The sequence below is a fragment of the Panthera uncia genome (genome assembly GCF_023721935.1).
Source record: "Panthera uncia isolate 11264 chromosome B2 unlocalized genomic scaffold, Puncia_PCG_1.0 HiC_scaffold_24, whole genome shotgun sequence".
Lineage (NCBI taxonomy): Eukaryota > Metazoa > Chordata > Mammalia > Carnivora > Felidae > Panthera > Panthera uncia.
Genome location: NW_026057580.1, coordinates 11,044,101 through 11,188,279, shown reverse-complemented (window position 1 = coordinate 11,188,279; position 144,179 = coordinate 11,044,101). Strand labels below are relative to the sequence as shown.

General features: G+C 44.6%; 2 protein-coding genes, 1 long non-coding RNA gene and 1 pseudogene across 8 annotated transcripts in view; 1 reads left to right on the top strand and 3 right to left on the bottom strand.

The window, feature by feature from the left end:
* POU5F1 (POU class 5 homeobox 1) overlaps positions 1-4,504 on the bottom strand; it is a 5,582-nt gene extending 1,078 nt beyond the window's left edge. The window contains exons 1-3 of the mRNA XM_049653656.1: positions 4,100-4,504; positions 656-776; positions 206-336 (exon numbers count right to left, since the gene is read on the bottom strand). Coding sequence (XP_049509613.1) covers positions 206-336; positions 656-776; positions 4,100-4,504 — 657 coding nt within the window. The remainder of the gene's footprint in view (positions 1-205; positions 337-655; positions 777-4,099) is intronic.
* A 21,833-nt stretch (positions 4,505-26,337) lies between these two features.
* LOC125938456 (class I histocompatibility antigen, Gogo-B*0101 alpha chain-like) lies at positions 26,338-101,607 on the bottom strand. 6 transcript variants are annotated; one of them, XM_049653629.1, is made up of 8 exons: positions 101,494-101,607; positions 100,943-101,212; positions 100,462-100,737; positions 99,574-99,849; positions 99,349-99,456; positions 98,881-98,913; positions 98,688-98,735; positions 98,153-98,558 (listed from the first exon to the last, which is right to left on the bottom strand). In XM_049653629.1, exons 1-8 carry the CDS (start codon positions 101,564-101,566, stop codon positions 98,554-98,556), a joined length of 1,089 nt encoding a protein of 362 aa, XP_049509586.1. In that variant the 5' UTR covers positions 101,567-101,607; the 3' UTR covers positions 98,153-98,553. The 6 variants fall into 6 exon arrangements, with proteins under 6 accessions (XP_049509585.1, XP_049509588.1, XP_049509590.1 ...); XM_049653630.1 differs by having other exon boundaries at positions 98,881-98,910; XM_049653628.1 differs by lacking the exons at positions 98,153-98,558; positions 98,688-98,735; positions 98,881-98,913 and adding exons at positions 26,338-26,470; positions 31,096-31,128.
* LOC125938471 (DLA class I histocompatibility antigen, A9/A9 alpha chain-like) lies at positions 30,365-33,912 on the bottom strand (annotated as a pseudogene).
* Positions 101,593-106,109, top strand: LOC125938475 (uncharacterized). The gene is made up of 3 exons (XR_007462709.1): positions 101,593-103,994; positions 104,138-104,283; positions 104,618-106,109. It is a non-coding gene; the product is annotated as an uncharacterized LOC125938475 (long non-coding RNA).
* The last annotated feature ends 38,070 nt before the right edge of the window (positions 106,110-144,179 follow it).

Here is a 144,179-nt window from a genome sequence, read left to right as displayed (position 1 = left end):
AGGTCACCTGTAGCAGATGGTATGGAGAGAATCCTGGAAGGGTGGGTTTAGACGGATGACTCTGGACCTCCTTCCAGAACTGAGGAATTCCACTCCATCCCACTGAGGACCATTGCCCCAGGAAGGAGAGCTGGAAGCCATGGGTGGAAGCATTGAAAACCAGGATAAGGCTCAGCAGACCCCTGAGCATCCCTGCCCCCCTCACCTCCTGCAGATTTTCGTTGTTGTCAGCTTCCTCCACCCACTTCTGCAGCAGGGGTCGCAGCTTACACATGTTCTTGAAACTGAGCTGCAAAGCCTCAAAACGGCAGATGGTTGTTTGGCTGAACACCTTCCCTGGGGAAGCCAGTGGAAAGAGAAGCAAGGTGAGGCAGAAGGCAGTACCTGTGTGACCCCAAGACCCAGGGCCTCCCCACCTTTTCCTGCCTTCCCGAGATCCCACACCAGGGTCACACTTCTTCCCAGAGGAAAATCAAGGCCCAGGTACTTTTTCCCCCTTCCTCTCTACCCTCTTCATGTGTGGGGATAGAGTCCGCTCCTGAAATACCCTTCCTTTGCTTCCCTGGTAGGAAGAAAAGCCCCAAGTTCAGGCATGTTCTTCCAGGGGAGATGTGGTCCCTGTGTTCTGTGTCAGGACAGGCTGAGGGAGACCCACCAAAGAGAACCCCCAGGGTGAGCCCCACATCGGCCTGAGTATATCCCAGGGTGATCCTCTTCTGCTTCAGGAGTTTGGCAAATTGTTCCAGGTCTTTCTGCAGAGCTTTGATGTCCTGGGACTGCATTCATAAAGGAAGAGGACATGTAAGAACATAAACACACCAGTTGTCGATCCCCCTTCCCACCTGGGCCCCAAGAACCTGGCTATAGCCCCAAGGAATGGTCTGTGGGAGTATCTGCATCCAGACTGCCCACCAAATATCTAGAAATAGCCTATCTACGAACATCATTCACCCCAGAAGGTAACACATCGGGTAGATGCAGAGCACCATTCCTGCATAGATGGAAAGGCAGGCCCTGGCCTCCATGAGAATGAATACCTGTCAGGTTATATGAAGGGAGCTGCTGCCTCTTAGCTCATTTCATTCCCACAAAAGCTTTTTGACCCAATTATTATGCCAGTTTGAGGCAGTTGAGACTGGAAAAGTAAAGGGCACATGTCTCTAATTCTCAATATGCTCTCCCCCAGCCTCCTCCCAGGGTATGACATGGCATGCACCTACACACACACACTACAGAAAAGGTGTCAAAAAAGGTATGAATTAAGTGACGGGTAGACTTGGTGCTCATTTTTAAAAATCTGATTATCCCTTATTTTTACTGTATCTTTTTGTGACATACAGGGATTCTCATTGATTAATTCAATAGATTTACTGCACACTTTCTATTAACCAAAGGCTACCCAAACTAGACAAAAAGCCTCAGGGGGCTTCCATTGTAACATGGAGACACAAATAAGTATTCAGCATATTACTATGGTAGAAGCACCATGGAAAAAATGCAGCAGGGTGAAGGATTAGAGTACAGCAGGGTGGGAGACTATGAGGATGGTGACAGTTTTAAATAAGAGAAAATGATGCTTGAGCAAAGGGAAAGATCCCAGTGGAAAGGCCCTGCAGTGGCAAGGCCTGTGTGGCTGGAGCAGGGTGAAAGATGCAAGAAAGAGAAGAGGGGAGGAGCTCACAAAGTCAAAGGGATGAGCAGGGCAGATCTTGTGGATGCTGCAGTCAGCGAGTGAAACGGAGAGCTGCTGAATGGATTTGTAGAGTAAAATATCTGATTTTAAAATGTTCACTTCAGGGGCGCCTGGGTGGCTCAGTTGGTTGAGCGTCCGACTTCGGCTCAGGTCATGATCTCATGGTCCGTGAGTTCGAGCCCCGCGTCGGGCTCTGTACTCAGCTCAGAGCCTGGAGCCTGCTTCAGATTCTGTGTCTCCCTCTCTCTCTGACCCTCCCCCATTCATGCTCTGTCTCTCTCTGTCTCAAAAATAAATAAACATTAAAAAAAATTAAAAAAAAAAATAAAATGTTCACTTCAGGAGTGCCTGGGTGGCTCAATCTGTTTAGCGTCAGATTCTTTAGTTTGGCTCAGGTCATGATCTCACGGTTGGTGGACTGAGCACCTCATCGGGCTCTGCATGGACAGTGTGGAGCCTGCTTGGGATTCTCTCTTCCTTTCTCCCTGCTCCTCCCCTGGTCATGCACGCACACTCTCTCTTTCTCTCAAAGAAATATTTAAAAAAATAAACAAAAAAAAAATTTTTTTACTCCAGAGGCACCCGGGTGGCTCAGTCAGTTAAGCATCTGACTCTTGGTTTTGACTCAGTTTGTGATCCCAGGATTCGTGAGATCTTTGCTGACAGCACGGAGCCTGCTTGGGATTCTCTCTGAACCACCACCCCTGCCCCACCCCTGTGCTCATAGTCTCTCTCTCAAAATATATAAATAAAACTTAAAGGAAATAAAAAAGATAAAATGCTCACTTCAGTTGACATGTTGACAACATACTAAGGAGGAAATGAGGGTATGACTTGTAACAACTGCAGTAACCCCCACATAGATGGTGGTGGCTGGGACCAGGGGGTAGTGATTGCTTCAGGGTGTATTTCCAAGGTGAAGATAGCTGTGCTTTGAAAAGATGGGATGTAGAATGTGAAAGGAATGAGGATGACCGGTTGGGGCCTTGAGCTACTGAGTGATGGATGGGGTGAAGCATTTCATGGAGCCATCCCAGCAGGAGACACAAAATGTGGTAGTCCTCTCCACAGGCATTTGAGCTTGAGAGTGGATGAGAGGAAGGAAAGGTAGATAGAGCAGAGGGTGATGGACTGAGCCCTGGGGCACTCCAATGAAGGCAAGTGGCCAAGAGGGCTAAACCTTTGTGCAGTCCTAGAAACTTTGAGGGAAGCATTCCAAGGCTGATCAATCACATATTCAAATAGGCTAACTTCCATTCCCAACTTCTGCTCAGTCCCTGCTTCAGACCTATAAATGTTCTCAGCTTCCCATAATAGCTTTTCCAAATCCTACTTTGAGGATTGAAATAAAGTAACCCCAGTTCAGACCTTAGCTTCATCATTTAGTAGTTAAGACCCATGAAATAGGCTAATAATACCTCCCTGGGAGATTTTGTGGTGGTTTAATGAGATAATGATGTAGAAACTGAGCACACAGCCAGGCACTTAGGAAATGGACCACAATTGGCAGCCATTATTATTCAAGGCTCAGCAGTCACCTCCTACAAAGTCGAGGGCCACTCGGTCGGCTGACCCGCTCACACCTCCTTTGGTGAGGTCTAAAGGCTTAGTACTTGATCTCTAATTGCTTACACTTGTCTCTTGGGAGGACTGGAAGATACATCCTTACTAGTCCTTAGCAGGGCTGGACCCAGAAGTCTTTCAATCCCTCAGCAGACCCTAAATTTGGGCGATGGCCTGGAGGACTTCTTCCACCAAGGGGGTGCCAGGGTGTGCACTTTGCATAATGGTGACTCACTGGACCCGAGGCAGAGGTCAAGGGAAGACAAGCCCTAAACTTGACGGGAGGTAAACCCAACCCCACACGTCCACACACACAGCACAAACAGGAGCTTCTATCAGAAATCAGTCACACCCTAGACTTTCAGGAACAATAACCCTGGGATAAGCACTGTTTTTGCCCCCAGGCCACACTTAACCCTAAGGCCAAGATCCTGAGTCTCGTAAGGATCAAATTTTCAAGAAGGGCTAAGGGTGGGAGAAGGGACTCAAACCCCAAGCTGGGCCTAGTGCTGGGCTGGTAATAAATGAGTGATCGGACCCTGGTCAGGCCAGGCCTAGGATGTGGAAAGGTGCTACTTGACAAGGGCCAGGCGGGAAGCAAGGCCAGCCTGGGGCAGCTTCCGACTCCCTGGGGCTGCCCTGCCCTCACCTGCCCCTTCTCTCTGAATTCTGGCTTCTGGTTCCCACCGTGCCCTTGCTCTCAGGCCACACAGCCCTCTTTGCCTGGGGCATCGCCTCTGCCTGCTGCCCTCTTGGGTTCCAGGCCTAGGCAGCCACCACCCCCTCCCTGGCCGCCCCCTGCCAGCCCAGCCACCCCCTCTGGCCCTGTTTCAGCTCACTCGCCTCCTCGGTGTTTTGCTCCAGCTTCTCCTTGTCCGGCTTCACAGCCCCAGGTGGGGCAGCGCAGGGCTCAGGGGAGGCCCCCTCGGAGTTGCTCTCCACCCCGGCTCCCCTTTCGCCCTCTGGCTGAGAGGTCTCCAGGCCGCCTTGGGGCACCAGCCCCACTCCAACCTGAGGCCCACAGTACGTCATCCCCCCGCAGAACTCATACGGCGGGGGGCACGGGGGAATCCCCCACACCTCAGCGCCCGGCCCAACCCCCGGCCCGATTCCTGACCCGCCGGGAGGGCCTTGGAAGCTCAGCCAGGTCCGAGGGTCAACCCAGCCGGGCTCCGGCCCTCCCGGCGCATCGCCTCCACCGCCTGGCGGGGGCGAGAAGGCCAAGTCGGAAGCCAGGTGTCCCGCCATGGGGAACGGAGGCGCCCCAAGCCGGGGGCCTGGAAAAATGAGGGCTCTCCTAGGCACTGCTCAACACCTCTCTCCCTCCCCAATCCCACCCACTAGCCTTGACCTCTGGCCCCGCCCCCTGGATGGGTGGAGGTGAGGGCGGTGGGGGTGGGAGAAACTGAGGCGAAGGGTGTTTGCCTGATGGTGGCGGTGGTCTGTGGCGGGGGTAGGAAAGCCAGGGAGCTCCAGCTAGGCGCCTCTCAAGGCCCCAGACCCTTGATGCAGGCCCCTCATTCGGACCTTCACTTCCAACCCGCAACAGGCTGCCTGCCCCCTCTGGGGCTCTGCACACCTCAGAACTGTCTGGGTGACTTGGACACTTCCTCTCGGTTCTTCAGGAGCCCAGGTGCTTGACCCCTCTTCAGAGACACTGACGCCCTCTCCTCCCTGGTGCACAGCCATCCTCTCAGCTCCTCAAACATTTTTGAGTGTGTATGTGCCTAGGACTGCCATAACTACCCCTCCATTCCTTAATATCCACCCCCTGCGGTCCTCCCTCTTGCCCAATTCCCCCAGGGGGAATTGACATCCCCATCCGGATTACTGGCCAGGTTCAGTCACTCCAAAGCCACAAATGCCCTGTACCTATCTGCCAAGCCTGCTGAATTTCACCCCGTCTCCAACGGCAGACTGACAGACAAGGCCTCCCTTCCAGAGCCCCCTTACCTACTAGACCCAGGGATTGACCCCCTACTTCCCTTTCTAAGGGCCAGACTCTGGACTGACTGGGCCCACGTTCTCTAACCTTTGTCCAGACGGAGGGATCAGACACATACACCCCAGAGGCCCCCCACTGTGGGGCCCCTCATCAGCCTCCTTGGCACCCCCCCCCATCAGAGACCCGAATATCTGGCCCCATTGTTGGCTGTTCTTCCTCCTCCCCCTCCCCAGCCCAGGCCTCCAGCCCCAGGCCTTGGGTGGGGAAAGCCAAAGGAGAGAGCTGGGGAGAAAAAAATATCCGACTTCAGGTTCAAAGAAGCTTGGAAGGGACTGGGGGAAGGGGGCAGGACAATGGCCTTGGCTGGACAATCCCAGTCCCCAGAGGGGGCAGCTCTAGCCCTAAACAAGTGCTCAACCCTTGAATGGGCCTGGATGGCTCCCCTGGGGACAGCTTCCTGCTCCCCAACCCCCAGCCCCAATCCCCCACACAGAATCCCCCTCAGAGCAGCTAAAAAGAACTCCAGCAGCACCATCCCCCTGCAATCCCCTCAAAGCCTGAGCCTCAGACAGGACCCCCCGCTGGGACCTAGGTATCCTGCTCCCCTTCCTCTGGAGGACTCAGGCGTCCAGCCTTGTCATCCACCCCTCCCCCAGACCCCCAGGCCAAGTGATCCGCTTTGTTTAGTGGGGCTGGTGGAAAGATGCCGAAGAGGTGGAAAGCGATTTGGGGAGGGGGTACAGGAAGCCAGCCCTAAGCTCTCCCCCCAGGGTCTATTTTTCTGGACTTCCCTGACTGTCCTCAGGGCTCACACTGCTGACCTGGTGCTTGATTCTGTTTGCAAAAGAATAACCCTCAAGGATCCTCAAACTTGCCCTAAGTGGAGGCACTCGGGTAAATTGGGGGACTGGATCAGTTATCCGCAGCTTGTAAGGTCGGAATCCTGAGCCTAGGGACACTGACACTGACCCCTGCCAACTTTAAGGCATCTCTTCAGCTCGCCCCTGTCTGTGGTTGTTTGCTGGGGTCAGTGGCTCAATGTCTGCCTTCTGAGGGGCTGGGTGTCCTAGTGGGGGCCCTTCTACCTGTAGCCAGCTGTCTTTACCTTGGTATCAGTGAGTTTTTTGTGCCTGTTTTCTTTTTTTCCCCACTGAGTCTATATAACACAACCCTGTTCATGTGCCCATCTATATGTACATTTTGTACAACTAACTGTGTGCATGCATTTCAACACTTCCCATAGGTCTGTTGTTAGCAGGTCTACAGGGCAGCAGGGCAGTGGAGCCGGAACTGTATTCACCTCTAAGCCACTAACTGCCCAAAAGGCAGATAGATTAAGAGGCCTGATGGGGGTGGAGAGACGTGCTTTAGAACAGAAGGGGGCCCCTCCCCAGCCATCTCCCCCACCCCCAGGACAGAGCCATCACAGCACCTTTGTCATGCATCTATCTGCTGTCTGCCAAGAAGACAGCCTCCTGGAGGAGGGGGAGGGGCAGTCCTGAGACTTGGCTGAAATCCCCAACACCAGTGTTTCTCAGCTCACCACTCTCTAGAAACCTCCCTCCCCTTGTGAGTTCAGAGAGTCCCTGCTGCCCGTCTTCCCAGTGACTCCTCAAACACCTTCCCAATTTTCCCACTCAACACCACCCTCTTGTTTTTTAGATTACAAATTGTAGCTGCTCTAGGTGGTGTCTCTGGCCTGGGCAAGAGACTCATTCCAGAGAGAGAACCAGAAGAGGAGCGGGTGCTGGAATCCCTGTTGGCCTGTGGTGGTACCTCTGCTGCAGGTCAGCCCTGTGCTTGCCTGGAGTCTGAGTCAGAACCTTAATGGCAAGTTAAGTTTGTCTGGAGTCCTAGCCAGCCCCTCCTGGGGTTCTCAGGGCTGACCCAGGCTGGGACATGTTGCCCTCCCCTTCTCCACCCTCCTGTTCATCCTGAAGGGTAGGGGGCTGCCCTTCTGCCAGCCAGCGTCTGCAGGGCAGCCCAGGGTTGTTGACCTGGAGGAGACAGGAAGCGAGGTTGAGTCATCAGACCAGGCTTGACTTTCCTGGATCTTAGAGAGTCACTAAAAAACTTCAAGTTCCAAAAATCAGTTCAGGACTAGGCTCACAAACTCTCCACATACACCTTTATTATAGTGCAATATCAAGGCCCTGCACAGAGAAAAATACAAGTATCTGGTTTCAGGGCACCACTGGAGACTCAGGAAGGGCAGTTGAGGTCCAGCACTCCTCAGGCGTGGCTGGCTGTGTAGCTGCAAAGAGGTGTCAGCCTAACCATCCCCTTGCTGGGGCATGGGGGTGCTGTTTGGGGAAAAAACAGCGGAAAGGCTCAGATGGAGACCAATGGAAACTTGCTCTACACCAGCATGGCAAACCACTTATTTTGATATCAGGGTTCTGTCAATCTGTAGGCAGAAGAAAGCAAGGAGGCCTGGGGAGAGAAGGGTTCAGGCTTTGCCCACTCTGAGAGATTATCTCCCTAATCTCAATGTATACATATTCCACTCCTGGCTGTAAACCACCACCTGCCCTTCTCACAGTGATCCTCCAACCTCTCCCCAGGTGTGCAAACTGATGTCTTCTTTTCCCCAGTCCGACACTTACCTCAAATAGAGGAGCCCGTTTGCTGGTTGTAGTCTGTGGGAAAAGTGGGAGGGGTGGGAGCCTGGGAGAAGTAGTCAGGAGTAAACTACATGTCTGTAGAGCAGGGTTCTTGGCCCTGGCTCTGACTCCCCAGCCAATGGCACCTCCTCCATCCATGCCTCAGTTTCCTCACCTAATAAAGAGGAATTGGACTAAATGAACTCTACGTTTCCTTCCAGCCAGAACATAAAATTGCTGCCCCACTCCCATACACCCTCCTATCCATCTTTATCACTTCTTTGCCATGGGAATATAGATTTGTCTCTGTGCACTTGTGAAGAGAAATTGGGGTTGGAGGAGTAGGAGAGGAGGAACTCAGTGAGTTGCCAGCTGGCAACTGGCCTTTCTGCACCCCATCTCCCACCTCCAAGCAGCCTTCCTGGGAGATCTGGCAGGTATTCCCATCAAGTCTGATCGAGTTATGTAGGAAGATTTTGACAGGCCAATTTGGACTTGGTTTTCAGTGCTTGGGAGGTTACAAGAAACATGCTTCAGGAGGCAAAACTTCTCATGGAAAACAGAGCTGCGTGTGTGTGTGTGTGTGTGTGTGTGTGTGTGTGCGCGCGCGCGCACGCTTGTGTGTATACTAGGAAGGAGACACCCAAGCCCAAAGTTAGAGAGGAAACAAAAATCCTAACCTACTCCCTTCTCTTTCTCTTTTCATATACCTTCAGTTGCTCTCTTTAAATCCCTGCCTCAGCCTCCCAGTGAGAGGGATGTCAAAACATCCTTATGGTCACTCCCAGCTCTAATACTCTGAGCATACCTGCTACCCTTCTTCCACTTCTTCCAGAGAAAGGTGCACTGCAGCCCCCACAATGATCATCGTAGAAGGCAGGAGCCCACAGAAGATCCAGACTGTGTGTGTGTTGGGGACGGGAGCTTAGAACAAGGAGGCTCTGAAAGGTGAGGGCATGTGGGCCACTGACAGACCAGCTGAACCCTCCTCCACCTTTCCCTGGGCCTGCTCTCTGGGTCTCCTGCAGAGACCTAGCATTGGCTTGGTGATCCCCAAGACAGGAGAGCCTCTGCTCATGTCAAAGGGCATCTCAGTGGACTTCTGGCTCCAAGCAGTCCCATCCCCTGGGAACAGGTGGCTTGAGGTCCCAGAGATTCAGGGTTCAGAGGCAGCCTGTCCCTTGACTAGGTTAGTTGGAGTACTGCTAGAGGACAGGAGCCAAGGGCCCCACATGTGCAATGAGCTCCTTTCCAGGGGCTTTACAGATAGTCACACACACTAGTGGGACAGGGAGCAGCAGTGGCAAAGGAGACCAAAAGACCTGGACCAGGGAACTTGCCACCTCTGGTCTTGCCAAAGTACTACACATCCTCGATGCCAGGTCATGCCCTGTCCTTCAGAACTTGAAGGCCAAGTGGAGAAAGGGTTCACAAAGTACATATGAGAGAAGGCAAGCAAAATGATCAGCAATAGAACTATGCTCAAAAGACACACAGGTAATGTGATGGAAGTAATGGTTATCTGAAAGGCCTGCTTTCCCACCCTTCCCCACAGTGCCCTCAGCACCCCCCATCCCCTAACACACTGATCAGTGCACACCTATCACTCCTATCCTAGGCCAGGGCCTCACCCCAGCTGCCAGGTATTTCTGGAGTGAGTAGATGCAGCTCTGGGTCAGGAAGGATTTCTCTTCGGGTGCCTGGTTGAGCGTTCGACTCTTGATTTTGGCTCAGGTCACAATCACACAATTCATGAGTTCAAGCCCCACATCAGACCAATAGCACAAAGCCTGCTTGGAATTCCCTCTGTCTTTCTGTGTCTCTCTGTCTCTCAAAATAAATAAGCATTGGAAAAAAAAAAAAAAGGAAGGATTGCTCTTTTCCTTTCTCCCCATCTGCACTTCTGCTTTTTCTAGACTTGCTTTTGCTGGAGTGGAAAGACTCCAGTGTGCTGAGAAGGAAGTCCTGGCCAGTGTTCCCAGATGCTCTGGTTCCCTAACTCACAGACTACCATTGTCTGCAGGATGTGTGACTCAAATACCAAAGCTCCGAACTCCAAAGTTACAGGAGAGCCAAACAGTGGCTTTCTCCACCTCCAATCCCACCACTTCCCAAAATGCCTGAAATTCCCTTCTCCAGCTGATTAACCTTCACTCACTCTCAGAGACATATCTTCTCTCTCATGAATCCCAGCAAAGTCATGCTGCATCCCACCCTCTGTCTTTTGCAGCAAGTGGCTTCCTCCTGTGTTCCCAGCATGCATTGCTCATGCCACAGTAATGGTACTGACTACACGGAGTCCTCATTCATTATACACCTCACCACACTGAGGCTCCCTGAAGGCAGAAAACTTTGCACTGGGCCCAACACAGCATCTTGCTTAAATCTCAGATCTAAATGCTACTGCTCCTTATGATGCCCACGGCAAGTATAAATGAGCCACTCTAAGCAGCACTTTCCTCATCTGGGAATTAGAGATAATAATAGTCTTTACCTTAACAAGTAAGGATCCAATGAGAGAACTCATGCCAGTGTTCATGTAAAACCCATCAGTAAGAATTCAAGTACTAGTAGGTGCTACTGTAATGTTTATTATTGGTAATGCAAAATGAACAGCACTTGTAGACCCTCAGATATTCACTAGATAAAAAAAGAAAGAAAAGGAAAAGAAAAGAAAAAAAATACATAAGTTAGAAGTATACCTCACTTCAGACTCTGACCAGTCTCCAGGGTTCCTATGAACTGCTGGTGAGGGTAGGGAGGTGACTATGTCAGAAAAAGGCCAGTTATTTCCCAGATTCTGGATTTGGAGCAAGGGCAGGGATGTTATACTCATGTCCTACTTTTGCCAATACTCAGTGCCTAATATCCAGTCTTTCTGGCACCACTGGGTACATTTATCGGGTTTGGAGTCAGGGATAAAATCCCTCAGAAGAAGGAGGAGATAATATTGGAATCTCAGAAAAGGTGCTGTATCTAGGATGTTCAGCATATTTATTCAGTGCCCAGACTTAACAAATAGTTGAACAGGGGTGCTTGGGTGGCTCAGTGGGTTGGGTGTCAGACTCTTGATCTCGGCTCAGGTCATGATCTCATGGCTGATGGTTCAAGCCCCATGTCAGGCTCTGTGCTGGCAGTGCAGAGTCAACTTGGAATTCTGTCTCTCCCTCATTCTCTCTGCCTTTCTCCTGCTCATGTTCTGTCTCTCAAAATAAATAAAAATTTAAAAAATTAAAAATTAAAAAAAATAGGGGGCACCCGGATAGCTCAGTCAGTTAAGCATCCAACTCTTGGTCTTGGCTCAGGTCATGGTCTCATGGTTTGTGAGTTTGAGCCCTGCATTGGGCTATGCCCTGACAGTACAGAGCCTGCTTTGGATTCTCTCTCTCTCCTGCTCTCTCTCTCCCTCTCTCTGCCCCTCCCCTGTTCATGCTCACTCTTTCTCTCAAAATAAATACATAAACTTTAAATAAATAAATAAATAAATAAATAAAGTTGAACAATAATGAATGCATAGCTCCATATCTTTAGAACTGTATTGAGTCTTCCATCATAGCCACACCACCACCACCCCACCCTCCTCACACCTCTCCACCACCTCACCCCTGCCCCAATCAATCACCTTGGCTCTAGTTGTTCTGCTTCATCATGCTCCTTAGAGTGATGACAAGGTGCTGACAAGGTGCTTAGAATGATGAGCTCTGGTGAGAATCAGCTTCTCCCAAGCCCCTGGACCCTGGCCTGGGACCCAGATGCCTGGGGTTCTGCCCACCTGCCCTCCTTGCAGCACCGTAAGAAAGACTGGTCATCCAAGTAACTTGAGAATTCCTATGTGAACTACCCAGTGCTGAGCTGGGAAAGAGCAATGAAGTTCTATTGCACAGAATACATCACTGAGGGAAAAGAAATGGTGGAAAGGGTTTATCTCTCAACAGACATCAGCATGAGATGGCCCCACAAGGTTCCTGTGAGGCTATATGACTATTTTTAGGGCACCGAAAGAGGGGGTAAAGGGAATGGGGAGTGAAGAGTGGGAAGGAAAACTGTTTCTCCACAGGATCTCATCCAAGCTCATTGCTTTAAATAGTAATGACTACCAATATCTAAATCCTTGTACTCCACATCATTATATCCAACCACCTGTTGGCCATCTTGGCTTAATGTCCTACATTGCCTCAAACTCAACACATTCAAACTGAGCATATTCTTAGCCTCCAGCATAAAACAGCCTGACTCTCGTCCTATATTCCTGGCAGGTGGCATCACCATCTAATCTACCCACTTACTCAAGTCAGAGCTGGGTTGTAGTGTGGGAAATTACTTTGATGCCATGGTAGCTGGCTGGTGCAGTACTAAGAGGCTATCCCACAGGTCACAGAATAAAAAGGCTCACAGACCAAACTGAAATGCTTGACTCACATGGTTTATTGGATAAATGTAAAACACACAGCAAGGAGTAAGGGGAAAGTGATGGGGTAGGTTAATACATTTAGGATTGGGTACAAGTTGGGTGGAAGGATCGTACAGCCTGAATTCTAGGTTATTCGATGTGCATCTGTCCTGTCAAACTGAGTCCTCCTGAATATCAAGTGCTTCAGATTCATCATATATTTAGAGTATCATGAATACCATGATTGCCTGTTTGGGTCTTCCCTCCCTTTCTATCTCAATTCAGAGAAATATATTCTACTTACTTGTCAACATCTAACATGTCTCACAGATTACTAACTTACTTACCCACATGCAACACTTCTTATAAGTTCTATTCATCCTATTTGTTTTCTTGTCTTCTATAGCAGAACTGGGTATTCCCAAACAATCAGCAAGTGTATTTTACTGTCTCACAGATTACTAACTTACTTACCCACATGCAACACTTCTTATAAGTTCTATTCATCCTATTTGTTTTCTTGTCTTCTATAGCAGAACTGAGTATTCCCAAACAATCAGCAAGTGTATTTTACGTGGGTACTTATCCTAGATTGCTGCCTCCCTCAACACCTCCTACTTTCAAACAATTACCAAACCTTGCCCATTTTTCACTTCCTATTTCTTTTTTTTTTAATTTTTTTTTAACATTTATTTATTTTTGAGACAGAGAGAGACAGAGCATGAATGGGGGAGGGGCAGAGAGAGAGGGAGACACAGAATCGGAAGCAGGCTCCAGGCTCTGAGCCATCAGTCCAGAGCCTGACGAGGGCTCGAACTCACGGACCGTGAGATCGTGACCTGAGCCGAAGTCGGACGCTCAACCGACTGAGCCACCCAGGCACCCCTCACTTCCTATTTCTTGAATCTGGACATTCTTCTCTATTCCCATCAAACTGACCAACCCATAGTATGGCTTGTTTGGGTTATAGCCAGAGTCTTTCCAGTTGGTCTCCCTTCTCTAGGCTTCTCTCTCTCTCTCTCTCTCTCTCTCTCTCTCTCCAGTCTTAACCATTTAAAATCTGCCCTCCTGATACAATCAGTGATCTATCTGGAAACACATATCTTACTGCATACCACTCTTCTGCTCCTTCAAGGATTCCTTTTTGTCCTCAGGATGACTTCCAAGTTCCTTAGCAGGCTAAAACAGGGCCCCTCAAAGACTGACTTCTCTACCTTCATCTCCCACTACTCCCTGCCTTCATTTGACCAACTTGGAAGAGGAATATTTGAGCATCTCTGTACTCCTGCTGCTGTTCCATGTCCCAGAGTCTTCCTGGGACTATTGTCAAGGGAAGATTCATTTCTCCCTTCTGCTCCACCCACCAGCCACATTAAACCCTTACCCTGGCCTCAAACCATCTCCTATGCTGCTACAGCCCTTGGTTGCTAGAACCTAAGAATCACCTGGGCTCTCTGTTTTCCAGGCTTTTCCTCTCCAGAGTCTGTCTCAGGAGGTTTGGAGGAAGTCCAAGAATCTATTTTTAACAAGCACCTCATTGATAATTCTTATGAGATGTACTGTCTTGGACAAGGTTTTAACTCACCAAGCCTTACTTTCTTCATGTATAAAAATGAGGAAAGAATGCCTTAGAGGATTCCAGATAATTCTTCTACCCCCAAAAAAGCACCTAGCAGGGTATTTTAATACATTTAAAAAAAAATACATACAGCTTAGAGCACAGTGTGGGGCCCAATACGAGCCCAAACTCTCTAGCAACCCTGAGATCAAGAGTCGGATGCCCAACCCACTGAGCCACCCAGGTGTCCCTTAAAACATTTTTTTTTCTAATTTTTTTTTTTTTTTGGGGGGGGGGAGAGCACAAGTAGGAGAGGGACAGAAAGAGGGGAACAGAGGATCTGAAGCAGGCTCTGCGCTGACAGGCTGACTGATAGCAGTGAGCCTGATGTGGGGCTGAACTCACAAATCATGAGATCATGACCTGAGCCTAAATTAAGAGTCAGAGGCTCAACCAGCTGAGCCACCCAGGTGCCCCTCCTTAAAACATTCTTAATCAAATGTAGTTGCTGTTATCATTGCCTCCTTTTTCAGAAACATCTGCCTTTTGACTCACTTTCTTTTTCCAACAAGCTTCCAGAATGAATTGTCCTTCTCTACTTCTTTAGGCCCCACTCACTTTTAATACACAAAATGTCTTAATTGGTTATTTCTTCCCGATCAAAAAGTAACATCAACTATATCATGAAGAAAGTAATAGGCCCTCCAACACCCTTCCTCCCAAGATAACCACTGTTGTCACCTTGGTGAATGTTCTTCCAGGTTACTGTTCATGAATATAGTAACCTACTATATTTTTAAACAAACAAGCAAACAAAAATATGATTCTGCTCTAAACTTTTCTCCACTTAGTAAATACATATCTCATTTTATCTTGCTTTTGCCTCCACCTCAGCATGGTACAGCTGATGTCACCAGCCACTTCCTAATTGCTAAATCCACCAACTCTTTGCAGCCCTTATCTCAGATGCTCTCTCATCAGCCTGTGACCCTGGCTGGATTTCTCTTTCTCTGGTCACTTTCCTGCTTGGGAGTTGACTCCTCTCCTCAAGTCTCCATGACTGGCTACAGTGCCTGAGCAGTGACATCAGGTTTTCTGAATCACTTCCTCAAGCCCTACCCTCTGGGCATTTTTTGAGTATTGCCTGGAGAAACTCATTCACCTCTGGACTTCTCTTGCAGTTGCTACCATTTCTCCTCTAGCAGCTGCTTTTTCAATATAAATCTAATCATTTTACTGCCTTCCCTGAGATCCTTCAGCTTCCACCCTCTGGGGAGAGGCCTCCAACCTCCCCTCTTCAAAAACACAGTCAATTTCTTGCCCTGGCTCCTGTGGGGAAGTGGGAATTGCCTAGGATCTGTAATCAGAAAGACCTGGACTGACATTCCTCACAAACATACCAACAGTGTGAATTTACGAAATAACATAACTTCTAAGCTTGCGTCTCTCATCTGTAACCCAGGAAAGTAAGACCTAAAGGGATATGGCTGAGATTCAAGTTTATTAAGTACCCAGACAGCAATAGCAAGGGTGAGTGCTTTAACAATCCATGTGCTCTGATTGAGCCTGTACTCTCCCCCCACACCCTCTATTCCCATCCCCACCCCACCCCCCCATCTGGTTTTCAGATCTACCTGCGGTTCCTAGAACCCCACTCTGGCTGTGGAGTTGCCTGGAGTGCTCTTTCCCCTCTCTAGTTTGTCTTATATCCACAGTCAATGTCAGCCACCTCCTCTCAAGCCTTTCTGCACCTCCACAGGTAGAATTCACTCCTCTTTTGGGAAGCCTCAAGACCTTACACATTCTGCTGTAATAGCATTTACGTCTAATATTTCCTTGCACTAATCTGCTCAGTAGTTTTCAGCAGACTGACACATTTTAAGACCAGACCTTATTTCCCTTTGCAACTCTCTTCCCAAGCAGGAAGTAATCAGTAAGTGGGGGGTGCAAAAATCAGTTTGATATAAAATCCATTTTTTCTCTTCATGCTGTAGGACTAAGTGTAGGGGTTAAATTTAAGGTTCAGATGTGAGAGAGAGGATTCGGGGTAATCTATTTATGAGAAGCAACTGATTTCAGAGGAAATCCTACCCCCTATCCTCTCTCAGACTTGGCAACCTCCATCTCCCCAGCCTTCTCTGGCTGGGCTCCAGAAGGTGGTCACAAAGGGCCCCATAAAGGTCACAGTTTGGGGAAGGGTGTGGATGGGGTGAACTGAGCCCCCCACAACTCCTCCTCACAACTCAGCGCCCCAGTGAGGCACTGTCAGGCCCCCGGCTGTGGGAGTGAAACACTCGGCCTGTTTCTCAGTTTCGCAGTCTCTGGCTGCTGGGCTGGGCGTTAGAGCGACGGGCGGTCATTAGGCTTGGAAAGCCGAGCAAGGGCCGCACACCCTCAGCCTCCGCTCTCACTGGCCTGGCTTCCGGAACGAGCCACCCCGAGCAAACACAGTAGCAGGCCGAAGGGCGGCGCGCCACCGAGCCCAGGGGCGCGCATCTCCCCAAGTCTCTGGCGACCGCGGCCCACGCAGCCAGGGCTCAGAGCCAGCTCACTTTACCTGCCCCAGGATCCCAACGGATCCAGAAGGCTCCCATTGGGCTTGTAGCTGCTTGAGAGGCGGGACTTTCCCCTTTCCTTGTATCCCATTGGACTAAATCTAGTTAGAGGCGGGATTTTGTGCTCTCCACCTGCGAAGCACAAAATCCCGCCTCAGGTCCACCTCGATTTTGGAATTCTGGGTTTAGTCTCCCCTGTCACTGTGGGATTATGAGGTTTTTTTGTTTTTTTTTTGTTTTTTTTTTTTTTTTTTTTTTTTTAATGTTCAGACTCCTCTTCACCAATTATTATTTTTTTATAAGATTTCCGTTTTTTTTTTTTTTTAATGTTTATTTATTTTTGAGACAGAGAGAGACAGAGCGTGAACAGGGGAGGGGCAGAGAGAGAGGGAGACACAGAATCCAAAACAGGCTCCAGGCTCTGAGCTGTCAGCACAGAGCCTGACGCGGGGCTCGAACTCACAGACCTCAAGATCATGAGGTGAGCCAAAGTCAGACGCTCAACTGACTGAGCCACCCAGGCGCCCCTCCTCTTCACCAATTAAATATCATGTTTTTAAAAATTCACTTTCATTTCTGATTTCCCAGTCTCGACCAGTCCCAACTTCCATTCTTAGTCACAGGATCATTTGCAGATGCAGCTTAAGGTTTTTGTTTTGTTTTTAAATTGTGGTAAAATACAAATAACATAAAAATCACCGTTTTAAGCATTTTTGTAAAAAAAAGTTTATTTATTATTTTTGAAATGGAGAGAGAGAGGGAAAGAGAATCCTGAGCAGGCTCCACACTGTCAACGCCGAGGAGCCTGACACAAAGCCTGAACTCACCAATCCTGAGATCATGACCTGAGCTGAAATCAAGAGTAGGAGGCTCAGCGGACTGAGCCACTCAGGAACCCCAAGCACTTTTTAAAAAGTTTATGTATTTATTTAATCTTTACACCCAAGGTGAGGCTTGAACTCATGATCCCAAGATCAAGAGTTACTGCTCTGAGTCAGCCAGGAGTCCTTCCATTTTAACTATCCTTAAGTATACATGAAGTACACTTAAGGTGGCATTACATATATTCACGTTGTTGCACAACCACGACCAAGAAGCTTTTGATATATAGAATATAAAGTTTAAATTACAAAAGTAGTGCATGCTTGCCGTTATACGTGAACAATCCAAAACTTTATGAAAGAAAAGTTAACAAATGCACTGTTTCCACTACCAGGAAGTAACCACATTAACAGCTATATATATACCTGTCCACAAGTTTCTCTCCTGGCCATACAAACAGATATCCACATACTTGAGGCTTTTACTTTGTGCTCTTACAAAGATAGGATAATACTACCCATGATAGTCATAAACTTACAGACATCTCTTTACATATATAGGTTAATCACCTTTTCAATAACAGTCCCCTTTCAGTCAGCCTCCCTTCCCCCACCAAGCATCCACTGATCTGACCACTATTCCCATACAGTAGTTTTGCCTGTTTAAAAACATAATACAAATACATTCATAGAGCATAGCCTTCTATGTGTCTGGCTTATTGCATTTGGCATAGTATCTGTGTGATATGTCCATGCTGTTGTGTGTTATCAGTAGTTCTTCATTTAAAAAAAATTTTTTTTTAATGTTTATTTATTTTTGAGACAGAAACAGAGCATGAACGGGGAGGGGCTGAGAGAGAGGGAGACACAGAATCCTAAGCAGGCTCCAGGCTCTGAGCTGTCAGCACAGAGCCCGACGCGGGGCTCAAACTCACAGACCTCAAGATCATGAGGTGAGCCAAAGTCAGACGCTCAACTGACTGAGCCACCCAGGCGCCCCATTATTTATTTACATTTTAGAGAGAGGGAGAGAGAGTGGGGAAGAGGTAGAGAGGGGAGAGGGGGGCGGAGAGAGAGAGCGAGCCTTAAGCAGATTCCATGCTCAGCAAGGAGTCTGTCTAGGAGCTTGGTTCCATCACCCTGGGATCCTGATCTGAGCCAAAATCAAGAGTCGATGCTCACTGAGCCACACATAGTTTATTAATATTTTTATTTTTAGCCATTCTAATGGGTGCATACTGGTTTCTCATTGTGGTTTTACTTTGCATTTTCCCCTGAAGGACTATTGATGTTGAAACCTTTTTTCATATATGTATTGACCATTGACCATTGATGTATCTTCCTTTGTAAAATGCCTATTTAGGGGCGCCTGGGCGGCTCAGTTGGTTAAGCATACGACTTCAGCTCAGGTCATGATCTCATGGTTTGTGAGTTGGAGCCCTGCGTCGGGCTCTGTGCCGACAGCTCAGAGTCTGGAGCCTGCTTTGGATTCCGTCTCTCTCTCTCTCTCTCTCTCTCTCTCTCTGCCCTGCTCATGCTCTGTCTCTGTCTCTCAAAAGTGAATAAACTTAAAAAAATAAATAAAATGCCTATTTAAGTCTTATTCATGTTTGTTGTTGTTGCTTTTTTCTCCCCCCACTGTCAAATTATTGGAGTTCCTTATCCACATCCAAATCCTTTGTCACACACACATTCATTGCAAACATTCTAACAAAGAACTAAAAAAAAAATCTTTGGAAAGCAAAATCTACTAATTTTTCATACATTGTTGAGAATCACGGCCCAGATGGTGAAGTCTAGCCCCAGGAACTTCACATCCTTGTCTTTGTATTCAGAAGTCCACCAAAGTACTTAATTTCTTTGAGGGACCCAGGAACTGTTGGAGAAACAGTTTGCAAACTTTCAGCATGTATAAATGATTTCTGAAGATCTCTCTGAAGACTATGGAAAGAAGGAAATAAATGTTCATTTCTTTTCTTCTAAGCTTTGGACCCAAAGAAGCACGTTCAGAATCCAACCCTGCCTCCCCGTCCTCCACACCCTTCTGCACGCCCAGAGGTTGACACCTAAGGCCCCGTTTGCCCCTGTAATCCACACTTCCTCATCCTTCCTTCTTGGTTCTATACACTTCATTCTGGCTTTTGCTCACATTTCTCCAGGAAATCTGCTGCAGTCAAGGTCACGAACATACATACCCAGTTTGAATGGAGATGACTATGTATGTCATCATCTGTACTCTCAGGGGCTTTCACCACACTTGACAACTCTTTCCTTTTATTTATTTTGCTCAATTCTTTTGGAATTACTTCACAAATTTTATTATTTTATTATTATAAGAAAAGAATAGAGTCACCACTCTATAAAATTGTTTGTCAATTTTTAACATTTTTTATTATTTGTTATATGCAATATACATAGTAAATAATAGAAATATATGCAGACAGTCCTCATTTTGTATGGTTCTGATATGCATGGGGTTCTGTTAACACTGCCGAGGCAAGGACTAACTGTGGGGTGTGTGCATTGAACTTGGTGTTTTTACTAATAATTTTATTTTATTTCATTTTTTTAAAGTAAACTATGCCCAGTGTGGGGATCAAACTTAAAACTCTGAGATCAAGAGTTGCATGCTCTACCCACTGAGCTAGCCAGACACCCTTTTATCAGGACTTTTTAAAAGAATCCCTTATTTGGTATGCTTTGAGACTTTGTATAAATTTTTTCTCTCTGAATGTATCATTCTGTAGCTTGCCTTTTCAGTTAACATTATATTTGTTATAAATCCATGTTTATACAAAGCGTTCATTTATTTTTATTGCTAGGTGGGATCCATGGTGTGAATATGCTATAATCTATCCCTTCTCTTCATTGACCTTTAGTTTCTTTCTATCATGAATGCTCTGGGGCATCTCTCTGTGGTCCTTTGTGTGAATTCCCCTAGGATATGTGTGTAAGAGTGGAATTACTGCACATCTCTACCACATGATGCCAAACTGTTATCTGAAATGATTGTATTATTTTTTACTCCCCCTGCCTCTCCTTAAGCTTCTGGGACATTATACAGTTCTAGTTTTCTTTCTGATTGCTCCTTCTCAGTCTCCTTTGCAGACTCCCTTTGCTTTAAATACTGGAGTGTTTAAGAACTGTATCTGGGCTGCTTGCTCTGTCTGCTTTTACTGTCTTCTTAATCACTCCAGTTTCATCCAGTTCCAGGATTTCAAATATCATCTATATAGAAATGGCTCCAAAATATGTCTATATATTTTCATAGTTAAAAAAAATAGCATACCAAAACAGGTACTCAAATATATTGAAGACAGAATTGCAAACTGGTCACATTTTTATGAATGGCAATATGGTAATTTCAGTCCAAATTAAAAAATGTATACACCCAGCAGTCCCACTTCTAGGAATGTGTCCAAAAATAAACTCGCATACCTGCAAGATGACTGTATTCAAAATTATATATTGCAGCATAGGTTTTAAAAACAAAACAAAACAAAAAAAAACTAGGGGCACCTGGGTGGCTCAGTTGGTTAAGTGTTCAACTTGGTTTCAGCCTACGTCATGATCTCACAGTTCATGGGATTGAGCCCAGAGTTGGGCTCTGTGCTGACAGTGCAGAGCCTTCTTGCGATTCTCTCAATCCCTCTCTCTCTGTTCCTCTCCCATTCACACACACACACACACACACTGTCTCTCTCTCTCTCTTAAAAATAAATAAAGAAATAAACTTAAAAAATATAAAATCTGGGCCTCCTGGGTGGCTCATTCAGTTGAGCATCAGGCTTTGGCTCAGGTCATGATTTCACAGTTTGTGGTTCATGGGTTCAAGCCCCATGTTGGGCTCTGTGCTGACAACTCAGAGCCTGGAGCCTGCTTTTGGTTCTGTGTCTCCTTCTCTCTCTGTCCCTTTCCTGCTCTCTCTCTCTCTCAAAATTTCAAAATTAAACACACATTATATATATAAATAAAACCTTATAAACAATCTAAATATCTACCAGTAAGGAACTGGTTAAGAAGCATTGTGTATCCAGGGGCACCTGGATGGGTTAACTGTCTGACTCTTGATTTCTGCCCAGGTTACTATCTCAGGGTCATGGGATCAAGCTTTGCCTGGGGCTCAGTGTGGAGCCTGCTTAAGAGTCTCTCTCTCTCTCTCTCTCTCTCTCTCTCTCTCTCTCTTTCCACCTCAGTCCCTCCCCCTCTCCTACCTCAAGTGCCCTTCTAGCTCTCTCTTTCTCTCAAAATAAATAAACATTAAAAAAAGAAGCACTGTGTATCTATACAATGGATTACCATTAAAAAATAAAAAGACATGGGCGCCTGGGTGGCTCAGTTAGGCGACCGACTTCGGCTGAGGTCACGATCTCGCGGTATGTGAGTTCGAGCCCCGCTTCTGGCTCTGTGCTGACTGCTCGGAGCCTGGAGCCTGTTTCGGATTCTGTGTCTCCCTCTCTCTCTGACCCTCCCCCATTCATGCTCTGTCTCTCTCTGTCTCAAAAATAAATAAATGTTTTAAAAAAAATAAAAAAAAATAAATAAAAAGACAGAAAGTTTTTTTAAAATTTTTAATGTTTATTTATTTTTGACAGAGAGAGCACAAGCAGAGGAGGGGCAGAGAGAGAGAGAGAGAGACTGAGACACAGAAAATGAAGCAGGCTCCAGGCTCATAGCTTGACATGGGGCTTGAACTCAGGAGCTGTGAGATCATGACCTGAGCTGAAGTCAGACACAACCAACTGAGCCACCCAGGCGCCCCAGGAAGTTCTCAATACATCCTTATGGGATGGTCTCCTTGGTATATGGTTAAGGGTAAAAAAGCAAGGTGTGGAAAAGCATATGTCAAAATCTGTATGAAAAGGAAAATAATGTATATGTTAATTAATTAATTAATGTTTGTTTGCATAGGCATAAAATGTCTCTGGAAGAATATGCAAAGAACTAATATCACTGGTTGCCTGTCAGGAATGGGACAAGGCTGAGAGAGAGACTTCATATCTTTTACAAGATTCTGAAGTTTGAATCAAATCAAAACATAAAATGAAAACCAAAAAAACAAAAACAATATTTCCAAAAGAGACAAAACAAATGAAACCGAAAAACTTAAAATAGGGGAGCCTGGGTGGTTCAGTCAGTTAAGCATCTGACTTCATAAGCTCAGGTCATGATCTCATGGTTTTTGAGTTCAAGCCCCGCATCAGTCTCTCTGCTGTCAGCACGAAGTCCACTTCAGATCCTCTGTCCCCTTCTCTCTCTTTCCCTTCCCTGCTCAAGTGCTCTCTCTCAATAAATAAAAAATAAACATTAAAAAAAACCCTGAAAATAAAAAACTTTAAAAAAAATGAGAGGAATAATTCCTTTACCTTCATTAAGATAAAAAAATTGTCTGACCTACCCTATGACCCAGCAATAGCACTGCTAGGAATTTACCCAAGGGATACAGGAGTACTGATGTATAGGGGCACTTGTACCCCAATGTTTATAGCAGCACTTTCAACAATAGCTAAATTATGGAAAGAGCCTAAATGTCCATCAACTGATGAATGGATAAAAAAATTGTGGTTTATATACACAATGGAGTTCTACGTGGCAATGAGAAAGAATGAAATATGGCCTTTTGTAGCAACATGGATGGAACTGGAGAGTGTGATGCTAAGTGAAACAAGCCATACAGAGAAAGACAGATACCATATGTTTTCACTCTTATGTGGATCCTGAGAAACTTAACAGAAACCCATGGGGGAGGGGAAGGAAAAAAAAAAAGAGGTTAGAGTGGAAGAGAGCCAAAGCATAAGAGACTCTTAAAAACTGAGAACAAACTGAGGGTTGATGGGGGGTGGGAGGGAGGGGAGGGTGGGTGATGGGTATTGAGGAGGGCACCTTTTGGGATGAGCACTGGGTGTTGTATGGAAACCAATTTGACAATAAACTTCATATATTGAAAAAAAAATTGCCTGAAAATTGTATACATCCTTGAAGGAAGATATTTACTACCATTTAAAAAAAAATTTTTTTTTTAACATTTATTTATTTTTGAGACAGAGAGAGACAGAGCATGAACAGGGGAGGGTCAGAGAGAGGGAGACACAGAATCCGAAACAGGCTCCAGGCTCCGAGCTGTCAGCACAGAGCCCGACGGACCGCGAGATCTTGACCTGAGCCGAAGTCGGCCGCCCAACCCACTGAGCCACCCAGGCGCCCCTATTTACTACCATTTTATTTTATTTATTTATTTATTTATTTATTTAAATTTTTTTTTAAACGTTTATTTATTTTTGAGACAGAGAGAGACAGAGCATGAACAGGGGAGGGGCAGAGAGAGAGGGAGACACAGAATCTGAAACAGGCTCCAGGCTCTGAGCTGTCAGCACAGAGCCCGATGCGGGGCTCGAACTCACGGACCGTGAGATCATGACCTGAGCCGAAGTCGGACGCTTAACCGACCGAGCCACCCAGGCGCCCCTATTTACTACCATTTTAATTCAGCATGTTGTTTCCTTTTTTTAAAAAAGAACATAAATTTTTTTTTTTTTTTACGTTTATTTATTTTTGAGAGACAGAGCATGAGCAGGGGAGGGGCAAAGAGAGAGGGAGACACAGAATCTGAAACAGGCTCCAGGCTCTGAGCTGTCAGCACAGAGCCCCATGCCGGGCTGGAACCCACTGAAATCATGACCTGAGCTGAAGTCGGGCACTTAACCAACTGAGCCACCCAGGCACCCCATTCTCTTTTTATTTATTTGTGTGTGTGTGTGTGTGTGTGTGTATATATATTTGTATATTTATATATTTGTATATATATATATATATTTATGTTTGTTTATTTTTGAGAGAGACAGAGACAGAATGCGAGTGGGTTAGGGTCAGAGAGAGAAGAGACACAGAATCTGAAGCAGGCTCTAGGCTCCAAACTGTCAGCACCAGAGCCCGGCGCGGGGCTCGAACTCACAAGCTGTGAGATCATGACCTGAGAGGAAGTCGGATGCCCAACCGAACGAGCCACCCAGGCGCCCCTTCTTTTTATTTTTTAAATAATATTTTTAAGCTTATTTATTGATTTTGAGAGAGTGTGCAAGCAGGGTAGGGGCAGAGGGCAGGGCGGAGTGGGGTGGGAGGTGGGGGGTGGGGAGAGAGAGAATCCTAAGCAGGCTCCATGCTGTCAGCACAGAGCCTGATGCAAGGCTCCCACTCACCAACCCTGAGCTGAAATCAAGAGTCAATGATTAACAGACTGAGTCACTCAGGTGCCCACTTTATTTTCTTTTTGAATGCCTTATCTTACTTATACATATTTGTCTTTCATTCATTAAAAGGTAAATTAAGGGCATGATTACTCAACAAATGCAATCTGTTTGGTCTAGAAAATGGACCAAATGTTGGTTTAAGCAGGAAAGCCCAATCTACAAGACTTTTTGGTGGTTAGATACCACCCTTGTAGCTTTAGCAATCTCAGTACGCCCTCTAGTGTCCATATGGCTCAAGGTCCCAGTGAGATTAGAAAATAAATCACTTTGGTGGTTCCAGTCCGGGACATCCGTTTTTGTTTTTGTTTTTATTTTTTTCTTCCTTTTTTTTTTTTTTTTTTTTTTTTTGTTTTATTTATTTTGAGAGAGAGAGAGCGCGCGCACAGGCGAGCTGGGGAGGGGCAGAGAGAGAATCCCAAGCAGGTTAGAGAGAATCCTAAGTAAGCTCCACCCTGTCAGGGTGGGGCTGGAAGCATGGCTCCATCTCATGAACGTGTGAGATCATTTTGATATCTTTTTGAACCTTTGATTATGTAGAAGTATGAGTTTAATTCTGCATAGTTGTGAGTTTCCCAAACTTATTTCAGTTATTGATTGGTTTTTAGTATCATGCCCCTGTGGTAAGAGAACATATTTTGTTACTATTTTTACCCTTTTAAATTCACTGAGGTTGGTTTATCTTCAAGAAAGCTCCATGTGCCTTTGAAAAGAATGTATATTCTGTTGATGGCTGGAGTGTTCTATAAATATCAAATTTCTACTGTTGGTTTATAGTATGGGGAAGTCTTCTTTATCTTTATTTATCTCTGCATAGTTGTTCTTTCCATTATCAAAAGTGATATATTTAAGTTTACTACATCGTTGTATTGTCATTTCTCTCTCAGTTTCTGTCAGTTTTGGTTTCATGTATTCGGTGCTGAGTCATTAGGTGGATATATGATTAGAACTGTTTATCTTTATCTTTATTGTTTATTGTTTCATCTTTATGGTGATTTGACCCTTTAAAAATTTTTATTTATTTTTGAGAGAGAGAGCTAGAGCAGGGAGAGGCAGAGAAGGGAGGAACAGAGGATCAAAGTGGGCTCCAGCTGACTGGCTTCTCTGAAGCCACGGCAGGGGTGGGGGTGGGGTGGGGGGACTCGAACCCACACTGAGATCATGACCTGAGCCAAAGTTGGATGCTCAACTGACTGAGTCACCCAGGCACCTCTTTCTTTTTTCAAAAAAAAAAAATTTTTTTTTTAATAAATTTTAAATAAATAAAATTTTAAAAAATTTCTTTTTTTCAGGGACATCTGGGTGGCTCAGTTGGTTAATCGTCTGACTTTTGATTTCAGCTCAGGTCATGATCTCATGGTTTGTGACACAGCCCGATGTTGGGCTCTGCTTGGTATCCTGTACATACCTGTCTCTCTGCCTTACCCCTGCTCAGGCTCTCTCTCTCAAAAATAAACTTAAAAAAAAAAAAAAAAAAGATGTTAAAAGATTTCTTTTTTAAGAATGCAATTAAATTTAATATTTTATTTTATTTTTAAAGTAAGCCACATGCCAAATGTGGGACTGAAACTCATGATCAAGAGTCACCTGCTGCCCCAAAACTTATTTTTTATAATTTTTGGGGTCATCACCAATCCAGGACAGTTATAAACTAAACTAATGACACGAACTTATTTTGGTGCAATGGCCAATGGTAAAGCAAATTTGGACTATCGATCACGGAAAGTTTAGTCTGTGACTGCAAAATTTTTGAAATTGTCTGCTCACTTTTTGCTGGCTCAAAGGCAAATTTCCTTAGAATACTCTGGTACTTGAACATATTTTTAAAAAAGTGAATATGGTTTATTCAGATAACTTTTTTAGACCTAATGTCTAAATGTCTAAATGTCTAAATGTCTAAATATTTTTTAATATTTATTTATGTTTGAGAGACAGTGCAAGCCGCGGAGGGACAGAGATAGAGGCGGACAAAGGCAGGCTCTGCACTGATAGCAGTGAGTTCCACAAGGGGCTTAAATTCACAAACCAGGAGATTATGACCTGAGCTGAAGTTGTCGTTGGACTCTCAAGGACTGAGCCACCCAGGCATCCAGGAGCCCTGTAAGATAGAGCAGATTTTGATGTTTCACCCTATTCTGAGGCTATGAACCTATTTCCCAGATGTTCAGGGAGAGGATGTCTTTCATGCTCCTCACATGAATAAGCTCTGGGCATCATTTCCTGTCTATGAAGGTTATGGACCCGAGAAGCCAAGCTAAGATTTTCTAGATTTGAAAAATGCCCTAAGGATCAGATCAATTTTCTCTTTGGTCTATCGCCCACATTTATAGTTTGGCTTAAATGATTATTCTCTTGATTATTCTACTATACTCTTAAGATACTTATACTTTTTCTATCATTTTTAGTTGTTTTTAGGGGAAGAGGTGGCCTTAAAACTTAGTCTTCCTTGTTATTGGAAATGGCGTCCCAATGAACTATTTCTTCACTTCTGCTATTTATCTGGCACCAGAGTAGGTGCTAGTGTATAATTCCACGTAACCCGATGGTGATCTGTGTCTTCTGTGAGCCAGCACTGGTCTGTGAATGTGCATCAGCCCACAAACAGATACAGACAGAAATTGAAAGTGAGGCCTTATCCTGTCTCATACTGGTAATCAACAAGACAAAAACAAGTTGTATACCAAGTCATTGGATCTGCTAAAGATGGTTTGATTATTGGCTGTTCGTGGGCCAGAGGTGGAGAAGCACGGTGTCTAAAGTGGAATAAGTTTTTAGACTTTTGTGGAGGTCACATAAAAACTGATAAAATTGTGGATACTCCCTCCAGAAATATGGCCATGTACAAAGATATATAAAATGTCAATATAGGGGCGCCTGGGTGGCTCAGTCAATTGAGCGACTGACTTCAGCTCAGGTCATGATCTCACGGTTCGTGGGTTTGAGCCCTGCATCAGGCTCTGTGCTGACAGCTCAGAGCCTGGAGCCTGCTTGGGATTCTGTGTCTCCTTCTCTCTCTGCCCCTCCCCCACTCGTGCTCTGTCTCTCTCTGTCTCAGAAATAAACACTAAAAATATTTTTAAAAAGTCAATATATATACACAGATCATCTCAAGTGTTACAGATTTTGATTATTTTTTTAAAATCCTAGGAAGAGACAAAGGCTGGAGAAGACATTTTGAACAATCACTTTATCACCTGACAATGCTACTCTGCTTATTTGTGAATAGAACTGGAGTAGACAAAAGCTGGATCCCATAACAACTATCAAGGGAAAAAGCTGAAAGATGCCATTTATTAGTCACTCCTTCATCCAAGTCACTCCTTCATCCAGGCCAACTTGAGCAGTCCTAGCCTCAGGGTCCAGTGTCTCATGTCAGGGGACTCAGTGATGTGAAAAGTGGCATCTATACCCAGCAGCAGGACACTCATTGTATAGGGGCCTCACCTTGGGTCCACTGTGGATTCTGTTCCTGGGTGTGTAGACTCAAGCCTGTTCTGTGACTTTCCTTGAAATAAAACATGGCCCCGTGTTCTCTCTCTCTCATCTGTAAGTCTCTGTAACTGTACATATGTATAATAAAGAGTCAGAAATCAATGTAGGGAGTAGTTATAGAGGAGCAAGACTTCACAGAAATTTTTTCCCAGATTTATGGAGATATAATTGACATATACCATTGTGTAAGTTTAAGGTACAAGCTTTTGTTTTGACACATGTCTATACTGCAAAATGATTACCATCACAGTATTAACCTGCATCATATCACACAGTTACCATTCCCTTTTGTGTGGGGCAAACATTTAAGATCTACACTCTTGTTATCTCAGAGATTTTATGTTGAGCTGATAACCACTTCCCCCATCTGCCACCTGGCTGTGCCCTATGAAGAGAAAATGTGTATGTCCCAGCATGTCTTCCATTTTTCTTCTTACAAAAAAAACCAATTCAAATATGTGTATAAGATACTTTCCCACAATGAAAATTAATGCATTAGGAAATGCTACAAAGTCCAACCTTAAATATATCCAGAACCCCATCACTTCCTATGATTTTTCCCTCCTCACACCCCAGATATACAGCTGACATCCCCCTCCTGGGCACTGCACTAGTTTCCTACACTTTTCCCCACTGGTCACTGGATCGTCACCTCTCAATTCTGTGCAAGAGCACACAGATGCTTCTAAAGAGATGTGAATCACGTTTATCTGTCCATTCTTTTAACTCCACGTTTCACACAGAGAAATCTCAACCCCCTTCTAATATCCTAAGGTCTACACATCTGACTGCGTTTCACATGCTCTCTGCTCCAGCCACAGTGGCCTCTCACCCTTCCTTGAACAAGGACACGCTCCTGCCCTAGTGCGTGTGCCTGGAGGTTCCCCTGCCTGGAAAGAACTCCCTGAGACATGCTCTTCAACAATTCCTTGTGTCCCGCACATCTCTCAGAGGTCAGCTTCCCAGTGAGGCTCCCTCTGATAGTAAAGTAGCCACCTTCCCTGTCCCCACACAGGAAACTCTCTGGGTCACCTTCCTCAAAGCACCTACCAATTTAAACATGTCCCTTATTTACCACATTTATACAATATATGGTTGAATCTGAATTACACTGGTTTTGACTGTGTACATCCACCAATATGTGGACTTGTTTTTTACAGTATCGTCAAATGAATGTTTTCCTTATGGTTTCTTAGTATTTTCTAGCTTAATTTATGAGTATAGTATATAATACATGTAACCTACAAAATATGTGTTAAAGAATTGTTTATGTTATCAAAAGGCTTCTAGTCAACAGTAGGCTATTAGTACTTAAGTTCTAGGGGAGTCAAAAGTTATACTTGGACTTGAGACTGCACAGTGAGGTTATTGCCCTCAATCCCCACATTGTTCCAGGGTCAAGTGGAGTCTGCCCCTCACCACTAGAACATATTCTCCACAAGACCAGCACATTTGCCTCTTCTTAGTCACTGAGGTGTCCTAGATGAAAAAATAGTGGGTCCTTCACGTGGTACACGACATTATCAGTGGAACGACTGGTCAGCGGAGAGGACCTCCGTCTTCTGGATGAGCCTCAGGCACAGCCGGTCCGTGGCAGCTCCCGCACAAAGTGCCCCCACCTCACCATCAGTGCCGCCTCTACTTTCCCCCAGGGCTGCTCCCCCCTCCCTCTTTCTGCTCAGCTCCCCCGTCCCACAGAGTTTCCCCTGCACAGCACAGCACACAGTTATAGTCCTGTCTTCAGAGTCACTGTACTTAGGCTCCATGGGGCCCTTTCTCCAACTAAATAGAAATCTACATTAGACCCTGCTTTATAAATCCATGAATGTAGATGGGAACCAGCACCAGTATCATTAGAACTAAGGACAGGAAGAGGGGGCAGAGAGGCAGGGAAGGTAGAAACTAACTGAAGTTGAACAAGGATGAGAAACTCCCAGATTCCCCTCTGTCTACCTCAGGATGTAAAGAATAATCCAGAAGACAACTCTAGAGGGAGGAGATGGATGAATCTGAAAATTCATGTCTCCAAACCACAGAGACTCCTGTGTGCAGGGCCCACCTAGGCCTGCAGAACGACAGCCCAAAGGACTCCTGGTGCTGTAACCACTGGGGTCATCTGGGGAGAAGGAGACAGGAACTCGGACACACGAGCAAGGACAGGCCTGATGCTCCATAGAAACAAGGGAAAAAAAAACACCCAAAAGATGGGCCTGAGGTCACAACCCAGGATGGAGCCTGCTGACCCAGTCACAGGAAGCTCTTGCTCCACAAGATCCTGGTGACAGGTGACGTCCACATCCCTGTGGTAACGGTCCTGGTGAGACAAGGTTCCACAGAAGGGACAAGGACAAGGAGCAGAGACATGACCCAGCTGAGGAGGGAGCTCGACACACCAAGGATGCACTGAGCACACCGACTGGACACAGGCCCCGTCCACACTCGGCTCCTCCAGCCCTCTCCTGTCCCCACCTGCAACAGACACGGCACAGGAAACAGCGGGTTCTGGGAGGTTCTCAGGGCTTTCATTTATTTTGTTGCAACTTTACAAATCTTTTCTTTTATTAATTCATCAATCCCACATACCCAGAATTACAAAATACCAATTCATATCTGGATTCTCATTTTCAATAGGAAAGTAAGGCGTCAGTACTCAGCCCAACATGAAAAAAAGACAAGGATGGAGATGGTCCAGCCCTGCCTCTAGTGAAACAGGAAAGCAGGTCAGAAAGGGAACACGAATCAGTACAGGTCATGGTGGGCGGGGGGGCCAGTCTCCTGCGTCCTCACAATATGCTAATAGGAACGCAGACACATTCTGACACCATTTGCAGAAAGAGAAGTCCAGAGCTCTTGTAACCAAGTGAGAGTGTGAAGAGATCCTGCATTGCTCAGTCCTCCACAGTCAGCTGGCCTCCCACTGTGACAATAAATAATCATGAACACATTTAGGTCACATAAATGCCACATTCTCAACAGCCTCCCATATGCTCAAAGTGCTCCTAGTGCCCCCACTCCTCCCCAGTTCAGGCCTTCTGGAGTCTTACTTTTAGGAGCTGCGGGAGACACATCAGAACCCTGGGCACTGTCATTGCCTGGGGTGGAATAAACAGGACGTGATCAGAGCCCTAGGAGATGAGACTAAATGAGGAGCTATGGAGGAAGTGGTGAGCTTCCCACAGAGTCCTGTCTACACTATCCCAGGGTTTCAGGAATCACCCCCTCCATACTTACGTGCAGCGTGAGAGTAGCTCGGTCCTTTTCCTCCTGTGGGAAGAAAATATCATGTTAGAGACTTGGGACAGCTGGGCCATGAGATCCTAGAGCAACCTCCTAGTCCTGGTCCAAAATGAAGCTTCCAGAGTTCTGACTAAACACCCAGGGCAGGATTGGGACACATGAAGAAAGAGTTGTGGGGTCACAGGACCACCTGACTTGCTGGAGGTCTGTCCTGAACAGGGACCTTCCTCTCTGTCCTGTCACTGCTAGGAATCAGGTCCCCATCAGCAGAACTACCAAGTGAAAATCTGTCCTTCATTTTCCAAGTGCTTTGCTACAGAGTGAATGTTAGTAATGGCTCCAGAGTGGGCAGTTACATGTGTGTGGATGGTACTTCCCAGGAACAAGGCAGGACAATGTGCTATCTACGAAACTCCCCAAGGGGACTAGAGACCCAGATCCCCCCACTCTGTTCCTGAGAACTTCTTCCTCCAGATCACAGCTCCAACCACCACAGTGACCACAAGGACAGCCACACCAGCAATGATGCCCAGGATGGGGATGGAGGGCAGAGAGGATGGCTCTGGAAAGGGAAGGAAGGTGAGGGGCCCAGACCTCTGGCTTCAGTCCTGACTCTGAAATTTCCAGAAGGGCCCTGCTTTCCCTGACACGGGGCTCTACCCCCAACCCTCCTTACCCCATCTCAAGGTGATGGGCTCGGGCAGCCCCTCGTGCTGCACATGGCACGTGTATCTCTGCTCCTCTCCAGAAGGCACCACCACAGCCGCCCACTTCTGGAAGGTTCCATCTCCCGCAGGCCTGGTGTCCACAAGCTCTGTGTCCTGGGTGTGGTCCTGCCCATCACGCTGCCAGGTCAGGGTGATCTCCGCAGGGTAGAAGCCCAGAGCCCAGCACCTCAGGGCCACCTCACGGTCAGAGATGGGGTGGCGGGTCACCCGTGTTTTGGGAGATTCTGAGGAAGAAGAAACAGAGAATCCACACTGTGGTTTAGCTTTATGGGCCACTGAAACTGCAACCACGTGACCATCCTGAGGTGGACAGGACAACTGGTCTGGATGGAAGAAGCACAAAACCCAGACAGCAGTCTAGCCTTTGGGATCTCCTGATTCTTGTTAAGTTCTGGAATCAGGGAGAGAACCCAGGTAGGAGGCTGCAGGTCCAAGGGGGGAACACACTGTGGTCCTGAGTGTGGTGGAGGGTGAATGACTCAGAAAACCCGGAGTCAGATCTCCAAAGATGTTCTCAGGGAGAAAAAGGCCTTGAGAGGGAAGGTCAGGGTTCATAAGGTGGCTGCCAGGGTCAGAGGGAACTGCTGATGGGTTATTTCAGGGATGGTCTCAACCTGGATCCCAGGGGGAGACTGGATTCCTCACTGCCCTTTAGAGAAAAGCGCCCTCTAGGGGAGTTACTCTCTAGTAGAAGTATGAACACCGAGGCGGATCTCCCTCTTCCCACCCGGGGAGGGGCGCTGTTCTGACACTGAGTCCATTTTTCCTTTCTCGTGGGAAGCCAGCCCCAGTGTAAGGGAGATTGGGGAGGCCCCGCGGACCTGTACCTGCGCGAAGCAGCGTCTCCTTCCCCATCTCCAGGTACCTGCGGAGCCAATCCAAGCACATGCCCTCCGCGTAGTTCCCGGTCTTCCGCCACACCGACCACCTCCCACTTGCGGCGGATGATCTGCGCCGCGGTGTCCGCCGCGGTCCAGGAGCGCAGGTCCTCGTTCAGGGCAATGTAATCCTCGCCGTCGTAGGCCAACTGACTGTACCCGCGGAGGAAGCACCCATCTGGCCCCACGTCACAGCCATACGTATCCTGTAAGGTGTGAGACCCTGGTTCCCACCCCGCCCCCGCAGTCAGACCCGCCAACGGAGCCCTGACCCCGCGGTCAGCCCCCAGACCTTCCCAGTCCCAACAGGCAAGCGACTATGTCCAAACCGAAAGTGAAACCGCTTAAAAGCTCCCGCGGGCTCTTCCCGGGTTGAGGGACTGCCATGCCGGGGGCGGGCCGCGGTTTCCCGCAGACTTCGGGTGGCGCTCGGACCCAGACTTGGGGCGACCCCGGCCCATCAGTGGGGATGGGGGTCATGATCCGGGCCAGCTCACCGGACTCGCTCTGGTTGTAGTAGCCGAGGGCAGTCTGCAGGCTCACTCGGAAAATCTGTGCTGTCTCCTTGACCCTCCGCGTCTCCCGGTCCCAGTACACTGGCCCCTCCTGCTCCAACCACTGCGTCCGCGGCTCTACCCTCGGACTTGGGGCATCGCTGTCGAACCGCACGAACTGCTTGTCGTCTACGTAGCCGACTTCCAAGTAGCGGGGCTCCCCGCGGCCGGGTCGGGACACGACGGTGGAGAAATACCTGAGGGAGTGGGAGCCTGAGGGCGTGGAGGGGCTGAGACCCCGCCCGACCCTCCTCCCGGAGCGGGGCCGGGTCCTTGGTGGAGGTGGCCGGGAGGGCAGGACGAGGGGGACCCGAGTCGGGGAGAGCAGGGCAGAGTGGGAGAGGGATGGGGAGGACAGGCCAGGGCGGGGACGGGTGGGGGTCTGGGGTGGGAGCGGAGGACAGGCACCTCCCCCCGGGGTCCTACGTCCTCGCCAGGCGGTCCCCTTGCCCCTGAGTCCCTTTCCATCAGACCCCGCACTCACCCGCCCAGGTCTGGGTCATGGCCAGGGCCTCCGACAGCAGCAGGAGGAGGGTTCGGGGCATAATGACCCGCTTCTTCAGGGTCTGGAGAGAATGATTCGCAGTTGGTAGCGGGGTCGGGTGCGGAGACTTGGTAACAGGGGAACTTGAGGTGCCGCTGATTGGCTTCCCCGGAAACCCGACACTAATAGGAGTGTGAACTGAGTTGCGTCATCAGTATCCAGGCGGAAATACCTGACAATGATTGTAGAAAGAGAAGTGGAGGGGCGCCTGGGTGGCTTGGTCGGTTGAGCGTCTGACTTTGGCTCAGGACGTGAGTCGGTCTGTGAGTTTGAGCCCCACCTCGGGCTCTGTGCTGACAGCTCAGAGCCTGGAGCCTGTTTCGGATTCTGTGTCTCCCTCTCTCTCTCTGCCCCTCCCCTGTTCATGCTCTGTCTCTCTCTGTCTCAAAAATAAATAAACGTTAAAAAAATAAAAAAAAAAAAAAAAAGGAAGAGAAGTGGAGATTGGGACCCCTCAACACAACCCTGGAACCTGAGTCCTTGAGAGCCAGCCCCAGGGACCAGGGACTGCCCAGACCCTCTCACCTCACAGAGCGCTCTTTGTCACAATCTCTCCCTGAGTGGTGGCCCAGGAGCTGTGTGAGTCAGTGATTCTCCCAACATTTTGTTCTCAGGTTATCTACACAGTCTTACAAATTACTGAGGATCCCAGTCTTACAAATTACTGAGGATCCCAAGGATAATTTTGTGTCTGTGGATTATATCTATCAATATTTACCATAATAGGAATAAAACAGGTTTAAAAATTTATTAATTCATTTATGGTCATATTAATAACCCATGGCATGAAAACAGAAATACTGTTTTTATGAAAAAGAACCATTTCCCCAAATAAACAGGGTAGTGAGAAGACTGGATTTTGTTATATTTTCCATTTTTGCAAATCTCTTTCTTGTCTGTCTAATTAGAAGACCACTGGATGTTCAAATTTGCTTCTGCATTTATTGTGTTGTTTTGGTTGAAATATATGAAGTAATTTACAACCCTGCAACAATGTAATAATAGTATGTTTCATAACCTTTTCAAATAATTATGAATATTCTTCTTTGATACTATATTAAAACAACACAAATTGTACTTTCTCTAAGGTAATTTGCAAAGTAGAACCTGAAACAGCATCATTGACTGTCTCCTTCTGTGTTACATTAAACCCATAGGCCCATCTGCACATTGAATGGATCTTGTACTAATGCCTGATTGTTTTTTTTTTTTTTTTTAACGTTTATTTATTTTTGAGACAGAGAGAGACATAGCATGAACGGGGGAGGGGCAGAGAGAGAGGGAGACACAGAATCTGAAACAGGCTCCAGGCTCTGAGCCATCAGCCCAGAGCCCGACGCAGGGCTCGAACTCAGGGACCGCGAGATCATGACCTGAGCTGAAGTCGGACGCTTAACCACCCAGGCACCCCAATGCCTGATTGTTTTAAAGTGTCATTTCACTATGTGATATAGATAGCGTTTGTTAGATTGGAATGGAATTATCAGAACGTCACATTTGTTTTAATATTACCACAAATCCCAACAGAAAAGTTTCTCAGTATGAGAAGCTGTCAGGCTTATTGGTGGATCACAAGTTTTCCAAAATGTTGATTTTCTCTTGAGAGCTTACGTTTTATCAAGGTAACAAGTACTGCCAGCTGTCTCATGTGAGCTGATTTTCATGAAGGGATAGGTTCATGTTCATTTTTAAGAAACTATCTGCCAAATATCCTAGGCTAAATAATCCAAATTTCTGTGTCATTCATTCTTTCAAATAAAAATGGCATTCTGCAAAAGAAAAACAAACACATAAAAAGCATTCCAATTAAGTTCATGGAGATTATTTTCCCTGGGGCTTAGGGATGTAGCAGAAGTGCTATACATCCCAAGTCATCATATAACACATATTTAAAATGTGGATTTAAGGGGCGCCTGGGTGGTTCGGTTGGTTGAGCATCTGACTCTGACTCTGGATATCAGCTTATGTCATGGTCCCAGGGTCCTGGGATCGAATCCCATGTTGGGCTCCGCACTGAGTGTAGAGCCTGCTTAAGATTCTCTCTCCCTAACCTTCTGCCCCTCTCCCCTGCTTACACTCTCACTCTCTCTCTAAAAAAATAAAAAAATAAAGAACATGTGGATTTAAGAATATTTTGGTAAAGATAATAATTTTTAATAGTTCACGGCATTTTTTAAATTTTTTTTTAACGTTTATTTATTTTTGAGACAGAGAGAGACAGAGCATGAACAGGGGAGGGGCAGAGAGAGAGGGAGACACAGAATCTGAAACAGGCTCCAGGCTCTGAGCTGTCAGCACAGAGCCCGACGCGGGGCTTGAACTCACGGACCGTGAGATCATGACCTGAGCCGAAGTCGGACGCTTAACCGACCAAGCCACCTAGGCGCCCCAATACTTCAGGGCATTTTAAAGTGATACTAATATATATATTTAATGGAAGTAAGTAGTGGTGAAGAATAACAACTATTGTAGTTTGGACCCATAACCTCCATTCTGGCTATGTTTTACCTCACCGTGAATGTCAACATAGTAAAAAGGCAAATACTGTCTAGGTACTATCATGAAAATAGTTTAAACCCCATGGATTCTGTGAAAGGGCCTCAGTGACTTCTGGTGTTCCACAGACCACACTTTGAGAACTGCTGCTCTGAATAAACCTGGGAGGGTCGCCCAGCTGATCCCCGCCCTGGCCTCTTCTTAGCAGAATCCCTTTCCCTGAGCTGGACTTGGCTCTGATAACTTAGCTCAGAGTTTAGCCCCTGAGGGCACCTGGGACAGAACTCACCTCCTGGAAGTTTGCTGCCAGAGTGTCCTCAGTCTGGGAAGGGAGGTGGAGGGGCCGGTATTTCCTTTTGTAATTGGGAACAGTTTGTGCCTGAAGGCACCAGACCCATGCATGACCGACTTTGATTTTGTGAGATACCACCTTACTATGTATTCGCATCCCAGAGATCTCATGTAGTCTGTAAGAGAAATAATATTGGTCTTCACATTTTACATGTACCTAATGCATCTGACTTGAGGCCCATAAAGCATGCAATGCAGTACCGTCCAATACAACATTCTGTAATGAAGGAATTGTTCTATATCTGCCCTGTCCAGCATGGTGGCCACAAACTGCATGTGGCTCTTGAGATACAGGTGGCACTTGAAATGGGGCTAGTGTGCTGAACAGTTGCATTTTTAATTATTTCAAAGGAATTTGAATTTAAGTAGCCATATGTGGTTAGTAGCTACTAGTTTTAAAAATTTATTTATTTTGAAGGGGAGAGGGACAGAGAGAGAAGGAGAGAGAGAATCCCAAGCATGCTCTGTGCTGTCAGTGCAGAGTCCCACGTAGGGCTCGATCCAAGAACTGTGGGATAAAGACCTGCGCTGAAATCAAGAATCAGTCGCTTAGCCAACTGAGCCACTCAGGTATCCCTAGTAGTCTCCATTTGGGCAGTACATATCTAGAACGTTCTTGGTTTTCAGAATCCTCCTCAAAATAGATACTATGTGACTCATAGGTTTATGTATACTAAATTTATCTTCGTATGGAAGTCATGGATTTGTCTATGTGTGTTTGAGACATACCCTTGAGAGTTTAATTAATAATGTGTTATAACTGCTAAAGTGTATAGAGATTAACCAAAACATGATGTATCAAATCAAATTCACTGTTCAAAAATGCCCATCACTGGAGGTAATTTTAGTTTCTATTACCTTGGGTGACTTGGTGTTTGTGTTAACCTGGTAAACATAAGCAGGCACGTAGGTCTTCACTGAGCCCAAGAGAGAGGATTTATTGAACACAACATATATGAGCTACCTTGTAGGCCCTGCACATACTTGTAAAAATCCTAAAGCAGAAGATGTACCTCTTAGATTCCACCACCTTAGAATCTTTTACCTGTTGCTCTTTTGCCCAAATTCAGACATTTCTCTGTGTTTTCCTTTACCCTTGAAACCCTCTGCTCTTCATTTCTACCAAGGTGAAAATATACATGAAACATTTATAATTGTGGGATGAAGAATTCTGTAAGTGTGGCCCAATGATTTGAAAATCGTGATATGAAAATGATAAAGCCAAACAAAATTTCTGCATGTCAAGCACTCACAAAGATTCAAACACATGTCGTGATCAAATTAAAAGACACAGAAACAATTTTGACAGACAAAAGGGTAACATGCTTCAATATTCTCCAGCCAAAGACCACCAGGAGCAGCTGTGGGCATTCAAGTTGGATCTATTACTTGTTGCACTGAGAAAGAACGCACTCCTTTGGGGCCATGAGGCATCTTAATATGAAGGTGTTGGAACCTATAAGAATATGAGCTTTGGATGGGTGTTTGGGGAAGGGTTTGTGGAAGCTGGGGCGCACTCCTGGCTGCATGTTGTGAGCATGTGTGGGCAATTCTATGCTTGACCATCTGAGTGAATTTCATTTCTAAGCAGGACAGACCAGAGTGATGATAAAGCAGTAAGGGTAAAGAAGCAGTGATTGGTCACATTAACCAGCACAAGGAGATGTTGGGTATTTTGTGGGTTGTACAATGCCTGTTTTATCTGTAATTAGACAAAGCAATGTCATGGTTTCAGAGTGTCCTTGTCTGATGTTGATGTTCTTGAGATGACTGGCTCATGTCCCACAGGAATAATATGGCCCAGTGGTGTCATCGGTCAGCTTCTTACCACACTGTGGCCCAGCTGTCAGTGTCAGACCTGTTCCAGATGTGGGGGCTGCTGTTTATTCTCTCTTCCATTCCATATTTTAAAATAACTACAATCCATTTGAAAAATTATTAAAGAATTGGTGTTTCCATTTCTTTCGGTAAATACCCAGGAGTGGAATTATTGGGTGATGCGGCAAATCCCTATGTTGTAAACCTGAAAGTGTGTGTCAACTGTAATCAAATAAAAAAATAAACAGAAAAGAAAAAAGAGAATTAAGAATATTAGAAAACAATTCAGAAGGGAAGAAATGAAACATCAAAAAAAATATATTGGTGATAAGTATGCATAAAGAAAAATGAGAATGTGGATAAGAAATGGGAATACAACTTAGAATCTATCAACTTGGCAAAGATGAAGCCAGGTGATGAGAGTGTCCAACAGATGGTCGGGAAAATACACTGTCATAAAGGGTGATGGTAGTAAAAACTGGTATAAAGTTAGAAAAAAAATTTTTTTTAGTGTTTATTTTTGAGTGTGTGTGTGAGAGACAGTGTGTGCAAGCAGGGGATGGGCAGAGGGAGAGAGAAATACAGAATCTGAAGGAAACTCCAGGTTCTGAGCTGTCAGAACAGAGCCTGATGCAGGGCTTGAGCTCATGAGCCATGAGATCATGACCTGAGCTGAAGTCAGATGCTTAACCGACTGAGCCACCCAGGTGCCCCACTGGTATAAAATTTTCAAAGGTTCTTCTGAAAATGTCTCCACAATTTAAATCTGCTTATATTGTAACACAGACATTTTATTTTAGGAGTTTATCTTGAGATAATCATACTTTTTTCAAAAGTATATTTTCAAGGATGTTTCTTGAATTGTGGTTTATAAAGAAAAAGCAGAACTTTAAGTGCTATAATCAATATGATGATGGTATGTATAAATAGTGGAATATGTCTCAGGCATTATCACCATGTGATGTACACAGAGGGTCAAAGTTAATCTTCAAAGTAAACCCAAGAGGCACCTCATAGGGGATCCCTTTGTACAGACAGGGAAAGGGAGACTTGGAATAAGGAGGTGGTGGAACCAGGGTTAAGATTTGCTTTTAGAGGCCTATTGATTTGTCTGTCCTTGGATCCCTGTCCATAAGGAGGTGGGTATGACTGTGCACTCCATGCAAGTGAACTGTTACAGTGTTCCAGAATTTTCTGTGATGGGAGGCTGTTTAGCTCAGAATCTAGGAGGACATTAAGTGGCAGTGTGACTTACCTGCTCAAATCAAACTAAAGCCCATCATCCAGTATACATCTTGAGGCCTCCAGTAGCTCAGGATCAGCTGGACTCCAGAGCTACAACAAAGAGCAAGGGTGAGACCCTGGTCATGCAACACCAGCACTGTTATGTGGGAGATGAGCATTTAGCAGAAATGACAGAGATAAATGTAAGTCACTCCTGAAATAAGTGGTGTGTGGAGAAAGGTCATGATATCATGAAAGCGGATGACCAGGAGACCTAACAGGTCCCCTACTGCTAGTATCAATCATATCTACAGTGTGTAAAAGACATATGGATATGAAACAAAAACACGATTATACACAGTGGTATATAACCATAGAATAGGAAAGAGCCCTTGGAAATTAAAAATGTGACCATAGAGGGGTTCCCCTGGGTGGCTTAGTTGATTGAGTGTCTGACTCTTGATTTTGGTTCAGGTCATAATCTTGTGGTTCATGGGTGTGAGACCCGCATCAGGCTCTGAGCTGACAGTGCAGAGTTGGCTTGGGATTCTCTCTCTCTCTCTCCCTCTCTCTCTGCCCCTCCCCCATTCGCGCGCTCTCTCTCTCTCTCAAAATAAATAAATAAACTTAAAAAATGACCATTGAAATGAATAATTTAGTCAATAAAGTGGATGATTACAGTTGTACTTTCCCGTAGTAGTACAGTTGGGAAGGTGATGTCAGCAGGAGAGAAGACCTGTTTGGCTCTCAATCAAGTGACTCCAATAAGTTAATAACAGTAGTTTTAAAAAGAATGGAGAGACGGGGTGCCTGGGTAGCTCAGTTGGTTGAATGACCGACTTCAGCTCAGGTCATGATCTTGAGGTTCATGAGTTTGAGCCCCGCATCGGGCTCTGTGCTGACAGCTCAGAGCCTGGAGCCTGCTTTAGATTCTGTGTCTCCCTCTCTCTCTGCCTCTCCCCCACTCATGCTCTGTCTCTCTCTGTCTTTCAAAAATAAAAAAAAAAAAACAACACTAAAAAAAAGAATGGAGAGTAGGAAATGATAAAAAACAATTTTAAGAGTATTACTCAGGGCGCCTGGGTGGCTCAGTCGGTTAAGTGTCTGACTTTGGCTCAGGTCATGATCTCACGGTCCGTGAGTTCGAGCCCCACGTCGGGCTCTATGCTGACATCTCAGAGCCTGGAGCCTGCTTCCGATTCTGTGTCTCCCTCTCTCTCTGCCCCTCCCCCGCTCATGCTCTGTCTCTCTCCGTCTCAAAAATAAATAAACATTAAAAAAATTTTTTTTAATAAAAAAAAAAAGAGTATTACTCAGTGTTGACAGGGAAAAACACACATGTTGAAAGACCAAACCAAATTATTATTATTTTTTTTCCTTCCAAGATTTTACTTAAATTCAAGTTAGTTAACATATAGTGTAGTTTTGGTTTCAGGAGTAGAATTTAGTGATTCATCTCTTGCATATAACACTCAGTGCTCATCCCAACAAATGCCCTCCTTATTTCCCATCACCCATTTAGCCCATTCTCCCAACCACCTCCCCTTCAGCAACCATCAGTTTGTTTTCTATAGTTATGAGTATCTTATGGTTTGCCTCCCTCTCTGTATCTTATTTTATTTTTCCATCCTTCCCATATGTTCATCTGCTTCATCTCTTAAAATCCACATATGAGTGAAATCATAAGGTAGTTTCTTTCTCTGACCAACTTATTTTACTTAGCATAATACGCTTTAGTTCCATCCACATTGTTGCAAATGGCAACATTTCATTCGTTTTGATGGCTGATGTTCCATTGTATATATACCACATCTTTATCCATTCATCAGTCAATGGACATTTGGGCTCTTTCCATAACTTGGCTATTGTGGAGAGTGCTGCTATAAACATATAAAGGTGCATATGCCCTTTCAATCAGTATTTTTGTATCCTTTGGATAAATGCCTAATAGTACAGTTGCTGGATCGTGGGGTAGTTCTATTTTTAAGTTTTGAGGAATCTCCATACTGTTTTCCAGAGTGGCCTGCATTCCCCACCCCAACAGTGTAAGAAGGTTTCCCTTTCTCCACATCTTCGCCAACATTTATTGTTTCCTGAGTTTTAAATTTTAGCCATTCTGACAGGTGTGAGGTGATATCTCATTGTGATTTAATTTGTATTTCCCTGATGATGAGTAATGTTGAGCATTTTTTCATGTGTCAGTTGGCCATTTGTATGTCTTCTTTGGAGAGATGTCTGTTCATGTCTTCTGCCCATTTCTTAACTGGATTATGTATGTTTTGGGTGTTGAGTTTGAAAGATTTTGTGGATTTTGGATACTACCTCTTTGTCTGATATGTCATTTGCAAATATCTTCTCCCATTCTGTTGATTGCCTTTTAGTTTTGTTGATTGTTTCCTTTGCTGAGCAGAGGCTTTTTATCTTGATGAAGTCCCAGGAGTTCATTTTTGCTTTTGTTTTCCTTGCCTCCAGAGACATATCTACTAAGAAGTTGCTGTGGCCAAGGTCAAAGAGGTTGCTCTCTGTGTTCTCCTCTAGAATTTTTCTGGTTTCCTGTTTTATATTTAGTCATTTTATCCATTTTTAATTTATTTTTGTGTATGGTGTAAGAAAGTGGTCCAGTTTCATTCTTCTGCATTTGTCTGTCCAGTTTTCCCAACACCAATTGTTGAAGAGACTGTCTTTCCTGCTATATCAAAGATTAGTTGACCATATAGTTGTGGGTCCATTTCTGGGTTCTCTATCCTATTCCATTGATCTGTGTGTCTGTTTTTGTGCCAGTACCATACTGTCTTGATGACTACAGGTTTGTAATACAGCTTGAAGTCCAGAATTATGATTCCTCCTGGTTTGGTTTTCTTTTTCAACATTACTTTGGCTATATAGTGTCTTTTCTGGTTTCATACAAATTTTAGAATTGTTTTTTCTAGCTCTATGAAGAATGCTGGTGTTATTTTGATAGGGATTGCATTGGATGTGTAGATTGCTTTGGGTAGTATAGACATTTTAACAATATTTGTTCTTCCAATCCATGGTCATGGAATATTTTTCATTTCTTTTTTTAATGTTTATTTATTTTGAGAGAGAGAGAAAGAGAGAGAGAGGGAGAGAGCGAGTCGGGGGGGCAGGGCAGAGAGAGAGGGAGACGGAGAATCCCAAGCAGGTTCAACACTCAACATGGAGTCCAATGTGGGACTTGATCTCATGATGGTGAGATCATGACCTGAGCCGAACTCAATAGTAGATGCTTAACCGACTGAGCCACACAGGTGCCCCTGTTTTTCCTTTTCTTTGCATCTTCTTTAATTTCTTTCATAAGTGTTCTATAGTTTTCAGAGTACAGATCTTTTACCTATTTGGTTAGGTTTACTCCTAGGTAGCTTATGGTTTTGGGTGCAATTGTAAATGGTATCAGTTCCTTGATTTCTCTCTCTGTTGCTTCATTATTGGTGTATGAAAATGCAACAGATTTCTGTACATTTATTTTATATCCTGTGACTTTGCTGAATTCATGTATCAGTTCTAGCAGTTTTTTGGTGGAATCTTTTGGGTTTTCTACATAGAGTATCATGTCATCTGCAAAGAGTAAAAGTTTGACTTCTTCCTTGCTGATGTGGATGCCTTTTTATTCCTTTTTGTTGTGTGATTGCTGAGGCTAAGACTTCCAATACTATGTTGAATGGCAGTGGCAAGTGTGAACATCCCTGTAGTGTTCCAGACCTTAGGGAAAAATCTCCCAGTTTCCTCCTCCTTGAGGATCATATTAGCTGTGGGTCTTTCATATAGCCTTTATGATGTTGACATATGTTCCTTCTATCCCTACTTTCTTGAGGGTTTTCATGAAGAAAGGATGCTGTAATTTGTCAAATGGGTTTTTTGCATCTATTGAGGGAATCCCATGGTTCGTATCCTTTCTTTTATTAATGTGATGTATCACGTTGATTGATTTGCAAATATTGAACCACCCCTGCAGCCCAAGAATAAATCACACTTGATCATGGTGAATAATTCTTTTAATGTATTGTTGGATTCAGTTTGCTAGTATCTTGTTGAGAATTTTTTGCATCATTGTTCATCAGGGATATTGGTCTGTAATTCTCTTTTTCAGTGGACTCTTTGTCTGGTTTTGGAATCAAGATAATGCTGGCCTTGTAGAATGAGTTTGGAAGTTTTCCTTCCATTTCTATTTTTGGAACAGTTTCAAAAGAATAGGTATTAATTCTTCTTTAAATGTTTGATAGAATTCCCCTGGGAAGACATCTGGCCCTGGGTTCTTGTTTCTTGGGCAATTTTGGATTACTGATACAATTTCTTTACTGGTTATGGGACTGTTCAATTTTTCTATTTTTTCCTGTTTCAGTTTTAGACCTATCCAAATTATTTTTTTTTAAGTTTATGTATTATTTATTTTTGAGAGAGACAAAGAGTGTGAGCAAGGGAGGGGCATATAGAGAGGGAGACAGAGAATCCCAGCCAGGCTCTGCACAGAGCAGAGCCTGATGCAGGGTTGAAACCCACAAACCGTGAGGTCATGACCTGAGCTGAAATCAAGAGTCAGATGCTTAACCCAGTGAGGCACCCACACACCCCTAGATCTACCCAAATTCTTTAAATGTTTTTTTATTTTTGAGAGAGAGAGGGCAGAGAGAGAGACGAGAGAGAGAGAGAGAGAGAGAGAGAGAGAGAGAGAGAGACTCAGAACCTGAAGCAGAATCCATGTCGGTGCTGTCAGTACAGAGCCTGACGTGGGGCTCGAACTCACAAACTATGAGATCATGACCTGAGCCAAAGTTGGACACTTAACCAATTGACCCAGCCAGGTACCCCAAGATCTACCCAAATTCTTTAAAAAAAATTCTTTTAATGTTTATCTATTTTTGAGAGAGAGAGAGGGAGAGAGAGAGAGAGAGAGAGAGAGAGAGAGAGAAATGAGGGAGGGGCAGAGAGAGAAGGAGACAGAATCTGAAGCAGGCTCCAGTCTCTGAGCTGTCAACACAGAGCCACCCATGAACCGTGAGACTGTGACCTGAGCCAAAGTCTGACACTTAACCAACAGAGCCACACCGGCACCCCACCCAAATTCTTAACTAGAGTAGATGAAAGGAGACCCACACCAAGAGACAGCACAATAAAATGTCAAAAAGAGGGTAGAGGAGCAGAGACCTTGAAAACTCCAAGACACAACACAGGCCTGGCAGTTGGAAGACATGACACATGGTCCCCATATCCTGAGGACAGCTGTGTCTGGCACAGAGTCTCAATCCCAGGGCAAGGGTAGCCTAAAGGCACATCAGATGTTTAGATGTCAATGTCTACTTTCCACGTTCCTTTCCACAGGATACCACTAGGCAGTGGGGGAAATGATAGAGGAAACCAAAAGAGGGAAGCATGTGGGATCCAGGCAACAGGGAGCCAGAAGGAGACAGGCAGAGAGCACCCAAGATGAGCTGAAGGGGATCCAGGTATCAGTCCTGCCCCAGGTGTGCAGACATCATGTCCACATGGGGCAGGACTGAGGGCTGTGGGCCAGGTGTCTGCACAGACATGAAGATAGTGGAATAGTGGATAGGCTTGAATATATTCATGAAGATTTACCTGGGGGGAGCTTGGGAAGGAATTAATGAGAACAACAGAAACTAAGCAAATGAAGGGATAAGACGTTTATTTACTCCAGGGAAATTAAAAAGTTGATTCAGGAAAGATAAAACAATCATAGTCTACTGAATGCTTATTTGTGATGAGCATTTCATGGTCATAATAATGCACACACTGAACTAACCAAATTATAAAATAATTATATGGGGCAAATGGGAGTGTGTGAAAGAAGAGTGAATTCAGTAAAGAGGATGCATAAACCTGAAAAGCAGAGAATGAGTCTGAGAAGCAGGATATTTAGAGACACAGAAGCAATAACCAGAGAATCAGTGAAAGAACTAATGCAGGTGGTCTCTGAGATTCCGGACATGGGGGACATGGGGGACATGGAAGATTGGGGACATCTGTCTTGATATCAAGTACTGCAGAAGTATTTGGCTTTTTTTTTAAACATTTATTTATTTTTGAGACAGAGAGAGACAGAGCATGAATGGTGGAGGGGCAGAGAGAGAGGGAGACACAGAATGGGAAGCAGGCTCCAGGCTCTGAGCTGTCAGCCCAGAGCCTGACGCGGGGCTCGAACTCACAGACCGCGAGATCGTGACCTGAGCTGAAGTCAGACGCTTAACCGACTGAGCCACCCAGGCACCCCAGTATTTGGCTTTTTGAAACTCGGTGCCTCTATCCATTTGTTACAAAGACAACATGGTGAGTAAGAAATGGAGTCAGGAAGGGAGGCCTTAGAGATGGGGCAGGAGTTAGAGGAGTCATGGGAGTAAGTGTTGGATTTTTATGAGATGATTTTGTTTTGATTTATTTAGTTTTGTTTCATACAAACAAGACAGCATGTTCCTATGGGAAATGGATGATGCTGGTGCCCAAATTGAGGGGTTAGGGTAGCCTGAGACAGAGGGGTGCCTCCACTATCACTGCTTAGAAGGTGAGGACACAGGTTCAGATGTGGGGGAGGAGGAGAGGGGAGAGTGCAGTTGTCTCCTTCTTTTCTGAATGAGAAACAAAGGAGCTCATCATCTCAGGGAGGGATCAGGGAGGGGGTGCAGGAGACTGAGAAGGGGGGAGGAAGTAAGAAGCAGCCCTCTCAGGAGGGGGACAGTGAGCTGACTGGGGAAATGGCATTTAGAGAGAGAAAGGCTGGGGCCCCTGAGCTCTGTGCTCATTACCTTAGAGTGAGAGAGTTCCAGCATCAGGAGCATCTATAATAGACTAGAAGAAAATGCAACAAAATAGCTCAGGTGTGAGAATTACCATCCTTTTTACTTTGTCATCATTTGCTTTTCTCATTTTATAATTTTTCTACAGGGAATATACATAATATTATATATATTATACACCACACAAACACATCATAATCAGATTATAAACATTTTATTATTTACAATTTAAAAAGGAATGCAGATGGTAGGAAAGTCAGTAGCTTAGACCACAGAGCTGGAAGAGTGGATCTGTCTGTCTACAGTCTGGGCAGTGTGACTGTGTGAGAACACAGCTTTTGCTCCGTTTCTCAGGACTCTGTTCTTCAGTGGGGGCTAAGCAGATCTTTCTCTTCCTTTTGAGGTGTGGATATTTATTTATTTACTACTATTTTGTTAGTTTTAATGCTTTTTGTAGATTATGATTTTTCTATGTTACATGTTATTTGAAGCTATTTTAGTGGGAACATTTGTCCACATAGTCTAGCCCACCTGCTTCAGAGACGGAAATTCAAAGGCAAAATAGTTCACTGAAAAGATGATTGGTTCTAAAGCAGCAGATGAGAGCCTGAGTCTTAAATTATGGTCTGAGGCTGATCTGTCAAGTATTTGGGATTTTAAAGTAGTTTATTTTTTGAAAACTTTATTCATGCACACACAAGAGAATTCAATAGATACTCAAAAATATACAAAAATAAAGAAGTCACATGATAACCCCTCATCCCCCAGTCACCCAAGTTCTCTACCCAAAATAATCACAGCAAGCCATTTCTCCTTTCTCCTACCCTCCCCAAAAAGCATCTGTGCATATGTGTCCACTGTTACATCAGGAAAGAAGCTCAGGCCAGAGACTGGTAGAAGATATTTGCAAATCACATATTTGATAAAGGACTTGCTTTAGAATAACCATAAAACTGTTAAAAAGTGACGATAAGAAAACAAGTCATTAAAAAAAATGAGCAAAAGCCTGAGCAGACAGCTCACCAAGAACATATACTCCTGGCGAATAAGCACATGAGAAGGTGCTCACAGCAGGTGTCATTAGGGAAATGCAAAGGGAACAACAGTGATCTGCTATCGCACTCCTGTTAGAATGGTGGGAATCCAAACACTGATAATATCAAGTGCTGACTAGGACTTGGAGCAACAGAAAGCCTCAGTCACTAATGGCAGGAATACAAAATAGCACAGTCACTGTGGGTGTCAGTCAGCAGTTTCTTGTAAAGCCAAACACAGACTAAGCATGGGAGCTGCTGATCCCTCTCTGAGGTGTTTACCCAACTCATTAGAAAACTCATGTCTGCACAACAACCTGCATGTACATTTGCGTAGTGGGACAGCCCTTAACTGTGGACTGCACATCGTGACTTCCTTCCAAAGACTACTTTATGGAAAGGGACAAAGCATAAAAAGGAATTTCACAGGAGGAATCTGGGAAAGATGACCTTAGCCAGCTGGTGAAGGGTAACTTCATCAGTGATGACCAAGTGATCACTGTATGCTCTTGATATGTTGTGTTGAGAACGGCCCGTCCAGTTGTGATCTTCCCAAACCCCATTAGTCTTGGGCAGCCTAATTCACAATGAGAGATAGTCTACAATATACCTGAAAGTTCTCCTCAAACATATCAACATCATCAAAATAAGGAAAATCTGAGAAAGAGTCACAGCCAGAGGAGCCTGAAGGAGACATGATTGGGGCTTAACTCAGTGTGGAATCTTGGATGGGATCTTGGAAGAGAAAACAAAACCAGTGAAACCAAATCTCAGGTAGAATTCAGTGGTAACGTATGAATATTGCGTCATTATCTGTGTAAATGTATGAGGGTTAGGGTTGGTAAATCTCCAACTTTTATAAAATAAAGGAGCTCCTTTTTTGAAATAGCCCTCAGAGAGGGAATAGGTCAAGGAGGAACAATGATCTACTTTAAAGTTTTCCCGGCAATATCACCAAGAGGCTGGAGAGAGGGGTTGTAGGGAGGACAGATGGAAACTGCACCAACAGGACAGGGCTCTAGAGCACTCCTCTCCTCTGATCCCTGCCCCACCCCTGCCCCCAGGGCTGCTCAGAAGGCACCTTCATCCCCTCACCTCTCCCTCCATGCTCAGCTTGCAGGTCAGCCATCTGGGCGTGACTCAGCTCAGCCCAGTCCTCTCCCCTGGCGGTGCAGAACCGGCCAGCGGCAGCGCCCCCGTGTGACCACAGGACTGATGCGAGAAGACCTGAGAGCCCTTTGAGGTTCTCCCCAGGGACTGACTTCTCCTTGGCTTCCAGCAGCTGCACAGGGCTGTGCATACAAGGGAAAGCCCCTCTAGTGTCAGGTCCCCAGTCTGAATTGACTCCCAAAATACACGCTGGCACAGGTGCTTTCTCCATTGAAAGACCATGGACTTTGGCCTCAAGGAGGAACAGAGCTTTGGGTCATAAATGCTGCTTCTATGCCTGCAGTGCAGCACAAACATCCTGGATGCCCTCTCAATGGGACCTTGACCCCAGAGTTCCTGTCAGTTGTTCTGGCTGCTGCTCCAGGGAACCAAGGTCCTCCAGGGAAACAAGTCTGGATTCTCCATTCCTAAGATGTGGTAGAAGAAGGGGAAGAGGAGGGGGTGGAACTCCCCTGGGTAATGACCTAGAACCTGGGGAGGTTCCTGGAGAAGTGAGCAGAGGTAGGAAATAGCGACATTAGGGGATAGAGGCCAACAAGGATGCAGGAGGAGGAACCAGGGACCAGAGGTCAGGGGAAGGGTCATCTTAGGGGACCCTTGTGGGGGGAGGAGGGGTTCTGTCTGGAAGAGGCACGGGGTCATCTGGCTCAGGCCCTGGTAGACATCTTTGTTTTGCATCTGATGGTCATTACACAGGGGTTAGCTCTGTAATTGGTCAGGAAACTGTGCTTAAGTCTAGGTATTTTTCCATACCTAAGGTACAGATGTTTCAAATATCCTGGATGAAGGGAAAGTAAGAGAGAGGGGAGGTCGTTAAGGGGCTTCCTCTCTTCCAGAGCAAGACCCCCTTATGCTGGTGAGGCAGGGAGAGTCAAGGAACTGAGAGGAGGGATGAGCAAGGTCTCTGCACCCTGAAGGGACCTGGTTTCTAATTCCGGAGTTTCCATTTCCCACTCTCTGGGTTAAGATTTCAAGCTGCCTGCTGTCCCACCTGTGTCACAGCCCCTGTCACCTGGAGACATTCTGTATTTGTGAAGATGGGCCCTAGGAGGAGCAGCCCCAGGGTCTCGGGCAGGGAGGTGCCCCACATGTGGGGCTTGGAGAGAGGACATGGGATGGAGGCTGGACGCTGCAGGGGCTACAAGGAGATGAGTCATGAGTCAGATCCAGGCTTCTGCCTAACATTTTCCCCATCATCCAAATGTATCTCTTCCCCTCTCCCCAGGCCTGAGGACTCAGGCATCTCTACACCATGTCCAAGATTGACAGGGGAAGCTTGTATGCAGGGATCAGAACCCCACAGCTGGAGCCTGGAGGGAGGCCCCCTCCCTCACCTGGAGAGCCCAAGACCCTGGAGTGCTTCCTTTTCTACCCCTTGGTACATCTTTGAAAGAGCGACCTGCTGTCTGGGTCCCTCAGGCCTGGGCTTCCTGTCCCTGAAAATTGTGAAATCTCAGCCTCTGCTTTTGTTGCATCTACAGACCTCACATTGTCGTTTCTGTACATTGTCATTCAGGTGCAGAGAAACCTGACATCCCTGTGATTGTTTCTCTAAGCCATGATGACCCAGGGGTTTGATATATGTTCTAATTTACAAATATTTGGGGATTTTCCAAAGATGCCCATGTTACAGATTTCTAATTTAATGTCACTGTGGTCACAGAGTGTACTCTATAATATCACTGCCTTTACGTTATTGAGACTTATTTTAGGGCCAGTCGGTGGTCTATTCTGGCTCACAGTATGGTTGAAGTCCTTGAATCCTTACTTGTTTTATTAATGAGAGAGGAGAATTGATCTCTAAATATAATAGTTAGTTTGTCTATTTCTTTACCATTCTTCCACTTTATGTGTCACCTGTTTTAGAGCTCTGTACTGAGGGTCTTCTCCATTCATTACTTTGTCTTGCTGCGATGCTGACCTATTATCCTTATAGAATATCATTCTGTGTCTAGTGATGCTACTTGTGTAGCAGCCTATTTTACTTCAGATTAATGCAACATTCCATATTTCTTATGCTTTTTATTCCCATGGGATACTCCTTAACCTTTGAACTTTTAACCTGTTTCTGGTTTTGTAGTGCAAGTGTTTCTGTTCTACATAGCATATAGTCTATGTTGACATTTATGCAGTCTGATAGTCTCAACCTTTTGATTGGAATTTTAGTTGGTTTATATTTAATATGATTCCTGACATGATAGAATTTGGGCCTGTCCTTTTGCTATTTGTTTCTGAATTGTCTCATGTCTGTTCCATTCTTGTGCCTCCTTTCTTACCTTCCTTTGTTTCAAGCAAATATCTTTCGTTTATGATTTTAGTTTTCTAGTGACTTTTAAGCTATAATATTTTCCATTAAGTTATATTGAAGTTGTAGGATTGAAATCTGTGTCATTAATTTTTCACAATCTACTTAAGGCAACATTGACCTCCATCTGGTAAATACAGGATACTTGCAGCTTTAGAGCTGCATTTACCCCTCTACTAGTATTGCTACATGTATCACCAACATACATTATAAATCAGACAATATTGTACTACTTAATGTTTGGGACAGTCACTTGTCTTTTAAGGAAGCTAAGAAGAAAATGTACATGCATAGAAAGTCCCATTTCTGTTGTTAATTACTCCATTCTGAATATGAGTTACCATCAGTGTAATTTCTTTTTGGTCTGCAGGACTTCCTTTATAATTAGTTCAGGGCAGGAGAGCTGGCAATGAATTCTCCTCAATTATATTTATCTATATTACATTTATCTAAAGTTTATCTCTTCATTTATGTTTACCTAGTTCATATTCATCTTTATTTTGCCATTTCCTCCCTTATTTTGTCTCATTTCATAAGGCTTTCATTTGAGATAAAATTTCCCAGGTGTGAATGCACAGTTAGAGGAATGTCACCAATGGTTTAGACTCATGGAACTAGTAACACGAAGAGTATAGAGAACAAGTCCCTTATCCTGAGTTTCCTAATGCCCCTTTGCATCTGGTCCTCGCCCTCTGCCCCCAGCCCTGGGTGACCACTGGTCTCCTTCCTGTCTGCACTCGTGACATTTCTCATTCTATTAGATTTATCTCCAGGGGCCTCTCTTTATCTCCTGCAATGTGTTCTCTTTTCAGATCTCTTTTATTACTGATATTAATATACCAGCTTCCTCATGTCACAGTTTGCCTGGCACAGATGTTCCATCTGCTTAAGTTCCATTTGTGTCTTCATAGTGAAAGTGCACATCTTGTACACAGCATACAGTCAGCTTGTGTCTTAGCTGCTCTACACACTGGTGACCCATCTTTTTGGGACATGTGACTGTGTCTGCAGTGGCTTCATGTCTTCAGTCTCCATCTCTAGAGGACTTTTTTCCTTTTCTATGTCTCTGCCCCTTTCCTTGAAAATTTCCAGCGTTCCTGCTGATCTCTTACTTCTAAACTCTCACCTCACATTCCTTCTGACCCCACCCCTGCCCGCTCTCCAGCACCTGCCTCCTGTAAAGTGTCTGTGATGCCAGCACCCATGTCCAGGTACCAATGTGTGTATCATTATGCATTGAAGTGTCACAAATTATAACGCAATTCTGCAGCTTCAAATGACATTATTATGGCAATAAATTCCCGTGAATCAGAAGTGTAAGGACAGGGGGGAAGTGTAAGGACAGCTTTTCATTAGGTTGCAATGGAGATGGGACTAGAATCACAGTGATGCAAAGGCGTGACATGGAGGGTCTGAGTTCATGCTCTCACGTGTGGCTACTGGCAGAGAGCTTCAGTGTCCACAGTCTGCCAGGCGGAAGCCTCAGCTCCTCACTGCATGGGCCTGTTCACAAGTGAGGATCTTTCTGACAGGGCACTTGGCTTCTTCCAAAATCCATCATTTGAGAGAGGGAAAGAAAGAGAGAAGAGAGAGAAAAAAAACTATGGTCCCTTTGAGACCTAAACTCTGAAGTCACACACCAGTACATCTCCCTTATTTTGCCCATTAGAAGTGAGTCACTGAGTCCAGTCCACATACAAGAGGAGGAGAATTAGTTCTACCTCTTCATGGGGGTAGTGACAGTGAATTTGTGAACATTTTAAAACTTTCATGCCCTGTGTGGAAGGTGTCATTAACTCTGTTGCTTTGAAGATCTGTCTTCTCTTTGATTCTCCTCACACGGACATGGATGAGCCTTGGTGTGGTTTTTTCTTGCTTCTCTTGTCTGGTGAGTGGTGAGCTTTTCAGATCTATATGCTCAAGGTTTTTGCACTAAATCAGAAGAATTTTCAAACAAGTTTTCTTCAAATATTTTTCTGCTCTTTTTTCTCCTTCTCAGTTTTGGATTTTGATTGCCTATTTGCCTTTTTTATTCTCCTGTGGATTTCTGAGGTTTTGTTAGTTTCTCTTCAATCATTTCACTCTGTTTTTTTTTTTTTTTTTTGGATTGGGTAATTTCTACTGATTTATATTCAACTTCATTGATTCTTCATTCTTCCTTCCCAGACCTTCAGTGGAGTTTAGCGATTGAACTTTCATTACATTTTCCCCCCTTTCAGTTCTAGACTTTCTTTTTTTTTTGTATTTATTTATTTATGTATTTATTTATGTATTTATTTATTTATTGTCAAATTGGCTAACATACAGTGTGTAAAGTGTGCTCTTGGTTTTTGGGATATATTCCCATGGTTCATCGCTACATACAACACCCAGTGCTCATCCCAACAAGTTCTCTCCTCAATGCCCATCACCAATTTCCCCCTCTTCTCCACCCCCCCATCAAACCCCAGTTTGTCCTCTGTATTTAAGAGTCTCTTATGGTTTTCCTCCCTCCCTTTCTGTTTGTAACTATTTTTCCTCCTTCCCTTCCCCCATGGTCTTCTGTTAAGTTTCTCAAGATCCATATGTGGGTGAAAACATATATCTGTCTTTCTCTGACTGACTTATTTCACTTAGCACAATACCTTCTAGTTCCATTCATGTTGTTGCAAATGGCATGATTTCATTCTTTCTCATTGCCAAGTAGTATTCCATTGGATATATAAACCACAATTTTTTTATCCATTCATCAGTTGATAGACATTTAGGCTCTTTCCATAATTTGGCTATTGTTGAGAGTACTGCTATAAACATTGGGGTACAAGTGCCCCTATGCATCAGTATTCCTGTATCCCTTGGGTAAATTCCTACCAGTGCCATTGCTGGGTCATAGGGTAGGTCTATTTTTAATTTTTTGAGGAACCTCCACACTGTTTTCCAGAGTGGCTGCACCAATTTGCATTCCCACCAACAGTGCAAGAGGGTTCCCGTTTCTCCACATCCTCTCCAGCATCTATAGTCTCCTGATTTGTTCATTTTGGCCACTCTGACTGGCGTGAGGTGATATCTGCGTGTGGTTTTGATTTGTATTTTCCTGATGAGGAGCGATGTTGAGCATCTTTTCATGTGCCTGTTGGCCATCCGGATGTCTTCTTTAGAGAAGTGTCTATTCATGTTTTCTGCCCATTTCTTCACCGGGTTGTTTTTCAGGTGTGGAGTTTGGTGAGCTCTTTATAGATTTTGGATACTAGCCCTTTGTCCGATATGTCATTTGCAAATATCTTTTCCCATTCTGTTGGTTGCCTTTTAGTTTTGTTGATTGTTTCCCTTGCTGTGCAGAAGCTTTTTTATCTTCATGAAGACCCAGTAGTTCATTTTTGCTTTTAATTCCCTTGCCTTTGGGGATGTGTCAAGTAAGAAGTTGCTGTGGCTGAGGTCAGAGAGGTCTTTTCCTGCTTTCTCCTCTAGGGTTTTGAGGTTTCCTGTCTCACATTCAGGTCCTTTATCCATTTTGAGTTTATTTTTGTGAATGGTGTGAGAAAGTGGTCTAGTTTCAATCTTCTGCATGTTGCTGTCCAGTTCTCCCAGCACCATTTGTTAAAGAAACTGTCTTTTTTCCATTGGATGTTTTTTCCTGCTTTGTCAAAGATGAGTTGGCCATAAGCTTGTGGGTCTAGTTCTGGGGTTTCTATTCTATTCCATTGGTCTATGTGTCTGTTTTTGTGCCAATACCATGCTGTCTTGATGATGACAGCTTTGTAGTAGAGGCTAAAGTCTGGGATTGTGATGCCTCCTGCTTTGGTCTTCTTCTTCAAAATTACTTTGGCTATTCGGGGCCTTTTGTGGTTCCATATGAATTTTAGGATTGCTTGTTCTGGTTTCGAGAAGAATGCTGGTGCAATTTTGATTGGGATTGCATTGAATGTGTAGATAGCTTTGGGTAGTATTGACATTTTGACAATATTTATTCTTCCAATCCATGAGCATGGAGTGTTTTTCCATTTCTTTATATCTTCTTTAATTTCCTTCATAAGCTTTCTATAGTTTTCAGCATACAGATCTTTTACATCTTTGGTTAGATTTATCCCTAGGTATTTTATGCTTCTTGGTGCAATTCTGAATGGGATCAGTTTCTTTCTTTGTCTTTCTGTTCCTTCATTATTAGTGTATAAGAATGCAATTGATTTCTGTACATTGATTTTGTATCCTGCAACTTTGCTGAATTCATGTATCAGTTCTAGCAGACTTTTGGTGGAGTTTATCGGATTTTCCATGTATAATATCATGTCATCTGCAAAAAGTGAAAGCTTGACTTCATCTTTGCCAATTTTGATGCCTTTGATTTCCTTTTGTTGTCTGATTGCTGATGCTAGCACTTCCAACACTATGTTAAACAGCAGCGGTGAGAGTGGACATCCCTGTCGTGTTCCTGATCTCAGGGGGAAAGCTCTCAGTGTTTCCCCATTGAGGATGATGTTAGCTGTGGGTTTTTCATAAATGGCTTTTATGATCTTTAAGTATGTTCCTTCTATCCCGACTTTCTGGAGGGTTTTTATTAAGAAACGTTGCTGAATTTTGTCAAATGCCTTTTCTGCATCGATTGACAGGATCATATGGTTCTTATCTTTTCTTTTATTAATGTGATGTATCACGTTGATTGATTTGTGAATGTTGAACCAGCCCTGCATCCCAGGAATGAATCCCACTTGATCATGGTGAATAATTCTTTTTATATGCTGTTGAATTCGATTTGCTAGTATCTTATTGAGAATTTTTGCATCCATATTCATCAGGGATATTGGCCTGTGGTTCTCTTTTTTTACTGGGTCTCTGTCTGGTTTAGGAATCAAAGTCATACTGGCTTTATAGAATGAGTCTGGAAGTTTTCCTTCCGTTCTATTTTTTTGGAATAGCTTGAGAAGGATAGGTATTATCTCTGCTTTAAATGTCTGGTAGAACTCCCTTTGGAAGCCATCTGGTCTTGGACTCTTATTTGTTGGGATATTTTTGATAACTGATTCAATTTCTTCACTGGTTAGGGGTCTGTTCAAGCTTTCTATTTCCTCCTGATTGAGTTTTGGAAGCGTGTGGGTGTTTAGGAATTTGTCCATTTCTTCCAGGTTGTCCAGTTTGTTGGCATATAATTTTTCATAGTATTCCCTGATAATCGCTTGTATCTCTGAGGGATTGGTTGTAATCATCCATTTTCATTCATGATTTTATCTATTTGGGTCATCTCCCTTTTCTTTTTGAGAAGCCTGGCTAGAGGTTTATCAATTTTGTTTATTTTTTCAAAAAACCAACTCTTGGTTTCGTTGATCTGCTCTACAGTTTTTTTAGATTCTATATTGTTTATTTCTGCTCTGATCTTTATTATTTCTCTTCTTCTGTTGGGTTTAGGCTGTCTTTGCTGTTCTGCTTCTATTTCCTTTAGGTGTGCTGTTAGATTTGTATTTGGGATTTTTCTTGTTTCTTGAGATAGGCCTGGATTGCAAGGTATTTTCCTCTCAGGACTGCCTTTGCTGCATCCCAAAGCGTTTGGATTGTTGTATTTTCATTTTTGTTTGTTTCCATATATTTTTAAATTTCTTCTCTAATTGTCTGGTTGACCCACTCATTCTTTAGTAGGGTGTTCTTTAACCTCCACACTTTTGGAGGTTTTCCAGACTTTTTCCTGTGGTTGATTTCAAGCTTCATAGCATTGTGGTCTGAAAGTATGCATGGTATGATTTCAAGTCTTGTATACTTATGAAGGGCTGTTTTGTGACCCAGTATGTGATCTATCTTGGAGAATGTTCCATGTGCACTCGAGAAGAAAGTATATTCTGTTGCTTTGGGATGCAGAGTTCTAAATACATCTGTCAAGTCCATCTGATCCAATGTATCATTCAGGGCCCTTGTTTCTTTATTGACCATGTGTCTAGATGATCTATCCATTTCTGTAAGTGGAGTGTTAAAGTCCCCTGCAATGACCACATTCTTATCAATAAGGTTGCTTATGTTTGTGGGTAATTGTTGTATATATTTGGGGGCTCTCGTATTCAGTGCATAGACATATATAATTGTTAGCTCTTCCTGATGGATAGACCCTGTAATTATTATATAATACCCTTCTTCATCTCTTGTTACAGCCTTTAATTTAATGTCTAGTTTGTCTGATAGAAGCATGGCTACTCCAGCCTTCTTTTGACTTCCAGTGGCATGATAAAGAGTTCTCCATCCCCTCACTCTCAATCTGAAGATGTCCTCAGGTCTAAAATGAGTCTCTTGTAGACAGCAAATAGATGGGTCTTGGTTTTTTTTTTTTAATTTTTTTTAAACGTTTATTTATTTTTGAGACAGAGAGAGACAGAGCATGAACAAGGGAGGAGAAGAGAGAGAGGGAGACACAGAATCCTAAACAGGCTCCAGGCTCCGAGCTGTCAGCACAGAGCCCGACGTGGGGCTCGAACTCACGGACCGTGAGATCATGACCTGAGCCGAAGTCGGATGCTTAGCCGACCAAGACACCCAGGCGCCTCTATGGGTCTTGTTTTTTTATCCGTTCTGATACCCTATGTCTTTTGGTTGGCACATTTAGTCCATTTACATTCAGTGTTATTATAGAAAGATATGGGTTTAGAGTCATTGTGATGTCCGTAGGTTTCATGCTTGTAGCGATGTCTCTGGTACTTTGTCTCACAGGATCCCCCTTAGGATCTCTTGTAGGGCTGGTTTAGTGGTGACGAATTCCTTCAGTTTTTGTTTGTTTGGGAAGACCTTTATCTCTTCTTCTATTCTAAAGGACAGACTTGCTGGATAAAGGATTTTGGCTGCATATTTTTTTCTGTTCATCACATTGAAGATCTCCTGCCATTCCTTTCTGGCCTGCCAAGTTTCAGTAGAGAGATCCATCATGAGTCTTATTGGTCTCCCTTTATAAGTTAGAGTGTGTTTACCCCTAGCTGCTTTCAGAATTTTCTCTTTATCCTTGTATTTTGCCAGTTTCACTATGATATGTCATGCAGAAGATCGATTCAAGTTACGTCTGAAGGGAGTTCTCTGTGTCTCTTGGATTTCAATGCCTTTTTCCTTCCCCAGATCAGGGAAGTTCTCAGCTATGATTTCTTCAAGTACACCTTCAGCACCTTTCCCTCTCTCTTCCTCTTCTGGCATACCAATTATGCGTAGGTTATTTCTCTTTAGTGCATCACTTAGTTCTCTAATTTCCCCCTCATACTCCTGGATTTTTTTTATCTTTTTCTCAGCTTCCTCTTTTTCCATAATTTTATCTTTTAGTTCACCTATTCTCTCCTCTGCCTCTTCAATCCGAGCCGTGGTTGTCTCCATTTTATTTTGCAGCTCATTAATAGCATTTTTTAGCTCCTCCTGGCTGTTCCTTAGTCCCTTGATCTCTGTAGCAATAGATTCTTTGCTGTCCTTTATACTGTTTTCAAGCCCAGCGATTAATTTTATGACTATTATTCTAAATTCACTTTCTGTTTTATTGTTTAAATCCTTTTTGATCAGTTCATTAGCTGTTGTTATTTCCTAGACGTTTTTTTGAGGGGAATTCTTCCGTTTCATCATTTTGGATAGTCCCTGGAGGGGTGCGGAACTGTGGGGCACTTCCCCTGTGCTGTCTTGAATAACTTGTGTTGGTGGGTGGGGCCTTAATCAGACCTGATGTCTGCCCCCAGGCCACTGCTGGGGCCACAGTCAGACTGGTGTGTGCCTTCTCTTTCCCTCTCCTAGAGGCAGGATTCACTGTGGGGTGGCATGGCCCGTCTGGGCTACTTGCACACTACCAGGCTTGTGGTGCTGGGGATCTGGTGTATTAACTGGGGTGGATCGGCCAGGTGCACAGGGGCAGGAGGGGGAGGCTCAGCTCACTTTTTTTTCTGCCTTGGGAGGGGCCCTGTGGCACCGGGAGGAAGTCAGACCCACAGGAGGAATGGATCTGCAGAAGCACAGCATTGGGTATTTGTGCAGTGCCAGCAAGTTCCCTGGCAGGAACCGGTTCCCTTTGGGATTTTGGCTGGGGGATGGGCGAGGGAGATGGCGCTGGCGAGCACCTTTGTTCCCCGCCAAGCTGCGCTCTGTCATCCGGGGCTCAGCAACTCTCCCTCCCGTTGTCCTCCAGCCCTCCCTCTCTCAGAGCAGAGCTGTTAATTTATAACCTTTCAGGTGTTAAGTCCCGCTTGCTGTCGGAACACACTCCCTCCGGCCCCTCCGCTTTTGCCAGCCAGACTCGGTGGCTCTGCTTTGCCGGCGGGCTGCCCCTGTGCCCCGGCTCCTTCCCGCCAGTCCATGTAGCGTGCACTGCCCCACTGCCCTTCCTACCCTCTTCCGTGGGCCTCTCATCTGCTCTTGGCTCTGGAGACTCTGTTCTGCTAGTCTTCTGGCAGTTTTCTGGGTTATTTAGGCAGGTGTAGGTGGAATCTAAGTGATCAGCAGGACACGGTGAGCCCAGCGTCCTCCTACGCCACCATCTTCCCCAGGTCCTTACACACTCTTCTTAGGCCCATGCTGGGTAGAGCACTCTTAGGAGAGCACAGGAGTGGTTCCAAGGCTCATGGAAGTTTCTCACTTTTGTGTCCCTTTCCCACTATAGATACAGTAACTGTGAGTACCTATAAATATTTATCCAGAAAAATTGAGTTATATGCTTGATTAGAGGGTGGAGAGTCTTTGAAAAGGCTCTTACCTTGGAGGAAAGTGTCAGATTGGGTTCCCACCCCCTTGTCTTGGGACCTGGCCTGGATAGTGCATTTCCCGCTACCTCCTGATAAGGGACACTCCCTACCTCACCCTGGTAGCAGCCAAACCATCAGGCATTATGGCATCATGGTCTGTGAATGCTTTAAGAAGGCCTTGCCTTAGCCCTCCCTGTTTTGTCTTCCACAGACCCTACCAGAACACACGTGACCCACCACCCCCTCTCTGACTGTAAGGTCACCCTGAGGTGTGGTGTGCCCTGGGCTTCTGCCATGTACATATCACCCTGACCTGGCAGTGTGCTGGGGAGCACCAGATCCAGGACAGAGAGCTTATGGAGACCAAGCAGAAGGGGATGGAACCATCTAGAAGTGCTTGGCCATTGTGCTGCCTTCTTGAGAAGAGGACAGATACACATGCCGTGTGCAGCATGAGGGGCTGCGTGAGCCCATCACCATGAGAATGAGTAATGAAGGGGATGAGTAGTGGAGCTAAATATCGGAAACAGGAACCCTTCTAGACACTTGCAGCAGAATCTGGCACAGACACAGCCCTCACTTTTCCTTTCCTCCTCAGATCCATTTTCTCAGCCACCATGCTCATCAAGAGGGCATCTGCTGGCCATGTTCTCCTTGGAGCTCTCATCACTGGGGTTGTTTGAGCAGCAGTTTAGATTGCTTGAAGTAGAGTTGCTGGAGGTGTGCTCTAGAACAACAAGAACTCAGGTGGGGAAGAGGTCCAGGTTTCTTCCTTCCTAACTACCGAAAAACCAATGGGAGTGTGGATTGTTGCCGCGTCATCAGTATCCAGGCAGGAGGGCCTGACCCAGGCTGTGAGAGCAAGTAAGACCAGGGGAGATGAGGACTCCCCTACATTGGGCTTCTCTGTGCCAGATACAGCTCTCGTGAGGGGACTCAGAGAGCCAGGCCCTCCCGGGGGTTCTGAGACTTTGCCTTGACCCCTCTCCTTGTGCACTGTGGTCAGATGACTTTGTCATCCTGTCTTCCTGAGTCCTGGCCCAGGGGCTGCCTGAGGAAACCAGAGAGAGACCCACAGGCTGGGCTCAGCCCCTTTTCCTTTACAGTCCTTTACGGAACATTCTCTGAACTGGACTCTCTTACCTCCCACCCCTCACCTCTCTTTCTCGGGACTCTTCTAGAAGAAAACTCATCTTCAGGGAACTCATCTTCAGGGAACACAGAAAGTGAACTAGCCCTGGTAACAGAGAGGGATAAACAGGGGTTTTCTCTTTACACCTGGACAAGTTGGGTCTGATGCACCAGCTATAGATTCCTATTGAGGCCTGTTTCCTTTATGTTGATGAACTATAACGGTAGCACAATGTTGGCAACCCCTGAACATCAGGAATCTATCTGTAAAAGTGATTTTGGCCCCACCCTACAGAAAAGTGACCATCCAGCACAGCAGTCAGGCTCACAAAGCTCTTCAGTTTTCCCAAACAATATATCAGTGACTCCTGTGTTTTAACATGACCTTCATTCCATAGCCCCAAGATTATGTGTGTGAGTCCTGGACATTTCTTCAGTCCATGGATGCACAATTGTTCTGTATATTTCCGCTGGAAGAGTGGACAGGCTTTAATCACCTCCCAAGTTGTAAGTGTTCAGTGCAGTCAAATGCCCTTCTCCAGTGTTCACGTATTTCCTGTGTGTGAATTAATACCTAAGTTATGTGCATACTATTGGGGCAGTTGGCATTGTTTTCCTTACCCTAATTATCATAAGGAAGCAATGGGTTTTCAGGCAGCCCCAGAGTATAGTAAATACTAGATGCAAAGAATATCTTGCTACGCCCTGTAGATAGAGACACTAAAAATCTGTAAAGCAACATATTTAAATCTGAGAATTCCACAGCTTCAGAATTCTTTACCTCTGTTTTTTTCCTCACCCTGTGTCTATAACCCTTCTCTCTATCTCTCCCACCCCTCAGGCCCTCTCCTCCCCTTAGTCTCCACCACCCTCTCCCTCCTGGATTGTGGCCCTGGTGTCCTGCATCACCTGCCACCTGCAACTCTTCTCCCCTCAGGGGTCATTGATCCTGCTAATGTGAGTCAGGTCACATCATGTGTTCACTGAAAATTCTCTGATGGCCCTGTCTCACTCTTGGGAAGCCTCTAGAATGTAGGGCACATGAGCACAGGGGCTTCAGGTTATTTTGGTGCAAGCTGTATCCCCAGCATATAAAGCCATTCCTGGAACATAGTAGGCTCTAAATTAATTGTTGTTGAATGCATGAATGAAATATGACTGTATTAGAACTTAATTGTATCACATAAAAATCACTAAATGGAATACACCAAAAAGTCAGGAAGGGTTTGGTTTCATGCAACTAGTGTGCATGGTAGTTCACATTCATTTCAGTGGAAAAAGTGCCATGTGCTGATTTGCTGCATAGTGAGCCTGTGTATTCATTTTCTATTACTACAGAGCTAATTACCACAAGTTAGTGGCTCTAAGGGACACTTATTAATTTTTTAAAAGTTTATTTATTTATTTTGAGAGGGTGGGAGGGGCAGAAAGAGAGGGAGAGAGAATCCCAAGCAGGCTCTGCACTATCAGCGTGGAGCCTGAAGAGGGGCTCGAACTCACAAGCTGTTGAGATTGTGACCTGAGCTGAAATCAAGAGTCAGATGCTTAATTGACTGAGTCACCCAGGTGCCCCAGCACCCATTAATTTCCCTACGGTTTTGTAGTCAGAAATCCAGGCATGACGTAGATGGGTTCTCTCTTCAGGGTTTCACAAAGCTGTGTTCTTATCTGTAGGTGAATTTCTCCTTCAAGTTCATACAGACCTGGTGGCAGAATTCTGTTTCCCACAGTTATAAGGCTGAAGTTCCCATTTCCTTGCCAGCTGGAATGGTCCCTAGTGCCTACAAAAAATGTTGGCCACTGTGCCCCTCCACTTTCAGCAACAATAGAGAACCCCTTCACATCGAATCCCTCTGACACTTTGAATCCTTTTGCTCAGGAAGAACCAAGAACTTTAAAAAACTCACCTGATTAGCTCAGTGCAACCTAGGGTAATCTCCCTATTTTAAGGTCAACTGGTTTGAGACCTTACTTATGTCTTCAAAGTCCCTGCCAAGCAGCATCTACATTAGTGTTTGACTGAATAGCTGAGGGAAAACTGAATAACCAGGGGCTACTTATTGGAGGTCCTTCATCCATTATGCCTGTCATGGCACTCCCACTACTTGATATCTATCTCTTTAGGGCCATATCATCCCCAGTGGTATTAATGAGCCAATTCTAAGGCTTTTCCTGCCATGACACCTTCCCTGTAGAGGAAAATTACCTCAAATGTATTTGTGATGCACTGTTTCCTCTTGCCAGCACATTGGTGATGGCTTTTTGAAAGGTGAGTCTTTTGGATCCTCTTGTGGAAGATAATCCTCTGGTGGGTCTTCTGGCCTCACAAAACACCTCCATTCCATATGTCCATTTCCTTCAGCTTCTTTATCTGACCCTTTACTGTGTTTCTACTGGGGCAACAAAGTCATGTCTACCTTGTTTTGAATTAGACATCAATTTTCCCAGTCTATGCAGAGCAACGTCAACAGTAAGATTACCCCAAGCCCTGGGTACCTAGATGAACTCATGTCCTGAGAAAGTGCCCTCAGTGAATGCATTTTTCCTTACCCAGCCTGACAGTCTGACCCCTTGATGAAGCATCCTCAAAATCCAAGGCAGAGGTGCTGCTCATGCTCCTACATCTACATGCTGGTTAGTTCTTGCAAAGCTCCTGAATGGATATCACTTGGATCCTAGGGGTGAGACTCCTGCATTATGTTCCATCACAGGAAGTGATAACCATTACTAGATAAGGACAAGCCTCCTCTGCTTCTCGAGAGGGTCCTGAAGGGCATCCACTGGGATAACATCTGGGTTTCAGAATCTTAGGTTTTATTCACCAGGACCTTGAATTTTACATCACAGGTCTGCTGTGGCTGAGGGTCTACATGTCTCTGGAGTTCTGTGACTCTCACAATTATGTCTTCAGATGCCATTCAACTTTATCTGCCCTTCCTCTACAGGACATGAATGCCTCCATAAGATACGGCAGAGGGTCTCATGTTAGCCACTAACTGCCTGTTAACTGTCTTCAGATTGTCATTACCTTTCTGTGAGGCATCAATACAGCTTAGCAATAACCTGCCAACTCCACTGTTTCTATAGGCACCACTCTCCCCATTGTTTTTCAAAGGTTCTATCATCACACCTGCCATCGCCTTCCCCCAACAAGGACATTTTCTCAGGTCAGAGCCAGTAAAATCTGTAGTAGTTTAGTTGCCATTTGTGTCCCACCTACCAGCCTGGACAGTGTCTTCTTGGCTTGTCAGACAGTGGGTGAGCTAGTCCCAAATCCCCATCCTTTTGCCTGCATTGTCAGGCCATTCCTGACACGACTTGTGTAGTGTCCTGTGAGGAGCAGGCACCAATACGGTATTACAATGTGAGTAATTTGTTAAGAGAAACCCTTGTAAGGAAAATGGAGAAGTAGCCAGAAAGGCTGGGAGTACACCAAATCCTGATGCAAGTCTGAATTCAAGGGAAGGAGAAAGAGAAGAAAGGTTGGCTGGAAGAGTCCTAGACCCAGTGCAGAGTAAAGCGAGTTCATCAGAGTGTCAGGGAACCCTGGAGCCTAGGTCAGCTTCCAGAAGAGGAAGAGTCCTGTCTTCATTTCCTTGCTGTTCACAAGCCTTGGCTGGGGGAATTCCACAGGAAGTATCATCTCAGAGCAAACATGGCATCAGATCTGAGTGCACAGAGCCAGGACCCTGGATCAGTTACTGCCCCTCAAGCTGAGGGTCAGGGATGTGTGTTCTCATGGCCACCACAATAGTCTGGTTGGGAACAAAGATTGATGATAAAAATGATAAAAGGAGAAGAACACTGGAGCAATACCTGTAAGTAGACAAGAAGGGGCAAGGTTGAGGGCCACAGCAGGGGACTGGCTCTGACTGGCACAACCATGGATGGGCAACCTGTGCTACAGGACTGGACAGTCCATCATGTGGGTGCAGATGCCGACACATGAGTAGGTGGTGTAGAAATCAGCAAATACTGTCCTCTGATGTATTCAGTTTGCTCAGGGAATTAGGAAACAGGGTCATTAAGAGAAATAAGAATGAGAATGGGGGTTGGGTACAATGAAGGTCCACCTTCCTCCTGGCCCAGAGGTGCAAGAACCATGGGAAGGAATCACCCCTTGGAAGAGGACTGCACAGGCAGCTGTGTCCTCAGGGAGACCCGGTTTCTGTCAGAGCTGTGACTTGAGGGAACATCCAGAAAGGACTCTGGACACTTGCTGATCATGGGCTGAGAATTCCAGGGGGCGCAGTGGAAGGTTCAGCAGCTGGGGAGGGGGCGTGGGAGGAGGCACAATAGGGGTGTGCAAAGCCTTGTCGAGAGAGAGTATAGAATGTCTGGGGGAGCATGTGTGATCGATACAAGTGAGGAAAAGGACTTAATGACATTAGTCCTGATGGATTCCAGGCAGATGGTGGTGGTGATTGTGAGAGATGACTAGGGGAGGCACAAGGGTTTGGGGCTCTCACTTGGGTTCCATCAATGGGACAAGGAGGTTTGGAGTGACTGGGTTTCAGTTCTACTGTGTGGACCTTTTATATCCCCGGATATATGGGAGCAATCCCATTTAGACTGGGTGTTAAATGAAGTGTGTGGGTTCACTCTTGACCCATGTAGGGCAGGAATGCACTCACACCAGGTGTCACTTGGGCCTCACATGCCATGGGAGAGGGAGTTCTGGGCACCAGGTTGTTCCTCCACCTCAGGAACCCCTTTTATACTTTCTGGAAGGGGTTTTAGGGAAGCTGTCATCTTAGTCCTACAACCCCAGTGTGCACATCTACACTGTAGAGTATTATAGAGACATTGAGATGCTATTTCCAAATAAGAGGGGATTTTTGTTTAACTGAATTTTGAAACATTTAGAACTAGGAGTCCAAGGAAATGGTTCTAGTTTTTGGTTTTCTCTGTTTTACCATCAAGAAGCTGGAGGGAGGAGGTGCACAAGGATACAGAAACTTAAGCAATGGAACTGGCTCCTGAGAGTGCCTCTCCTGCAATCCTGTCTCACCCCTGAGCCTGACCCCTGTGGAGTCCAGGGCTGCTCAGAAACTTCTTCCTCTCCCCACTGATGCCCAGGCTTCTGCTCAGACATCTCTACCTGACTTACAGTCCAGACCCCATTCAGGCTTCTCAGTCAGAATCCACCTGAGAGCAGAGCAGTGGGGGATGTCCCCTTACCATCCACCCTACATGAGGCCACAGGACTAAGGAGAGAAGACCTAGCTGCCTTTCTCCTCTTCAGCCAAGCCCTCCCTAGGGTCTCCTTCAACTCCCAGCACCTGGACAGGGGCCTGGACACCAGGGGGCGCCCTTGTCCCAGATAATGTTCAGAATGTGAAGTTTTTTTTTTTTCAAAAGCCACACTGATACAACCTGTGTCCACCCATAAACAAATGGATAAGGAAGATGCGTGGCATATTCACACATATACATATACACACGATAGAATATTATGCAGCCACAAAACGATGAGATCTTGACACTTGTGACAACATGGATGGACAAATAGGGTAGTATGTATGCTAAGTGAAGTAAGTCAGACTGAGAAAGACAAATACCATATGATTTCACTCATATGTGGAATCTAAAAAAACCAAAAATGAATAAAGAAACAAACAGCGGAATCAGACATATAAATACAGAGAATGAACTGATGATTGTCAGAGGGAAGGGAGTGGGAGGTTGGGAAAAATAGGTGAAGGGAGTGGGAGACACAGGTCATAGGAATTATGACCAATTATGGAAGGAACAGGTCATAGGAATAAAAGGCACAGCATGGGGAATATCGCCAGTGAGACTGTAACATCATTGTGTGGTGACAGATGTCAGCTACACGGTGGTGAGCACAGCATGGTGTAGACAGAAGGTTAGTCACTGTGTTGTATGCCTGAAACTAATGTAATCTTGTGTCAACTATATTCAAATTTGAAACATTTTTAAAAGAAATTAATTAGAAAAAATAAACTGTAAAAACACCAATTTTATTAGTAGGTCATGGATATTCTGTCAATTTTTACATTCTTTGAAAAACTTAATTGCATAGCTTAAAAAAACTACACATTTTGTGAAGTAAAATAGTTTAACAATCAAAAGCCAACAATTAATGCAGGGGAAAAGCAACACTGAAATAACAAGTGTACATGAAAAAATTAGAAAACCAAGGTGAAATGGACAAATTTGTAGGAACAGACAACCTATAAAGACTTAATAATGAAGAAACCTAACAAGACCCATAACCAGTAAGAGGATTGAATCAGTAATCAAAAAACAGAAACATCCCAGATCAGATGGCTTCACTGGAGAATTATACCAAACATTCCAGGAAGAATAAACACCAGTATCCTCAAAGTCTTCCAAAATTGAAAAGGAGAGAACACTTCCTGACTCATCTACATTGCCAGCATTACCAAGATCCCCAAAGCAGACAAAACACTACAAGAAAAGAAAACCACTTTCTCTGCCCTCAGACCCATTTCCATATCACAGTCCATGAGCTCCAAGCCCTTACAGAAACCAACCCTGAATTGTGCCCTAAAATAATCTCACCCTAAACTCAGTCACTTGCAGATACCACCGATGTGTGTGTGGTTCATTTTAATATTGTTTGAAAAAATTCTGACAAATCAGGAGTTGGGGGTTTAGAAGAGGTGGTGACACAAAATAGGGAAGCCATAGGGTGGAGGTTGGGGGTTGTCAGGGGTAGGTGGCAGTGGTGTCTCCTTCACCCCCATGCCTGTTGTCATCTCCTGAAGAAGGACAGACTGTCACCTTCCAACACGATGGGTGAGTCCTCAACCATGGCTGCAACTGCAGAGAAAACATGTACACTTACAATAAGGCATGGAAAGGCTATGTGAGACTGGCAGAAACACAGACCCCTATACATGCAGGTGTTTGGTGGGGTCAGAGGAGAGACTGGGGTGCAAAAGAGAAATAATGGATTGAGAGAGGATAGGCACCCCGCATAGAAATAAACAAAATATCCCAACATGGTATCAAGATGGGAGGAATAAACTTGTCAGGCACCCATTAGGCATCAGGCACTCACTGCCTGAACTATATAGTTCAAGATAACGTCACTAAGGAACAAGGAGACTCTGAAGACTTGGAGGAGCCAGTTTCTTGAGATCAATACTCACTGGAGGAGTAAATGTCCATCTCATCAGGCAGCTCACTACTACTGACCTCAAAGTGATCCTGCACATCACTGAGGATCTTGGCATCATTTTCATCTGACACAAATGTGATGGCCAAACTCTTGTGGCCAAAGTGGTCTGCTCAGGCTTCCTGGAAGAAGACAGAGGGTGACATTAGAAGACCTCAAAGTAGGAAGACAGACAAAAGGAAGGATGAGGATGTAAGGTATGAAGGCATAGAAAATCAGGGGGTGGGAGGGGACACTGGGGTGCCTGTGTTGGTGCGCAGCTTACCTGATGTAGATAGGTGTGGGAATCTTCAGGCAGGTGGTAGTTGATGGCAGTGTTCACTTGCTTAATGTCCTTGCCTCCACCAAATAGGTTGGTGGCCACAAGAATTCATCACTGAAGATCTTTAAACTACTGATACCAAGAAAGCTGTTGTCAAAAAGGAAATTAGAAAAATGTTCACAGTCCTTTCTCACAGTCATTTGCTACCAAAGACACAAGACATCTTTCCATCTCTGATTCACCTCTTTCCCCAGGCATCCTATGGTGGATGGCAATGGCTGGCAAGTTCTGCTCCACCAGGAGCTGGGCCAGGGCAATGCAACATTGCACAGACCTCACAAAAATCTCTGCCTGTGTGTGGAGAATAGGGGGATGCGGGTGCATGGGTGTGTGTGGAGGGGAGAGAAACAATGTGCCAGAGTGGGAGATTTCAGGAAGTATATCCTCTACATGAAGCCCGCTAAGTCCCTCTTACTGTCCACTACATGGTAACTTTTTGGTCTCAGTATAACTTACTCTTTCTCTCTCTCCTCTGGTTCTGATTTTCCTGAGCAAAATTGGCCTCTGAGAAGATACAAAGAACAGTAACAAATCTGGCAGATATGATAGGAGACAGGAATGAGGTACTCCATGAAAAAGGGCTAAATATTGGAAGTAGGGCCTAGAATGACCACGACCAATATTCCTGTTATGTATGAATCATTAAACCTAAGAGGTACCCTAATCCTGGGAGTAGTTTTAGTATGACTATGTTACACAGTCAGTAAATTGAGAGAATTCTTCTCCTCAGGGAGTGATAGAAGAAAAAAATAAACACATTTAAGAACTCTAACAGAGCCAATGTAGATTGGGATTTTTAAGAATTTAAACCCCTTGAAGGCACCTGGGTGGTTCAGTTGTTAAGCATCTGACTTTGGCTTAGATCATGATCTCATGGTTCGTGAGTTTGAATCCCACATTGGGTGAGCTCGAGCCTACTTTGGGTGAGCCCCACTTCTCTCTCTCTCTCCCTCTCTCTCTATCTCCCTCTCCCCCTCCTGGGAATCTCTCTCTCGCTCTCTCTGCCCTTCAGTTACTTGCACCCAATCTCCCTCTCTCTCTCTCAAAAATAAATAAAAATGAAATGAAATGAAATGAAATGAAAATAAAAGAATTTAAACCCTTTGAGTTAAAAGATTTTTTTTCAATGTTTATTTACTTTTGAGAGACAGAGCTTGAGTAGGGAAGGGACAGAGAGAGAGGGAGACAGAGACTCCAAAGCAAGCTCCAGGCTCTGAGCTGTCAGCATAGGGACCCAAACCTAAGAAACGTGAGATCATGACCCAAGCTGAAGTTGTACGCTTAACCGACTGAGTCACCCAGGTGCCTGAGGTTTTTAGATTTTGAGGTTTTCTTTACTTATTGGGATTTTAATTTATTGAATATCTGACCATGCCAGCCATGGAACGTCATAGCAACCCCCACCTCTCTCATGCTCAGCCTCTTGGTATCTATCAGAGACATTGCTAATTTGGCCAGAAAGCTCATTTATGGTCAATCCTCATCATTCACAGATTCTATATTTGCAAATCTGCCTAGTTGCTAAAAATTTTTTTAACCCCCAAATCAATACTCATGGCATTTTCACCATCATTCAGGGACACACCCAGAGCAGCAAAATATCTAGTCACCTGACATGCACGTTCCCAGCTGAGGTCACACTTTTTTTGTGAAACTTGGAAAAGTGCCCTCAAACTTAAAAAGTTGCAAAGACACTATCAATGTCAGAACATAAAATTTATGGCCTTACTTTATCTAATGAAACACAAATTGTAGAGCTGGGATAATCAGCACAAAATTGCCACACCATGAAGAAAGAGATGAGTATATAAAACAATTCAATTAAAAGTGAATTGAATATTGGCTATTCATGAAGGAAAAAAATGAATTAGAACATTTCTTCACAACATACATGTGCAAAAACAAATCAATTAAAATCTACCTATATATTTCAGAAAATATTACAGAAAAATATCTTTATGACTATGACTTATGAAAGAATTTGTTAAACAGAACACAGAAGACATTTGCAATAGAGAAAAATTCCTATATGTTATTAGCTTAAAAATAATTACACTGTTCATCATTTAAAAAAGTGATAAGACAAACCACATATTAGGAGAAATTATTGGTCACACATGTTATCACCAAGGATTAGTACACAGAATACGTAAACACTGCTCAGATCAGTGAACATAACATAGACTACTTAGTGAATAAATGACCTAATGCTTCCCATTTGCCAAACTCAAATGGAAGCCAGAAGGCAAGGGAACATTTGGAGATACAGGAGTCCATTCTATAAGTGGTCAGTAACACTGTGAGCATGGGAAAGTGGATGAATGTGAACGTTAACAAAGAAGAAATCTAATAAACATGGATATGGAAATGTGCTTTATCTTCTTCACTGTGGGAAATGCAAATTATCACCATAATAACAACATGAATGCACCTGAAAACATGCTGTGTGGAAGAACTCAGTCACAAAAGACCATGTGTTGTATGAATCCAATATTAACAAATGTCCATAATAAGCAATTATACAGAGATAGAAAGTAGATTCATGGTTGCCTGGGGCAGGGGGAAAGGAGATGGGAGAAATGGGGAGTGACAGCTAATGAGTACTAGGTTTATTCTAGGGGTGATGAAAATGTTCTAAAATTGGTTGTTGTGATAGTTGCACAACTCTGTGAATATACTAAAAACGACTCAATTGTACACTTAAATCAGTGATTGGCATATGAATAAGATCTTAGTAAAGCTGTAATAAAAAAACCCGATAATAAGATATATGGTAAATCCACTAGAATCTCTAAGTCACACAGACTGACTGTGAAGAAGTGGTGTCAGGGCAGATGGTGGAGCAGGAGGCCCCAGTAATCCACATCTCCACCTGGATGACAGGTGCACTGGTGGAATCTGTCTGATAGAACTATTCTGGAAATCTGGAGTTTATTGAAGGTTTGCAACTTGTGGGGGGGGGGTGGGGGGGAGGTGGAAGGCTTGGATGGTAAATTGCAGTTGATTTCAGTCATTTTCAGCCTGGCACCATAGATGAGGCTACCATCCCCTGACCCTAGGCATGTTGCAGGCACCCAGAGTGATTCCTACAGCAGTTTGAACACAGCTTGTGGAAGCTAAGGTGAGCAATTAGGACAGTATCCTCCAAACATTAGGAATAAGTGTTCTTATTGCTGCTTGCTGCTTTTGGTCAAGGGGATGCAGCAAAGATGTAAGCAGACATGTTTGCAACTCCCACCACCAATATGACAAACCCTTTCTCCTCTGGTTGAAGCAACTTCAAGGGTATTTAATGACCTGGGGGCTATCCCCCGCTTCATTTTCCCTTTTTTCCATTTGGTGGGGGGAAGCATATAAGGACTAAGAACATCGAAAGGCAACTGCAAGTACAGGGACATTCAAGTTACACATGCCCAAGGAATGGTACAGTCTCATAAATGATCTGAGACATTCTTTTTTTTCCCCAGCTTCTCTGATTTCTTTTAATTAATTAATTAGTAAATTAATTAATTAATGTATGTTTTTAAAATTTACATCCAAGTTAGTTAGCACATAGTGCAATAATGATTTCAGGAGTAGAATCCAGTGATTCATCCCCTACATATAACACCCAGTGCTCATCCCAACACGTGTCCTCTTTAATTCCCCTTTCCCATTTAGCCCATCCCTCCAACCACAACCACTCCAGCAACCCTAAGTTTGCGTTCTATATTTGAGTCTCTTTTGTTTTGTCTCCCTCCCTGTTTTTATATTATTTTTGCTTTCCTTCCCTTATGTTCATCTGTTTTGTATCTCAAATCCCACATCTGAGTGAGGTTATGTATTTGTCTTTTTCTGACCAACTAATCTCGCTTAGCATACTACACTCTAGTTCCATCCACATTGTTGGAAATGGCAAGATTTCATTCCTTTTGATTGCTGAGTAGTACTCCATTGTATATACATATATATACCACATCTTCTTTATACATTTATCTGCTGATAGACATTTGGGCTTTTTACATACTTTGGCTATTGTGGATAGCACTGCTATAGACATTGGGGTGCATGTGTCCCTTTGAAGCAGCACACCTGTATCCTTTGGATAAATAACTAGTAGTGTGGTTGCTGGGTTGTAGGGTACTTCTGTTTTTATTTTTTTAAGGAACCTCCATACTGTTTTCCAGAGTGGTTGCACCACTTTGCATTCCCACCAGCAATACAAAAGCGTTCCTCTTTCTCCACATCCTTGCCAGCATCTGTCATTGCCTGAGTTGTTAGTTTTAGGCATTCTGGCTGGTGTGAGGTGATATCTCATTGTGATATTGATTTTTATTTCTCTGATGATGAGTGATGTTGAGCAATTTTTCATATGCTGTTAGCTATCTGGATGTCTTCTTTGGAAAAGTGTCTATTCATGTCTTGTGCCCATTTCTTCACTAGATTATTTGTTTTTTGGGTGTTGAGTTTGATAAGTTTTTTATCAATTTTGGATTCTGGCCCTTTATCTGATATGTCATTTGCGAATATCTTCTCCCATTCTTTCAGTTGCTTTTTAGCTTTGCTGATTGTTTCCTTCACCATGCAGAAGCTTTTTATCTTAATGAGGTCCGAATAGTTCATTTTTGCTTTTGTTTCCCTTGCCTCTGGAGACGTGTTGTGTGAGAAGTTGCTGTGGGTGAGGTCAAAGAAGTGTGGAGTGAGAATTTGCCTGCTTTCTCCTCTAGGATTTTGGTGGCTTCCTTTCTTACATTTAGGTCTTTCATCCATTTTGAATTCATTTTTTGTGTATGGTGTAAGAAAGTGGTCCAGGTTCATTATTCTGCATGTCGTTGTCCAGTTTTCCCATTTGCTGAAGAGACTGTCTTTATTCCATTGGATATTCTTTCCTGCTTTGTCAAAGATTAGTTGGCCGTGTATTCGTGGGCCCAATTCTGAGTTCTCTATTCTATTCCATTGGTCTATGTGTCTGTTTTTGTGCCAGTACCATACTGTCTTGATGATTACAGCTTTGTAGTAGAGGCTAAAATCTGGGATTATGATGCCTCCTGTTTGGGTTTCTTTTTCAATATTACTTTGGCTTTTTGGGGTCTTTTGTGGTTCCATACAAATTTTGGAATTGTTGGCTCTAGCTCTGTGAAGAATCCTGGTGTTATTTTGATAGGGAATGCATTGAATATGTAGATTGCGTTGGGTAATATTGACATTTTGACAATATTTGTTCTTCCAATACAGGAGCGTGCGATATTTTTACACTTTTTGGTGCCTTCTTCCATTTCTTTCATAAACTTTTTATAGTTTTCAGTGTGTAGGTTTTTCAACTCTTTGGTTAGGCTTATTCCTAGGTATTTTATGGGTTTGGGTGCAATTATAAATGAGATCAATTACTTGATTTCCCTTTCTTCTGTTTCTGTATTGGTGTATAGAAATGCAACCAATTTCTGTGCATTGATTTTATATCCTGTGACTTTGCTGAATTCATGAATCAGTTCTAGCAATTTGTTTGGTGGAATTTTTTGGGTTTTCCATATAGAGTATCATGTCATCTGCAAAGAGTGAAAGTTTGACTTTCTCCTTGCCAGTTTGGATGCCTTTTATTTCCTTGTGTTGTCTGATTGATGAAGCTAGGACTTCCAATACTATGTTGAATAATAGTGCTGAGAGTAGACATCCGTGTTGTGTTCCTGACCTCAGGGGGAAAGCTGTCAGTTTTTCCCCATTGAAGATGATATTAGAGGTGGGTCTTTCATATATGGCTTTTATGATCTTTGGGTATGATCCTTCTGTTCCTACTTTCAAGGGGTGTTTTATCATGAAAGAATGCTGTATTTTGTCAAATGCTTCCTCTGTGTCTATTAAGAGGATCATGTGGTTCTTGTCCTTTCTTTGTTAATGTGATGTATCACATTGATTGATTTGTGGATATTGAACCAGCCCTGCATCCCAGGTAGAAATCCCACTTGATCATGGTGAATAATTCTTTTAATACATTGTTGGATCTGATTGGCTAGTTTATTTTTGAGAATTTTTGCATCTATGTTCATTAGGGAAATTGGTCTATAGTTCTCCTTTTTAGTGGGGTCTTTGAATGGTTTTGGGGTCAAGGTAATGCTGGCCTTATAAATGTATTTGGAAGTTTTCCTTTCATTTCTATTTTTTTTTTTTTTTTGGAATAGATTCAAAAGAATAGGAACTAACTCTTCCTTAAATGTTTTGTAGAATTTCCCCTGGAAAGCCATCCAGCACTGGACTTTCATTTTTAGGAAGTTTTGATTACGAATTCATTTTCTTTACTGTTTATGGGTCTGTTCAAATTTTCTATTTCTTCCTGTTTAAGTTTTGGTAGATTATATGTTTCTAGGAATTTGTCCATTTCTTCCATATTGCCCGACTTATTGGCATATAATTGCTCATAATATTCTCTTATTATTGTTTGCATTTCTGCAACGTTGGTTGTGATATCTTCTCTTTCATTCTTGATTTTATTTATTTGGGTCCTTTCCTTTTTCTTTTTGTTCATTCTGGCTAGGAATTTATCAATTTTGTTAATTCTTTCAACAAACCATCTCCTGGTCTGTTCTACTGTTTTTTTTTATTATTATTTTGATAGCATTGATTTGTGCTCTAATCTTTATTATTTCCCTTCTTCTGCTGGTTTTTGGTTTATTTACTGTTCTTTTTCCAGCTCTTTAATGTGTAAGGTTAGGTTGTATATCTGAGACCTTTCTTCCTTAAGGAAGGCCTGTATTGCTATATACTTCCCTCTTATGACCACCTTTGCTGCATCCCAGAGGTTTTGGGCTGTGGTGTTATCATTTTCATTCCCTCCATGTACTTTTTAATTTCCTCTTTAATTTCTTGGTTAACCCATTCATTCCTTAGAAGGATGTTCTTTAATCCCCAAGTGTTCATTGTCTTTCCAAATTTTATCTTGTGCTTGATTTTGAGTTTCATAGCATTGTGGTCTGAAAATATGCAAGATAATTTCTCGATCCTTTTGAACTTGTTCAGGGCTGATTTGTGACCCAGTCTGTGATCTATTCTGGAGAATGTTCCATGTGCACTTGAGAAGAATGTGTATTCTGCTGCTTTAAGATGAAATGTTCTGAATATATCCATTAAGTCCATCTGGTCCAGCGTGTCATTCAAAGCCATTGTTACCTTGTTGATTTTCTACCTTGATGATCTATCAATTGTTGTAAGTGGGGTGTCAAAGTCCCCTAATATGATGGTATTATTATCAGTGAGTTTCTGTATGTTTGTGATTAATTGATTTATATATTTGGATGCTTCATGTTGTGGTATAAATGTTTACAACCATTAGATATTCTTGGTGGATAGACCCCTTAATTATGATATGATGCCCTTCTTCATCTCTTATTACAGTCTTTATTTTAAAATCTAGATTGTCTGATATAAGTATGGCTATTCTGGCTTTCTTTTGGCGACCATCAGCATGATAGATAGTTCTCTATCTCTACTTTCAATTGGAAGGTGTCTTTAGGTCTAAAATGGGTCTCTTGTAGACAGTATATAGATGGATCTTGTTTCTTATCCATTCTGTTCCCTTATGTCTTTTGATTGAAGTGTTTAGTCCATTGACATTTAGAGTAGTCATGTTCTCTGATCCTTTCTAGTCTTTGTTGTTTTTGGTCTTTTTGTTTGTTTGTTTTGTCTTTTCTCCTCGCAGAGAGTCCCCCTAGAATTTCTCGCAGGGCTGGTTTAGTGGTCACAAACTCATTTAGTTTTGTTTGTCTGGGAAACTGTTTATTTTTCCTTTTATGTTGAATGACAGCCTTGCTGGATAAAGAATTCTTGGCTGCATATTTTCCCCATTCAGCACATTGAGTATATCCTGCCATTCCTTTCTTGCCTTCCAAGTTTCTGTGGATAGGTCTGCTGTGAACCTGAACTGGACTTTTCTCCCTTGCTGCTTTCATAATTCTTTCCTTGTCTGTGTATTTTGTGAATTTCACTATGATATGCCTAGTTGATAGTCAGTTTTTTGTTAAATCTAATGGGAACCCTCTGTACTTTTTGGATTTTGACGTCTGTGTCTTTCCCCAGGTTAGAAAAGTTTTCCACTATGATTTGCTCCCATAAACCTTCTACCCTTCTTTCTTTTTTTTCATCTTCTGGGCCTCCTATGATTGGGATATTATTCCTTTTTAATGAGTCACTGAGTACTCTAATTCTTATATCATGCTCTTTTGCCTTAATTTCCCAGCTTCCCAGTCTCTAGCATCAGAACTCTGTGCTCTACCACACTGGGAATCAAGCATCCTTCCATTGTCTCTGGCTTCTTTCCACTCCCTGTTTCTACACTGTCTGTGTCCAAACCATCAGGATGCCAGGTGGCACCTCCTTCCCTAATTTTATTTCAGATGAGGCTGTGTTTCCAAACCCCTCACTTCTGAGGGCCCTGGAGCTTGGAACTGCTCTGACCCACTGGGGGAGGGTCTTGTGGAGCAATGGCCAGATGTCAGTTTGCCCCTTAGGAATGTTCTTGTGATCATGCTGCTATAGGGGCTCAGAGGTTGTAACTAGATGATGGCTTGCTCCAGAATAATTTCATGTGATGTCACAGCAGCAGCATTTCAGGGATTATGGTAGATCACAACACACAACCCAAGTCAGGTTTCACCGCCCCTTGGAGTTTTTGTTCCGTTACCAGCAATTGTGTTCTCTGGGCTCTGCTGGGATCTTTGTCTGTAGGTTCTACAGTCTCTACCAAATGCCCTCCTAGCAGGGTATTAGGGAACCGCTTCTCCCTGTGTGGCCCTTGTACCCCTTGGATCTCACTGCCACCTCCTGAGGATTCATCCTGCCCACCAGAGAACTTTCAGGTATTGGACTATGGAATTTCCGATGCTGTTCTGTCCTATTTATAGAGTCCTAATGATATTGAAACCCTCTCCTTTCTCCTTTCTCCATTTCTTGTTCAGGCAATTGTGGGTGCTTCCACTCTTTCTCTTTATCTCCAGCTACTTTTGGGAGGAGTGCCTTAGCTGTACTCTCCCCCCTTTCCCTGTCCTCTCTCCACAAATACCATTCCCTATACTCTGTGGCTTCTCTTTCCCCCAGTTCATCTCTCTGTGCCATGTACCTACAGAGTTCTGTGTTTCAAGTTATGCAGATTGTTGTGTTAATCCTCAGATCAATTTTCTAGTTGTACAAATTGATTTGATGCTTATTTAGCTGCATTTTAGGGATGAAAGAAGACAAGAACTTCCATGCTGCCCTGCTTTCTTGGCCCCTCCCTGATCTGGGACTTTCTTAAGTTTACACCTTATGTTAATTCCTGGCACAGAGACACTCTACACAACAGAATGACCAAAACACAAAAGCAAAAAACAGCAACCAAAAAACTCTGCATACTCTGGGGAAAGGGAGAGTCTGATTTCCATAGTTATCACATAAGATCAAATGTCCAGTTTTCAGAAAAACCAAAATAACAAGGCATACAAAGAAACAGGAAAGTATGACCCATTGAAAGAAAAAAAAAATCAATCTTTGCGAAAGAACAGATGGCAAACCTACTAGACAAAGACGTTAAGGCAATGGTCATACAGATGTTTAAGCTGAAGTTGAGAGATGGAGACTTGGAGCTCCCAATGCTTGACTCTCCAGAAAAACAACAAAAACAAAAAATTAATGTAAAAATATGACAGTAAACAAACAAATAAGTAGGGTATACCCTTGCTTCTATAATTTTTTTAATTTTATTTTTGAGAGAGAGAGAGATAGACCATGAGTGAGGGAGGAACAGAAACAGAGGGAGACACAGATTCTGAAGCACAGAATCTGTCAGCACAGAGCCTGACTTGGCGCCCAAACTCACGAATTGCGGAGATCATGACCTGGGCTGAGTCAGGTGCTTAACCAACTGAGCCACATGGGCATCCCCATCCTTGTTTCTATAAAAGCATCAATGCAAAAATAAATAAATAACCACAAGTTGATGACAATGGCTTTGGGAAAGCTCTGGACTATCGCAAGGAAATAGAAGAACCCTGTGGAGCACAAAAATCAAGGACTGATGCATAGAAATGCACGGGGAACATTTTTCCTGTGTCACCCCATACTTCAGTCTGGAGCAGCTCAGTACTAAGAAAAATGCTCCCTGGAAGATTTCACCTGCAGGGAGAAGAGAACATGAGGACTCCAGCCAGCCTGCTCACCTGTACATCTGCACCCTTTACTACCAAGGACCCCCACATTTTGACCAATTGCTAAACCCAGCTGATAGAGCTGCCCGGAGTCCCTGCCACTTCATCTCCTTCCCAGCACTGGAGCTCTCGCTGTGGTGAGACCTGTCCCCAGGAGCCCAAGTCCCTGCTCTGCTCCAATTTCTGGGATTAGGATACCACAGAACCTCACTATCTACAAGGGCTAGAGATGCAGCTGCACTGTGCTCCACTCCTTGCTCTAGAGTTGGAGGTTTGACCTACAAATTAACCAGGGCCATGCAGCTGCTATTCTACACCCCTCCCCCTGAGTCCTGAATGGGAGGATTGACCTATATAGGTGCTCTGTGCACCACTCCATGCACCTAAATTGGGGATTTGACCCACCATCATTATGTTGCTACTGCTCTGTGTCCTGCCTACTGGGTCTTGAGTCACAGCTTTGACCCACCATCACCGGGACCATAGTGTTAATGCTTTGTGTCCCACCTACAGGACCTAAGGTGAGGTTTTGACCCACCCCCCCATCACTGAGGTATGCTCTTCTGGGCCATGTCCCTTGAGTCTCAGGCATTCCCATACCCTGTTAGCTCTGGGCCTTTGCCACTGCTGTGTCCTGCTCCTTCCCTAGAGCTTGAGTCACTACTGTAAGCCACAGAGTATCTGGTTATGTGGGTGATCTTCTCATGTCCAGACTTCAGACCCTGGAGCCATTGCCACAGAAATAGCTCCTGGGTCCCAGGCTCCCAGTTCTCTCTTGGTTCTGTACACCCCAGCTCCACTGCACTCTGAGTGTCAGCACACCAGACCTGGTACTGGAAGGAATCCCCTTGACTACAACTTCTCCCCACAGGCAATAAGAGGGGAAGACTCTAGCAGCCTTCTACTGAGGACCCCAATGGTCCCAGTTTCCACTGCCATCACAGACAGGTGACAGCCATACCAACAAAGGACCCCACTTGGTCTTTGTAGATGTTGATCTCAGCTGATGGAGCGGCACACAGACTAAACCATTGCCCCTTTCCCAGAACCGAAAGGCTGCATCCACTCAGACAGTATTCTTACACCACCTTCTCATGAAAGTCTTTCCCACTGATGCCAGTCTGAAAAGGCTGGAAGACATCACTACTCCTTCAATACATACGCATGAACAGAAATCCCCAAAACACTAAAAACCAGGGAAGTAGGACACACCAAAGGAACACAGTCATTTTCCAGCATCTGATCCCAAAGGTATGGAGATCTGTGAGTTACCTTAAAAAGAATTCAAAATGCTTATTTTAAGGAAGCTCACAAGATTGAAGATATTAACACAGAAACCTTATAGGCCATGAGAGTGGGTTTGATATATTGAAAGTGCTCAAATAAAAACTGCTAAACAAGAATATTTTACCCAGGAAAACTGTACTTCAGAAATGAAGGAGCGGTGAAATTTCCCAAACAAAATCCAAGGATGTTCATCTCCACTAGACCTGTCTTACAAGAAATGCTAAATGGATTTCTTCAAACACAAAGGAAAAGACACTAATGACATGATAACATATGAAAGTATGAATTCAATGGTAAAGGTAAATAAATACTCAAAGTCACAATACTCTAGTACTGTATGGTGAAGGGTAAATCATTTTAATTCTACTACAAAGGTTAAAAGACAAAACTGTTAAAAATAACTATGGCTATAATACTTGGTTAATGAGTACACCATAGCAAACCATGTAAATTATTCCATCAACAACATAAAATGTGGACGAAAGAATAAATGTGTAGAGGTTTTTTATGCAACTGAAGTTAAGTTGATATCAGCTTAAGACAGAATATGAGGACTGAAGGATGGAGTATGAAAGCGTCATGGTAACCACAGAACAGAAACCTATAGTAGATACACAAGAGATAAAGAGAAAATAACCAAAGCATCATACTACAAAACATCAGCGATTCACAATGGAAGGCAGAAGGGAGGAAGAAAGCAACAAAGGAACTACAGAAAAAAATTAATAGTAGGTTCTTACCTATCAACACTAAGTGTGAAAAGGCTCAATCCTCCCATGAAAAGATATAGAGTGACTGAGTAGATTAACAAAAGCCTGTTGCCTACAAGGGACTTACTTCAGTTTTAAGGACACTCATAGACTCAGAGTGAAGGCACAGATAAAGTATTCCATGCAAGTGGAGAGCAAAAGAGTTCAGGAATAACTAAGATCACACAAAAGGTGTAAACAAAGAAGCGTTCTTATATAATCACAAAAAGGGTCAATTCACCATGAGGAGATAATAGTTGTAAATATATATGTATCCCAAGTCAGATAACCTACATATATTAAGCAATCATGAACAGACTGCAAAAATAGACAGCAATGCAAAAATAGTGGGGCTTCAATACCTCGCTTTCAACAATGGACGATCATCCAGACATAAAATCATAAGAAAATATTATACTTGAACTAGAGCTCTAACAGACACATACAGAATATTATATTGAACAGAAGCAGAATACACATTCTCCCCAAGGGCACACAGAACACTATTCTGGATAGCTCATATTGTAGATCATGAAAGGAGTCTTGACATATTTAAGAACATTGAAATCCTATTAGTATCTTTTCCAACCACAATGGTATGATACTAGAAATCAGTAACAATAGCAGAACTGGAAAAGTAACAAATATTAAACAACACATACCTGAATAACCATGGGTCAAAGCCTAAATCAAAAAGGAAATTAAAAAGTATGAGATAAACAAAAATGGAAACAGAGCATATCAAATTCCAAGAGATGTAGCAAAATCAGCAGTTAAGAAGAAAGTTTATAGCAATAAATGCCTATGTTAAGAAATATCACAAATAAACAATCTAACAATACACCTCAAGGAACAAAGAAAGGAAGAACAAACTAAGCCCAAAGTTAGTAGAAGGATGAAAATAATAAATATCTGAATGGAAATAAATGAAATATTAACTAAAATCACATTAGAAAAGGTCAGTGAAATGAAGAGTTGGTTTTTTGAGAAGATAAATAAAATTGACAAACCATTAGATGCACTAAGAAAAAAATGGAGGTGATTCAAGTGAGTAAAATTATAAACAAAAATACAGAACTGATTCCACAAAAGTACACATGATCATAAGACTATACCAAGACAATATATGGCAACAAATATTTTGGATCACCTAGACATACTAAAACATAAAAGTCAGAAAGACTGAATCATGAAAAAAAAAATAGAGAATCTGAATAGACCAATTACTAGTAGGAGATTGAACCAAGAATAAAAAATTTCCCAACACAGGAAAGCCCCCAGGTGACTTCACTGGTGAATTCTATTAAACATAAAGGAGAATTAATACCATTTTTCTCAAAATCTTCTAAAATATTAAAGAGGAAGAAATACTTCCAAATTCACTCAATAAAGCCAACATGATCCCCGTAGCAAAGCCAGACAAATAGACTACAAGAAAAGAAAATTACAGCCAATACCACAGATGAATAAAGATGCCAAAATTCTCAACAAAATGCCAGCAATACAAATTCAAAAGCTTTTTAAAAGGAATATATACCAAGATCAAGTGGGGTTTATGCCTGGGGTGATGAAAACTCTCAATGACTAGGATATAAAAGGAATGTACCTCAACATAATAAAGGTCATAATGCCAAGCCCACAACTAACATCATCTCAGTGAAAAGCAAAGGCCTTTGCTCCAAGATCAGGAACAAGACAAGGATGCTCATTCTCACCACTTCTATTCAACATCGTACCAGAAGTCCTAGCCAGAGCACATAGGCGAGGAAAAGAAAAGGCATCCAAACTGGAAAGGAAGAAGGGAAATTGTCACTGTTTGCAGATGATATATATTTTTTTCTTTCAAGATTTACTCTCTTAGCAATATTCAAATATACAATACAGTATTGTTAACTATAGTCACCATGCTGTACATGACATCCCCACAGTTTCTTTTATAACTGGAAATTTGTACCTTTCGACCCCTTTCACCTGTTTCACTCATCCTTTCACTCCCACCTCTGGCGACGACAGATCTGTTCACTGTAATCATGAGCACAATATTTTGTTTCTTTTTTGAAGGGTGTTGTTTGTTGGTTGTTGTTGCTGTTTTTAGGTTCCATATGTAAGTGAGATGATGTGGCTATTCATCTTTTGCTGTCTGACTTATTTTACTTAGCATGATGTCCTCAGAGTCCCTCCATGTTGCAAATGGCAAGATTTCCTTCTTTTACATGGTTGACTAATATTCCATTTTACATTGTTTCCATGTGTTGACTATGATATAATCTTATATATAGAAGATCCTAAAGTCTCCCAACAACACCAGCAACAACAAATGTTAGCACTAATAACAAATTCAGTGAAGTTGCAGGATTTGAAATCAATATATAAGAATAAGTTATGTCTATATTCTAACAACAAAATATGTAAAAGAGAAATTCAAAAAGCAAACCATTTAGAGTAGCATCAAAAAACAATAAAATACTTAGGAATATATTAACCATTGAAAGACATGCACACAAAAAACTAGAAGACTCTGATGAAAAACATTTAAGAAGAGACAAATAAATGAAAACATACCCAATGTTAATGGATTGGAAGAATTAATACTGTTAAATTATCCATAGTGTCAAAGTGATCACAGATTCGATGCAATCCCAAACAAAACCTCAATGGCAGCTTTCAAAGCAATAGAAAACACTATTCCAAATATCATAAGGAAGCACAAAAGACCCTGAATAGCCTAAATAATGTTGAGAAAGAACAACAGATCTAGAGGCATCACATTTCCTGATTTCAAACTACATTACAAAGCTGCAGCAATCAAAACAGTATGGTATTGGCATAAAAGCAGGCATATAGAACAATGGAACACAACACAGAGCCCAGAAACCCCACATATATGGTAAACTCATCTTTGTCAAGGGTACCAACAACACGCAATGGGGAATGAATAGGCTCTTCAGTAAAAGGTGATGGAAAACTGGATATCTGCATGCAGATGAATGACACTGCATTTATATCATACATCACTGACAAAAATTAACCTGAATGGATTAAAGACTTACATATAGGAAGTGAAACTGTAAAACTCCTAGGGAAAAAACAGGGAAAAAAGTCCATGTCATTGGTATTATCAATGATTGTGAGGATATGATACCAAAAACACAGGGCACAAAAGCTAAAGTAAACAAGTGGGAGTACATTAACTGAAAATCTTCTACACAGCAAATAAAATCACCAATAAAATGTTGAGGCAACTTACAGAATGGGAGAAAACAATTGCCACCCATTAGCTGATAAGAGGTTAATATCCAAAATATATAAGTAACACATAGAAATCAAGGAGAAAAAGCAAGAAACAAAATTTACTTTTACTATTCAGCAGACCAGAATAGACATTTTTTTCCTTCTCTATCAAATTTATTTATTTATTTATTTTTTCAACATATGACGTTTACTGTCAAATTGGTTTCCATACAACACCCAGTGCTCATCCCAAAAGGTGCCTTCCTCAATACCCATCACCCACCCTCCACTCCCTCCCACCCCCCATCAACCCTCAGTTTGTTCTCAGTTTTTAAGAGTCTCTTATGCTTTGGCTCTCTTCCACTCTAACCTCTTTTTTTTTTTTTCCTTCCCCTTCTCCATGGGTTTCTGTTAAGTTTCTCAGGATCCATATGAGTGACACCATATGGTATCTGTCTTTCTCTGTATGGCTTATTTCACTTAGCATCACACTCTCCAGTTCCATCCACGTTGCTACAAAGGGCCATATTTAATTCTTTCTCATTGCCACGTAGTATTCCATAGTGTATATAAACCACAATTTTTTTTATCCATTCATCAGTTGATAGACATTTAGGCTCTTTCCATAATTTGGCTATTGTTGAGAGTGCTGCTATAAACATTGGGGTACAAGTGCCCCTATGCATCAGTACTCCTGTATCCCTTGGGTAAATTCCTACCAGTGCTATTGCTGGGTCATAGGGTAGGTCTATTTTTAATTTTTTGAGGAACCTCCACACTGTTTTCCAGAGTGGCTGCACCAATTTGCATTCCCACCAACAGTGCAAGAGGGTTCCCATTTCTCCACATCCTCTCCAGCATCTATACTCTCCTGATTTGTTCATTTTGGCCGCTCTGACTGGTGTGAGGTGATATCTGCGTGTGGTTTTAATTTGTATTTCCCTGATGAAGAGCGACGTTGAGCATCTTTTCATGTGCCTGTTGGCCATCCGGATGTCTTCTTTAAAGAAGTGTCTATTTGTGTTTTCTGCCCATTTCTTCACCGGACTATTTGTTTTTCGGGTGTGGAGTTTGGTGAGCTCTTTATAGATTTTGGATACTAGCCCTTTGTCCGATATGTCATTTGCAAATATCTTTTCCCATTCCGTTGGTTGCCTTTTAGTTTCATTGGTTGTTTCCTTTGCTGTGCAGAAGCTTTTTATCTTCATGAGGTCCCAGTAGTTCATTTTGCTTTTAATTCCCTTGTCTTTGGGGATGTGTCAAGTAAGAAATTGCTGCGGCTGAGGTCAGAGAGGTCTTTTCCTGCTTTCTCCTCTAGGGTTTTGATGGTTTCCTGTCTCACATTCAGGTCCTTTATCCATTTTGAGTTTATTTTTGTGAATGGTGTGAGAAAGTGGTCTAGTTTCAATCTTCTGCATGTTGCTGTCCAGTTCTCCCAGCACCATTTGTTAAAGAAACTGTCTTTTTTCCATTGGATGTTTTTTCCTGCTTTGTCAAAGATGAGTTGGCCATAAGCTTGTGGGTCTAGTTCTGGGGTTTCTATTCTATTCCATTGGTCTATGTGTCTGTTTTTGTGCCAATACCATGCTGTCTTGATGATGACAGCTTTGTAGTAGAGGCTAAAGTCTGGGATTGTGATGCCTCCTGCTTTGGTCTTCTTCTTCAAAATTACTTTGGCTATTCGGGGCCTTTTGTGGTTCCATATGAATTTTAGGATTGCTTGTTCTGGTTTCGAGAAGAATGCTGGTGCAATTTTGATTGGGATTGCATTGAATGTGTAGATAGCTTTGGGTAGTATTGACATTTTGACAATATTTATTCTTCCAATCCATGAGCATGGAGTGTTTTTCCATTTCTTTTTTTTTTTTTAATTTTTTTTCAACGTTTTTTAATTTATTTTTGGGACAGAGAGAGACATAGCATGAACGGGGGAGGGGCAGAGAGAGAGGGAGACACAGAATCGGAAACAGGCTCCAGGCTCCGAGTCATCAGCCCAGAGCCTGACGCGGGGCTCGAACTCACGGACCGTGAGATCGTGACCTGGCTGAAGTCGGACGCTTAACCGACTGCGCCACCCAGGCGCCCCTCCATTTCTTTATATCTTCTTTAATTTCCTTCATAAGCTTTCTATAGTTTTCAGCATACAGATCTTTTACATCTTTGGTTAGATTTATCCCTAGGTATTTTATGCTTCTTGGTGCAATTCTGAATGGGATCAGTTTCTTTCTTTGTCTTTCTGTTCCTTCATTATTAGTGTATAAGAATGCAATTGATTTCTGTACATTGATTTTGTATCCTGCAACTTTGCTGAATTCATGTATCAGTTCTAGCAGACTTTTGGTGGAGTCTATCGGATTTTCCATGTATAATATCATGTCATCTGCAAAAAGTGAAAGCTTGACTTCATCTTTGCCAATTTTGATGCCTTTGATTTCCTTTTGTTGTCTGATTGCTGATGCTAGCACTTCCAACACTATGTTAAACAGCAGCGGTGAGAGTGGACATCCCTGTCGTGTTCCTGATCTCAGGGGGAAAGCTCTCAGTGTTTCCCCATTGAGGATGATGTTAGCTGTGGGCTTTTCATAAATGGCTTTTATGATCTTTAAGTATGTTCCTTCTATCCCGACTTTCTGGAGGGTTTTTATTAAGAAACGTTGCTGAATTTTGTCAAATGCCTTTTCTGCATCGATTGACAGGATCATAAGGTTCTTATCTTTTCTTTTATTAATGTGATGTATCACGTTGATTGATTTGTGAATGTTGAACCAGCCCTGCATCCCAGGAATGAATCCCACTTGATCATGGTGAATAATTCTTTTTATATGCTGTTGAATTCGATTTGCTAGTATCTTATTGAGAATTTTTGCATCCATATTCATCAGGGATATTGGCCTGTAGTTCTCTTTTTTTACTGGGTCTCTGGTTTAGGAATCAAAGTCATACTGGCTTCATAGAATGCGTCTGGAAGTTTTCTTTCCATTTCTATTTTTTGGAATAGCTTGAGAAGGATAGGTATTATCTCTGCCTTAAACGTCTGGTAGAACTCCCCTGGGAAGCCATCTGGTCCTGGACTCTTATTTGTTGGGATATTTTTGATAACTGATTCAATTTCTTTGCTGGTTATGGGTCTGTTCAAACTTTCTATTTCCTCCTGATTGAGTTTTGGAAGCGTGTGGGTGTTTAGGAACTTGTCCATTTCTTCCAGGTTGTCCAGTTTGTTGGCATATAATTTTTCATAGTATTCCCTGATAATTGCTTGTATCTCTGAGGGATTGGTTGTAATAATTCCCTTTTCATTCATGATTTTATCTATTTGGGTCATCTCCCTTTTCTTTTTGAGAAGCCTGGCTAGAGGTTTATCAATTTTGTTTATTTTTTCAAAAAACCAACTCTTGGTTTCGTTGATCTGGTCTACAGTTTTTTTAGATACTATATTGTTTATTTCTGCTCTGATCTTTATTATTTCTCTTCTTCTGCTGGGTTTAGGCTGTCTTTGCTGTTCTGCTTCTATTCCTTTAGGTGTGCTGTTAGATTTTGTATTTGGGATTTTTCTTGTTTCATGAGATAGGCCTGGATGCAAGGTATTTTCCTCTCAGGACTGCCTTTGCTGCATCCCAAAGCGTTTGGATTGTTGTATTTTCATTTTTGTTTGTTTCCATATATTTTTAAATTTCTTCTCTAATTGCCTGGTTGACCCACTCATTCTTTAGTAGGGTGTTCTTTAACCTCCACACTTTTGGAGGTTTTCCAGACTTTTTCCTGTGGTTGATTTCAAGCTTCATAGCATTTTGGTCTGAAAGTATGCATGGTATGATCTCAAGTCTTGTATACTTATGAAGGGCTGTTTTGTGACCCAGTATGTGATCTATCTTGGAGAATGTTCCATGTGCACTCGAGAAGAAAGTATATTCTCATGCTTTGGGATGCAGAGTTCTAAATATATCTGTCAAGTCCATCTGATCCAATGTATCATTCAGGGCCCTTGTTTCTTTATTGACCATGTGTCTAGATGATCTATCCGTTTCTGTAAGTGGAGTGTTAAAGTCCCCTGCAATTATCACATTCTTGTCAATAAGGTTGCTTATGTTTGTGAGTAATTGTTGTATATATTTGGGGGCTCCCGTATTCGGCACATAGGCATTTATAATTGTTAGCTCTTCCTGATGGATAGACCCTGTCATTATTATATATTGCCCTTCTTCATCTCTTGTTACAGCCCCTAATTTAATATCTAGTTTGTCTGATAGAAGTATGGCTACTCCAGCTTTCTTTTGACTTCCAGTAGCATGATAAATAGTTCTCCATCCCCTCACTTTCAATCTGAAGGTGTCCTCAGGTCTAAAATGAGTCTCTTGTAGACAGCAAATAGATGGGTCTTGTTTTTTTATCCATTCTGATACCATGTGTCTTTTGGTTGGCACATTTAGTCCATTTACGTTCAGTGTTATTATAGAAAGATATGGGTTTAGAGTCATTGTGATGTCCGCAGGTTTCATGCTTGTAGCAATGTCTCTGGTACTTTGTCTCACAGGGTCCCCCTTAAGATCTCTTGTAGGGCTGGCTTAGTGGTGACGAATTCCTTCAGTTTTTGTTTCTTTGGGAAGACCTTTATCTCTTCTTCTATTCTAAAGGACAGACTTGCTGGATAAAGGATTCTTGGCTGCATATTTTTTCTGTTCATCACATTGAAGATCTCCTGCCATTCCTTTCTGGCCTGCCAAGTTTCAGTAGAGAGATCCATCATGAGTCTTATGGGTCTCCCTTTATAAGTTAGAGTGTGTTTACCCCTAGCTGCTTTCAGAATTTTCTCTTTATCCTTGTATTTTGCCAGTTTCACTATGATATGTCATGCAGAAGATCGATTCAAGTTACGTCTGAAGGGAGTTCTCTGTGTCTCTTGGATTTCAATGCCTTTTTCCTTCCCCAGATCAGGGAAGTTCTCAGCTATGATTTCTTCAAGTACACCTTCAGCACCTTTCCCTCTCTCTTCCTCTTCTGGCATACCAATTATGCGTAGGTTATTTCTCTTTAGTGCATCACTTAGTTCTCTAATTTTCCCCTCATACTCCTGGATTTTTTTTTTAATCTCTCTTTTTCTCAGCTTCCTCTTTTTCCATAATTTTATCTTTTAGTTCACCTATTCTCTCCTCTGCCTCTTCAATCTGAGCTGTGGTCGTCTCCATTTTATTTTGCAGTTCATTCATAGCATTTTTTAGCTCCTTCTGACTGTTCCTTAGTCCCTTGATCTCTGTAGCAATAGATTCTCTGCTGTCCTCTATACTGTTTTCAAGCCCAGGAATTAATTTTATGACTATTATTCTAAATTCACTTTCTGTTATATTGTTTAAATCCTTTTTGATCAGTTCGTTAGCTGTTGTTATTTCATGGAGATTCTTTTGAGGGGAATTCTTCAGTTTCATCATTTTGGATAGTCCCTGGAGGCGTGCGGAACTGCAGGGCACTTCCCCTGTGCTGTCTTTTTTTTTTTTTTTTCAATATATGGAATTTATTGTCAAATTGGTTTCCATACAACACCTAGTGCTCATCCCAAAAGGTGCCTTCCTCAATACCCATCACCCACCCTCCCCTCCCTCCCACCCCCCATCAACCCTCAGTTTGTTCTCAGTTTTTAAGAGTCTCTTATGTTTTGGCTGTCTTCCACTCTAACCTCTTTTTTTTTTTTTCCTTCCACTTCCCCATGGGTTTCTGTTAAGTTTCTCAGGATCCATATAAGAGTGACACCATATGGTATCTGTCTTTCTCTGTATGGCTTATTTCACTTAGCATAACACTCTCCAGTTCCATCCACGTTGCTACAAAGGGCCATATTTCATTCTTTCTCATTGACACGTAGTACTCCATTCTGTATATAAACCACAATTTCTTTATTCATTCATCAGTTGATGTGTGCTGTCTTGAATAACTTGAGTTGGTGGGCCAGGCGCAGTCAGGCCTGATGTCTGCCCCCAGCCCACCCCTGGGGCCACAGTCAGACTGGTGTGTACCTTTTCTTCCCCTCTCCTAGGGACGGGATTCACTGTGGGGTGGTGTGGCACCTGTCTGGGTACTGGCACACTGCCAGGCTTGCGGTGCTGGGGATCTGGCATTTTATCTGGGGAGGATCGGCAAGGTGCACAGGGACGGGAGGGGCAGGCTCAGCTCACTTATCCTTCAGAGATCCACTTCAGGAGGGACCCTGTGGCACCGGGAGGGAGTCAGACCAGCCACCAGAGGGATGGATCTGCAGAAGCACAACGTTGTGTGTTTGCGTGGTACAAGCAAGTTCCCTGGCAGGAACTGGTTCCCTTTGGGATTTCAGCTGGGAGATGGGTGAGGGAGATGGCGCTGGTGAGTGCCTTTGTTCCCCCGCCATGCTGCGCTCTGTTGTTGGGGGCTCAACAACTCTCCCTTCCGTTGTCCTCCAGCCCTCCCGCTCTCCGAGCAGAGCTGTTAGCTTATAACCTTCCAGATGTTAAGTCCCGCTTGCTGTCAGAACACACTCCGTCCGGCCCCTCCGCTTTTGCAAGCCAGACTCTGCTTGGCAGCGGGGCGCCCCTTCACCCCGGCTCCCTCCCGCCAGTCCGTGGAGCGCGCACCACCTCGCCGCCCTTCTTACCCTTTTCCGTGGGCCTCTCGCCTGTGCTTGGCTCCAGAAACTCCGTTCTGCTAGTCTTCTAGCGGTTTTCTGGCTTATTTAGACAGGTGTAGGTGGAATCTGAGTGATCTGCAGGACACGGTGAGCCCAGCATCCTCCTACCCCTCCGTCTTCCCAAAAACCTCTTAACGTTTATTTTTGAGAGAGAGAGAGAGAGAGAGAGAGAGAATGAGCGGGGAAGGTGCAGAGAGAGAGGGAGACACAGAACTTGTGGTGGGCCCCAGGCTCGTGATTGAGCAGAAGTTGGATGCTTCACTGACTGAGCCACCCAGGCACCCCTCTACATTTTCAATTTTGTGATTTTTTTTTATGTCACACATACATATAATATTTATTCAAATTACATATATTTATATCATATATTGGTCATGTTATATTTTATGTCTTATGATTGCAATATTGAAGTTTTATGAGTTTCTCTTTACTACCTATTCTTTCTAAAGTTAACTCTGTCTTTTTTCCATTTGTACTTTACATTTTGTGCTATCAGTTGCTCTTTTTCTTTTTTTAAATTTTTTTTAACGTTTATTTATTTTTGAGACAGAGAGAGACAGAGCATGAACGGGGGAGGGGCAGAGAGAGAGGGAGACACAGAATCGGAAGCAGGATCCAGGCTCTGAGCCATCAGCCCAGAGCCCAATGCGGGGCTCGAACTCATGGACCGCGAGATCGTGACCTGAGCTGAAGTCGGATGCTTAACCGACTGAGCCACCCAGGCGCCCCATAGTTGCTCTTTTTCTTTGTGCAATTCTTTGTGTAAATTTTTTGACGCATAAGTTAAATGTAGATTCCTCTAGAAAAATTTGTTTCTTTTACTAAATTTTGAGTCATTATCAATCCAGGACAATTATTAACTAAACTGATGACTAGAAGGTATTTTGGCCCAAGATAAGAAAGCAAATTTGGCTTACAAATCATAGAAAGATTAGTCTATATTTGCAAATTCTTTGAAATAGCTCTTTGCTCACTTTGTGTTAGATCAGAACAAATCTCCTTAGAATACTCTTGTACTTAAAGATAAAGCCGATTTGATTTGATCCTTTTTCTGAGGATGTGAATCTATGAATCTTAGGTTCCCATATTTTCAGGGAGGGGATGTTTCTAATGCTCCTCACATGAATAAGCTCCGGGCATTATTTCCTGTCTATTAAGTTCGTGAACTTGAGAAGGTAAGCTAAGATTTTCTAGATTTGAAATATACCCTAAGGTTCGGAACAACTATCATCCCTGGCTTATTGCCAATATTTATATTTTGGCCTAAATGATTATTCTGTTGATTCTTCTTTTGGGTGCTTTATATATGCATTTTACATTTTTAGTTGTTTTTACAGGAAGAGGCAGCCTTAAAACTTAGTCTACTGTGTTAATGGAAAAGGATCCCCATTCACAATTGTTTCATTTCTGCTATTTATCCAGCACCAGAGTAGGTGGTAGAATACAGGTTCACCTAAACCAATGGTGATCTGTGTCTTCTGTGAGCCAGCGCTGGTCTGTGAATGTGCATCAGCCCACAAACAGATAGAGACAGAAATTGAAAGTGAAACCTTATCCTGACTCAGACTGGTAATCACCAAGACAAAAATGAGCCTGTATATCAAGTCATTGGATCTGCTAAAAACAGTTTGATTAGCTGTTCGTGGACCAGAGGTAGAGGAGCACAGTGTCTAAGCTGGAATGATATTTTAGACTTTTGTGGGGGGTGTCACATAAAACCTGGTAACATATTGGATGCTCTTCCCAGAAATATGGACATGTAAAATGAAATATAAAGTATCAGTGTATACGTAAGGATCATCTGAAGTGTTACAGATTTGGGTTACTTAATCCTAGGAAGAGACAAAGGCTGGAGAAGACATTTTGAATAATCACTTCATCACCCAACAATGGTACTCTGCTTATTTGCGAGCAGAACAGAAGTAGACAAAAGCTGGACCCCATAACAACTATCAAGGGAAAACATTGAAATATTTCAATCGTCCAATCCAACCCGATACCTACAATGTACCAGATCAAGTTCTAGTCTCAGATCACTGCTCCAAATGTTGAAATTTGTCATTCTTTCCCATTCCTGACCCCCAATTTCCATGCTCAGAACTTGTACCTGTCTTCTCACATAGAAGATTTCCACAATTTAAAAGTCTTGATGGAGGGGAGAGACCAGCTCCATCCACAGTGAAGAGAACCCACTTTACCAAACAGTCTTGCATTGGACATTCAGACTCTGACTCAGGACATGACAGATAAGCTGGGACAGCACTCCATGCATTTGACACAGGTGTTTGGGTGATAGTGGTGTCATGCAGTTGCACGGGGCAGCAGCAATTGCAGTTGTAGCCTCAGGGTCCAGTGTCCTACGTCAGGGGACTCCGTTGTGTGAACAGTTGTATCTATAACCAGTGGCAGGGCCCTCATTGTATGTGGGTCTCCACCTAGGGTCCATTGTGGATTCTGTTCCTGCCTGTTTTGTGACTTTCCTTGAAATAGAAAAAGGCCCCATATTCTCTCTCTCCCATCCCTAAGTCTCTGTAACTATATATATATATATATATATATATATATATATAATGAAAAGTCAGAAATCTATGTAGGGAATAGCTTCAGAGAGCATGATTTCAGACATGTTTTTCCAGCTTCACTGAGGTATAATTGACATACACCATTGTGTAAGCTCAAGGGTAAAACCCTTGATTGATACATTTCTATACTGCAAGATGATTACAACCATAATATTAACTAAGAGCTGCATGGTGTTACATTTCCTTTTGTGTGGTACATTTAAGATATACACTCAGTATCTCAGAGGTTTTATGTTGAACCACTTCCTCAATCTGCCACCTGGCTGTGCCCCTTGGGAGAGAAAATATGTATCTCCCAGCAGATCTTGTGTTTTTCTTCCTAGAAAAAACAACAACATTTAAATGTGGATGTAAGACCCCTTCCCACAATGAAGGCTCTCATCAATGACTTTACTGTTTACCTATCTGTTGGAAGCCCAGGATTACTTGTGGGTTTGTTACAAAATACTCAGGCCTCTCCCCAGACCTGCCATCTTAGAGTGTTGGGCTTGGGCTCAGGAATCACTTACTTAATAAGCCCCACAGGGAAGGCTGATGCACAGGCATGTGAGAATCCTGCTTTATGTGCTTGCTGCTCAATGTATGATCTGAAGACCAGCAATAGCAGCAACAACCTTGTTATAAACCCAGAATCTCATGCTTTAGTCCAGACTGTCTAGATGTTTCTAAGACCAGGAAATTCCTATGCACACTAAAGTCTGGGCCTCCTGATCTACATGACGCAGAACCATAACTGTGCAGTATGCTCTGGGTGTGCTCTGATCAGCTTGCTTAGCACTGAGGAGTCCAGGATTTGGTCCTGTTCCTTTCTCTTCTATGGTCATCGCCCCCTTGGTGCTCTCATCTATGCTGAAGGCTTTAAACATCATTTATGTGGTGTCACCTCCTCCATGTATCTCTCCAACCTAGATATTTCTCCCACCCTGTACTCTGTATCCAGCTTCTAACTTCAAGTGCATTTCTAATAATCTCAGATTTGACATTCCTAAATTGGGTGCCTATGATGCAGCTTCCCTAAATGTCCTACTTCCAGAGTCCTCCCTGTTTCCATATAAGGCACTCCTCATTTCTACCTGCAGTCTGGAAGTATTGGATGGCATCCTTGATTCCTCCTTCTCCCAATCTAGAATTAATACGTTAGGAAATGCTGCAAAGTCCATCTTTAAGTGTATCCAGAATACACACACACACACACACACACACTAAGTAGAATGCAGTCACTAGCTATTATTTTCCCTCCTCATACCTCAGATGTAAAACTGTCATCCCCCTCCTGGAACACTGCACTAGCTTCCCACAGTTGCCCTACTGGTCACTTGCCCTTCACCTCTCAATTCTGCACAGCAGCAAACAGATGCTGCTAAAGAGAAGTAGTACCCAGTGGATCATCTGTTCTAAACCATCTGGTGACTCACATCTCACTCAGAAAACCAAACCCTTCTAATCCTCAGGCATAAACATCTGACCACATTTCACATGCTCTCTGCTCCAGCCACAGAGGCCTCTCACTCTTCCTTGAACACAGGACACACTCCTGACCTAGTGCATGTGCACTGGAGGTCCCCCTGCGTGGAAAGAACTCCCTGAGACATGCTCTTCAACAATTCCTTGTGTCCTGCACATCTCTCCTGAGGTCACCTTCCCAGTGAGGCTCCCTCTGATAGGCTTTACCCAGTGAGGATTTACTCTGATAGTAAATTGGCCACCTTCCCCATCCCAGCACAGGTAACTCTCTGGGTCACCTTCCTCAAAGCACCAACCAGCCTCCAATTTGTGTGTGTGTGTGTGTGTGTGTGTGTGTATAGTTTATTTTTATTTATTTATTTTTTTAAATTTATTTTTGGGACAGAGAGAGACAGAGCATGAACGGGGGAGGGGCAGTGAGAGAGGGAGACACAGAATCGGAAACAGGCTCCAGGCTTCGAGCCATCAGCCCAGAGCCCGACGCGGGGCTTGAACTCACGGACCGCGAGATCGTGACCTGGCTGAAGTCGGACGCTCAACCGACTGCGCCACCCAGGCGCCCCAAGTTTATTTTTAATTAATTAATTAATTTTTATTTACATCCAGGTTAGGTAGCATATAGTACAACAGTGATTTCAGAAGTAGATTCCTTAATGTCCTTTACCCATTTAGCCCATCCCCCCTTCACAAACCATCTAGCAACCCTCTGTTCTCTACATTTAAGAGACTCTTATGTTTTGTCCCCCTCCCTGTTTTTATATTATTTTTTGCTTCCTTTCCTTTATGTTCACCTTTTTCTACCTTAAATTCCTCATATCAGTTAAATCATGATATTTGTCTTTCTCTGACTAATTTCGCTTAGCATAATACCCTCCAGTTCCTTCCACATAGTTGCAGATGGCAAGATTTCATTCTTTTTGGTTGCTGAGTAATACTCCATTGTGTGTGTGTATATATATATATATATACACACACATATATATACCACATCTTCTTTATCCGTTCATCCATCGATGGACATTTGGGCTCTTTCCATACCTTGGCTATTGTTGATGGTGCTGCTATAAACATTGGGGTGCATGTGCCCCTTTGAAACAGCACACCTGTATCCCTTGGATAAAAATACCTAGTAGTGCAATTGCTGGGTCATAGGGTAGTTCCATTTTTAGTTTTTGAGGAACCTCCATACTGTTTTCCAGAGCGGCTGCACCAGTTTGCATTCCCACCAGCAGTGCAAAAGAGATCCTCTTTCTCTGCATCCTCGCCAACATCTGTTGCCTGAGTTGTTAATGTTTCTGACAGGTGTGAGGTGGTATTTCATTGTGGTTTTGATTTGTATTTCCCTGATGATGAGTGATGTTGAGCATTTTTTCATGTGTCGGTTGGCCATCTGGATGTCTTCTTTGGAGAAGTGTTTATTCATGTCTTTTGCTCATTTCTTCACTGGATTATTTGCTTTTGGGTGTTGAGTTTGATAAGTTCTTTATAGATTTTGGATACTAACACTTTATCTGATATGTCATTTGCAAATATCTTCTCCCATTCTGTTGGTTGCCTTTTAGTTTTTCTGATTGTTTCCTTCACTGTGCAGAAGCTTTTTATTTTGATGAGGTCCCAATAGTTCATTTTTGCTTTTGTTTCCCTTTCTTCCAGAGACATAAGAAGTTTCTGTGGCTGAGGTCAAAGGGGTTTTTGCTTGTTTTTTCCTCTAGGATTTTGATGGTTTCCTGTCTTACATTTAGGTCTTTCATCCATTTTGAGATTATCTTTGTGTATGGTGTAAGAAAATGGTCCTAGTTCATTTTTCTGCATGTCGCTGCCCCGTTTTCTCAGCACCATTTGCTGAAGAGACTGTCTTTATTCCATTGGATATTCTTTCCTGCTTTGTCAAAGATTAGTTGACTGATGTTTTTGGGTCCATTTCTGGGTTCTCTATTCTGTTCCATTGATCTGAGTGTCTGTTTTTGTGCCAGTACCATACTGTCTTGATGATTACAGTTTTGAAATACATCTTGAAGTCCGGGATTGTGATACCTCCAGTTTTGGTTTTCTTTTTCAAGATTACTTTGGCTATTTGGGGTCTTTTCTGATTCCATATAAATGTTACGATTGTAGGTTTTAGCTCTGTGAAGAATGCTGGTGTTATTTTGATAGGGATTGCATTGAATATGTAGATTGCTTTGGGTAGTACCAACATTTTAACAATATTTGTTCTTTGAATCCAGGAGCATGGAATATTTTTACATTTTTGTGTCTTCTTCAATTTCTTTGTAAGCTTTCTATAGATTAAAAACTATTTTTCACCTTTTTGCTAACCTCCAATGTAAACCCTTCCCCTTTTTACCACATTAATACAGTATACAGTTGGCTCTGAATTACACCAGCTTGAACTGCTCATGTCCTCCGATATGTGGACTTTTTAACACTTACTTTTACACTTACGTGGACTTGCTGCACTTTTTCTTATGTTTTCTTACTATTTTCTCCAGCTTAATTTATTGTAAGAATACAGTACATACTGCATGTAACACGCAAACTATACGTTACACAACTGTTCGTGTTTTCAAGAAGACTTCCTATCAATAGTAGTACTTAGGTTTCAGGGGAGTCAAAAGTTATACTTGGATTTCTGACTGCACAATGGGGTCATTGTCCTCAATCCACACATTGTTTCAGGGTCAAGTAGAGTCTGCCCCTCACCCCTAGGACATATTCTCCACAAGACCAGCACGTTTGCCTCTTCTTAGTTACTGAGGTGTCTTAGATGAAAAAATAGCGGGTCCTGCATGTGGCACACGACATTATCAGTGGAACGATTGGTCAGCGGAGAGGATCTCTGTCTTCTGGATGAGCCTCAGCACAGCCAGTCCGTGGCAGCTCCCACAAAAAGTGCCCCCACCTCACCATCAGTGCCGCCTCTACTTTTCCCCCAGGGCTGCTCCTCCCTCCCTTTTTCTGCTCAGCTCCCCCCTCCCACAGCGTTTCCCCTGCACAGCACAGCACAGCACAGCACAGCACAGAGTTACAGTCCTGTCTTCAGAATCATTGTACTTAGGCTCTATGGGGCCTTTTCTCCAACCAAATAGAAATCTATGTGAGACTGTGCTTTAAAACTCCATGAATTTGGATGGGAGCCAGCACCAGCATCACTAGAACTAAGGGCAGGGAGAGGGGGCAGAGAGGCAGAGAAGGTAGAAACTAACTGAAGTTGAAAGAGGATGAGAAACTCTCAGATTCCTCTCTGTCTACCTCAGGATGTAAAGAATAATCCAGAAGACAGCTCTAGAGGGAGGAGATGGATGAATCTGATAATTCATCTCTGCAAACCACAGAGACTCCTGTGTACAGGGGCCACCTAGGCCTGTGGGAACGACAGCCCAAAGGACTCCTGGTGCTGTAACCACTGGGATCACCCGGGAAGAATGAGACAGGAACTCAGACACAAGAGCAAGAACAGGCCTGATGCTCCACAGAAACAAAGAAGAAAATACACCCAAAAGATGGGCCTGAGGTCACAACCCAGGATGGAGCCTGGGCTGACCCAGTCACAGGAAGCTCTTGCTTCACAAGGTCCTGGTGACAGATGACGTCCATGTCCCTGTAGTCATGGTCCTATTGAGACAAGGTTCCACAGAAGGGGCAAGGACAAGGAGCAGAGACATGACCCAGCTGAGGAGTGAGCACGTCACACTAATTATGCACTGAGCACCGACTGGACCCAGGCCCCGTCCCCGCTCGGCTCCTCCAGCCCTCTCCTGTCCGCACCTGCAACAGACACGGCACAGGAAACATGCGGGTTCTGGAAGGTTCTCAGTGCTTTCATTTATTTTCTGTTCCAACCATACAAATCCTCTCTTTTATTACCTCATCATGCCCACATACCAAGAATTACAAAACACAAATTCATATCTGGATTCTCATTTTCAATAGGAAAGTACTCAGTCCAACATGAAAAAAAGACGGGGATGGATATGGTCCACCCCTCCTCGGCTGGAACAGGAAAGCAGGTCAGAAAGGGAACACGAATCAGTACGGGGAGGGATCATGGTGGGCAGGGGGGGCCAGTCTCCTGTGTCCTCACAATATGCTAATAGGAACACAGACACATTCTGACACCATCCGCAAAAAGTCAGGGGATCTCGATGGCACCAAGTGTGAACAGATCCTGTATTGCTCAGTCCCTGAGGGGCAGCAGGTCTCACACTGTGAAAAAATTAATCATGAACAGATTTAGATCAGTCACATAAGTGCCACATTCTCAACAGCCCCCCACATGTCAACATGTCCCTAGTTCCCCCACACCTCCCCACTTCAGGCCCTCCGGAGTCTTACCTTTAGGAGCCATTAGAGACGAATCAGAGCCCTGGGTACTGTCATTGCCTGGGGTAGAACAAACAGGATGTGATCAGAGCCACAGGAGTTGAGACTAAAGGAGCAGCTATGGGGGGGTGGGGGGAGTGAGCTCCCCATTGGGGTCCTGTCTACACTATCCCAGGGTTTCAAGGATCACCCCCTCCATACTTACGTGCAGCATGAGAGTAGCTCGGTCCTTTTTCTGCTGTGGGAAGAAAATATCATGTTACAAACCTAGGACAGCTGGGCCATGGGATCCTAGAGCAACCTCTTAGTCCTGGTCCACAATGAAGTTTCCAGAATTCTGACTGAAGACCCAGGACAGGCTCAGGAAACATGAAAAAAGAGGTGTGGGGGAGCACAGGACCGCCTGACTTTCTGGAGGTCTGTCCTGAGCAGGGACCTTCCTCTCTGTCCTGTCACTGCTGGGAATCAGGTCCCCGTCACCAGAATTACCAAGTGAAAATCTGTTCTTCATTTTCACATGTGCTTTGCTACAGAGTGAATGTTAGTAATGGCTCCAGAGTGGGCAGGTCCATGTGTGTGGATGGAACCTCCCAGGAACCAGGCAGGACAATGTGCTACCTAGGAAACCCCCCAGCGGGACAAGAGAACTCAGATCCCCCCACTCTGTTCCTACCTGAGAACTTCTTCCTCCAGATCACAGCTCCAACCACCACAGTGACCACAAGGACAGCCACACCAGCCATGATGCCCAGGATGGGGATGGAGGGCTGAGAGGATGGCTCTGGAAAAGGAAGGAAGGTGAGGGGCTCAGACCTCTGTCTTCAGTCTTGACTTTGTGAAATTCTCCAGAAGGGCCCTGCTTTCCCTGACACGGGGCTCTACCCCAAACCCTCCTTACCCCATCTCAAGGTGATGGGCTCGGGCAGCCCCTCGTGCTGCACATGGCACGTGTATCTCTGCTCCTCTCCAGAAGGCACCACCACAGCCGCCCACTTCTGGAAGGTTCCATCTCCTGCAGGCCTGGTCTCCACAAGCTCTGTGTCCTGGGTGTGGTCCTCCCCATCACGTTGCCAGGTCAGGGTGATCTCCGCAGGGTAGAAGCCCAGGGCCCAGCACCTCAGGGTCACCTCATGGTCAGAGATCCGGTGGCGGGTCACGTGTGTTTTGGGAGATTCTGAGGAAGAAGAATCAGAGAATCCACACTGTGGTTTAGCTTTATGGGCCACTGAAACTGCATCCACGTGACCATCCTGAGGTGGATAGGACCACTGGTCTGGATGGAAGAAGCACAAAACCCAGACAGCAGTCTAGCCTTTGGGATCTCCTGATCCTTGTTATGTTCTGGAATCTGGGAGAGAAGCCCGGGTAGGAAGCTGCAGGTCTAAGGGAGGAACACACTTTGGTCCTGACTGTGGTGGAGGGTGAATGACTCAGCAAACACAGACTCAGATCTCCAAACATGTTCTCAGATGGAGAACAAGGCCTTGAGAGGGAAGGTCATGGTTCATAAGGTGGCTGCCAGGGTCAAAGGGAACTGCTGATGGGTTATTTCAGGGATGGGCTCAACCTGAGTCCCTGCTGGGGAGAGTGGATTCCTGTCTGTCCTTGAGAGAAAAGCTCCCTCTAGGTGAGTCACTCTCTAGCAGGAATATGAACAAGGAGGCAGATGTCCCTCTTCCCACCCGGGGAGGAGAGCTGTTCTGAAACGGAGTCCAAAATTTTCCCTTCCTTGTGGGAAGCCAGCCCCGGTGAAGGGGAGATCGGGGAGGCCCCGCGGCCCCTGTACCTGCACGCAGCAGCGTCTCCTTCCCCATCTCCAGGTACCTGCGGAGCCCCGCCAAGCACGTGTCCTCCAGGTACTTCCTATAGCGCGCCGCCTCACCGGCCACCTCCCACTTGCGGCGTGTGATCTGCGCCGCGGTGTCCGCCGCGGTCCAGGAGCGCAGGTCCTCGTTCAGGGCGATGTAATCCGCGCCGTCGTAGGCCAACTGACTGTACCCGCGGAGGAGGCGTCCGTCAGGCCCGATGTCACAGCCATGCATTCTCTGGATGCTGTGTGACCCTGTCCCCGCCCCGCCCCCAGAGCAGCAGTGATTAAGGTGAAAGCGAAAGCTAAACCCCCTAAAAGCTCCCGCGGGCTCTTCCCCGGTCGGGGGACTTGGGAGTCTCGCTGCTTCGAGGCTGCGCTCAGACACCGAGACTCGGGGCGACCCCGGCCCGTCCGTGGGGATGGGGTCGTGCCCTGGACCCGGGCCCGCGTCGCTCACCGGACTCGCTCTGGTTGTAGTAGCGGAGGGCGGTCTGCAGGTTCGGTCGGGCAATCTCTGCGTGCACCTTGGCGATCCGCGTCTCCCGGTCCCAATACTCTGGCCCCACCTGCTCCATCCATGGCGCCCGCGGCTCCATCCTCGGATTTGGGGCGTCGGTGTCGAACCGCACGAACTGCGTGTCGTCCACGTAGCCCACGGCGATGAAGCGGGGTTCCCCGAGGCCGGGCCGGGACATCGCGGTGTGGAAATACCTCAAGGAGTGGGAGCCTGCGGGCGCGGAGGGGCTGAGACCCCGCCCGACCCTCCTCCCCGCGAGGGGCCCGGGTCCCAGGGGGAGTCGGCCGAGAGGGCAGGGGGAGGAGGACCAGAGTAGGGGAGAGCAGGACGGAGTCCGGGAGGGACGGGGGAGGGGAGCCCGGGGGGAGGCCCGGGTGGAGGTCTGGGTCCGGGCGGTGGACAGTCGGCTTCCCCGGGGGTTCCGCTTCCCCGCCGGGCGGTTTCTTCGCTCCTGCCCCTCAGAGTCCCTTTCCTCCCGAACCCGTACTCACCTGCCCAGGTCTGGGTCACGGCCAGGGCCCCCGACAGCAGCAGGAGGAGCGTTCGGGGCATAACAACCCGCATCCTCGGGGTCTGGGGAGAATGTGAGTCGCAGCTGGAACCGGAGGCGAGCGCAGAGACTACACCCCGGAACCGCGGTGCACTGGATTGGCTTCTTGGTAAACCCATCGCCAATAGGAGTACAAACCGAGGCCGCATCATCAGTATCCAGGCAAAAAGACCTGACACACGTTGTGGCAGGGAGGTGAAACCAGGGCAGATGGGAACTCCCCAACACTGGGCTTCCCAGAACGCGACACCGCCTTGGGGCCTGAGACCCTGAGAGGCAGGCCCAGGGACCTGGGGCTTTGCCCCTAGCCCTCACCTACTGCACAGAGGGCTCCTTGTCACGCTGTCTCCCTGAGTCGTGGCCCAGGAGCTGTGTGAGTCATTGATTCTCCAATAGTTTGTTCTCAGGATATCTACACAGTCTTACAAATTAGCGAGGATCCCAGGGATAAGTTTGTGTCTGTGGGCTATACCTATCAATATTTACCATAGTAGGAATAAAACAGTTTTAAATATTTTTAAATTCATTTGCAATCATATGAAAACTGAAATATGGTTTTTATTAAAAATAACAATTTTCCCAAATAAAAGGGGCAGTGAGAACACTGGTTTTGTTTCATTTTCCACTTTGCAAGTCTCTTTCTTGTCTGTCTCGTTAGTAGACCACTAGATGTTAAGATTTGCTTCTGCATCTGTTGTGTTGTTTTGGTTGAAGTATATGAAAAAAATTTACATCCTTGACCATAGGAGAATAGTATGTATCATAACCTTTTCAGATAATTATGGATGTTCATCTTTGACATTATATTAAAACTACACAAGTTGTACCTCCTCTGAGGTTATTTGCAAACTGGATCTTGAAACAGCATCATTGACTGTCTCCTGTGTTACATTCAATCCATAGGCCCATCTACATATGGAATGGATGCTGTACTAATGCATGATTGTTGCATTAGTGGCTCATGTCCCACAGGAGAATAATATGGCCCAGTGGTGGCATCAGCCAGCTTCTAACCACACTGAGGCCCAGCTGTCATTGTCGGATCAGTTCCTGATGTGCGGGCTGCTGTTTCTTCTGTCTTCAATTCCATATTTTAAAATAGCTATATTTTAAAAATAATTGGTGTTTTTGGGAGCCTGGGTGGCTCAGTTGGTTAAGTGTCTGACTCTTGATCTCATGGTTTATGAGATGGAGCCCTGTGTCAGGCTCTGCATTGACAGGGTGGAGTCTGCTTGGGATTCTCTCTGTCTCTGCCTCTCCCCTGCTCATACTCACTCTATCCTTCTCTGTCTCATTATAAATAAATAAACTTAAAAAAATTTTTAATATATATTTTTTAAGGTTTATTTATTTTTGAGACAGAGAGAGACAGAGCATGAACGGAGGAGGGTCAGAGAGAGAGGGAGACACAGAATCCGAAACAGGCTCCAGGCTCTGAGCTGTCAGCACAGAGCCCGATGTGGGGCTCGAACTCACGGACTGCGAGATCATGACCTGAGCTGAAGTCGGACGCTTAACTGACTGAGCCACCCAGGTGCCCCAATAAATAAATAAATTTTTAAAACCATCTGGAAGGACTTTTAAATTCTTAAATATCCCAATATACATTGGCCCTGTTAGGGTTCTTAAGTGTTTATTTCTTCTTGTATCACTCCCTGAGGAGAAGCATTCTCTCAGCTTATCGATTGTGTAACTTATTCACACTAAATCTAGATTTAGGGTAGGTCTTAGGTTTAATGTTTTATAAGGAGGAATATTGGTCATGGTCATTCCAGACCCTACTTCCAATATTTATCCTTTTGTCATGGAGTACCTCATTCATGTCTCCTAACATGTCTGCCAAATTTGGTTACTGTTCTCTGTATCTCCTCAGAGGCCCATCTACTCAGGAAAATCAGAACCAGAGGAGAGAAAAGAAAGGCAAGTTATACTGAGAGCAAAAAAGAAGGAATCATGTAGTGAGGAATAAGAGGGAATTAGTGGGATTCGTGTAGAGGGTGTATTTCCTGATCTCCCACTCTGGCACATTGTCTCTCTCTTCTACACACACACACCCGTGGGCCCACATCCCCCTACTCTCCACACACAGGCAGAGATTTTTGTGAAGTCTGTGCAGTGTTACATGGCCCTGGCCCAGCTCCTGGTGGAGCAGAACTTCCCAGCCATTGCCATCCACTGTGGGACATCCTGGGAAGAGAGGTGAGTCAGAGATGGAAAGATGTTTTGTGTCCTTGGGATGACATGAGACCCCCGAGAGAAAGGACTGTGAACATTTTTCTAATTTTCATTCTGACAAAGATTTCTTGGTGTCCATAGTTTAAAGACCTTTCATGATGAATTCTTGTGGCCACCAACCTATTTGGTCGAGGTATGGACATTGAGCAGGTAAACACTGCCATCAACTGCCACCTGCCTGAGGAATCCCACACCTACCTGGATCAGGTAAGCTGCACACCCACACAGGCATCCCAGTGTCCCCTCCCACCCCCTGATTTCCTATGTCTTCGTACATTACATCCTCGTCCCTCCTTTTGGGTGTCTTCCTACTTTGGGGTCTTCCAGTGCTACCCTCTGTCTCCTTCCAGGAGGCCTGAGCAGGCCAGTTCGCCCAAGGGCTTGGCCTTCACATTCGTGTCAAGTGAAAACAATGCCAAGATCCTCAGTGAGGTACAGGGTCACATTGAGGTCAGTCGTAGTGAGCTGCCTGATGAGATGGACATTTCCTCCTCCCGTGAGCATTGATCTCATGAAACTGGTTCCTCCAAGTCTTCAGAGTCTCCTCATTCCTCAGTGACTTTGTCTTGAAACAAAGTGCAGGCAGTGGTGCCTGATGCCTAATGGGTGCCTGACAAGTTTATGCCCTGATCTTGATGCCATGTTGGGATGTTTTGTTTATTTCTATGTGGGATCTCTTTCCTCTCTCGTCCAATTTTCTTTTTTGCACCTCAGTCTTTCCCCTGACCCCACACCCCACATGAACATCTGCATGTATAGGGGTCTGTGTTTCTGCCGGTCTAACTTAGCCTTTCCATGCCTTATTGTAACTGTGCATCTGTTCTCTGCAGTTGCAGCCATGGGAGAGGACGCACCCATTCGAAGAGCCTGATGGAGGTCTCACACCCACGAACCATGAGATCATGCATGACCTGAGCTGAAATCAAGAGTCGGATGCCCACCCGACTGACCCACCCAGGCACTCCTAGAGTTTATTCTTCCTAATTAATTTCTTTTTAAAGATATTTTAAATTTGAATATAGTTGACACACAAGATTACATTAGTTTTGGGTGTACAACCCAGTGACTCAGCTTCTGTATACATTTTCTTTTTTTGAGAGAGAGGCAGCCAGAGCAGGGAAGAGAGGTAGAGGGAGAGAGAGAGAGACAGAGAGAGAGAGAGAGAGAGAGAGAATCTCAAGCCAGTTCAGTCCCGTGGGGCTTGATTCCATGACCTGGGATCATGACTGGAGAAACTACAGAGCCACCCAGGGGCCCTTCACTTTCTGTCTACACCATGCTGTGCTCACCAGAGTGTAGCTGCCATCTGTCACCACACAATGATGTTATAGTCTCACTGACGATATTCCCTGTGCTGTGCCTTTTATTCCTATGATCTGTTCCCTTCCATAACTGGAGCCTGTGTCTCCCACTCCCCTCACCCACTGTGCCCATCCTCCCAACCCCTTCCCTCTGGCAGTCATCAGTTTGTTCTCTGTATTTATAGGTCTGATTCTGCTGTTTGTTTCTTTACTCATTTGTTTTGTTTTTTTTTTTAGATTACACATATGAGTGAAATCATATGGTACTTGTCTATCTCAGTCTGATTCATTTCACTTAGCAGACATACTGCCCTGTTTGTCCATCCATGTTGTCACAAGTGGCAGTACATATTTATATGTATGTGTACATACCACACATCTTCCTTATCCATTTGTCTATGGGTGGACACAGGTTCTATCAGTATGGCTTCTGAAAAAAAAAAACCTCACACTCTTAACATCATCTGGGATGAGGGCGCCCCCTGGTGTCTGGGTCCCTGTCCAGGTGCTGGAGCTGAAGGAGACCCTAGGGAGGGCTTGGCTGAGGAGGAGAAAGGCAGCTGGGTCTTCTCTCCTTAGTCCTGTGGCCTCACGTGGGGTGGAAGGTAAGGGGACACCCCCTCCCTCACCCCACTGCTCTGCTCTCAGGTGGATTCTGACTGAGAAGCCTGAGTGGGGTCTGGACTGTAAGTCAGGTGGAGATGTCTGAGCAGAAGCCTGGGCGTCAGTGGGAAGAGGAAGAAGCTTCTGAGCAGCCCTGGACTCCACAGGGGTCAGGCTCAGGGGTGAGGCAGGATTGCAGGAGAAGAGAGCTCAGGAGCCGGTGCCATTGCTGAGGTTTCTGTGTCCCTGTGCACCTCCTCCTCCAGCCCCTTGATGGAAATAACAGGGAAAATGTCTCAGACCTTCCTTTGCTTGTGTACTCTCTGTCTTTCAAATAAATAAACTAAAAAAAAAAAAAAAGAATTGGTGTTTTCATTTTCTTTGAGTACATACTCAAGAGTGCAATTACTGGATTATATGACAAGTCACTATGTTGTAAACCTGAAAGGAATGGAAGAGTGTGTGTAAGCTGCACTCAAATAATAAGAAAAGAAAAAAGAAAAAGATAATTATAAATATTAGAGAACAATTTGGAAAGGAAGACACAAAATGTCACACACTATATTGATAATAAGTAAATACAAACAAAAATGAGAATGTGGAATAAAAAATGGGAATAAACCTTGGTATCTTCAACTTGGCAAAGATGAAAGTAGGTTAGTTATGAGAGTGTCCAGCAGAGGGTGGGGAAAATATACCATCATAAAGAGCAATGGGAGTGAATACTAGTTTAAATTTTCTAAAGAGTTCTTCTGAAATGTGTCTCCACAATTTAAATATGCTTATACTATGACATGGACATTCTCTTTGAGGGCTTTATCCTTTTTTAAAAAAATGTTTATTTATTCTGAGAAAAGGTGAGAGAGAGTGGATGCAGAAGTAGGGAGAGGGGCAGAGAAAGAGGAGAAAGAGAATCCCAAGCAGCCCCACACCAGGCTGGACCTCAGGAATCCAGAGATCATGACCTGAGCTGAAATCAAGAGTCTGATGTTTAACAGAGTGAGCTACCCAGGTGCCCCTCCTTTAGGAGTTTATCATAAGGAGATAATCATATATGTTGTCAAAAGTATATTTTCCTGGGAGTGCCTGGATGGCTCAGTTGGTTAAGTGTCCAGTCCTAGCTCAGGTCATGATCTCACGGTTGGTGAGTTCGAGCCCCGCATGGGCTCTGTGCTGAGAGTCAGAGCCTGGAGCATACATTGGATTCTGTGTCTCCCTCTCTCTGTCTCTCTCTATCCTGCTCCTGCTCGTTCTCTATCTCTTTGTCTCTCTCACTCTCTCCCTCCCTCTAAAAAATAAATAAACATTAAAAAATTTTTCAAAATATATTTCAGGGATGTTTCTTGAATTGTGGTTTATAAAAACAGAGAAAGGAACTTATCTAAGTCTTATAGTCAATATGATAATGGGAAGTATAAATAGTAGAATATCACCATGTGATGTACACAGAAGATAAAAGATAATCATCAAAGCAAACCCATGGGGCATCCCAGAGGGGACGCCTTTGCACAGAGAGGGAAAGGGAGACTCAGAGAGGATAAGGAGGTACTGGAACCAGAATTCAACCCACAAAGTTTGCAGAGGCCTTGATGACTGTCTTTCCTTGGTTCCCTGTCCATTAGGAGGTGGGTATGACTGTTTACTCCATGCAAATGGATGGTTGCAATGTTCCAGAATGTTCTGCGATGGGAGGCTGGTAGGCTTAGAGTCTAGGAGGACGTTACAAGGCAGTGTGATTTACCTGCTCAAATCAAACTAAAGCCCATCATCCTGTGTACATCATACATCTCGAGGCTTCCAGTGGCTCAATGTCACCTGACTCCAGATGTAAGATGAAGAACAAGCGTGAGCCCCTAGTGACACAACACTGGCACTGTCCTGTGGGAGGTGGGCATTAGCAGAAATGACAGAGACAAACGTAAGTCACTCCTGAGATGAATGCTGCATGGAGAAAGTTCAGGATGTCTTGAGGAGAGATCACAGGAGATCTAGAGACCTAACAGGTCCCTTACTACTATAATCAATCATGTCTACAGAATGTAAGAGGCATATGGCATACGGAACGGAATCTGAACCACACACACTGGTGAACAACCCTAGAACAATAAAGAGCTCTTGGGAGTTAAAAGGATGACTCTAGAAATGAATAATTTAGTCGGTAAAGTGGATGATTACAGTTGTACTTCCCTGAAGTAGTACAGTCGGAAGGTAAAGGCAAGAGGAGAGAAGACCTGTTTGGTTCTTAAAATTTGTTTCCAAAAATTTAAGAATATTTCTCAGAGTTGACAGGGAGCAACGCATATGTTGAAAGTCCTACCCAAGTTCTTAACTAGAGTGGATGACAAGAGACCCACACGAAGACACATCACAATGAAATGTCAGGAGGAGGGTAGAGGAGCAGACACCTTGGAAACTACAGACACAACAACACAGAACTGGCAGCTGGGAGACATGACCCACGGTCCCCAAATCCCGAGGACAACTGTGTCCAGGACAGAGTCTCTATCCCATCACCGTGGGAATCAGGGTGAGGGTAGCCCAAAAGCACATCAGATGTTTAGAGTGTCAGTGTCTACTTTCCACATTCCCTCCATGGGATACAACTAGGCAAAGGGGAAAATGACAGAGAAAACCAAAAGAAGGGAGCACGTGGGTTCCAGGCAACAGGGGGCCAGAAGGAAAGAGTCAGAGGGCACCCAGGCTGAGCTGAGGGGGTCCGGCTGTTGGCCCTGCCCCAGGTGTGCAGGCATCCCGTCCACATGGGAAAGGACTGAGGGTTGTTGGACAGGCGTCTGCACAGACATGAGGTGGAACAGTGGATGGGTTTGAATAGATTCATGAAGATTTACCCAGGAGGAGCTTGGGAAGGATTTAAATGAGAACAACAGACACTAAGCAAATGAAGGATAAGATATGTATTTATTTCGGGAAAATAATAAGTTGAATCAGGAAAGGTAAAGTAATCATAGTCTACTAAATGCTCAGTTGTGAGTAGCACTTTACGGTCATACAAATGCAAACAGTGCACATTGAGCTAATCAAAGTTATAAAATAATTATACGGGGCATATGGGAGAGTGTGAAAGAGCAAATTCAGTAAAGATGATGCATAAACCTGAAAACCAGAGAATGGGTGCAAGAAGCAGGCTATTTAGAGGCACAGAAGCAATAATCAGAGAATCAGCTGAAAGAACTAGTGTGGGTGATCTCTGAGATTCAGGAAAGGGGGACATAGAAGATTGGGGATCTGACTTGACCTCAAGCACTGCAGAAGTATTAGACTTTTTAAAACTCTGTGTCTATACATTTGCTAAAGACAACATGGTGGGTGACAAATGGAGTCAGGAAAGTTCTGCACGGAGGCCATAGAGGTGGGGCAGGAGTTGTGAGAGTCATGGAAACAAGTGTTGGATTTTTATGGGAGGATTTTGTTTTGATTTCTTTAGTTGTGTTTCATGTTTTTGCATAGGAGTCAGGACAGCATGTTTGTATGGGGAATGGCTGAGCCAGCAGAGAGGGGGAAATGGATGATGCAGGTGCCCAAATGGAGGGGCAGCCTGAGACAGGAGGGGCGCCTCCACCATCACTTAGTAGGTGAGGACACAGGTGCCGATGTGGGGGAGGGGAGGGAGGACTGTGCAGTTCTCATTTGAGTCCTTCTTTCAGAGTGAGAAACAAAGGAGCTCATTGTCTCAGGAAGGGGGGCAGGGAGGGGTGCAGGAGACTGAAGAGGGGGGAGGAAGTGCAAAGCAGCCCTTTCAGGAAGGGGACAGTGAGCTGACTGGGGAAATGGCATCTGGAGAGAGCAGGGCTAGGGCCCCTGAGCTCTGTGCTCATCACCTTAGAGAGAGAGAGTTCCAGCACCAGGAGCATCTATAATAGACTAGGAGACAACACAACAAAATAGCTCAGGTGTGAGAATTACCATCCTTTTTACTTTGTCATCATTAGCCTTTCTCATTTTATAATTTTTCTACAGGGAATATACATTACATCATATATATTGTACACCATACATACACATCCTAATCAGTTTATACATGTTTCTTTACACTTTAAAGAGGAAGGAGATGGTAGGAAAGTCAGCACCTCAGGCCACAGAGCTGGAAAGGCCGAGCCTGCCTGTCCGTGCCCTGGGTAGGGGACTCACAGAGACTTTGCTCCATTTCTCAGAACCCTGTTGTATAGGGGGTTATGGGAGGTAGGGTGGGGGCAAGCAGGGTCTTTTTCTTCCTTTAGGGGTGTTCTCCTTTATTCTTTTATTACTATCTTGTCAGTTTTAATGCTTACTAGATGATGGTTTTTATATGTTACATGGCATTTTAAGCTATTCTCATAGGAGGACCTGTCCATACAATCAAGCCCACCTGCTTCAGAAATGGAAATTCAAAGGCGACATACTTCAGTGAAAAGATGATTGGTCCTAAAGTAGAAGATCAGAACCTGAGTCTTAATTAATGGTCTGAGGATAATCTGCCAAGTGTTAAGGATTTAAACTAGTTTATTTTTTGAAAACATCACTCCAGCACACACGAGAGAATCCAGTAGATAATCACAATCACAAACATCCAGAAATAAAGAAGTCACATGGTAACCCCTCTTCCGCCATCACCCAAGTTCTCTACCCAAAATCCATCACAGTGAGCCATTTCTCCTTTCTCCTGCCCCCCAAAACACATCTGTGCATATGTGTCCACTGTTAGATCAGTGAAAAAGCTCAGGCCAGAGACTGGGAGAAGATATTTGCAAATCACATATCTGATAAAGGACTTGTTTTAGAATACCCATAAAACTCTTAAAAAGCAACAATAAGAAAAAAGTCATTAAAAAAATGAGCAAAAGCCTGAGCAGACAGCTCACCAAGAAGATATACTCATGGTGAATAAGCACTTGGGAAGGTGCTCATAGCAGGTGTCATTAGGGAAATGCAAAGGGAACAACAGTAATCTGCCCTCACACTCCCCTCAGAATGGTGGGAATCCAAACACTGATAATATTGAGTGCTGACCAGGACTTGGAGGACAGAAGGCCTCAATCAGTTGAAAGAGCAGACCTAGGCCGGCTGACTCCATTTTGTTCTGTGTCGTCCATCTTGTTCTGTGTCTCCATCTTGTTCTGTGTCCTCCATCTTGAGTGACTATGTCCCGGACATGGCCCCCTTTCTGGAAAACCGCAGAAAGAAATTCCCGCTCAAACCTCAGACCACGCCTCTGCCCCTTGAGTAACTTCCTGTTCAAACCACACCCAGCAACCTGCACAACAGGACTCTGACCCTTCCCCAGCCAATCGGCTAAGGCCACGACCATTACCCCACCAACTGCCCCTAGATCCTTATAAAACCTTTGTGCTTTTGAAACTCACTCTCTCTCTCTGATATCTCACCTCTGTGTTGGTGCAGGTAGGGGATTGAGCTCGAGCTAGCTCAAATAAAGGCTCTTTGCTTTTGCATCGGACTCGGCTCCCTGGTGGTCTTTGGGGATCACGAATTCTGGGTATAACACAGTAATGGCAGGAATACAAAATAGCACAGTCACTGTGGGAGTCAGCAGTTTCTTATAAAACCATACATAGACTAGACTAAGCATGCAAGGTACTAATCCCTCTCTCAGGTGGTTACCCAACTCATTAGAAAACTCATGTCTGCACAACAACTTTCATGCACATTTGCATAGTGGGACAGCCCTTAACTGTGGGCTGTACATCCTGACTTCCTTCCAAAGACTACTTTACGGAAAGGGACAAAGCATAAAAAGGAACTTCACAGGGAGAATCTGGGTAAGACGACCTTAGCCAGTGGGTGAAGGGTAACTTCATCAGTGATGACCAAGTGATCACTGTATGCTCTTGATATGTTGGGTTGAGAATGACCTGTCCAGTTGTGGTCTTCCCAACCCCATAGCCTCAGGCAGCCTAATTCACAATGAGAGATAGTCTATAATGTACCAGGAAGTTCTCCTCAAACATCAAAAAAAAAAAAAAAAAAAGGAAAGTCTGAGAAATGGTGACATCCAGAGGAGCCTGAAGGAAACATGATTGGGACTTAACTCAGTATGGAATCTTGGGTGGGATCTTGGAAGAGAAAACAAACCAATAAAACAAATCCTGTGTGGAGTTCAGTAGTAGGAATCATGAGTATTGCGTCATCATCTGTGGTAAATGCATGAGGTTGAGGGTGGTGTTCACAGAGCAACCGAGTGTGGGGCAAACAGGGACTCTGCGCTAACTTTGTAATTCTCTGTAAATCTCAAACTATTCTAAAATAAAACAGTTTCTTTTTTACAGTAGCCCTCAGACAAGTACTAGGTCCAGGAGGAAAAACTGTCTACTTTTCAGTTTTCCTGGGGTTGTTCAAGGGCCTGGAGAGAGGGGTTGTGGGGAGGACAGAGGGAAACTACAGACACAGGACAGGGCTCAAGGATCTCCTCTCCTCTGCTCCCTGCCCCACCCCTGCACCTGCCGCCAGGGCTGCTAATAAGGCACCTTCATCCCCCCTTTCCCTCCCTGCTCAGCCTCAGGTCAGCCCAGTCCTCTCTCCTGGCGGTGCAGAACCGGAGAGTGGCAGTGGCCCCGTGTGGCCACAGGAATGATGACAGAAAACCTGAGTGCCCTTTGGGCTTCTCCCCAGGGGCCTAATGGGACCTTGACCCTGGAGTCCCTGTCACTTGTTTCTGCTGCTGCTTCCAGGGCTACAGGATCCTCCTCCAGGGAACCAAGTATGGATTGTCCATTCCTAAGATGTGGTCGAAGAAGGGGAGAAGGAGGAGGCGGAGCTCTGCTGAGTAATGACCTGAATCTGGGGAGGCTCCTGGAGAAGTGACCAGAGGTAGGAAATAGTGACATTAGGGGATGGAGGCCAACAAGAGTGCAGGAGGAGGAACCAGGACCAGAGGTCAGCGGAAGGGTCATCGTAGAGGACCCTTGGGGGAGGAGGAGTTCTGTCTTGAAGAGGCACGGGGGCATCCGGGTGGGGCCCTGGTGGATGTCTCTGTTTTGCACCTGATGGTCATTACACAGGAGTTAGCTCTGTAATTGGTCAGGAAACTGTACTTAAGTTTAGGCATTTTTCCATACTTACAGTATGAATAGTTCAAACATCCCGGAATGAAGGGGAAAGAAGAGAGAGGGAAGGTGGTTAAGGGGCTCCCTTTCTTCCAGAGCAAGACCCCCTTTTTCTGGGGAGGCAAGGAGAGTCAAGGAACTGAGAGGAGGGGCAGCAAGGTCTGTGTACCCTGAAGGGACCAGGTTCTAATTCTGGAGTTTCCAGATCCCACTCCCTGGGCTAAGATTTCACAGCCACCTGCCATTCACACCTGTGTCACAGCCCCTGTCACCTGGAGACATTTTCTATTTGTGAAGATGGGGAACCACTGCTCCAGGAGGACAAGCCCCAGGGCCTCCGACAGGGAGGTGTGCAGCAGCTGGAGCTTGGAGACAGGACGTGTGATGGAGGCTGGACGCTGCAGAGGCTACAAGGAGATGAGCCAAGAGTTAGGCCCAGGCTTCTCCCTAACATTTTCCCCCAGGACCCAAATGTGTCCCATCCCCGCTCCTCAGGCCTGCAGGACCCAGGCGTCTCAACACCATGCCCAAGATAGACATGGGGAGGAAGCTCCTGTGTGTGTGTGTGGGGGGGGAAGGGGGGTCAGACCCCACAGTTGGAACCTGGAGGGTGGCCCCCTACCCCCCAGGACCCTGGTGTGCTGCCTCTTCTACCCCTTGGTGCACCCTCAAAACAGGGACCTGCTGTCTGGGTCCCTCAGGCCTGGTTTCTCTCCCTGCAATCTCTGAAGTCACAACCTCTGTTTCTGTTGCATCTATAGACCTCACATTGTCATTTCTGTACATTGTCACTCAGGTACAGAGAATTCTAACATCCCTGTGATTGCTTCTCTAAGCCGTGACAACCCAGGGAGGTTGACGTGTGTTCTAATTTCCAATTATTTGTGGATTTCCCAGAGATCCTCATGTTACAGATTTCTAATTTAATGTCACTGCCGTTACAGAGTGTACTCTATAATTTCCCTGCCTTCACATTTATTTAAGGTCAGTCTGTGATCTATTTTGGCTCATGGAATGGTTGAAGTCCTCTAATCCTTACCTGTTCTATTTAACGAGAGAAGAGTATTTTTTTTTTTTTTTTTTTTTTGGGACAGAGAGAGACAGAGCATGAACGGGAGAGGGGCAGAGAGAGAGGGAGACACAGAATCGGAAACAGGCTCCAGGCTCCGAGCCATCAGCCCAGAGCCCGACGCGGGGCTCGAACTCACGGACCGCGAGATCGTGACCTGGCTGAAGTCGGACGCTTAACCGACTGCGCCACCCAGGCGCCCCACGAGAGAAGAGTATTGATCTCTAAATATAATAGTTAATTTCTCCATTTCTTTACATTTCTTCCACTTTATGTCACCTGTTTAAGAGCTCTGTACTGAGGGTCTTCTCCATTCATTACTTTGTCTTGCTGTGATGCTGACCTCTTATTCTTATAGAACATCCTTATCTGTGTCTAGCAATGCTCCCTCCCTGTGTGACAGCCTATTTTGCTTCAGATTAATGCAACAGTTCAGACTTCTTATGCTTTTTATTCCCATGGGATATTCATTCCTTTGCCCTTTAAGTTTTAACTTATTTTTGGTTTTGTAGTTCAAGTTGTTTCTATTCTACATAGTGTATAGTCCATCTTGATATTTATGCAGTCTGATAATGTCAACTTTTTGAGTAGAATTTTAGTTGGTTTATATTTAATATGATTCCTGACATGGTGGGATTTGGGTCTATCATTTTGCTCTTTGTTTCTGAAGTATCTCATGTCTTTTCCATTCTTGTACCTTCTTTTCTACCTTCCTTTGTTTCAAGCAAATAGTTTTTGTTTATGATTTGATTCTTCTAGTGGCTCTTTAGCTATACTTATTTCCATTAATTTTAATTGAAGTTGTAGGAATTGAAATCTGCATCTTTAACTTTTCACAATCTACTTAAGGTAACATTGAAGTCCATCCAGTAAATACAGGAATAGAGTTTCATTTGGCCCCCTCTGTGCTAGTATTGTTACATGTGTCACCAGCATACATTGTAAGCAAGATAATATTATGTACTACTTAGGGTTTGGAACAGTCATATGTCTTTTAAATAAGTTAAAAAGAAAATGTACATATACAGAATAACACCATTTCTGCTGTTAATTACTCCATTCTGTTTATGAGTTAACATCTAGTGTCATTTCTTTTTGGCCTGCAGGACTTCCTTTAAAAGTAGTTCGTGGTGGGGAGCTCTCAATGAATTCTTCTCGCTTATATTTCTGTAAAATTTACTCCTCATTTATACTTAACCTATTTCATATTTATCTTCACTTTGCCATTTTGTCCCTACTTTTGGTTTTGTTTCTTAAGGTTTTCATATGAGATAAAATTCTCTAGATGTGAATGCACAGTTAGAGGGATGTCAACAATGGTTTAGACTCATGGAACTGGTAAGATGAGGAGGATAGTAAACAGGTCCCTTATCCTAAAGTTTTCTGTTGCCCCTTGGCATCTTGTCATCTCCCCCTGGACCCTACCTTGGGCAACCACTGGTCTCCTTTCTGTCTGTCATTGTGACATTTCTCATTCTATTAGGTTTATCACCAGGGAGGCTCTCTTTATCTCCTGCCATGCCTTCTCTTTTCAGATCTCTTTTATTCCTGATATTAATATACTAGCCTCTTCATGTCACAGTTTGCATGGCACAGCTGTTCCAGCAGCTTATATTCCACCTGTGTCTTCACAGTGAGCATGCATGTCTTGTACACAGCACCCAGTCAGCTTGTGTATTAGCCTCTCTGCACACTGGTGACCTATCTTTCCCAGACATGTGGCTGTATCTGCAGTGGTGTCACGTCGTCAGCCTGCTTCTCCCCAGTAGAATTGTAGGATTCTAGAGGCCTCTTTTCCATTTCTATGTCTCTGCCTCTTTTCTTAAAAATTTCCAGCATTCCTGCTGATCTCTTTCTCCTAAAATCTCACCTCAAAGTGAGATGGGACCAGAGTCACAGTGATGCGAAGGCGAGACGTGGGCTGGAGGATCGACGTGTGGCTACTGGCAGGTAGCTTCAGTGTCCGCGGGCTTTTAGGGGGAAGCCTCAGCTCCTCACTCATGAGTCTCTCTGCAAATGAGGATCTTTCTCACAGGGAACCTGGCTTCTTCCAAAATCAGAATCCAAGAGAGAGAAAGAAAGAGAAGAGAGAGAAAACCATGGTAACTTTGAGACCCAATCTCTGAAGTCACACACCATCACGTCCCCCTTATTCTATCCATGAGAAGTGAGTCACTGAGTCCAGTTTGCACACAAGAGGAGGAGAATTAGTTCTACCTCTTCATGGGGGGAGTATCAGTGAATCTATGAACATTTTAAAACCACCACGTCCTGTGTGGAAGGTGTTGCTAACCTCTGTTGCTTTGAAGATTTGTCTTCTTTTTGTCTCTTCTCATGTGGACATGGATGAGCCTTGGTGTGGTTTTCTTTGGCTTCTCTTGTCTGGTGGGTTACAAGCTTCTTGGATCTATATTCTCAAGGATTTTGCACTAAATCAGAGGAATTGTCAAACATGATTTCTCCAAATCTTTTTCTGCTCTTTTTTCTCCTCATTTTTGAACTGTGATCATCTATTTGTCTTTTTTATATTCTCCTGTGGATTTCTGAGGTTTTGTTTCTCTCCAGTCTTTTCTCTGTGTTTTTGGATTAGGTAATTTCTATTGATGTATATTTTACCTCATTGATGCTTTATTCTGCCTTCCCAGGTCTTCTGTGGAGTTTACCCGTTGAACTTTCATTACATTTTTTTTCTTTTCACTTGTTGAATTTCTATTTGGTCTTCTGTGTACATTTGTATTTCATTGTTCAAATGTCCTTTCTGTTCACTCTGTAAGAACAATATTTTATTAAATTCCTTTAACACATTTATTCCATTCTTTGAACACATTTCCTGAAGCTGCATGGGAGCCTTCGGTGCTGATTCTAGTATCTGGGCACACGGGGAATATATTTATGTTGACTTTCTCATAGTCACACATTTCCATTTCTTTGCATGTCTGGGAATATGTCCTTTAAAAGTGGACTATGAGTTTTAAGTTTTAGCAAATGGGCAATCTATTCTATTATGATTTTGAAGATTTTTTTTCCTGCAAGGGTTTCAATTGCATGGACTCCACTATGACCTGAACCTTGCAGTGTTGATCAAGATCAAGCGTTGCAAGGTCTACTGACTGAGCCAGCCAGGTGTCCCCAGTATGGTTTTTCTTGCTGCTACCTGAGCCTTGTGCTGATTGGAGAATTCATAAGCCAATGGCGCAGATGCACAGATTGGATCAGGACAGTTGTGTCTTTAAAGCTAGACCTCCCTCTGGTCCTTCTGCATTATCAGCAGTGTCTCCTGAATGTCCCCCAGCCGTGCAGAGTGTGGTGCTCATCTGGGGATTTTGACCGAGATTCGATTCAGATTTCAGATCTCAACTCTTTACTGCTCCCTCACTTTCAAATTTCCCCTTTAAGTGTCCAGTTCCTTGGCACTGTGACTGCTGTCATCTGTGCCGTGAGCCACTGGGTTACAGTCATGCTGGGGGAGGGGAGCACCCAGAGGGGAGAAGTCTCTGAGCTTGCATTTCTTGCCTATCATAGTGATGGTTATTTAAGATTAAAGTTCTCATGTTTCTGCCTGCCTTCATTTAATTATCAGTGACTTCAAATGTTTATTTTTAATGTTTTTCTTCAGTTTTGATAATTGTCTTCTGGGGAGGAACTAACTCCACCCCCTCCTCCTGTCATTACCAGAGAAGTCTCGCCTGAGAGAGGATTTGGGGTAAAAAGGTCCCAGCCGATGATCTGATCTTGTGAGAACAAGGTGAATTCAGGCACCTGTGGTTCTGTATTCAGGCTTCTCCAGCTGAAATACGGGGAGGCCCGGGATCTGGGCACAAGCTGACTGCATATAACCCACAGTGACATAGAAGGACGCCCCTGGGCCACCTCTCTTCCACTGCTTCTATAGTATTTGCAAAAAAACGCTCTGTACATGAGAATTTTCTTACATTATCTGCACTGAGTCACCAAAAGGCAGCAAAGTTTGAATGGAGGCCTTGGAAGTGGTTGAGTTAAATCTGAAACAAGCTCCGCCTTGTCCTCCATCGTCCTCAGAAGCTGCAATGACCATGACTCTTCCCATCTAATGGCTGTTTGTAGCCTTCATCAGGGAGATGCCCGTATTCTTCCCTGTGCTCTGGGCATTTGCACTGGAGGCTTCTCTCCAGTTCTGAGGAAAACCAGCCCTCGGAGATGTAAGTGCATTGACATCATCAGATCCTCCTGAGTAACAACTGTTATCTCCTCAAAGAACAACGGAGGATTTCTCATCTCACATGGGTTCTTCTCACATCACAAAGGTATAAAAGTGTACCAAATCCTCCTTGGGAAGTGGACATGGCACAATTTTTTGAGGGCCAAGCTTGTACTCGGAAGCCTCAGCAAACTACACCAATCATTGTTTGGCAGAAGATGTGCTCATTAGCGGCTCTACCCAAACCTCTGGGCTCTGAGGGACTTGACTGCAGATCTGCCACCTGCTAGTGAAGCATGCTTCACTGATGGGACAGCTCGGTGTTCCCGTGTGGCAAATGCAAAAAAGCACTGTGGCCACCCACCAATGATGGGAAGCTGCTACCAGCACCCAGCAATGGAGACTCGGTGCAGTTACGGTGACATGATTGCCCAAAGGTCACACAGGTGACATTAACTGAAACACTGACTGAAGCACATAGATTCATGGGCTTTCATGAATAGAAATGGCCATTTGGTTTTTGAACCTGGATTTTGAAGGGCACATCACATGGTGAAACTCCTTACAAAGAAGGGGAAGGAATCTAAACTAACACTGAATCTTTATGTTCCACATTTCATGCCCAGGACAGTGGATTTCAGGAACAGCACCAGATTTACAGGATCAGGATCTGCATTTTTAACAAGATCTTCACAGAATTTGCTTATGTGCTGGAACGTCAGAAGCACGGCTCCAGGACCATGTTCCTCAAGGTGTGATCTCCAAGCACCTGGGGCACCACTCAAAGAGCAAATTCTCAAGCTCTGCTCCAGAGGTGGTGCATCTGGATCTCTGTGGGTAGATGCACCCAGGAAGGTGCATTGTCAACAAGCACCTAGGTTCTCGTGCACTCGAAGCTTCAGGACTGCGCTGTAGATGGTGGGAAGTCTGGGCAGGGCTGGGCTGTGGGCTGTGGATGGGACAATGACGTGCTTGCACCTGGAACACACCTGCCAAGTCTTCTCCCAGCAGCCAGTGTGGCAGAGACGTCTGATACGTGGAGAACACAGATGTCATGCTGTCCTTGAGAGTCACCTGATGTGATGGCAGGGAGTCTGTCACATTCGTCTCCCATGGATGCCCAGTATGGGTGCAACGTGGCTCTGGTAATGAACACACTTCTGTGCAGGTGTCATGAGAGGCCATGGGGAAGCATGTCTAGTTCAGGGATACAGGGTCAGCTGATCCTTGGTCCACTGAAAATAAAGAATGGGAGTATTTTCCCTGTCAAGAATCCTGACAAGTAAAAATGGTGACCTCTTGGGGAGACTGGGTGGCTTAGTCCATTGAATTTCCGACTCTTTATTTTGGCTCAGGTCATAATCCATGACCCACAGTTCATGGGTTCTAGCCCCACATTGGGCTCTGCACCAGATTTCTGGGATTCTCTCTCTCCCTCTCTCTCTGCCCCTCCCTTTCTCTCATGTGTGGGAATATGCTCTCCCTCTCTCTCCCAAACTAAATAAATACATAAAACTAAAAAAAAAAAAATAGTGACCTGGTTATCTTTTAAGGATGTCACCTGCTCTTTCTAGTTATTCCAGGACACTTCTTCCATCCAGGGATTTTCATCCAGGGTTAGCTTGGTTTCTGGGATGGTGAGTGCCCAGAACCATCACCTGGTGATCCCCACAGCCCAGTACCCTCCTTCTGGTGGAGAAATCCTCCCTCGTCTTCTCACCAACTCTCAAGCCACCTTAGAATTCAAGGCCCCCAGATGACTGTGCCACCATCCATTGGGGGATCCCAAGGAAGTAGCCCTCCTGAACCAACACACAGGGACTGATGTTGACTCTGGGGATGAGCAGATGGCCCCAGCAGAGGGTCTTTCAGAGCCCCATGTTCCTTCTCAGAGACAAGGAGATTGTGGTGAGCAGTGTTCGTGGTCCAGAACCACTTCTACTGCTAGAGGAAGAGACAGAAGGTCAGAGTTCCACTGGATGGAAATCAGAGGCCCAGACCCTACCCCTGGCTGGACTTGGAGCAGAGCACTTCAGCAATGTGTTCCTCAGTGTCCTTGTCCACAAGGTGGGGGAGGTCATTGTTACTAATGAGTACTGTAAGAGTGGCTTGTTTTTTCAACATCTGACCATTCACAAAGACCACATTTCAGGCTCAGGACAATTGTGGGAGGCAAAGACAGAAAGTGTCACTTCTCCTTCATGGGAGAGAAGCTGAGTCTCGGAAAGGTGAAGTGGTTTGTGTCCTGTTGCTTGGCCACCTCAGATGGAAGAGCAGCTATACTATGACCAGTGCAAGGTGACCTGACTTTCTCAGTTTCCTGAATTACCTACAAGAGGGAAGGGGACTTTTGTAGGTATTCCTATCTTTGAACCTTTTAATGAGTCTCCAGCTCTTCTCCTGGACCTTCAGCCCCAGTCCTTCCTTGTGGCACAATGGAAAGTGAGCTGGACCAGGAGTCAGCAGGCCTGGGTTTGCATCCACAATTTGCCACTTAATCTGAATGGCCTTTAAAATTGTTACCCTCATACTTACAGTAAGAATGGTTTATAAGATCTTTACTTGCTCTTAATCCTACATTGTCTGGTGGTCTTGACTTTCTGTAGCTTTACCTGCCTGATTTAGTGTGAATTTCTCAGGCTGACAGAGCAGAAAGGCATCAGGTGTCCTGGGCCACCATCCCTCAGTGGGGGGAGTCACCATTAACAATGTCTAGTCTTGTGGCTGCAATAGAAAAGACTTGTGCCCACAGTCTCCCCCAAGAGCGGCCATGGAGCAGCTGTGTTTGGGATCAGGCTTGGCCCCTGTGTGGGACACCGCTTAGCATCAGGCCATGGAGTCAGGGAAGCAGCCACTTTGACTCTTTTTCCCTCTGGTTAGCTTGGTGTGGGCTGCACTGTCTTATAGCCATTCTGTGGTGAAACCCCCTCCCCACTTCTCCCTCAGTCCTGTGTCCATTCCCGCTGTGCTCTCTTATTTACCATCAGCCCTGAGCACAGCATGCAATTCTGGTCACCAGGAATTACACCCTGGACTCCCTGTGGCTATGGTGCCCCTGCTTGGTCCCTTCTGAAGAGTCATGTGGAGATGACTCTCAGCCCTCATCCTGTGCCTCATCTGTATAACTTCTGTCACACGACAATGCCAGTGGACATGGGCCCTCAGGGAGGGAAAGCACAGCATGGGCCCATCCCCTTCCTGGAAGTCCACTCTCCCCAGGCCTGGTGCTGCGGTGCCTGCTCTGATTCTGGGAGACCCATGTGTCCCCTGGGCCCCCAACTGGAAGAGCTGGACAGGCAGCAGGATGGGCTGGGAAAGCAGACCCCATAAGCAAAGGGCAGCTGTAGCCGGGATGGGTTCTGGCTAAACAGCCTACAAGCTGTGTAATCTGAACATGTGAATTATTATGCATGAATACCTGCTTCCTAATCAGGAGTTGTGTGTTCCAGAATCTGCCTTGAGTGCATCATCGTTAGGGGGATGTGCAATCATGCCTGGAAGGACCCAGGTCCCAGAGACTCCCAGAATAATGTCATCACTCTCACCTGGCCACATGGAAGAGTACTATAGCTGTCCTTCCTTGTCCCTGGTGTGGCTGTCAGGGTCACATGTGCCCTGGAAGCATATGATCCAGCTTCTGACATAAGGTTGAAGGTCAATAGTAGCCTAACGCTACATCCCAATGTCGACCTCACTCACCTTCCTTATCTCTTCATGTAGGCCTTCAATCATCTCATGTCATCACAAGAAGTATGAGTGCAGTATACTCAGAGTAGTTGAGAGAGAGAGGCAGTGCATAACTTTGATTACAAGACATTGTTATATGTGTTTTCTTTATTATTAGTGATTGTAATTTATTACTGTGCCTAGTTAGTGAGTTAAACTTGATTGTGGGTGTGAACATATAGGAAACCTCATAGTACATTTAGGGTCAGGTACTATCTGCCATGTCAGGCAGGCCCTGGGGGTCTAGGAATGTATTTCTTGCAAAGAAGGGGGACTACTGTAGTTCAATACTGCTGTGATCTCCCCCAAACCTCTACATATTCTCCTTTCTTGGGACACCTGAGTGGCTCATTTGGTTGAGCCTCTTGATTTCGGCTCAGGTCAGGATCCCAGATTGGTGGGATTGAGCCCTGTGTTGGGCTCTATGCTGAGCGTGGAGCCTGCTTGAGATTCTCTCTTTTTCCCTCTGCCTCTCCCTCTCTCTTTCCCTCTCAAATAAATAAATAAATAAATAAATATTCTCCTTTCGGTTCATCTTTGACCTTGGTCACATTATTAGACTTAGAAATGTCCCTGGATCTATTTGTCCCCAGGTGTTTCTTTGTTAGTCTGTCAGGTTGGAGTCCTCATATTATGGTTGGAAAACCACAAAGTGGGGAGGAGAGGAAGGTGCTGAAGAGCTGGCCATCTCTCTTACACAGAGTGGGAAGGAAAGGCACCTTCCTCATTCATAATAAGAGGTGTAAACTCCCTCTCTTTGGTGCCACCATGGGCTTCACCTTGGCCTGTCCTGGATGCATCTTCCCAGTGCTGTGATGGATCCCAGATCCCAAGGGCTGCTCCAAGTCAGCTGACAAAGGCTCTGGAAGAAGAAATGAAAGACGAGTTGTTCACCATGGAGTCAAGTTCATTCAAAAGAGGAAGAAGGGACACAAAATCTTGTTTTGAGCTGGTCCTGCCATGAGGTGAACTCATTCAGGGCACATCTTCCTCAGAAGCTCAGGAACTTGACGGATGTGTGTTGTTTGTTGGGTCACTTTTAAAAGCTGTGGAGTGAGCTGTACCAAAGAACAAGGCCTTTCAAATAAAGGGACATTGGGTTTGATCCTGATTCTGTGTCCAAGTTATGCAACATGAAGAGGTTATAAAAATTCTCTAGGCTCAGTTTTATCATGAGTAAAAGAAGGAATCATAACTGATGTGAGTAGAAAAGGTGCTCTTTTAGTTTCTCTATAATTTTTCCACATTAGGATTTTTTTAATGTTTATTCATGTTTGAAAGACAGAGAGAGACAGAGCACAAGCAGGGGTGGGGCAGAGAGAGAGGGGGACACAGAATCCGAAGCAAGCTCCAGGCCTTGAGCTGTCAGCACAGAGCCCGATGTGGGGCTCGAAACCCATGAACCGCAAGATCATGACCTGAGCCAAAGTCAGACACTCAACTGACTAAGCCACACAGGCGCCCCTTATTTTCCCACATTTTAATGACCATAAATAACATATCCATGAGTTCGCTTTCCAGTGTAGAATATGCTCTTTTCTTTTTCCTGTATGGTGATGACCCATAAACTCGTCTTCATTATAAACTCTGCACTCTTACAAGGTAGAAGGGACAACAAGAGTCTACATCAAATTCCCTTCTGAACTCTGAAATGTTCCAGACTCTACAGCATGTCCATCTTCCTTGTGATTTCAGGAAGTCCGTTTTCAAGGGCTGGGGACCCAACTATGGGGGATGGAAGCTGCACCCATTTCCTCCTGGAGGGAAGGAAAGGACTATGGTCCCATGACCCCAGATATCTCTCTGAGAGTGAGAGGTTCCTCCAGCCTGAGAGACCAGCACTATTGTCATCTGTGAGGGGCCTCGGATAAATGGCCTCTCTCCTCACTAACAACTAGAGAGAGCAGAATAAGGTAGCCAGAGATCCAGTGATCCTTTGTGGCCTGAGAACATGGAAGTTGACAGGCACAGTTTAGTGTGAGAGCCACATGGCTTCTTCACAGGGAAACCTGGATCAGTCACACCCTCACTCCATGGTGGCAGTGTGGGTCCAGGACAGCCTTTTCTGGACAGGCTGTTTCACCCCTTCCAGTAGAGAGGGGGGAGTCCAGTCAGGCTGTGGGGTGGGCTCACTGCTCCCCTGCATTCCTATAGTTTTCACTAAGACAACCAACCCCCACTTCACAATCTTGAGTTACATTTTGCTATTTTCAGCCAAAAAATAGTTGATGAATATATGAAAGTTAAAAGTTTTTAGAAAGAACATAGTCCTTTTATTTGTCCAAATAGTATAACCCATTCTAATAAAAGCCAGTACTCAGGCCATTGATTCAAAATTCCATCCTAGAATTTTTATCTTGCAGACCAGACAGGATCTCCATCTTTCTTTGTTGGCAAGATGAGACGTGTGGATCCGGAAAGCATTACAAATACAGCTTGTACATGTGATTGCTCTGAAAAATGATCCAATACAGAGAAAAGAGGAAATAAGAGATGGGGAGGTTTCAACTGTATTTCAACCTTGGTTCTAGTCACACTTGACGTTCAGTAGCATCCTTGCAAGTTTTAGTTTGTTCACTGAGACACTGAACCCTCATTTTGACAGCCTGAGTTCCTCTCTGCGTCTTTCAGCCGAAATATAGGTAGCGAACACATGAAGATTGTGCTTCTCAGGCAATAACGTGGGGGTTTCCTTTGTGCAAATAGTACAGCCCACCTCCAGTAACAGCCCTGTTCATGTAGACCTGGTTTGCTTTACAACTTTGTGTCCAATGAGGCTTCTTCACACTCAGAAACCTCAAGGGATTTGGGCGGGTGTGTGAAATCTTCAAGCAACACTGAAGATTTCATATTCGACAAGAAGACAAATTGTAATGCTTTTTGGTGCCAGAGAATTCTAGAAGAGTAGTACGTATTCACAAGTGATCTTCACCTGCTCCGTCTTCCTCATGCTGCATCTTTCCTCACAAATAGTTGTAAATTTCCCATCTTTTTTATCAATATGTATATAATCTCAACTCCTGTGATTATAAAAAATTTGTTCTCTCCTTTCAGGGACACACATTTGAGGCTTGCCCTCCCATCTCCTTTGACTGCTTCTCAAATAAACCCTTTCCTTGCTGTATCCTGATGTCTCAATGATTGGCTTTCAGGAAGATGCTGGGTAGGGGACAAAACTTGCTGTGCTGGATTCCCACTCCTGGGCTTTAGTGTTAGAAGGCTGACACCATACTGGCAAGTGTCCAGTTGGGCCTGATGTCCCTTCTGAAATGGCTTTGTTCAGGATGGACAGCTCATGGCTCCTTGGTGGCTCTGAGAGTGACACAGCACATGGTGATGTGGGCCTGGAGAAACTGTGGCCACAGAAGATGCTCCTAGGGTCCTTCCAGTTCACCAGGTAGACACTACAGGTCACCTCTTCCAGAAGGTTCCATGTAGCTGGACTGGTCACCATCACTGCTGCCCAAGGTGTGCTCAATAATTCTCACCCGAGGCTGACCTGTGATGGGAGGATGATGAGGTGAGGAGTGTGAAAAGGAGTAGAGATGGCACAGGGATGGTTTAGGAGGGACAGGGCTGACATGTGCCACTAGTGTGGCTCCCACATATCCTGACAGGTCCCCGCATATCCTCTCCTCCTCTCCATCTCTTCCCTACACTGCACCCGAGTAGCCTTCCTCCACATGGACTTTCACCCTCACTGTGTTTCCCATGCCAGGGCGGGAGGGCTCCAGGGCCTGGCCTCTATCCTCAGCCTCCCCTCCCTCCACCTTGTTTCCCTCCAGCCATGAAAGCAAACAGTACTCGAGCATCAGCCAATGCCAGACACTCTTCCAAGCACTTCACAGGTGTCACCTCATCCCTAGAGCATCAGCCATAGTACAGGGAGGAAGTTGATGTGCCCCTGGGTGAGGAACTTGTTCGGGTCCCAAGCTAAGTGGTCAGTAGAGGACATCCTGGGATCCAGGTGGGCCGGGTCCAGGCTCACACTCTTCAGCTCCAGGCTGCAGCTGCCAGCAGCTTCCCTATACTTGGTCAGACCTGAGAGCCTGCCACACCGGCCACCAGCCAGGACTTCTCCCCAGCTGCTCCCCTAGTAAACCATTCATCCAGTGTCAGCTCCTATTCGTCCTGGGGGCTCAGGCTGATGTCACCTGCTCAGGGAGGATGTCCTGAGCTGCTCCCAGGATGGTGTCCCTGCTCCATAATCCAAATGCCTGTCTCTTCATGCTGAATATTTAATATATAAACACACAAGCCTGTTTTACTTGCTCACTGCTGTATCCCCAGTGCCCAGCAGAGATCAGGCCCCAAATATATATCATCAGAGTTAATCAATTAATTAGCTTCATCATAAAGAACTTAAGGAGAACTTCACACTTCCGGTAATGGTGGTCTGGAGTAATTGCATTAAGCTTCCTACTGAAAACAGCCTGTTTTAGTTTGTTTTTATCTTGATGCAATATACCTTGTCTGTGACATGAGTTCAAATATTTGAAGGGTATTATGTGAAGACTTATATTAGTCTCTTTGACTATAGGGGTCAAAAATTGGTAATTTCTTTTCTTAAGAGTTCTTTCTAATGTTTAATTTTTTATGTTGAGGGAGAAAGTGAGAGAGAATCCCAAGCAGGTTTCTTGCTGTCAGCACAGAGCCCAACACAAGGCTCGATCTCTCGAACCATGAGATAATGACCTGAACTGATATCCAGAGTCAGACAATTAATTGAATGAGCCACCCAGGCACCCCAGAAATCAGTCATTTCTAAATCATTTTATTTTTTTTATGTAAACTCTACACCCAACATGGGGTTTGAACTCATGACCCTGAGATCAAGAGTCATGGGCTTTATGGACTGAGCCTCCCAGGAGTCCCAGAAGTCATTCATTTCTGTAGAAGCTTCACGGAGACAGAATTGGGCATCATAAGATATGTTTGTTTTTGTTTGCTTACAAATCAGACTTAACACAGGCATGCCCTTCCTTAGTAGGTTGTGATCCTTCATCACTGAAAGGGTTCCACTCTGTGGTATTGACGTTGTATGCGGAACGATGACATCATGAGGGGACAAGTGGAGACCCTCTGAGCCCCTTCCTCACTGAAGTTGCCACAGGAGACGGAACCCTGGGGTGCATGTCACAGGCTTGGGCTCCACCAGCTCTGTCATCTGGCAATTCTGTCCACTGTTCTCACATTGGATAGTGACGCTGCGACAGTATTATCGCACTGACTTCACAGAGTTATAAATGGTTTAAACTCTGTAACACGTGTAAATTCCTGTTTGTTTCTTACTTTGTTTCATTTCTCTTTTCCTTCTGAGAACCCAAGTCAACTCTTTCCTTCTCCCATTTCCGTTTCTGATTGCACAACATCCTGCAGCAACAACAGGAAAGAATTTTTTAAATGAGAAAAAGCCCAGCCCCTCAGCTGCAATCCCTCTACCTTAAGGGACAGCAGCCCTGTGTCTGTTGCATTCCGTTGTGAGCCAGGATGGAAGGATGACTGTAGCTGTAAGTGGGAACCACAGAGGGAACTGTGCAGGAAGGCCCACTGTCCCCTGACCCCCGCCCTGCCCCCAGTTCCCTGGGACAGAACATTAAAGGTGCTGCTGCTCTGGAGGGTTGGAGGGAAAATGGAAGAGGAGGTGTATGGGGGAGAAAGGCGACGAATGCACGTGATTTTCTCCTTTCTCAAGTGCGCTGAGCTGTAACATGACCTGTTCCGTCCCCTCTGTGTTTCTCCTGTCTCCTCAGGGGCTGCGTGCAGATTTGTGGTCAAGTTCCAAGCCAGTGCCATCTGCACTTTCCCCTGCAAACATCATACCAGGGAATTCTCCTGAACACAGTACATGATGAGGGTGGGAGGGAGGAGGGTGCAGGAAAATCCTGGCATTTGTCTGGGATCCTCCACCTGCTGCCAGAGTGCTCAGCTCAGGAGAGATGGGGACCCGAAAGCACAAGCAAACAATCCTCTTCCAGCTCTGACTTTAAACTGTCCTCAGGGAACTGCAGCAGACATGCCCCACCCCCTCCCTCCCTAGAGGGTTAGAGGTTCAGGGAGTAATTGGTGTTGCCTGTGTGCATGCTGAGCCCTGGGGGCAGGTCAGCCAGGGCACCCTCTCCTCCTGTCCCCACCATCCTCCTCACCTCTTTCAAGCAGGGTGGGGCCAGCAGGGTGAGGAGCACATTCTGGGGACCAAGGGGCTCCTGCAAGGACTGCAGGCCGGCTGGGCTGTGGGAATGGGTGGCGCCCCTGTCTGCCCCTCTTTGGGGGAGTGCTCTGCCCTCACTCTCCCTTCCTATGTGGGAGTCCATCCAGACTATTCCACCTGAAGATGAAAATATCTTATTCCCCCCACAATCAGGAAGTGATTCCTTTCCTAACTGGTTCAGACCTGGTAACCCTGAGTCAGTCCTTGTTAGTCAGTTACTTGGGAATCCCCAGCCACCCTTCCCTCCATTGGGAGCTGTTGGGGGAACTTAGATTTTCATGAATCCTGCCCACATGTGTGCAGTCCTACAGCACAGCGAGTGGGGGCCACAAAAGCAAACCAACAAGGACCTGGCTTCGTGAATTCAGAGAGAAGTACCATTGTGCTGTGTTCCAAGTCTTGTGATCACATGGAGATGCCCATGTGGATGGGTGAGCAGGGTTCAAACACAGGGAAGGTGAGCACGAGAAAGTCAGGGGACTGCTGCTATTATGTTCCTGCGTGTGTGTATTCTTTCTGGTTCTAAACATCCCCACTAACAGTCCGGATTACAACCTCTGAATTCCCTGATCTCTTCACTTTGAGTTGTCCCACGTGTCCACCTTGTCTCCATTTATTTCTTATGTCAGATATTCAGTCAGTCAGTCTACAATACTGCAAGGAAACTATATGTGAGACAAGGATAGTATGAAAAAATTTTGACAATCAGAACAATAATGTAATGTATAAAAAAGCTGAAGTTATAGCCTTTCTATTTTCTAAATAAGTTATGTATTAGAAAACTCTTTACAAATGATATAAGGGGTAGTATATTTTATTTCTAAAACCATTATAAAAAGGATTACATATATGTTGAGATTTAAAAACATTTCGGAGGGGGTGCCTTGGTAGTTCAGTCACTTTTTGTGGGTTCAAGCACTGCTGAAAGAGGGGAGCCTGCTTGGGTTTCTGTCTCTCCCTCTGTCTTTGCCCCTCCCTGCTCTCTCTGTCTGTCTCTCTCTCTCAAAATAAATAAAGAAACTTTTTTAAAAGTTAAAAATGTATTTTGGAGTGATTTTTGAATACAGATGTCATTAGCGAAGTGATATGCCAATGTGAGCCCTGGTTTGACATGGGAGCCCCATAAACAATTTTCAATGTGTTGCCCATTCATTTGCCTTTTATGTAACAACACATAAAATGTCAATTATATTGATCATCCTCTCTCACTCTAACTATTACATTAAAGATTCTTTTCCATTGTAATACTGTCTGAAATCATTAGACCATAAAATCTTGGTTTGTGAACATAATTCCGTCAGGAAACATGCTTGTAATTCAAAGCACTGGTATAGCAAAGAGAATTTCAAGAACCATTGGCTCAGTTATGATCATGTGACATTCGGCGTCACGTACTATTAGAATTGCAACACATGACTCCTTTATGAAATTAAAATTTATTAGAAATGTTTGCTCATGGGGCGCCTGGGTGGCGCAGTCGGTTAAGCGTCCGACTTCGGCCAGGTCACGATCTCGCGGTCCGTGAGTTCGAGCCCCGCGTCAGGCTCTGGGCTGATGGCTCGGAGCCTGGAGCCTGTTTCCGATTCTGTGTCTCCCTCTCTCTCTCTGCCCCTCCCCCGTTCATGCTCTGTGTCTCTCTGTCCCCCCCCAAAAAATAAATAAAAAAACGTTGAAAAAAAAGAAATGTTCGCTCATTTTGCAGAACACTCACAGAACAAGTTACTCACGATCCAAAGTTTTACTGTATATTTAATATTTCTGTAGTTAACTCAGGCACAGAAATCATTTGTTGTAATGACATACTTGATCAGTGAGATTAGTTTTATTGCTTTAATTAATAAAATATATATTGTCTGGTAAACAATCAGGGTTAACTAAATTAAAAGTTAAAGTTTCTTTATGTGTTTATTTCTTTCAAATTTCAAGTGTAATCACATAAATTATTAAATAATATAATTGTTTTTTGTCTTGATATGGGATTTTTCCTTAAAATGGTATGTCCTATTAGTTTTTGAAAAATAATATTGCCTACTTTACCCCCTTTGATTTATTACTTTTATAAGTTAATTACTTCTTCTTTTCTCAAATTAATCCAGCTGTAATAAGTAACATATTTCTCTGGTAAGGCTAAAGACAGTAGTGACCTCACTGTTCACGGACAATTTATTAACATCAACTCTCTGAAAAAGAGTTTTATTTTCCAAACATGTACATCCTCCAATTGCACAAATTCTTATAAAGTGACTCTAGCAGGTTTCATATCATTTCCAGCTGCTATTGACATATTAGCACTGCAAGAGCCCAGATCCTCCCAGTGTCATGGTTTCCACCCAAATATTCAGATATTATTTAATCTTCTTAGATGTTTATTTATTTAATTTTTTATCTATTTTTAAATTTTTTTTACAGTCGACTTTGTGGAAGATAAATGCCATCATTATACATTTTATTTATCAATTCCCATACCCAAGATTAGAATTTGCTATGTACATTCACTTAATTTACAATGTCAAAAAATGGGCGCCTGAGTGGCTCAGTCAGTTAAGCATCAGGCTTGATTTTGGCTCATGATCTCAGGGTTGTGGGATCGAGCCCGGAGTATGGCTCTGCGCCAAGCATGGACCTGCTTAAAGATTTTCTCTCCCTCCCTCTGGCCCGCTCCCCTGCTCTCTGTCTCAAAATAAATAAACATTGAAAAACTGAAATGTCAAAGAAGCTACCACAATTGTAATAGTGTAATTAAAAATAGTTTTTTTTCAATTTGAGTAGAGTTGACACATAATGTTACATTGGTTCCAGGCGTACAAGGTAACGTATGACAAGTTCACACATTGTGCTCTATCCACCACAGGTGTAGCTGCCCCAACACATCCTGTTACAGTCTCAGTGACTGTTCCTCATGCTGTGCCTTCTATTCCCGTCACTTCTTCATTCCCTAACTGGAGCCTGTGTTCCCGCCCCCCCCTCCCCCGCTGTCCCAACCCCCACACCCTCCCCTCTGGCAACCAACTCAGATGTTCATTTACTGTATGATAATACGTGTGAATACAAAGTGTCCTGAAATAAATATTTAAAGTGATTTATTTGAATTCACATTTCACTGTATCATCCTGAAATCAGTGAATACATGACTTATGCAGTACCAAGTTAGAATATCCAGAAATTTCTCTAAAACTTTGTGTGAGACCCTGAACTTTGTGGCCACACTGGCACCATGGGTACACGTGTAACTGTGTCACATCTTGTTTGAGCACTGATGACTACCTTTGATGCACTGGATTCTCAGATCAACAAAAACCCTCCTTCTTACAAGTCTTCAATTTAGTATTGAAGTGATTAAAACACATTCAGGTGACATAGTTGAAACAACACTGATAATGATTTTTTGCTTGATTTATAAGTTGTCCAAATACTTGTCTTATTCTGGCAGACACACAGTTTGCAGCCAGCAGCACAGTGACAGGGACCGCAGTCACATGTCTGCTCACAATATGGTCACAGCCTTCGTTCACCATGTAAAATGCTCTGCTTCACTGCACAGTAGATAGTGTGACTTCTGATGGCAGTTTTTCCATGTTGGTTGCTCATATCAACCTGTAAAGACTATTATGCAAAGTTTTTCTATTTCAAAGACTTTACTATGTGAAGTTCATCTATAATGTTCTTCACACTTTTCTTCCTGATTATTGCTAATTGTTCATTGCATTCTGAGCACTGGCAGCAAGCACTTAGCACGTTCACAATCACACAGCTTTGGAGCATTATTTGCATGTAATATTTACATGGTTAGCAAGAGTAAGACACCAGTGAGTTTTGAAAAAAAAAGCAGGGATTTTTTTAAAGTTTTTGTTATGCAATATAGTGTTTCCTTTGAACTAGATCTTACACAATATGGAAGCCATTCCCACTCATTATAAGGTTTGTACAGTATTAGATGCTCTGTGACAGGGCAGGTTGTGATTCATTGCTAGTGTTATGGCTCCCTGTTCCCTCTCAGACCCGGAAGATTCATGACTAGTATATTTCAAAGCAAAGTTAAAAGGTGTTGAAACTTTGTCACTTCATTCTTACTGTTTACTCTTAGTATTTTTTTTTTTTTACGTTCTTGAATCTGTATCTATTATTTCCACAACAATTGTGGCAGACTGACACTGAAAACAAAGGAAAAGTTGTGCAACATGAGGGTGATGATAAATTGAAGACTCTTCTAATCTCAGAGGGAAGAAATACAACCCAGGTCCTTGTCCAAGGACCTCGGATCATGTCTGCTGTGTCAGCTGTGCTCGCACACCCAGCTGGCCCACCTGCCCTGCATATTTTGGACCTCCAGCCCCACCCCAGTCCCATGATCTCGTTCCTTAAAATACACCCACCTCTCTCTTGATGCACATATCTTATTGTGTCTGTTTCTCTGAGCACCCTGACTAACACAGTACTGTTAGGGGCACGAAGGATAGGGACCTACAAAAAAGAAAACTCACCGTTGTCATGGAAAGTACAGTGGCAGGTGGTAAACATGCAATCATGTGATGCTCACTGGTCACGACTGCACTTGAGCAGGAGCTACTCACCTTCCCTGGGGTGCAACGGGGGTAGGGGGGTAAACTGTCCCTGAGGAAGTAACATGTCAGCAGAGACCAGAGGGAGGCCAGACCAAAGGTTGTGGCAGGGAGGTGGGGAGAGTGTGCCACATGAAGGAAGGAGGAATCAAAGTTTCTGGGGTGGGATGGATGAGCTTGAGGACAGAACAGGAGCAGGGACTCTGGGGCAAGAAGAGCTGAAGGCTGTGCCTTCTCTCGGGGCGTCCCTCCTCCACCTGCACCTCCTCCTACACACTCATCACCTGGATCCTGGGTGACTTCCAGGGCCTTACAACTGTCACATAGCAGAGCTGGGAGGCCCCGGGCCTTGTAGCCTCATGGCTTTGTTCTAGAGATAAAGGAGCTGAGGCCACAGAGGGGAGTGGCTTCCCCAGGAAACAGAGGGTGTGGTGGGGCCGGAAGCCCCTGACTCTGGGGCCAGTGACTTTTCCACAGTGACAGAGAGGGTGATGTGAAGGAAGCGGACCTTGGTCAGGAGAGCGGTGGGACCAGCAGGGGTTGAGATGCTACAAGATCACACAGGGGACCTGGCAAGGGTCCCATTCCAGGCTCCTCACACTCACTCTGAGCCATAAGAACATTTCTAAATGTCCCCCACTCCTCCTGATGCCTCCAGTTCTTCAAGCCCTGCTCAAGATCAGCTTCTTCTTGGCACTTTTCAGATATGGAGGAAGGTTTCTTTTTAGTTCTCTAAATTATACCAGTGCACGATGGGTGTGGGATTTGAATATCACAATCACTTGTGTGAGGAGAGGGGGTCTGGAAGAGTGTTGTGTAATTGTCTTCCTATTCTTTTATGTTGTGTGCCCTACTCTCCTATTACACAATACACACGCACACACGCTCACAGTCCTGTTCACGCTGGCTCCTCACAGCCTCTCTTGTTCCCATCCCCAGAGAAAGCACAGCAAACATGCAGACCCTGGAAGTTCTCGATGCTTTAACTGATTTCCTCTCAAACTTTAGGAATCTTGTTTAATTAACCCACCAACCCCACAAGGTAAGAAGGGAAGGAAACAAACGGGTATCAGAATTTTACATTCAAGGAGGGAGTAAGAGCTGCAGTGCCTTGGGATAAGAGGCACCAACAGGGATGAGATACAGACAAGAAAGGAGAGGGCTGGGTCCCCTGAGGGAACAGAGGAGCAGATGATGGAGGAGAAGGCAGGGCACATGGGGCAAGTGCACGGTTTGTGTGAGGGGTGATGGAGCAGGGCTCCCGGCTGCCTGGCCAGGACACAGTGGGGCAGAAATACCTCAGGGAGTGAGAGCCTGAGGCCAAGGAGTGGCTGAGACCCCACCTGAATCTCCTCCAGGCGCAGGGACCTGGGCAGCAGAGAGGTGCCTTCACTGGGGGTCCCGCTGGGTGGTCCCCTCACTCCTGCCCCTCAGAGTCCCTTTCCTCTGGACCCAGCACTCACCCACCCAAGTCTCGGTCACCGCGATGGCCTACACCATCAGCGGCAACAGCAGCAGGAGGTTTGGGAGCCCCAAAGGCAGACCCATGGGTCTGAGGAGTAGCTGAGTCCCCAAGGGTTTGGTAAGGACTTTGTAACCCATAACTGTGGTGCTGACAATTGACTTCTCTGGAAGCCCAATACCCAAGGGGAGTGAGAACTGGGACTGAGTCATGAGTATCCAGGCAGAAGGACCTGACACAGACCATGAGAGGGAGAAGTGAAAACACTGGGCTATGGGAAGTCCCCTACACTAGGCTTCCCCACCCCAGACACCACCCTTGCAAGGGGACTCTGACAGCCAGTCTCTCAGTGACCTGAGACTTTGTCCTGACCCCTCTCCTCTTGCACGGTGGTCAGGTGACTTTGTCATCCCGTCTTCCTGAGTCCTGACCCAGGGTCTGTCTGAGAAAACCAGGGAGAGAACTAAATTTCCTTCTAACATGGAGCCCATTGACAAATACTTGAGGCTGGCAGAGTAAAACCTTTCTCCTGGAACTCCCTACTGTCTTAATGCTAATGCTTTGCTAGAGGGAGAACAACCTTCCCTTGACAACAGCTAAGCCTCCCTCCACTATCCTGTGAGTCTTCTTTAGCATATGAAAATCTCACTGGAAACTTCCCCTAGACTTTACCTCCCCCCAGTTCCATAGAATAAAACCAGTCTCTCCTCATCGTCCTGGGGCAGCTCTTTCTGCCCACTGGTCCTGTCCCCATGCTTTAATAAAATCATCTTTTTGTACCAAAGACGTCTTCAAGAATTCTTTGTTGGCCGTCAGCTCCGGACCCCACAAACCCCACTGTCACCCCAAAAACCTCATCAAGAAGGTCTGGTACTTTCTGCTCTGTTGTTAACAAGGGGCTGCTTCTCTCTATCTGCCCAAGGTCAGTCTATCTCCTGTCTCAATGTCTACCTTGTTGAGGTTGTATATCACTTTTTCCAGTCTACATAGAGCTACCTCAATACTGAGATTGTCCATGACCTGGGGTCCTGACAAACCCATGTCCTAAGAAAGTGCCTCCACTCAATGCATTTTTCCTTACTTGGCCTGACATTCTGGCCCCTTGATGAAGCACCTTCAAAATCCAATCCCAGGATGTTTCTCCTGCTGCTACACACACAAGCTGGTTAGTTCTTGCAAAGTTCCTGAGTAGATACCACTTGCATCCTAGAAGTGAGACTTCTGTGTCATCTTCAAGTACAGGAAGTGTTAACCATTACTAGATAAGGGTGAGCCTCCTCTGCTTCTCCAGAGGGTCATGAAGGGCGTCCACTGGGATAGCCTAGATCTGGTTTGCAGGATCTTAGGATTCCCCCACCAGTGCCAGGACTTTCATATCGCAGGTCTGCCATGGCTGAGTCCACACCTCTCTGTACTTTTGTGACTCTCACAATTATGTCTTCAGCTGCCATTCAACTCTGCCCTTCCTCTACAGGACATGAATGCCTCCAAAAAATACTGTAGAGGCTCTCACGCTTAGCCATGAACTGCTTGATAACCATCCTTAGATTCTTTCAAAGGTTCTATCATAACACTTGCCATAGCTTTCCCCCAACTGTAATGCCTGAAGTTCCAAAACTTCCCACAAAAGACCACTAGAGTTGTAAGTCAAAGCCAAGTGGCAAGGGTCGTTTATTGCAGGTTTGAACCTGGTCCTCTGCGCACTCGTCGCTGGTGACGCAAGAGGCCACGATCAGGGTTGGTATAGCGTTTTTATAGGCAGAGACAAATAGCACAGGGGAGGTTTCAAATTATGAGGGGCCTGATTAGTTGATTTTAAAGTAAGGACATTTGTTGTTCTCTGATTGGGCGTCCTTTGTCTGTCCTTTGGCGGGAAGGCTTTGTCCGTTACTTGTGGCGGGAGGAAGAAAGGGGGAAGGGGGTAGGTGAGGAATGTGCTAAGCAAGCAGGTTTACAGAAGCGAGAAATGCCGGTTAGTTTATGTACAATCACTCATTCCATTACATATCAGACTACATTTAGGAAGTTTTACAGCCCATTCTACTACTTATGTACAATCACTCATTCCATTACATATCAGACTACATTTAGGAAGTTTTACAGCCCATTCTACTACACAGCGGTTTACAATCAGGAAAGGTCTCACAATGCTCATAGCAAACAGCAAGCAAAACAGACTTCTCAGCAATTGTATTTCTTATCAAAGATCCATAATAAGCAGAAAAGAGAACATAGCTTTAAACTAAGGCAGGGCTGTCATTTGGATTCAAAGCTGTTCCTTTCACCAACTAGGACATTTTCTCAGGTCACTGCCAGTAAAATCTGTAGTGAAAGGGCGGGCCTACGCCGGCCGACTCCATCTTGTTTCTGTGTCCTTCACCTTGACCACACCTCCTCCCCTTGAGTAACCACCCCCTCACCTGCCTAACAGGACTCGGACCTTTCCCCAGCCAATCTGCTGAGGCCATAGCCATTACTTCACCAACTGCCCCTAGGCCCCAATAAAACCTTTGTCCTTTTGAAACTCGCTCTCCCCCCCCCCCACCCCCGTATCTCACCGCTGCGTCGGTGCAGGTAGGGGATTGAGCTCGAGCTAGCTCGAATAAAGGCTCTTTTGCTTTTACATCAGACTTGGCTCCCTGGCAGTATTTGGGGATCACGAATTCTGGGCATAACAGTAGTAGTTCAGCTGCCATTTGTATCCCACCTACCAGCCTGGATGGTGTCCTCTTGGTCTGTGAGGCCAAGTGGATGAGCTAGTCCCAAACCCCCATCATTTTGCCTGCATCTCAGTCCATTCCTGACACCACCTGTGTTTAGGGTTCTGCAAGGAACAGACAACCATACAGCATTATGTTGTGAGTAATTTGTTAGGAGAAACCTTTGTGAGGAAAAATAGGGAAGGAGCCAAAAAGGCTGGGAAAACACCAAATCCTGATGCAAGTGTGATTCGAGGGAAGGAGAGAGAGAAGGAAGGTTGGATGAAAGTGTCCTAGACCCAGTGCAGAGTAAGGCAAGTTCATCAGGGTGTCAGGGGGCCCTGGAGCCTAGGTCAGCTTCCAGAAAGGAAGAGTCCTGCCTTCGTTTCCTTGCTGTTCACAAGCCTTGGCTGGGGGAATTCCGCAGGAAGTGTCATCTCAGAGCAAACATGGCATCAGATCCGAGCGCACAGAGTCGGGGCCCTGGATCAGTTACTGCCCCTCAAGCTGAGGGTCAGGGATGTATGTTCTCACAGCCACCACAATAGTCTGGATGAGAACAAAGATTGATGATAAAAACGATAAAAGGAGAAGAACACTGGAGCAATACCTGTAAGTAGACAAAAAGGGGAGAGGTGGAGGGCTCCAGCAGGGGACTGGCTCTGACTGGCACAACCATGGGTGGGCAACCTGTGCTACAGAACTGGACTGTCCGTCATGTGGGTGCAGATGCCGGCATGAGTAGGTGGTGTGTGATGAGATTTTTTTGGGTGACAGTGGGGTTCCTGGGTTCCGGAGCCAACAGCCAAGAATTCTTGAAGATGTCTTTGGTGGAAAAAGGTGATTTTGTTAAAGCACAGGGACAGGACCCATGGGCAGAAAGAGCTGCCCCAGGACCATGAGGAAAGATTGGTTTTGTATTATGGAACTGGGGGGAAGTAAAGCCTAGGGGAAGTTTCCAGTGAGATTTTCATATGCTAAAGAAGACTCACAGGATAGTGGAGGGAGGCCTAGCTGTTTTCAAGGGAAGGTTGTTCTCCCTGTAGCAAAGCATTAGCATTAAGACAGTAGGGAATTCCAGGAGAAAGGTTTTACTCTGCCAGCCTCAAGTATTTGTCAATGGGCTGCAGGTTAGAAGGAAATTTAGTTCTATCTGCCATTTCCTTCTGCCTTTGTTTCTCACATCACTATGGAGGGGTGATGGAAACTTAGGTCCTACAGGACTATGATCTCTATCAGTTAACCATTTATTTTTTCCCCTTTTCTTTGTTCTTGGGCAGTCAGGAGTGCCCAAGGAATATCACACATATCCCATCTAGGAGTGGGGGGGGGGGTTGTTTCTGGCCTGTCAACCTGCTTTATGCTCCCTCATCAGTGTAGAAATCTGTAAATACTCACCTCTAATATACTCAGTTTGCTTAGGGAAGTAGGAAACAAGGTCATTAGCAGAAATAAGAATGGGGAAGAAGGGTTGAGTGTAATGAGATCCCACCCATCTTTTGGTCCAGGGGCACAAGGTCTATGTGAGAGTAATCACCCCTTGGAAGAGGACTGCATGGGCAGCTGTGTCCTCAGGGAGACCTGGTTTCTGTCAGAGCTATGAAGTGAGGGAATGTCCTGAGAGGACTCTGGACACTTGCTAATCATGGGCTGAGCACTCCATGGGGTGAAGTGGAAGGTTCAGCAGCTAGGAAGTGGGCGTGAGAGCAGGCACAATAGGGGTGTGCAGAGCCTTGTAGAACAAGAGTGTAGAATGTCTGGGGAGCAGGGGTGACTGACACAAGTGAGGAAAAGAATGTAATTGAAAGGGCGGGCCTACACCGGCCGACTCCATCTTGTTTCTGTGTCCTTCACCTTGAGCACACCTCCTCCCCTTGAGTAAACCCCCCCCCCCACCTGCCTAACAGGACTCGGACCCTTCCCCAGCCAATCTGCTTGAGGCCATAGCCATTACCTCACCAACTGCCCCTAGGCCCCAATAAAACCTTTGTCCTTTTGAAACTCGATCTCTCTCCCTGGTATCTCACCACTGCGTCAGTGCAGGTAGGGGATTGAGCCAGTGCAGGTAGGGGATTGAGCTCGAGCTAGCTCGAATAAAGGCTCTTTTGCTTTTGCATCTTTTGCTTTTGCTTTTGCTGGTGGTCTTTGGGGATCACGAATTCTGGGCATAACATAATGACATTAGTCCTGGTAGACTTGAAGCAGATGGTGGTGGGGAGTGTGTGAAAGATGACTGGGGGTAAGCATAGGGGTTTGTGGCTCTCACTTGGGCTCTGACAATGGGACAAGGAGGTTTAGGGGGGGCTGGACCTTAATTCTACTGTGTGGACATTTTCTCAACCCCTGGATTATGGGGGTGCAGTCCCTGGGGTAGGCTGGGTGTTAAGTGAAGTCTGCAGGTTCACTCTTGACTCTTGTGGGGCAGGATGCACTCACACCAAATGACAGGTCTGCCTGACACCTGCATTGGGAGAGACTCCTGGGATATCAGGTGTGACCCCAGCACAGGGGACAGGAGGGGGACCTGTCCTGTCCTGGAGGAGGGGACCATCACCAGGGGACAGGAGGCCTAGGGGGCTGTGATCTTAATCCCAAAATCCCCAAAGTGCAGTCTACACCATAGAGTAATATGTAGATATTGAGATGCTGTTTCCAAATGAGAGATGATTTTTGTTTAACTGAGTTATGAATTTTAGAAATAAGGAGTCAAAAAGTGTTTTCTATTTGTGGTTTTCCCTGTATTACCATCAAGGGGCTGGGGGATGAGGTGCACAGGGATACAGAATGAGAGACTAAGAAAAATTACCAGGTGTACTCACAACTGCAAAGAAAAGACACCCCCCCCCTCCCCGCCATTCCCGAAACCAGCCAGGGCGTGCCCAGTTGTAGTCTGACATAAAGGCTGGAACCAATCAAGTTCTGCTGAGTGGTTTGAAATAAAGGCGGGAACCAATCAAGTTCTGCTGAGCGTTCAAATTTAAATGTCAACCAACAACAGCTCTGTAACCTCTAAAAAAATCCCTAACTTGTTTGTGCCTGTCTATAAAAGAAGCTGTAAGATCCTTGCTCGGGGCCTCTTAGCGTCACCGGCAACGAGTGCGTGGAGGACCGGGTTCGAACCTGCAATAAACGACCCTTGCCCCTTGGCTTTGACTCTGGACTCTGGTGGTTTGTTTTTGGGGGGTCTCTCGAATCGGGGCATATCAAGAAACCTCAGCAATGACATTGGCTCCTGAGCTCTCCTCTCTGGCAATCCTGCCTCACCCCTGAGCCTGACCGCTGTGGAGTCCAGGGCTTCTCAGAAACTTCCTCTCCCCACTGACATCCAGGCTTCTGCTCAGACATCTCTACCTGATTTACAGTCCAGACCCCACTCAGGCTTCTCAGTCAGAATCCACCTGAGAGCAAAGCAGTGGGGGATGTCCCCTTACCTTCCACCCCACATGTGGCCACAGGACTAAGGAGAGAAGACCCAGCTGCCTTTCTCCTCCTCAGCCAGGCCCTCCCTAGGGTCTCATTCAACAACCAGCACCTGGACAGGGACATGGACACCAGGGGCCCCCTCATCCCAGTTGATGTTCAGAGTATGAAGTTTTTTTGTTTTTGTTTTTTCAAAAGCCACACTGATTAAGCCAGGTTCCCCCACAGACAAATGGATAAGGAAGATGTGTGGTATAAACACACACATATATACACACAGGATAGAATTTTATGCAGTCATGAAAAAGGATGCGATCTTGCCACTTGTGACAACATGGATGGACAAACAGGGCAGTATGTATGCTAAATGAAATAAGTCAGACTGAGAAAGACAAATACCATATGATTTCACTCATATGTGGAAACTAAAAAACAAAAAAAAGAAGAAACAAGCAGCAGAAATAGATCTATAAATACAGAGAATGAACTAGTGATTGCCAGAGGGAAAGGGGTTGGGAGGATGGGCACAATGGGTGAAGGCAGTGGGAGACAGGCTCCAGTTATGGAAGGAACAGGTCATAGGAATAAAAGGCACAGGACAGGGAATATCATCAGTGATACTGTAACATCACTGTCTGGTGACAAATGGCAGCTACACTGTGGTGAGCACAGCATGGTGTAGACAGAAGGTGAGTCACTGTGTTGTACACCTGAAACTAATGTAACCTGTATGTAAACACTATTCATATAATAAAAAATTTTAAAGAAATTAATTAGAAAGAATAAACTATAAAACATACCAATTTTTATTTATGGGTCAAGGGCATTTGGGGAATTTTTACATTCTTTTGGAAACTCCTCTTAATTACATGACTTTAAAAACTACACATTTTGTGAAGTAAAATAATTTAACAATTAAAAGCCAACAATTAATGAGGGGGGAAAGCCACAATGAAATAACAAGTGCACATGAAAAAACTGGAAAACCTATGTGAAATGGGCAAATTCATAGGAACAGACAACCTATGAAAACTTAATCATGAAGAAACAGTCAACCTGACTAGTAAGAAGGTTGAATCAGTATCAAATCACAAAGACACATCCTGGATCATATGGCTTCACTGGTGAATTCTACCAAACATTCCAAGAAGAATAAACACCAGTCTCCTCAAAGTCTTCCAAAATTAAAAAGGGGGGAACACTTCCTGACCCGTCTATGTTGCCAGCATTACCAAGATTCCCAAAGCAGACAAAGATACTACAAGGAAAGAAAACCACTTTTACTGCCCTTGGACCTGGGCTCCATAGCCCAGTTCATGAGCCCCAAACCCTTACAGAAATCAACCCTGAATCGTGCCCTAAAATAATCTCACCCTAAACTCAATCACTTACAGATACTACCAATGCAGGGGTTTAGGAGCTGTGGTGACACAAAGGGGGGAAACCATGAATGGGGTTGGGGGGTGTCAGGGGCAGGTGGCACTAATGCCTCCTTCTCCCCCATGCCTGCTCTCCTCCCCTTAAGAGGGACAGACTGTCATATTCCAATATGATGGGTACATCATCTCCCATGGCTGCAACTTCAGAGAAAAGATGCACAGTTACAATAAGGTATGAAAAGTCTAAGTGAGATTGGCAGAAACACAATGTGACCTCAGTGTGACCTTTCACATCATTGAGAACCTTGGCATCTTTTTCATCTGATGCAAACATGATGGCCAAGCCTTTGGGGCCAAACTGCTCTGCTTGGGCCTCCTGGAAGGAGACAGAGGGTACCACTGGAAGATTCTAAAGTAGGAAGACACCCAAAAGGAGAGATGAAGAAGTAAAGTATGAAGGCAAGGAAATCATGAGGTAGGAGTGGACACTGGGATGCCCATGTGGGTACACAGCTTACCTGATGTAGGTCAGTGTGGGAATACTCAGGCACATGGTAGTTGAAGACAGTGTTCATCTGCTCAATGTCCATGCCTCAGCCACATAAGTTGGTAGTCACAAGAGTTCATCATTGAAGATCTTTTTTTAAATGTTTATTTTTGAGAGAGAGACAGAGACAGAGACAGAGACAGAGTGTGAGTAGAGGATGGACAGAGAGAGAGAGAAGGAGACAGAATCCCAAGCAGGCTCCAGGCTCTGAGCTGTCAGCACAGAGCCTGACACAGGGCTCAAACCCACAGACCGCAAGATCATGACCTCAGCTGAAGTCAGTGGGTTAACACTGAGCCACCCAGACATCCCCATCGTTGAAGATCTTTAAAGTACTGATACCAATTGGGCACCTGGGTGGCTCAATCAGTTAAGCATCTGACTTCAGCTCAAGTCTTGATCTCTTGGTTTGTGAGTTTAAGTCCTGCATCAGGCTCTGTGCTGAAAGCTCGCAGCCTGGAGCCTGCTTTGGATTCTGTGTGTGTCTCTCTCTCTGCCCCTCCTCCATGCATGCTCTGTCTCTCTGTCTCTCTCTGTCTCTCTCAAAAATAAATAAACATAAAAAGAAAAATACTGATACCAAGAAAGCCTTTGTCAGAAAGGAAATTAGAAAAATGTTCACCTTCCCTTCTCTCAATGGTCTCATTTCCTCCAAGGACAGAAAACATGTTTTCCTCTCTGACTCACCTCTCCTCCTGGGACATCCCACATTGGATGGCACTTCCCTCATGCGTAGCTCCTTGGTATCCATGAGAGACATCACCAGTTTAGCCACGAAACACACTTATGGTCAATTCTCATCATTCACAGATTCTATATTTGCATATCTGCCTATTTTTTAATAATTGTTTTAACCCCCAAATCAATACTCGTTGCACTCCTCATCACTCAGGGGCATGCCCAGAGCAGCAAGAATGCTTAGCCACTCAACATGCATGTTCCTGAGGTCACACTTTTTTGTGGAACTTGGAAAAGTGCTTCTCAAACTTAAAAAGTTGCAGACACTCTCGATGTCAGAACACAAAATTTATGGCCTTACTTTGTCCAATGAAACATGAACTATAAAGCTGGGATAATCAGCACAAAATTGTCAACATGATGAAGAAAGAGACAAGGGTACAAAATAAGAGGCTTAGAAATAATCCCACCTATGTGGATACCTGATTGTTGATAAAGGAGGACTTTAGGGGAGAGGAGAAAGGATGGATTTTTCAATGAAAAGTGAATCCACTATTGTCTATTCGAAGGAAAAAATATATATATTTCACCCTTTTCTTCACACCATACACATGCAGAAAGAAATCAATTAAAATCTATAATGTTTCAGAAAAGATTACAGCAAAATAACTTTATGACTATGATTTAAGAATTTGTGATACAGAACATAGAAGACATTTGCAATAGGGAAAAAATTCCTATATGTTATTAGCTTAAAACTAATAATTGCTGTTCATCAAAAGATGTCATTAAAAAAAGTGAAAAGACAAGCCACACATTAGGAGAAATTACTGGCTACACATACTACCAACGAAGCATTAGTACGCAGAATATGAAAACACTGCTCAGACCAGTGAGAATAAGACAGACTACTTAATGAATAAATGGCCTAATGCCTCCCACTTGCCAAACTTCAGTGGAAACCAGAAGGCAAGGGGGCATATGGAGATACAGGAGTCCACTCCATAAGTGGTTGATAGAGGATGGTTTCCCAGGGCACAGAGCAGGTGAGCATGGGAAAGTGGAGGAATGGGAAAGTTAAAAAGAAGAAATCTAATAAACATGGATATGGAAATGTGCTTTATCTTCTTCACTGAGAGAAATGCAAATTATTACCATAATAACAGCATGAATGCGCCTGACAACATGCTATGTGGAAGAACTCAGTTTCAAAGGACCATGTGCTGTACAATTCCAATATTAATAAATGTCCATAATAGGCAAATCTACACAGACAGAAAGTAGATTCATGGTTGCAGAGGACGGGGGGAAAAGAGATGGGAGAAACAGGGGGTGACTTCTAATGAGTATAAGGTTTCTTTTAGGGGTGATGAAAATGTTCTAAAATTGGTTGTTGTGATAGTTGCACAACTCTGAATATACTAAAACCGATTTAATTGTACATATAAATCAGTGATTAGTATATGAATAAGGTCTCAGTAAAGTTTTAATAAAAACCATAAT

Bases quoted from the DNA above. Each gene is read 5' to 3' on its own strand.
- LOC125938456 (XM_049653628.1), bottom strand. From the start codon at position 101,566: ATGCGGGTTGTTATGCCCCGAACGCTCCTCCTGCTGCTGTCGGGGGCC. The intron at 99,457-99,573 runs GTAAGGAGGGTT...TTCCTTTTCCAG, and splicing joins GCCCATCACCTTGAGATGGG to AGCCATCCTCTCAGCCCTCC. The intron at 26,471-31,095 runs GTAAGTATGGAG...TCTATCTTACAG, and splicing joins GAGCTACTCTCACGCTGCAC to GGCTCCTGGATGCCTGGGTG.